Source organism: Pinus tabuliformis, chromosome 7, assembly GCF_031772625.1.
Source record: "Pinus tabuliformis cultivar Carrire ecotype Pingquan chromosome 7, CPIR1, whole genome shotgun sequence".
NCBI classification, from domain to species: Eukaryota; Viridiplantae; Streptophyta; class Pinopsida; order Pinales; family Pinaceae; genus Pinus; species Pinus tabuliformis.
In genome coordinates this window covers 1,782,659,190-1,782,803,368 of record NC_142293.1, presented here as the reverse complement: position 1 = coordinate 1,782,803,368, position 144,179 = coordinate 1,782,659,190, and the positions used below count along the sequence as shown (strand labels likewise).

Sequence of the window (144,179 nt, the reverse complement as noted above, 5' to 3'; positions counted from 1 at the left end):
AAAACCCACTAAAAAGGGGAAAAATACCGAAGGGAAAGCCCCTGTTGAGCCAACTCCTAGCCAGAAAAAAACCCATAGGTCCCATCTACATCCTCTGGCCCTAAAATTCCTAAAGTCTACTAGAGAAAAAGTATCTGGCTCGTAAGTCAGACCCTACATCTCATGTAAACCTACCTACTGATATCGATCCTCCCCAGGTTGGCAGGCTGCCTATTGAAGCCTCCCCTGTAGACACGGCTAAACCAGAAATTGTTAAAGATAAGGAGGTTGAGATTGAGACCCAAGATGAGAAAATGTTGTTTGAAGTTTTTAAAGGTGGAAAAAGACCCCATACAAGGCCAACAAACAAACTAATATAGAAAATTAAACTCATAAATAACCCAGAGTTGACCAAAGAGGTGATTCATGTTGACAATGTGCCACTAAAGGACCTTATCATCAATAGGAATAATTTTGCAGACTCTAAGAAGAGAAAATACTAAGAAACTAAAAGGAAGGGTCTTATGGAGACAAGCAAGAGCAAGAAACAGAGACTAGACAAGGTGGATGTACTTCTCAAGGCAGCTAGTACCCTCACCTAGGAGGCTTGGGGAAGAAAACTTAAAATTTTGAATATCTGATTCACAAACCAGGGATTTTTGTTTATTGTTGACCATCAACCTAAAAAACATTTCATACAGCAAAACAGTTAGGAATCTAACATTCCCATCCTCAGCGTTTTTGGTTAAGCTGACAGTTCCACTGTCAACTATTTTGAAATGAAATTGTATCTCTGCTGATAGAAGATGATTCAGGGACAAGAGCCGAAATTTAGTCTGTCAATGATTTTGAAAGAAACAGGGAGCAATGACATCTCCGTTGTCAGAGAAATTCAAACAGGCGAAAATGCTAACATCCCCACTGCCAGCGATTTTGAAATAGGAAGAAAATAAATGCTAATAGTCAGTCTATCAGAAAAAGATACAATTCAGAAAACCAAGGAAGCTAACAGTAGTGGTAGCAGTGATTTTCACCATAAGGTCTGAATGAAAGAAAGGATAAACAAAAAGGAAGTTTTGGTGGAAAATCAATCCTTTTTTGCAAAGGGACTTGTTTTGCCAACTAGGATGTTGTTCTATTAGTTAGGGACCTGTTCCTATTTTCGAGGAACACAATTTGAAAGATATTTCACTTAACCTATATATAAACATATTTTCCCACATATATTTTTAGGGAAAAACTGAATGTATTCAAAGTTTTATTCACATGCATGAACTTGGAGATATTTAGATATTTTTAGATTATTGCAATTAATTTAAAGACTATTATTTTGTATTCAGTTGATGTAAGGTCTATAATGACACTTTTAGACGAATGAAGAAGGGTTGGATTTTACTGAAAACATTTTCATTCTGGTATATTTGAGTATTCTTAAATATATTACATTTTTTTATGAGCATTTTATAGGAAATTCATGTGTTGTAGTTCACTGTCAGTTTTTTCTTTATTATAAAAACTTTCTTTCATGTTTGAAAGATGTTAGTATTTGAGATTGGGATTCATTGATGCTCCTTTCTTGTATTTATCAGCCATTAGTATTTGTTACCTCAATCAGCTATAAATTATGTCTCACTTCAGTTATTTTCTTCTAAACTCTCAATTTGTTAAAGGATTTGTTGTTATCATGCTTTTTGTAGCTTGCTCATTAGATCTGTAGAATTACTTGTTAGAACTGGAATCCATTCCCAATGGTGTGTTTGTAAACATCTCAACCAATTTTATCCTATAAACTAAATTTGGCCACAGAACTCAATTCTGAAACCTACTACTATAGTGACCTAGAAGTAGTTGAGTTTTAGGGAGAAATCCATCTTCGGGTTGAAGGGCCATCTTTCAACCTAAAAGAGGTTTGACGTTACCTTAGAGATTTTCCCGCAACCATGTTTCCTCTAAGTGACAATGCCTAGGTTCCTTATTATTAGAACCCTCCTTATCCAGGGATGTAAGTGCCTATTACTCAAGATATTCCTTCATATCCATGCCATCCTCCTTCGGACTTTATTTGGAAGTTTCCTTTTGTGGCTACTCTCGAATTCCCAGACTTAACTCAGCTCACTAATGAACGCATTTCTCATTCACCATGGTGGCTGATTATTCCCACTAAATTGCCTTCTGATATCCCAAAAATCAATGGGAATCCAGGAGAAGACTCATTGATGCACGTTATGATGTATCATCTATGGTGTTCTTCGAACTCCTTTAACGATGATTCCATTCGACTTCATATTTTCTAATGAACACTTATAGGTATAGCACCTAAACGGTATATTGAATTACCTAGAGATTTGTTTCATTATTTCAGCACTTTACCCACCCCCTTCCTCACACATTTCTAGTTTCCCATAAGATATGAAAATGGAACGGAACTCTTGACCAACTTTAAACAATCATATTCCACTCACATCTCAGATCACATTCATGACTGGCGACGTCACCACTAGTTGGTCAAGACCTATTTTCCCAATCAATTATTAGTGGGATGGTTTACCGAATCTTTATTGTCCCCTATAACATAAGATGTTGCTAAAGGTAGATTTGTGATCGAAGAGAAAGTTATTGCTCGTGCACAATATTTGGACCTTGTTTATACCCAATCAGGCACACTCTATGATAAGATACCAAACACTTTGAGACCTTCGAATATTGTTCCTCCTCCACCTGGTAAAGAATCTCATGTCACTAATGGCATGATTGGTTTTTCAAATTCACAGTCGACGAGTAAACCATCCAGTATTTCTCTTACCGCATCTTCTCAAAACCCTCAATCACGTCCTCTTGTAGCTTCTGCTTCTGAGATAAATGTCATTTCATCTAATAAGGGAAAGTCTCAACAACAACCTGAAAGAAAGAAGAAAGGAAAAGGTAAGAAGAAGAAATACCCCTCGCCACAGGATAAACAAACAAATCAGTCCTCCGATGAGAAATGAAAGCCTCGATACATATACTTGATTTGCAATGAGGATCACTTTACACGTGATTGTTTGCACCGTGCTGAAGTGAATCAGTTTCTTAAATCTTCCACTTCTCCCGCTGTGTTGACTAACCCATTTCCCAATCAGGAGACTCATATGGTTGCTCGTGACCCTTCTTCCTCTAACATAGTTTTGATTCTTTCCTCCTCAAATCTGAAATTTGATGTTATGGTGGCCACTCAGAACAAGGACTATGGTAATGTGAATCCACCAAACGGTCAGGCTACTAATCAACCTGCCAGTTCGACATCACCTTCATATGATCCTACTCCACCTCTTATTCCTGCGGAATTAACTATCAATCCTTTGAAGGGCGTTATTCATAAGTCTTCTTTCAACCCTCATTCAAGAGCTTCCTAAAACTATAACATAGTTGAAGACTTGGCTTAGTCTCCATTCTCTATGTCAACTCTCGAGTTGTTGCAAAACTGCCCCACCCATTGAAGAAGGCCTTGTTATTAGCTATCGAATGTGTTGATCCATTGGATTCCAACCTAGTGGTTTTCTCTCATGAAAATTATACCCCTTGAATTCCATCTCAGTTAGCCTTTATAATCTAGGTCATTGTCTGTGGTAAGAACAATCATCGCTCTATTGTGGACGAGGGAGCCTCAACTTGCATTATTTCCTTGTCTTGTTGGAAGGCGATTGGTTTGCCTCAATTGAGTCAATCAACCCACCATGTTGAAAGCATTTGATGGAAGAACGTAAAAACCTTGTGGGATTCTGAATTCCATTCATGTAGAACTAGGGGGAAAATTTGTTTCAATAGAAGTTGAATTTATTGACGGACCTCTCAATTATAATATTCTACTAGTACGTACGTGGGTTTACACCATGATTTCCATCATTTTTACTTACTTCCATATGATCATCTTTCCTCACAAAATTGAGATCGTAACCATAGATCAACTCACCTTTTTCGCCTCTAATTCTCACGTTATTGGAAGTGTCCCTCTTGTAGGGGAAACTCTACATTCCTATCAATGTGTTGGAGTTGGATTGTTGAATTATTCTTCACTTATGGGAACCTTTTCGCTCCCTCCTCCTCTCTTTCCCGACAGCTTATCTTTGATTTCTTATATCAACATGATATCATCCTCTACTATCCTGCCTAATCCCTGGATTGTACCTGATGGAACTAACATCCAAAGTTTTCGCAACGGAATGTCGCTTAGGGCCTGTTGAGCTAGATTATGAAGACATATATTTGAATTATGTGGCTTACACCTTCTCTTCGATTAATTAGGTAGATCTATCACTGGATTATGGCATTGTTATGATCCTTTTTCTCGTGTATTCTCTACTAATGAGAGCATCATGGAGATCACGATGATAGATCACGAGTTGTGGGATGAAAATCACCATCATTACTCCTTACCAGATTCCATTGAGGATAATCTTAGTGATGTGTACTTTCCTAATTTTGTCGAGCCTTTTACAAATTTCGTCTCCATTCATGAGGTCAACTCCAAAAAGACCCTTTCGAATATCGAAGAAACAATACCTCTCAATATCTCTGTCAAACTAGGTACTGTCGAAAATCTTTACATTGGAGCTTCTTGTTCTCAATAGGAGATCGAGATATATAGAGCCCTATTTCATGAGTTTCAAGATGTATTTTCCTGGAGTTATGAAGAAATGCTTGGTATCTACCCAAATATAGTAGTGCACGAGATATAAATGTATCATGGTACCAAACCCATCTAGCAGTGCCTTTGTCTGGTCCATCCCAAGAAGACTATCGGGATTAAGGCTAAAGTTGAAAAGCTTCTTCGAGCTAGTTTCATATACCCCATTCCTTTAACTGATTTGGTATTGAATGTTGTCTTGTCATGAATAAATAGGGCACGATCCAAGTATGTGTTGATTACCAGGATGTGAATCGTGCTTGTCTAAAGTACAACTATCTGATCCCATTTATTGACCAAATTGTTGATGACTATGTCAACTGCAAGATTTATTAACTCAGGGATGGATTCTCAGGCTATAATCAAATCAACATTCTCCTGGAAGACCAACCTAAAACTGCATTTATTTGTCCCTGGGGTACTTTTTCTTATCAAAAGCTTTCATTTGGTTTAAATAATGTTGGGGCCACGTTTCAACGTGTTATGGATTACTCTAAATTAAACACATTGTGCAAACCTATTTGGATGATATCCTTGCTTATTCTAAACATCGGGTTGATCACCTAATGCATCTAAGACCTATTTTCCTCCATTGTAAACACTGTAAAATTAAACTTAACCCGCAAAAATGTGTGTTATACATCGGTTCTGGTCAACTCCTGGGTTTTTTCATTTCAAAACAAGGAATTTGTATTGATCCTCTAAAAGTACAATCAATTGTTTACTTGCATGCACCTTTTTCTCTCATTTAGTTACAAAGACTTCAGGGGAAATATAACTTTATGCAGAGGTTCATCCCTAATTACGTTGATTTGACCAAAGGATTCACTCGATTTATGGAAAAAAGGGGTCCCCTTCCATTGGGATGACACTGCTCAGAAATTGTTTAATACCCTGAAATATTTACTAGTTCGAACATCTCCCCCCCTGATTATCAATACGACTATTTCATGTATCTCGCTGCTACCATTTCTACTATAGAAATGGTATTGGTCCAATAAGATGATATAGGGACTGAGAATTCCATTTATTATCTGAGTCAGAACCTTAACGATATTGAAATCAGGTATACTCACGTAGAAAAGTTGGCTTTGGCAATCGTTCAAGCGATCCAAAGGTTTCTCCATTACATCTTGCTTCAGAAAACTACATTCGTTTCGGATTGCAACCCTATGACATATATATTTTCACGTCAATTGTTGGGGGGTAAGTGCTCTAAGTTGACCGTTATTCTACAAGAGTTCAACCTGAAGTTTATCAAGTCCATGTCGAACATATCTCTAGTTTTCGTCGAGCTATTGTGTCATCTTCCTTCCCCTAATTCTGAATCTACATCTAAATATTCTTTCCCTTATGATTCATTGTTTTCGATTTCGTCATCTGACCCGTGGTATGGATATTTTATGATCTATCTCCAGAGCCAGACTTTCCAACCCAATAACTCTCACTTTGAGTACTGATGTATTCGATACCAATCCCAAAATTATGTTATTATCGGTGACACCCTTTACCTTCGTGGTATTTATATGATTTTATGGAGGTACCTCACCCTTGAGGAAGCTGAGAAAGTCCTTAATGAATGCCACTTGGGGGCATGTGGAAAACATCTATCTGGTTATGTTATCTTAAGCGCTAGTTACTTTTGGCCTACTATCTTTCGCGATTGTATTCTCACTTTCCAGAAGTGTCATTTGTGCCAAATCTACGATCATAAGATTTGTACTCCGCCTGCTTTTTTGCATCCCATTGTCATTGTTGGTTCCTTTGTGAAATGGGGTATCGACTTTATGACATGTAACCCTCTCTCAGTCGGGGGCATGGTTATATCATTGTCATTGTAAACTACTTTACTAAGTGGGTCGAGTGTAGGTTTTAAACCCGTACAGTAATTGCCTGCATACGAATTCTGAAAAACAAAAATTAAACAATGGTGAGAGAATAAAACATAAAATAGATAAACACTGAGATTTTCCCCTATATCCCCAAAACCGGGACTACTATATTGATTTTTCATTATATTCCTTTCAATGTTACAATACATATATATACATTCTAAAGCATCCATTAACCCTAGATTAGAACATAATCGTAGTTCCCTTAACCGGATCTACAAAATACCATGGACAGAAAACCATCATGCCCAAAACCATGTGCGAAATCCATGCACAATAAAATAGGTAGGTCCACCCACCTAATATAAGGCAGTCGCCCCCCCTGTGATCCCCCCATGCATGGGGTAGTCGTGGAAATAATATAACATACACACACAACATTCTCCCACTTGTTTTTTTCTTTCCACATGGGGCCACAAGAGAGCTTAGTCATTGATCCAGCCCTACAACGCCCATTCTTTCTCTACACCAAGAGAACTTCTCAATGCTCACAGACTTTGTCAATGCATCTGCAATATTCTTCAAAGTGTCCACCTTTACCAGCAACACCTTTTTGTCCTCAACCATATCCCTCACAAAGTGATACTGAACATCAATGTGCTTTGTCTTTGAATGATAAGCAGGGTTCTTTTCCAAGAAAATTTCACTTTGGATGTCACAGTCTATCCTTATATCTCGTTGTACTAACCCCATACTTGAACACAATCTCTGCAACCAAACTTCTTCCTTTCTTGCATGAGTGGCTGCCATGTATTTTGCATCTGCAGTTGAAAGGGCCACTATAGATTGTCTCTTACTCATCCAACTGACTGCACCTCCAAATAGGTTAAACACATACCCACTTGTAGATCTTCTCTGATCCATATCTACAGCCCAATCTGCATCAACAAAGCCATGGATGTCCAAAACTCTGTCCAATCTTGGTCTTCCTTGGTACCACAAACCATAATCACTAGTGCCACGCAAATACCTGAAAACCCGCTTCACTGTTGTCCAATGCTCCTTCCTTGGTCTTGACATAAACCTTCTCAATACTCCCACTGCATGTGAAATGTCTGGTCTAGTATAGACCACTGCATACATCGGGCTACCAATTGCACTTGCATATGGAACACGGGACATGTCCTCTTCCTCTTCTTGTGTCTCGGGACATTGTTTAGTAGATAACTTTACACCAACAGGAATAAGAACCTTCATTGGTTTACTATCATGCATATTAAACCTCTACAATATTGTCTTGACATACTTCCTCTAGTTTAACTAGAGCTTCCTCTTTTCCTGATCTCATTTAATTTCCGTGCCCAAAATATAGTTCGTGGCACCAAGATCTTTCATGTCAAATTTGGAGAACAATTGGGTCTTCAATCCCTAGATAATTACTTTATTATTTCCAATCAGCAACATATCATCCACATACAAGACCAAATAAATAACACAGTCACCAATTAATTTAAAATATACACAGTGATCTGCTTTGCTTATGGTGAAGCCAAGTCCCCATATATATGTATCAAGTTTTTGATACTGCATCCTTGGTGACTATTTTAACCCATACATACTTTTTTAACCTGCATACCAATTCTTTCTTACCCTTCACTACAAAGCCTTCAGGTTGCTTCATGTAGATCTCTTCTTCCAGATCCCCGTGAAGAAATTTTGTCTTCACATCAATCTGTTCTACCTCAAAATAAAAAGCAACAGCAACAGATAAAATTAATCTAATAGAAGCTACCTTGGCAACAAGAGGCAAAAAATCACCAAAATCAATTCCCAACACTTGGGAATAACCTTTTTCTACCAACTGAGCTTTGTATTCTCCACCTTTCCTTCTACATTCATCTTCTTCTTATACACCCATTTGTTTCCAATGGGTTTCCTTCTAGCCTTCAACTCCACCATATCCAAGCCTCATTTTTTGTGCAAAGATTCCATTTCATCAACCATGGCCTCTTTCTAGAGTTTTCCATCCTCTGAATCTACTACTCCCCTCACAGTTCTGGGATCATCATCAGTAATAGATAAATCAAAATTTGAATAGAAATCAGATGGACTATACCTTTCTGGTTGCCTTCTTTCTCGAACTAATCTTCTCACATCTAGAGTTTGTGGCTCTTCATCTTTTGATTTCTCTTTTGTTGTAGAGTCTAATTCTTCCTCCTTTAGGTCAAACTCTATCTTCTCAGATTCCTTTGGTAGGACTTCATGTTTAATAACATCTTTCACCTATCTAAACACCACATCTCTTCTATACACAACCTTACTTGTTTCTTGGTTCCAAAGCTTATAACCTTTTAAACCATCCTTATACCCAATAAATATGCACCTTTCATATTTACTATCCAACTTTTTTCTTTTCTCCTTTGGAACATGTACATATGCATCACATCCAAATACCTTCATATGTGAAAGAGAATGTTTCTTACCATTCCATACCTCTTATGGAGTTTTATCCTCCAATGATGATGAAGGTGATCTGTTGACCAAGTAACATGTAGTCTCCACCGCCTCTGTCCAGAATTCCTGTCCTAACTTGACACCATTGAGCATGCTTCTTGCCTTTTCCATCAATGTCCTATTCATTCTTTCTGAAACTCCATTTTTCTAAGGTTTGTATGGAGTAGTCCTTTTTCGTGCTAAACCACACTTCTTACAGAACTCTTCAAATTCCATCTTGCAAAACTCTCCACCGTTATCTATCCTCGACACCTTTATCTTCTTCTCTGTCTGGTTTTCCACCAGAGCCTTAAATTCTTTAAACCTGTCAAAGACTTCAGATTTCTTCCTAAGGAAATATATCCATGTATTCCTTGAGAAGTCATCTATAAATGATACATAGTACATAGACTTACCTAGTGATGGAACCGACACAGGTCTAAATACATCACTGTGCATAAGCTCTAATATTCATTTCGTCCTCTTAGCACCAGAGGGGAAACTCACCCGATTCTTCTTCCCATATACACAATCTTCACAAAAATCAAAATAAAAAGAGAAATTAGACATCCCTTCTACCATACCAATACCATGAAGTATTTGAAGGCCCTTCTCTCCAATATGTCCAAGCCTTTGATGCCATGGCATGGTCTTTTCTCCAGAGACCACTAGATTTTCTGCTCCATTTTCAAAAACCACAACAATTTTGCACCCCTCAATAACAGTGTTACCCTGAAGCTTGTAAAGAGTTCCAATCTGAACTCCCCAATACCAGTGCTCCCCGAACCATCTTGTAGGTATCTTTCTCGAACATTTTTTTACACCTGCATCATCCAGCTTACTTACAGAAATCAGATTTCTTGCCAATGCAGGAATATGCAGAACACCCGGAAGTGTTCTAATCCTTCCACCTTGAAAATTTAACTTGACTTTTCCACGACCAACGATTCTAGCCTTCCTATCATCCCCTAAGAAGACATCACTACCATCATATTTCTCATACTCGTAGAACCACTCTCTATGGGGAGTGAAGTGAAAGGATGCACCTGAGTCAATCAACCATGCCTCATGATCTACTTGTGTACATGAAGAAGAAGTCAAGTACACATCCCCACCTTCTTCTGAGGTGGTTTTCGCCTCTACATAAGGAGCATCATCAGATCCCTTTCCTTTCTCAGGAGATTTAGATTTACAGTCCCTTTTGAAGTGCCCTTCCTTTCCACATTTCCAACACACCTTTATAGGATTTCCTGTAGATTTAGATCTCCCTCTAGATTTAGATCTCCCACTCAAGGACTTATTTTTGTTTCTATTATGAGACCGTCCTCATACAAAAAATGCATCACCATTCTATCCCTCCATATTTTTCTGTCTCATCTCCTCCAATAACAAGGATGAGACTATTTCATAAAACTACAAAGCAATTACATTGCTAACTATTGCAACAACCAAACTATCTCACGAATATAGTAGAGAACACAACAAACTGATGCACTTATCTTCATCTGATATTTTAATATCAACATATAATAACTAGCTTACCACAGTATTAAAGGCGTTCAGATGCTCTGTCATGGAGTCTCCATCTTTCATCCTCAGGTTATACATCATTTTCTGTAGGAACAGTTTATTCACCAGAGACTTATATTGGTACAAATTCCCTAACTTGCCCCACAAAGCCTTCATCGAAGCTTCCCCTAATACATTCAATAATACTGAATCTAAGACACACAATCGTATTGTTCTCTTTGCCTTCCGATCCAACTTCGCCCAATCTTCAACTAACATCGTTGTTGGTTTAGTACCCAGATCTACTGCTATCCATTGATCTTTATCCACCAACAGATCCTCCATCTTGACTTTCCACAACTCAAAACTCTGACCATTAAATTTCTCGATCTCTATCTTTCCACTGCTCGTCATCTTCCTTCACCACAAGAATTGATCCCATAGATCTCCCACTGAACAAGGTCTACCACAGGCCCGAGAAAAACCCCTCAACAGTAAAGGCATCCCCTTGAAGCCAAAACAACTCTGATACCAAATGTACGTTTTAACCCCGTACAGAAATTACCTACATACAAATTCTAAAAAACAGAAATTAAATAATGGTGAGAGCATAAAACATAAAACAGATATTTTACCCTGCATCCCCAAAACTGAGACTACCAGATTGATTTTTCATTATATTACTTTCAATGTTACAATACATATATATACATGTCAAAGCATCCATAAACCCCAATCCCTTAACCCTGGATTAGAACATAATCATAGTTCCCTTGACCGAATCTACAAAATACCATGGACAGAAAACCATATTGCCCAAAACCATGTGCGAAATCCATGCACAAAACCATAGGTAGGTCCGCCCACCTAATATAGGGTCCAAAAAAAAAATCCCAGAGCGCTACCACGGACCCTTTACAGGGGGCTACTGCCCCCGTGAAAAGCCCCCAACAGGGGGGGGCATATGACCCCCCTGTTGCACCCAGCGCAACATATAAGGGGGGCTACCACCCCCCCCACACGTGGGGTAGTCGTGGAAATAATATAACACACACACCCAACACCAAGGTGATGCCTACATATAACATGCTAGGTCCATATACTACTAGTGTAACCCCTTATTGTTATTAGTGCAACCCCGTTATTATATTGTTGTGCCCATGTAGTCCCCACATTTTTATTATTGTGCCCCATAGAAGCCCACTATTGTTATTGTTTTGCCCTTACATTAGTATTGTTATGTCGACTCTGATTATATTATGACCCCTTAGAATCCTATATATAGAAATAAGGTCTTGTCATTTGTATCATCCAAGAATTGTTCATTTGTGTAATGTAAAGGAGGTTTCCCCCTCAAAGAGACTTATTTATAAGTCGTTGGTCTATCTTTTCTATCTTTTTGTGAGCTGGTTTCATAGCATTTGGTATCAGAGCTTTGGATTATAGGGTTTCATTGCTCCAAATAGGTCATCGTGGAATTTTTGATATAACATTTTTTCTACGCAGTTTTAGAAGCTAAAAAAAAAACCCATTTGAGCCGAAATCGTTCTAAACCTTGGGTATGAATTTCAAATCTTGTTTCACTATAATTTAGGAGGTATGATATGAGGAAGTTAAGGTTGTTGCAAGCTCTAGAATTCCATCTCAAATAGGTCATCGTGGCATTTTCGCTATAATTTTTTTCCATGAAGGCTCAGATGCTGAAATTAAAACCCATTTGATCTGAAATCATGGTGAAGCTCGGATCCAAATTTTAGGTCTTGTTTCGCTATATTTTCGGAGATATAGTCCAAGACATTTAGGATTTCTGCAGGCTCCCGAATTACATCCCAAAAATCTGAACTGGAGAAAATCGCCATAACTTTCCCTTTCAGCATCAGATTGAAATTTCATCAGAAGATATAGAAAGAGGACAAACTGTACTTTTCTATGCATTATTTTCAGGTAAGAAGGTTGAAACAGTAGCATGTGGTAATTCGTAAAAGTTCGCTCCACTGAAAAATATATAAGCAGGTCATCTTGGGAGATTGGGCATAACTCTTTCTTGGAGAATCCAATTTCGATCACACTAGTGGCATTGGAAAGAGGACACAGAGGTATACTACAGGTCACAATCTCAGACCTTGGATATCCGAATTTCAGTGATACAACAGATTCAAGATCGAGTTGCTAAAAGAAATAAAAGAATGACTCGAATCAAGAAAATAGAAACACCTAGTAAGAAAAATTGGATGGAGGATTTGAATAATGCGATTGAAGCTAAGATAAATAGTTTTATATGTGCCATGGAAGCTAATATCGATGTTATGGAATCATATTTGAAGAATGACATGGAAGGTTTGAAGGAAGGTGGGACAAAGCTGCTACAGGAAAGGCCTCCTAATGACGAAAAGACCCACCATAGTCCAAAGGTCGATATGAGGAATTTTGATGGCAAGGATCCCATAAGATGGATACTATAGATGGAGAAATATGTTGATCTACGTGATGTGCAATTGTTACCAAAGGTATGTATTGCATATTTATATTTAGAACCGAATTAATTTTTATGGTATAAAGGGCTTTGTTCTCTTAAACCACTTGTCACCTGGTCAATTTTCACAGAGGAAATGATAGCACACTATGAGCATACACATAGAAACACCTTCTTTTTCCAATTAATAAATCTCAAACAAAAGGGTTTAATGGCAGAGCACATTGAGGACTTCCAAAAATTGAATATAAGGTTAAATTATATTCCAAAGAAGCAGAGGATTGATGTCTTCATAGGTAATTTAAAGGATAACATTCAACATGAGGTTCGCCTTTGGGAACCTAATTCATTGGAGAAGGCATACGAGTTGGAAAGAAAAATTGAAAGCAAAATTATGGCAACAAGGAAGCCTACCACTCATAACTATAAATATGGAAGTGTTGTTTCTCCTAGCCTTTCACCACCTACAAGGTTGAGACCACAACAATTGGAAGAAAAAAGAGAAAAATGGCTTTGTTACATTGTGATAGAAAACAAACTAAAGGTCATAAGTGTGCTAAGAATAAATTAATTTACATAGATGGGGAAGACGAGCAAGAAAAGGAACAAGAAACATCAAAAGAAGAGGATATACACCAGGAACCAATCCCAGAGAAAGAAGAAATGAATCTGACCATATCTTGTAATGCATTGACAGGAATTACCACTCCTCAAACTCTCAAGATAGAAGGGCATATCAAGAAGAAAAAGGTAACAGTGTTGATTGATTCGGGTAGTACCCATAATTTTATTCATTGTAAGATAGCCAAGGAATTGAATTGCTTCCTATATCCAGCACCATAGTGTCAAGTAATGGTTGCAAATGGAGGAACCATAAATTTTTTTGGAAAGTGCCATAATATCAAGCTATCCATGGGAGAATATGTCTTGAATAGTCCAATGCTTTCCATTCCAATGGGTGGTGCGGATGTTGTACTAGGAGTTCAATGGCTACAATATTTGGGTACAATAGCTTTTAATTTTCAAGAACTTTTCTTGAAATTTTTTTGAGAAGGAAAGGAGTTTGAATTAAGGGGTATTGCAAGGAAACTGAGAAAGATAATCAACTCTAATAGGATGACAAATCTTCTAAAGAAAGAACAATAGGGTGAAATTGCACAATTATATTCACTAGAGGTACCCACATCGAAATAATTTATTTCTCCAGATCTCCAAAAAGTTGTGGATAATCATTCCAAGGTATTTGAGAATCCCAAAGGCCTCCCTCCTATTCGTGATCGTGATCATGCTATTCATTTGATTCCAGGAAGTGTTCCCCCAAACATCAGGCCTTACAGATATCCATATGCCCAAAAGAGTGAAATTGAACGTATGGTTGAAAAAATGCTAGAGGCTGGAATAATTCAACCTAGTCGAAGTTCTTTCTCTGCTCTAGTGGTATTGGTACACAAGAAGGATGAATCATGGTGCACGTGTCTAGATTATAGGAAGCTCAACAAGCTTACTATTAAAGATAAATTTACCATTCCTAACAATGATGAATTATTGGATGAATTACATGGAGCAATTTACTTCACCAAGTTGGACCTTTGTTCAAGATATCATCAAATTAGAATGAAGATTGAATACATTCCAAAAACAACATTTAGAACTCATGAGGATCATTATGAATTTTTGGTCATGCATTTTTTCCTTACCAATGCACCTTCTACATTTCAAGGTTTGATGAATTCCATTTTCAAACCCCTACTTAGAAAAATTTTGTTACTATTTTTCTATAATATACTAATCTACATCAAGCCTTGGAAGGATTGTGTTCAACATGTCGATAGGGTGCTCAAACTATTGGAGGAGAAACAATTATATGCAAAAATCTCCAATTGTTTCTTTGTAGTACAAGAGGTGGAATATTTGGGTACTCAGTTAGCTCGTAGCTCATCTTATCATCCTGAATCTGGTGGGAAAACTGTGATAGTGAAAAAATGTTTGGAAGGATATCTTCTTTGTTTTGTATCTGATAAACAAAAACAATGGGTCAGGTGGCTTCCTCTTGCTGAATGGTGGTATAACACTTCCTTCCATACTGCAGCAAAAATGACCCCATTTATGGCACTTTATGGATATCATCCATCGCCCATCACATCATCTTTAAAAGAAAATTCTAAGGTTCAAGTAGTGGAGGATCACATTGAGCATCAACAACAAGTTCTCAAACTCTTAAAGGATAACCTCACTTTGGCGCAGAATAGAATGAAACAACATGCAAATCAACATTGCAATGAAAGAAGTTTTGATGTAGGTGACTGGATATTTCTATGACTACAACCATACAAACAAATGTCCCTCAAGAAAGCTAAGAAGGATGATAAATTATCACCAAAGTGTTATGTTATGTACAAGGTGTTACAAAATATTGGTACTATGGCATACAAATTGGAGCTTCCTGCATCTTCCCGAGTGCACCCATTTTTCTATGTTTCATGCTTAAAGAAGGTTACAGGTGAGAAGCTCCCAGTTCAAACAATATTTTCAGAACTTGACGAGGAAGGAAAAATCATATTGGAACCTAAATCATTCATGGAAACAAGTACCCGACAGCTATGAAATCGATCAATTTCAGAGTATTTCATCAAGTGGAAGAACATACCCATTGAATATTCCACATGGGAGGACAAAAACTTTATACAGAAGCATCCAAAACTAATCAAGCATTGAGGAAAATACTTTTTGAAGGAGAGGGGCATGTTAGGTCCTTATACTACTAGTGTAACCCCTTATTTTTATTAGTGCAACCCCCTTATTATATTGTGTGCCCATGTAGTCCTCACATTGTTATTAGTGTGCCCCATAGAAGCCCACTTTTGTTATTGTTGTTCCCTTACATTATTATTGTTATGTAGGCTCTGATCATATTATGACCCCTTAGACTCCTATATATAGAAAGGAGGTCTTGTCATTTGTATCATCCAAGAATTATTCATTTGTGTAATGTAAAGGAGGTTGCCCCCTCAAAGTGGCTTATTTCTAAGTCGTTGATCTATCTTTTCTATCTTTTTGTGAGCTAGTTTCATAACATAACAACACCAGTGAAACGGCTGCATACTTTTTCTTTAATCTCGTTATTCCTAAGTTTGGTGTTTCGCATGCAATAGTTACAGATCATGGAAATCATTTGCAGAATCCTATGATGACCGAACTAGCTGCTAAGTTGGGACTTTCACATGAAAATTCTACTCCCTACTATCCTCAGGCTAATGGACAGGTTGAGGTTGTTAACAAAGTTCTTAAGACTATGCATCAATGTATGGTAGGGGTCCACAAATCGGACTGGAACTTGCTTCTTTATGCTTCCTTGTGGGCATACTGAACCTTATTTAGGACTGCTACCAAGGATCTATGGTCTGAAAGCAATCCTCCCCATCGAATGTGAAATTCCATCATTAAAACTAGTTGTCGAACTTCTTCCTACCACTTACATAGAGGAGGAGCCTCTTTTACATCTGACTCATTTGGATGAAACTCGGCGCGATATTTATTTAGCCAATAAAGCTCATAAAAGATGCGTCAAGACGCAATATGAAAAAAAATTCAAGCCTCGTATCTTCTTGGAAGGAGACCTAGTTCTCTTATATGACCAGGATATTGATAAATTAGGTCCAAGGAAGTTCCAACCCATGTGGTTGGGTCCATACATTGTCAAGTGAATCCTTGCAAAAGAGGCTTATGAGTTAAGAGACTTTGATGGAGTTCCACTAATGCAGCCTAGGATTGGGTTGTACCTCAAAAAATAATATGCTTGATCTCATACGCACTACACTATGTACATGCTATCTATAGATGTGTTGAGTGTGTATGCAGTGTGTCTTTTCAGAGTTTCCCACAGTTTCTGTTTATCCCTTTTACATTTTTTTGAAAATGTTGACCTCTCTCAAACCGTATATTGGTTATGTCAGTGGTGCTAGTCATAGTACTCGAAACCTATCTTCTGTAGCATGGGTTATCTTTGCTCCAAATTCCAAGCTAGTGAGTATGCAAGGGATTTTCATTGGTCACTCTACTAACAACATCGTTGAGTCTGGCGCAATGGTTGAGCTACTGTCTCATTTTATTTTACATGGTATTTGTCATTTAGTCATCAGGATTGACTCACAACTTGTAGTACTACAACTTGCTAATGTTTATTCAGTGAGAAATCCTGCCATACTTTGCATGGTTTTGAGAGTGCGTCTTCTGGAAATACATTTGGATTTCATATGATATGAATGTATTTCTAGATATCTAAACACATTAGCATATACCCTAGCTAGTTACATTTTAGATAGACATTTGCAACGAATGTAAATAAGTTTCAACATATTTCTAGAAATCTAAACACATTAGTAGATTCCCTAGCTAATTACGTTTTAGATAAACATTTGAAATGAATGTAAATAAGTTTGAGTTCACATCACATCATACTGAAAGCATAATAGGAACTAGGAAACACTGAAAATATGTATATATATATATATATATATATATATATATTAAGTTTGGTTTTACAAAAATTTGTGCTCCAAGACACATATGGCTACATCTCCCATATAAAAAACTACATGCAAATATCTAAGTAGACGAATCAATGGTGTTCATGATAAAATGACACTGCACGAGCTATCTTACGTAGTAATTGATTAATATGGCTAGGAACTCTGATAGTGTGTCACTAAAGTAACATCAGAATTGGTTCGACCGCGGTCTCATCAATCTTGTGTGTCAGCCCCTCCATGTGGGGCGTCACCTCTGATAGGATCTCAACTACCTCAAGATCTTGTAGCGCATCCCATCCTACCGCAGCAACCTGTGTTGGTTCCAATGCCTCCTCATGTGGTTGTATCTCTAGACGACATAGATATGAATCATCTACTGGTCGAACTGGTTCAATATTTTCATGAAAACATTAATAGTTTAGTCTTGAAAACATCAAAAAACACAAAAAAAGTTGTAAAACTTCCAAAAAATTAAATGGTTGAAATATTTTTACCTAAAGCATCTTATTGTTTACCCTCAGGAAGCACCAGCTCAGGATCATCATGGAAACCCATCCCTGCGTAAGGATAATCATTGATCATGATGAACTGTCTACGCAGCCACCCAAAGAAGTTTGGTGAGAAGTTGATTGATGACATACCTGCATGTCGGGCCATATGATCTATCCACCTCCTCATCCATGGGGCCCTCGGATTGATAGGCTAGAGTATAATCTGTTGAGGTTGAAGTAGTGGCACCCGCTCTAGAGAAAAAGGGACTAAGATCAAACCATAATCAAATTTATTTAACTTCCCCTCTCTTGATTTAGTCAGATGTTCCTTCATATTGACCAAAACTCCCTCACTCCAGTTGAAGACTGTTGGCTCGAGAAACTCCACCCTGTTCTGCATGTACAATATACTTGCTACATGAAGTGTTGAGCTACCTACAAATCTTGCAATAATGAACAAGATCGTTCTCAAAGGTAATTGGGTTAAATATTTTATATTGATATTTCCATCCCTAGTTGGTTGGGCTCGAGGTCTACAATAGGTAGTGATATAATCTTTCACTGTCTCCCCACCACTTCTCCCACCTAGGAGAGAGATGGGGACACCCCTCCTGGATAAAGCTGTCAGAAAGTAGATATCTTCTACCTTTATCTTGAGAAGAAGTTCCCAAAACCTGAATGCTTATTCCTGAACATCCCATGAACGAATAAGATATTTCAACAATTCCATTTGTTGCCTCATACCAGGAAGCCATAATAATTTTAGCAATCCATCATTTTTCAGTGCCTAGATGGTATAAGGATCATTTGCTACATTTAAATCATGTTCCTCATGTTCTTTTTCTCTCCAAATGAATACCATTTTGTACTAATGAAAACATAAAACATCAACAAGATATTCACTAGGCTCCTTTTCATGAAAAAAACTTGACAAAAAATGAGGGAAAACTGATAAACAACTTAGCATTTTGCACCCAACGGACCCCAGTAGTGCATGAGAGAGTGTTGCACTTCTCCCAACAGTAACTGTTTGCCTAGGTGCAACACATATTTTGATTTTGGGTGAGTGCGTTGGTCCTAAGGCGTGAACCCTAGGGCTCTCAAAACCTCAAAAAAATTGCATGAAATCAAAAAAATGGATCATGAAAATAAATAGAATGTTTTTAGCTCCTACCTGGAAGTGACGGTACTCAAAATGGTCCATCGGATTAGCGGCAATCAACAGCAGAAGATCGAGGGAAAAAGAGCTTAGAATTCTCACTGTTGAAGGTAAATGTGAAATTGTGAAAATGAATAGTCATTTTGAGTATTTATGGTCATTTATCACATTATTTTATTCATATTTAATCTTTTGACCTAGATATGCTTCATTTTTACTATGAAACATGTATGTTTAATCCTTTTTGTGATGTTTTGGGTAGGTCAACAGTTGTTAACATATTTTTATCATGCTTTAAACAGGTATACTTTTATCTCTTTTTCGGGTTCTATAAGCCTACGAAAAAGGAACCCCTTGGAGTCCTCTTTTAGCTCTTTTTAGACTCCCAAAATATGAAAAGATCGTCGAGCACTTGTCTTTTTGAACTTGTAAAAGTAAATGAAAAGACATCTACTCAGTATAAGTTTAACCCTTTTCTGGACTGAGATAGACTATCTACAAAAAAGGAATACCTTAGTCGAACATGGCTAAGAGGTTCTCTTGAGTATTGTTTTCTACCTTTTCAGACTTGAGAGACTATCTACGAAAAGGGACATCTGGATTTTTCTTTTTCACCTCTTTTTCAAACTCTCTAAACATGAAAAAGATGTTGAGTTTTACCTTCACTGGACTCATTAAAACATCAAACAACGATGGACTTGTCGAACATGACAAGGTCAAACCTCTCCTTCTCAAGATTCGTTAAATATACTCAGAATGATTCATCCGAAGAGTGAATTTATAGATCAAGCATATGTTATCCTCCTCAAGCTTGTTAAAAAATAAAGAGGTATTGACCAATATGGTTGGGGAAATTGGGAAAATAGGGTATTCCATTTGCTAATGGCAGCAAGTCACTCTTGAACATGACACTCTTCCACTTCATCTCCATGGTTGTTGGGTTGGGTAATCTACTTGTATTTTGGTTATCATACAATTTTCAGAGCCTCCATTTTGATTTTGTGTCAATATTGCCAACTCCATTCAGTGTTGTCAATGTGTTCAAGAGAATTCATTCAGTTACTATCCATTACAATACTCTTAAGCCTTCATTCCATGTTTTCCTTTCCTGGTCCAATTCCGTATCAGCATCATTTTTTCTCAACCATGATACCTGTTTCGTTTCCTCGATCGGGTCACTTCCTGTCTACATCAGCACATTATCTAGGAAGTTGACTTAGAAATAACCCTTTGGTACATTGGTTCTTTCATACATCAATGGAAAGTTTTCTTGCTCTTGGAGACAATTTTACATTAATGGCCTTCGACCAAAAGACTTTGGGTGGTGTTCGACATCAACTCATTTATTCACACCATATGGATTGTATTGTAATACCTTGAGAGCCATTAACATCATCGATGGTTACTCTCACATCTATTAATGGCTTACATTATAGGTCGATAATCAGAGGGTGTCTACCATGCTCGACCTCAGCTCATTGATTCACATGGTTAGACTCGTACGTTGGTTGGTCATGTGAAGGAGATAGAAGACCCTGGATCTAGTTTCATCCATCCAGGCTGCGATTTCAGGAGTTATACAGAGATCATAATGTATGATGGCCATGATCATACAAACAAACATCTAGTCATGGGTCCACCAATTGTCATTTTTGGACACATCTTTTGATCATTGTACATGTTATGTTAGCTTATGTGTTGAGTATGGGTATGCCTCTCTTAGCAGCAAATATGTCATGATGAAAATGTATTGTAATAGATGAAGCTCATCGGTTGTTCTTGATCCTGAATTGTCACAAGGTAAAGCACTTTAGTCATTAGTCGTCATTTCTGACTTTGTGCTTTAGGGAGAAATTTGTTATAGGCTATTTTGTCACATTCGATCAATAGGCTTCATAATGGGATCAATAGATATCATATTCCCCGTTGTCATCATCTTGCACAAACCCCTAAGCATTCTTCTTTCATTCCCCAGAGTTTCTTCGTGAAACTACATCATCTAAGCTAGTTTTATGACCAACGCTCCTTGGCCTCTTGTTGGACAGCGTTCACCTATAGGATACTCCACTGTGCCCTGCGTTGATCACCTACAGGTTTCTCCCCTTTGCACCTGTGTTAGTTCTATAAATTCAATAAAAAGAGATAAATTTTGGAAGCTTCCTCTTCTAGAAGCTTCTAGAATTTGTTACAACCATTTACCTTAGATAAAAGATTCAGATCCTATCCTATCGTACCTTGGAGTTTTCATCCCTTATCCTTTGATGCCATCCTCCCATCAAAGGTGTATCTAAAACCTTAGATTGGTAATTGGATAAGAACTCCCAACTTACTCCACTCCTCTATATATTTACATCCTTCCATATGAAAGAGGTTGGCTTTTGGAGGGTGATTCTACCCTTATGTTGCTATTATGAGAGGTTTCATTTCATGCATTTAGGGTGATTGGAGGTGCACATTGTGACAAGGAAAGGACAAGTCATCTTGGAGGAGCTCTTCTACAAGATCAACATCTATTTATGGTTGTAACTCCTTCCATTTATATTAATGCAAAGAATTCTTTGTTTTCCTATATGTGATGTTGTTATTTCATGTATTTCAATACCATGTTGATCTATTGAATAGAGTATTTAGATGATACTACATAGATCTCGTAGTTTCTTGGCTTGTGTTATATGACTGTGCAGGTTCTAATTTTGGCAATCAAAGCTGGAATTGGAGCATTCAAGCTAAATAAGGAGAAAAGCATGTGACGGATTCCAGGTAGGCTTCATTTCATCATCTATTTATTTTAAGGAAAGCATTGGGTTCCTTCTCTCTCTGTTGTTCTTGGTTAGCCACCAAACCTAGGGGATATACTTTTGTCCGCAATTGTAAATCTCGCATAACAAATGTTGCTACTGAATTGTCTACTGATCATTGTGACAATAAATATGGTACCCACCGAGGGGCCTGAACAAGTTCAATGATTTATAAGAACCGTTACTATATGAGCAATGTGATTGTATGAGAAGAGTTAACAAGTTCACATGGAGCATCAGAAACGTTACTATATAACAGCATTCAATGATAATGGATACATGCAACATTCTAGATGAGCTGGGAAGTAAATGTAGGAAAATGAATATCTAAAGTTTGTATTATCGACTCCAAAGGATAGCAAATGAATACTTACAACATGCAGTGTTTGATATTATTGATAAGTGCATCATTCTAAATGAAATGGGAAGTAAATGCAGGCAAATTAATATTTACAGTTTGTATTATCGACTCCAAAGGACATCAAATGAATGCATACAGCATATAACATTCGATATTATTGATAAGTGCGGCATTATATATGTAGTATTCTTGGTTGAAGAATACATCAACCAAGAAGCCTTTGGTAAACATGTTTTCTTATCTGTTTAATTTTATCATGCATTGAGTTAAATATTTTAACATTATTCCTCAAAAGTGGTGCGTGGAACAAATTTTCTTGGAGTAGCCATGAATGCTTTATGCTTTAACAAATTTGTTGCACTATTGTCAAAGGCATTAAGATTTGGTAGAAGATCAGAGTTTTGGAACTCCTTCTTATGTATGGAGGTTCAAAGAAGGTATTTGAGATTGTTAGCATCATCAATCAACCATCTTGCTCAGTCAGAGACTTCAACACCTAGTCAACCCCATGTGAGTGAAGTTTCGTTGCGCTCAATCATTATGTTTTTTTGTAGGTGATGATTTTCAAGAATGGAGGTTTGTAGTTTGAACAGATGTCTTCTAATAGGTTTCTAATGTTTTAGGTGTTGTCTTCCACCTGTTTGACACATTTAGAAATCCAGGAGATGATCAGAAGTATGATAATGGTGAATTGAATGAGTTTTTGTTATGCTTCTTCTGAACGAGGAAGTAATGCAACAAACTTGTTGCGCTTCTACACAGTCAACAGTTTAACCCTTCAATCCAACTCCAGACCTCTTGAAATCAGTTTATATGGTTATGACAAGTGTCCTTAAATGTCTTGGAGATTTGAGCCTCGTCCTTATGAAGGCAATAAATGTATTTTTTTAAAGATTCCTCTAGTCAAACAGTTTCCTAATTTGTAGAAGGTGGTTCTATATTCACTGCTACAAGAAGTAAACTAAGTATTTTTGGGGAAAAGGAAGGTTTTTCACTATTGATTATTCTCTACAACAACAAAAAATGCTCAGGTAACTTGAACAGCAAAATACTTGGCCACTGTCACCTCTTGCCATTGATGTCAAAGGGGGGGGGGGGGGGTGAGTAGATGTATGGAGGGAAAAGGAATAGTTGTGTTGACATCAATGCCAAAGGGGGATAATGTTGGTAATATTGGCATTGATGTCATTGATCACATTGGTGATAATTCATGTTGAATATTGAATGTTGAATTGGTTATAATTCATGTTAAATGTTGAATGTCGAATTGGTGATAATTTATGCTTGAATACAAAAGGTTAAATGTGATGTGAAGTGAAAAGGGTATGATAATGAATGTGAAGGCTGAAAAATATATGCTTTCATTAAATATAAAAATGTATGATACGGGATAATACACATTTTATTTGTCTCTTGTAATCATTACTGGTTGAGTTGTTTTATTTCAGCTCTTTTTTATATTACAATTTTTTTCAGAACTGAAAATAAAGAGACAAGTGTGTGAATAGTTTTAGAAGACCAAGAGACAATGCCTCATTTCATATTCTTGCAAATAATACAAATGGCCAATAAGGATTGCTTATGAAATATACATTGTTGAATGGAAAGAGAACTTTTGAAGTGAAGCAATCTATATCGGAAAGTTGATGAATAGCAGTAGAAGAGGCACAGAGTTGAAAAGGAGAAGCAATGAAGATTTGCAGTAGACTTGATAGAAGAATTGTATATTAGGTAACCAACACTTTTGACTTGATATTGTGATTGAGATATTGTTGTCCCTTTCTATGTTGTATCTTGATAAAGAATAGGTTGTAGCTTGTTGAGGTAGGGGCCTCCTATGGGTTGTATCCTGCATTAAATTTGTGGGAGTTGGAGCTTCCTTTGAGGTAGGAGCCTCTTGTAGGTTGGAGCCTACAAAAATATGAAGTAATAAGGAGTAGTAGCTTGCCTTCATATCACTTTTAGCCTAAAATTCATGGTTTTATCTCTTATGGGTTTCCACTTATATCTAGTGTCTTCATATGTTGGTTCTTAAATGTTGTGCAAATTTTCTTGAATTCTTGATAAGTATATCTACAAACTTATCTCTCTGACACCTTCAAAAGGAGTCCAATAATAATGGAGCATATACATAAACTATTAGTTGCATAAAAGGAAAAATAAGTTGAGAAAAAAGTAAAGCTTTAAATTACTAATTCACCCCCCCCCAGTAATTTCCAAACATAAATATCAAAGGTAACTTTGACTTGGTAGAAGATAAGCCATTGGCATCGAATTTTTTTGCAACAAATTGAAGCTCCTCTCATGGCAAGTTATAACTTTCCCCTCTAAAATTATCTATGTCTAGATACCATGATGATGATGACACTCAATTGGGTCTTGGAGTAGGAAACATACTTAATGAAGAGAAGGGCCTTCGCCACAACAATTGGACACCCATTACATGGGAGATTCCAGTAGGTGGCCATTTGGTAGAAGTTCTTCAATCTACTAGTAAGTGCAAGAATGCTTCTTCAAGACTTCAACATAAGTTTATGAATGGTACTTCTAACTATGGATGGGAAGATAGACCAAGAGATAGAAAAAACAATAAAAATAGTTTGATTCATGATAATGACATTGTAGTTCTTCCTCCCCAATAGGTGCTTTGCAAAAAACATGTGTTTCTCTGTCTGATGGCACTAGTATAAGAAATAGTCCTAGATTGGTAGCACCACCCAAAACTACCCAGTATGCCATACTCCTTTCCTAAATTCGATGGAAACCACATGAAATATCAATTAAAATTACTTATGGAGTAACTTATGATTTTGTTAAGGATTATGGATGGTGAAATTGTGTATACTTTGGTGTTTGTATGTCATCTTATTTGTTTGGTAGTCTAGAGTGGTGATTATAACACTCTTAGCTATATGTTTCCCGTTTACATTCCTACGTGTATTCATTATGTTGCAAAAAAGGAATTTTGTGGTGGTGTTGGAAGAGTGGATATAAGGAAATCCTTTGATTAAGCAATCCATTCCCACATGGTTGCTCGAGTTGGAGGATTCAACCTCTATTGCACATTTATCGTCATAGTTAAAGCCCCATATACGCCCTTTGTTAACATAAGCTGACTGGAAGAATTATCATCATTAACCCAAATGTGAAATATGTTTATAGACATTATGTAAAGTATCCACCCATTAACTTATATATTTGGAGCTTTAAACTACGATTATTAATATACAGGTTGCATGTTGTCATTGTTCACCCATTTTGGTTTATGACCAAGGCCTACAACTTCGATTTAGACTTAATAATGTTTTATGTTGTTTGTATGGAAAATATTTATGTAGTTACACCATTATAAGCAGGAGAGAGGTCACTTGATAACTGATGTTCAAATGAAACTATACTAGTTGGCCTCAAAGCTCAAGTGTTGATATGGAAGATTTTGACATTCTTTGCCTAAATGGAACTTTGTTTGTTTGTGTAAATTATAATTTACATCTTTCTTTTTGTGAGTTAAGTAGATCCTACTACTTTGTGTGACTCTGGTTGGGTTTTGTTGAACTTGCATAATGGCAGAAGGTTGATTTCCTTGGCATTCTAGCCTACTCTTTCCAAAAGCTAAAATCATGGTGAATTGCCTAATATATTAAAATCATCTAACATGTGGAAGAGCACTAACAATGTTAGTTATCTAGAGAGAACTGGTTTTAGCTATCAAGCCATAGCCTTGTACCCAAGAGATCACTATATGACCAATATATTTAAATACCCAAGTGTAAAAAACCATGAGACATTACATTCCAACATGTGCTCTAACATTTTAAACGCGGATTCTTATGAAAGTTATGAAACTATATATGTAGTAGTTTACCTTAAATGAGGATGGAATTTCCACTCCATATCTTAATCAAAATTGGAATATCATGGGTTCCCATAATGTGATAGTTGTAACTTTGACCACAAGAAGAAAGGATGAAGATCTATGAAGCATTAACGTTGGATTTGAGACACAAGTTTCTATGTTAATGCAGTAGATGTAACTTTGAGGACATTTGTAGATTCTTTTTCCCATGAAGAGAATTCATAATACTCTTTGATAATTTTGAAAATTAATAGAATCACTTTGAAAATTAATATTTATTTCACAAATCAATTCTTGTTTTCATAAAATTGTAACTGTATCCAAATGTATTTTGATGCCTTCTTTGTACTCTTTTTTAATTATCTGTGAGAAATTTATATGATAACACAAACTAACAGGGTGTTAGATATGAAGGGTATGAATAAAAAAAACATTCCTATCAAAAACCTCCTACAATTTGACATGGTCCTAGATTTAATATGTGAGCAATCCATGTATGATAGTAACATTTTGTTCTTTTGGTATCACTTTGCGACTTGAGTACATTGGTGGAACTTTTTTGATATTGAGCTAGTGAAGCCCAAGGCTCAAACATAACTCCATGCCTATTAAGCATCCACATTCTTACTGTAACTTGGGAGGTCTTCCCACTCTAACCAATTAGTTTAGGAAATTTAATAAGTACCTAGTGGCAATCTGCCTCACTTGATATTCAAATGCTTTCCTACTAGCATGGGGAAAAGGCCATAGGGAGTTTATAAAGAAAACATTTCCGTGATAAACCTCACACATGTATATGGATCCTGGATAGGGTATGTGAGCAATGGATGTATGATAGCGACATTTTTTTCTTTTGGTATTACTTTTCCCCTTTAGTACATTCGTGAGACTTTTTTGATATTGTACACTTGATGCTCAGGCATCAAACATGACTCCGTTTTTATTAAACATCCACATTCTCACTATAGCTAGGGAGGTCTACCCACATGGGCCATGTAGTTGAGGACATTTAGTATCAATTTGTCACATTGATATTTTAGTGCTTATTTACTAGCATAGGAAAAGATAACAAGGAATTCATAAACAACATGTTTGCTAGAAATGGATATCTAACACATGTACTAAATCAGGGTCATTGAGAAGGTAAAGTATCATTAGTTTTTCATTATGACAGCTTGTTAATAGTCTTTCCTTCAATGGAGGGATGCCAAGGGGGGATTGGAACTAGAAATATCTTGCATAAAAAAATTTAATGCTGCATTGTGTTCTTTGGTATTGATTTTTTCCATTTACCTGTCACCTTCCTAAACTCTTAATGATTTAGTGGACCATAATCTTCAGTTCATTTTGGAAGCTTCGATGTTGATAATGTAAAGCTACATTGAAAATGTTTTGTTGATATTCTGCCATGCTAGTTTTAACACATCCTATGATGTTGTCTCATATGATATCATCCAATATATGGAATATTCCTTTTGCATGCACAAATGTTTGTTGATGCTAAACTCAAGTTGTGACAATTGTTTATGCTAGATGATCTTCCTAGGAAGTTGATTTGCATTGAACCTAAGATAGGGTATTGTCTATAATGTGACAGATTCATATGTGCATATGAACCTTAAATAATAGGAAAGGAATAGAAATATGCTACATCCACATTTTCCTTTACAAAACCTGGGAAGTGGTGAATCTCCTTAGCAATGGGCCTAATTCAACCTTAAATGTGGTGCATAATCAAGTTGTTGTAATACTAGTTATGTGACACTTGGACACTCTGTGATCCTTGAAATATGAGTAATTCTTTTAAAATTAGTATGTTTAGTACTTGAGAGCAACCATGAGTGCATAAGTACCTAAAATAATAGGCGGGGAAAAAAAATTCTATGTTTATTGCTTCCTTTACAAAACATGTGAAATCATGAATGTTCTTAGAAGGGGCCTACTTGAACCTTATAATGTTGTGTAGAATTAAGTTGTTCTGATACTAGTTCTATGAAATTTGGATTTTAGACACTCTATGATTCCTGAATTTGGGTTCAGTATTTACTAATTATTTTAAAATCAATAAGTTTTAGTATTGGAGAAATATCGATGAGTGCATATGAAGCTAAAATAATAGGCAGGAGGAAAAATCTATTATACACACAAACTCTGGTTCATTAAAAACCTTCTACATAGAGAAGTACAAATGCCTTAGTAAATTTTCCATGCATATAAATTTTCTCATCTAAGGTGGATGTAGAGATGGTTTAAGAATTTTGACAATCTTGCATTGAGGAGTATAGATGCCTCAGTGAACTTGTCATGCATATAAAATCACTTTTTTTAGCTGGATGTTGAGATGTTTTAAGAAGTTTGACAATCCTATTCAAAATTTTCTTATGGGCCTACAACTGTACATTGCTCTTTGTATAATTGTGTTGATTTTCCAGCTCAAATGGTTTAAGTGGAAGCTAGAAAAGGTCCAAGGATTATGTTATAGCTCTATGTTATTTGTATGGTCATTGTTGGGCCAAGTGGCTCCTTAGTTTAACCTCTGTTGAGTTTTGATTTTCATACTTGATAATATATATACGCAATGTAAAAGGAGTTGGGTTTTCAGAGTTTTCAAGCAATTCATTATAGCAAGAGGCATGACCATTATTTATGCTATTATTTTTAGATGATTTTTGTACCATCTTTGGTGCAATAGTTGTTAGTGTTTAGTTCTTCTTTGAATAGGTTGCTCATATGTCATGAGCAAGCAGTGTTGATGTAGGCAGTAGTAAGTGATGCTCTCACAAGTTTTATTCCTCTGAAGTCACAAGTCCTTCACACACCACATTAACAAAGCCCTAATCCTATTATTAAATATACCCGGTAACAGAGAGCAATAACTTCTACCATCTTAAAGAATTCAATTTTCCACAATGTATTTTTTTATTGTGATTTTTGAAAATGCTTTTGGTGTTTCTTAGTACCCTTTATGGATTAGGTCACGCCAATCTAGCTATTCCAATATGGTTTGCAGCATTCCCAAAGGGTGTAAAGTATTTCCAATTTGGGAGTTGTTTTATGTATATTAGAGCCCTTAATTACATAAGTTACCGATATGTTTAACACAGGTTATATCCAAAATGCCTTGTACACCAAGCTAGTTGAGCAGCTTGCTTTAGCCTAGTTCTGTTAAATTGATCAATGCTAGCCAAGTACTTCTCCAAATATACTCAACGAAGTTTTATGTTTCCATATCCACCTATAGAGGATTCAGGATTCATTTTTCCATCTGAATTTGATAGGATCCATCCCAGGTCCTCTTGGGGCCATAAATTCAAACTTTTACCTAGAAACTGACCCCCAACTCCCTTTCTAAAGCAAATAAACCTGAGTTTTCTATAATATTCTACATTTATGAGTTTGTAAGAGTAGTTTGGAGTGAAATATATGTGAAGATACAAGTTTTCTATGTTTTTGGTTGTTGGTATACATATGTGTGTGAGTGGGTAGTTTCTTGTATCCTGACTTTTCAAAAAATAATTGGTGGATCCATATGCATTTCCATGCAACTAACAGAAGTGAAGTTGACATCTTAATGGAAATAACTACAGCTTTACTTATGTTGGGTTTTTATTCAAAGACGTAATACATGCCATTCTGGTCTTATTTTTTCTACTAGTTTTGTAACTTTCAAGTGCTTATAGAAGTTTGTTTCATTATTTCCATAAAGCAGGCTACTAAAGATTATATGCAATCATAATCATGAACTTATATTGTTTTATTTTCTGTAATGTTGTTATTCCTGTTGTTCCTACCATTAGAGTATTTATTACTTTCACAAAGTTTGAAGAGTTACCACCATCTAAAGCATTTTGTACACCTCCATCAAGTCTTGCTCATTTGTAAGATTTTGATTGCTAAGGAAAGTAAGAACATACAAGGGCCTTCAAACTCATGGTTTCATTGGATAAATGGCTCTCATAAAAACAAAAAACAAAAAACAAAAAAAAAAACAAAAAAAACAAAAAAAAAAAAATCAAAGTTCAGGGTCCATTTGCTATACCAAGTGATCACACATGGACTATACTAGATGTTAAAAAAGAGGCAGATGAGAGAAAAGAAGTTGAAGACAAGAAAGGGAAAGATATCCTATGACATTATAGATAATGGGGTTGAGAGATAGATATCAAATTTGGTGATCATTATTTAAGATCACTTAAGAATGAGGTTGTCAGAAAGGTATGACATAGAAAATAAATGTAATGGTATTATATGAAAGTTCATGTTTGTAATATCAAGTTTGATTGCTGACAGGAAATGTTGGAAGGTGGGTCTTTGTATTCAAAAATATTTTTTTCATTGACTTATGAATATAGTGTCATGTTTCCTACCTTCCTAAATATTCTTACAGATGATGTGAGTTTTAGTTACCATGCACATGTTTAGATCCTTCTTGTAGAGTGTTTAGCCTGGCAATGAAATGAATGTTTAGTTTTTCAAGTTGTAAAATATAGAAAGGAGGAAACAATTTAGTACCTATATCCAAATCAATAATTTCTTCTTTAATGAATTAATTCTCGAAGAAAATAGTCCCAAGGTTTTGAAAAAAGGTTTTGACAGTCATGTTATGCCTAAAGGAAATTAAAACAACCATGGAAATCCAGGACATATGTATTCTTTCTCTTTGAAAAGTTGTTTCCATACTCCAACAAAAGCATTTCCCATTCATGAAAAGAGAAAGGCTATGTCCAAGGACGACTTGGTTTTCTTTTGAGAAAAAACATTTTTTTGTCTAAATATGAAGATTGGGAGGAAACACCAAATAAATTACAGCGTTATCAATGAAGTATTTGAAGGATGTTAATGCCTCTCAAGGGACTAACCATAGGAGGGAAGTAAAGGGAAGAATATCAAAATCTATACCAAAAATAAGTTGCAGCACTAGATATCATCTTTAATTGGTCGTCCTTATAGGTCCTAGGGGTGATGTAAAAGATAGTATTGACTATTGAACATTATATAGTAAAAAATATACCATTTTATTCCATAAATATACACTTATCCAAGAGGCTATTCATATGTCTTTTCATTTTTTGAATTGGGATAGAAAGAAAAACAAAAATCTTATGTTATCTTAGTATCTAATATATTTAAGAGCATTCTCATGGGCATGTTCTCTCTCTGCTACAAGTTGACTAAGTAAACATGCACCTCTCTAGCCATATTTTTCTTTATGATGTTAGATGATCTGTGATTGAATTCAGGATGATTTGTTTTTCTTTGACAGATTTCCTTTTGTGCTTGGCCAAATCCTTGGGATCTATTGGAAATTTTCTCCATAAGTAACAAAAATTTAACGTCTTCCAAAATATTTTGCAGTGTGCACTTCCATGGAACAATGTCATAACTACCCTCCAACATGTGACAATCTCATAGACTGTCTAGTCAACATTGTAACTCTTAAAACAAACTCACATAACAAAATATTAGGAAATTATATCAAGCACAACGTTCCAACCATTGAAAGAACTTAGGCACCTCACCCCTCAACCTTTCTTTAGTATGGATTTGCATCATGTTCTAAAGCTTTGGATCCCATCCTTGAAACCCTATGACAACTTCCTCCTACGAGTTGTAGAGCTATCCATACATAGGTTCCTATATTTTTTGGCAAACATGCTTTGATACCATGTTAAATATATTTTGTACTCAAATATTAACCCTAAAATCTAGGTAACTTTAAAATATTGAATCCTATCAAAACAAGAATATAAGAATTTGCAAACACATATTGCAAAAAACGATGATAGTGATACACAAATTTGAACTCCCAATCACATCTAACTTCTATTGAATATAGGAAAATGAGAATACACTACCACAACTCAACCAAAAATCGCTAACCAACATAGTGTCACACTCTATATCTTCATTATAGACTGGGACGAAGAGGGAAGATACAATGTAACTGAACACATGAAAGAAGCTATGGGTTTGATTGTGTCAAAACCTAACCCTATTTTGGACACTCGTGCAACCTAGTTCCATGGATAAGAGTTCCAATAGAAGTGCTCTTGTTGGTGCCTCCTATAGATCAATTCCATCATCTTCTCGTGCAAGTGCCTCGGATGGCCTAGGGACCTCGGCGCTTCTGTGATAATAGCTATGTTACCGTGATTTTTAGGAGAGGGGAAAAGTGGGAATGGGTCGATGCATCCTTGATATGTCTAGAGATCAACCTAAAAAGTTTCATGTGATAGTGGGGACAGGGATGTATCCCCAGGATGGCTAGAGTGCACCCCCAAAATTTTCAAGGAACGGTGGGTTGAGGGTGGCAATAATATATATTATATTAAAAAATATTAAAACTTAGAATTTTCCATAAAAATTCTAGTTTCTTGTAAGCATGATAGGTTCTACCATATAGACTATAGTGTCATGCACAACCCTTACACTAGCTTTAAATCTTCAACTCATTTAATCACTAGTCAACCCCTATGTTTGTGACATTGTTACATGTGATGCTAAAAAATATAGGTTTGTTTTGTGTCTATCTTTTCCTTTGATATTCCATGTGGAAATCCATTTTTCGAAGGACAATATTGGATCTTCTAGTGCATGTAGGAGATAGGAAAAACAAGTTTAGTGTTAATGAAGTGGACTTACCAGTGGCTTAGAGGCCACATCCAAGGAGTTGTTAGAAATTAATTAACAGAGCAATGAAATACATACAATATTGCAAAAACAAAAATACAGAAACATGTAAAACAAGAGAGACACAGATATACATGGTTCACCCAATTTGGGCTATGTCCATGGAGAAACAGCCAGGCCTTCCTTTTATATTATCCAGCAAAACGAAGAGATACAACCTACAGCAAATTTGTTGTAATTTCCTCTTCTCTCTCAAGCATTCCCCTCTCTCTTTCTTGCTCAGAATAATCTCACACAGCCACAATACAATTCCCTCATATAAACTGAGGGTTTTCTTCTAAGGAAAAAACCCTAAATTAACATAACTTCTACCGTCATATCATTCGCCTAATGAACGGCTCAGTTTGACTACGAGATTACAATATTTTACAAGGCAATTTTTCATCTATTTTTAGCTTCGAGCGTGATACCCCCAAACCCCCTCCAAGAGGGGGGGGGGGTGGGGTGTGGGTGTGTCATAAAAGTCATCGTCACCCCCCTGGACCCCCCCTAATGGAGATTAAATGGGAAGAATTGTTGCCCCATTAGGAACAAGGATCCAATGTGGCTTAAAAAAAAACTCTAAACAAACAGGAAGATAATCATGCTCCACACCCAACAAGAGTATTTATTCTATCAAAATCATCTAAGGCTTGCATTTGGCCTTATCCATTTGCTTTTGATGAACTACCTAAGCTCAGTTAAGCATGATATATTATTATAATATAGTCAAGTGGATGCATAAGCATGCAAACATCCATTGGTAGCAATTCCATTTTATGTCACACCAATAACACAAATTATGACTTATCATTGTGCATTATCATGGAACCAAATTCTTATTGAATTAACATAACATCACACCTCGAGAAGGCTAAGTCAACTATATTAGCTTGGGTAAGCTGCTAGGATATGAACCTAGGTCATCATCATACCAAATGCACCAAGTTACCACAAGGCTACAGTTTGATGAATGAAAACTAGCATGTATGTCTTCATTGTAGGATATTTTTTATTTTTTTCTGATGATTTTAACTAAATTTTAAATTTTCATTTTGTAATGTATTAATCATAATTGTTCATGAATAATCTGATTAGGATTAACACATTCACCTTTATTGCTACAGATAATATAAATCACAAAAAAAGGGAGATATCAGTGCTTATCGAGTATATCATAGACTAATGGATTTTTAACAAGATGTTGAATTCAATAATCATTTCCAAGGTGCTTAGTGTTAGCATTATTTCTTATCAACAAAAGCATGCAACGCCAACTCACCATCTCCCACATACTTCAAGCCATACTTAACTATGCCTTTCAGGTATCCACATGCTTAGCAGGTTTATAATTAGTCTGCTTGAGTTTAACCATGAATAAGGTTGTAGTATTCACTACAAAACATATGTTAGGCCTAGTATTCATGAGATACATCAGGGAACCAATCAACTACATATACAAAAAAGAATCTACCAAATGTGAAGCTAAATTAACATAGAACTTCAGATTTGGAACCACACCAGTAACCAAGGGTTTTCAATCCAACATCTGAAATCTCTTCAAAATCTCTTCTATGTATTTTCCATGTCCAAGGAAGACCTCACTTATACCCTCTAGAAGTAGAAAGTAATGCATACAGACTATGTTCTTCATATCAAATTAAATAGCTAGCTTGTTCTTTCATCATGCATGGGCTTCTCAAAATTTCCTGTAAGGATCATATCATCTGCATATAGGACCAAGACAAGAAAAATAGTTTTATCATATAAATCATAAAGATTATGATCTACAACAGTCTCAGTGAAACCCTAACTTAGTAAGTACTCATCAACCCATGAGTATTATGCACGTGTTGCTTGCTTCAACCCATAAAGGACATTTTCAACCTCTCAATTGATTAAGGTACACTTCATCTTCAATTAGGTCCTTTAGAAAAGAATTATTTAGAAGGCACTTGCCCTGTCAAAAAAGTGGTTGTGATATCTTATATTTAAGAGAAAAGATAGCCTACAACAAATATTGTTATGATGTTGGTGTGATGTTGTCACAAAGGGTGTTGGGAATCCAAAGGAGAGTATTTTTGTTTCATATTTGTATGCATGTTATAGGATGAAAATATCATGCTCTAATTTGATCTAGAATCTGCAGCAAGGGTAATATTACACCTGTTCACAGTGCTTTATTTCTAGGCTCAGTTTCATCAAAACTTGTTGGAAATGAGAATTGGACACTTTTAGGTCTTGTCTCCTAGTCTTAACTATTGTTGACTAATTATTAATCTTTCATTTCTTTCAACTAATCATTTGTCATTAACAGGTATAGAACAAACCTTTCTTTTTTCAAAATTTTCATATATCCTTCTTCAAAGCTAACTCATTAGTATGTGTCATCATCATGCATGAGAGGCTTATGAGCAGAAATATCATCATCAATGAGCATAAATGGGCCTATTTATAGAAGGTGGAAGTTATCACTTCCCATCATGGCAACTTTACGTCATCTCATAGGATAGCTACTTTTTTACTTGAGTGATAAAAGCTATTTCTATCTCTTTGATATTGAGTCATTTTACACAACAAAAGCATTAAACATGAGCATACTAGGTATTATGAAGTTTATGCCCAGAAAATTGTTTTTTCAATCTTTGATCATTTATTTTGTTTTCTCTTTTCATAATTTTTATTGTTTCAATCGAGTTCATACTTTTATTGACATGTCTATTTTAACAACACGAGTACCAAACTTTGAGCCCTTGTACCGAGATATGGAGAAGGGTGATGAAGACTAGAATTAATTCAATGATATTAATAAGCATATTATCCACTCTCCACTTTGGGAAAAGTATAGAACTGATTTTATTCATCTCAACAACAACAAACCTACGAAAGTTAAGCTTTGTGTATATCACAGTCCCATGGTGATGTACATAAAAACTAAAGATCTAGATTTACCAGCATTTTTTTCTGATCCTCTGATTCATCCAATTTCTTTTCATAAGACTAATCATCATGAGAGGAACACTTACAAGAAGGATGATGATGATTATTTTTTTGTTCTAGAAGGTGTGGAACCTTTGTTGCACGATACACCACTTTTCACAGATACAACAACTGCTAGTATTTCATTATTGTTTGCTCCATGCCCATTCAATATGTGATCAAGTTGTATGTGACAAACGAAAGATATTCCTCTTGTTTCTAATTGGTACAAGGAACACTGGTATGCATTTTTCTAATGCATGACACATATTCATGTTCTTTAGTTGTGTTTTGCATGTGCCATGGATTTGATTCCTTGAATGTTTCAAGTCATGCAGTCCTCCCACATATCCAATGAAGGTTCGTGTGAGTTATCAGAAGCTCCTAAAATGTTATGTGTTGAATGAAATTCATCACAAGACTCCAAAGGATGAAAACAAGAAACACTTGTTTCATTCCCTACAAGCTACCAATTTTTTCGAGACAACTAAGCTAGATTAGGCAGAGGTTGGACTTCAAGTTTATAGACAAGGTCACTATATGCTAAATCTTCTTATTCACTGAAAGAAATTGAATTATTTTCATCTTAATTACAATTTCAATCTGAATCTTGTGAAGACACTCACAAAGAAGAAGCGTAAGAATTCATGTTTTGGAAATGATTTTCATTTATGTCGTGAAATTTTGTGACTAAAAAAACTAGTGATTGATGCAAATATCCAATTTCGACTAGGAAATGTAGATGCTTTCCAGTTGGCAGATGGGTTACAATATACATTTTCACATGTAGGGAAGTTGACTGGTGTGTATCGTTACAAGTATCAGCTTATGTGACAAATAAGAATGTGTAAATATCTAAAGCATTTGATTTATTATCGCTTTAACATTGGGCATGTTGGGAAAGGACATAAATGTGGATTTTGGACTCCAATGTGGAGATTATGGTTGTTTTTCCTACGTGGTACAGTACCATTGCTAGAAATATGGCTTGGAAACTTGCTTGCATGACAATTTGAAGGTCATCACTCAAAGGGAGTGGAAAAAATTGTGACGAAATGAAGGGTTGAAAGTCATTTTTATTTGGAGCTTAGAAAAGTTATCATCCATGATGTTCTTGATGCAATTCCAGGCGATTTTCATTTTTTCCTTTTGTGATAACTGGCAGGAAAGGGATGTTTCTGTTGTTTTGACTGTATCAATTAGATTGAAATCACTTCGATGTTGATAGTAAATAGGCTTGATTTAATATATTATATATATGTGTAGCCCTTGATGGGAATATTATTTCTCCTCTTCATAGCTCATTTTGTAATGATTAATTTGGTTGTTTTCTTTGAAGTTTCTACATCCTTATTTTTCCCTCTGTTTTGTTCTCGTTTTATGCAATTTCTAAGTCTCTTAGTGATTGTCTTATCTAATTGCTGACAACCTGACATACTCGGTCATATTGTGATAGAGGGAATCAAGCAGAACAAAGCTTGCACAATTTTGAAACATTTGAGTGAATATTAGCGTTGTTGGAAGGAAAACATCCCCTAGAAGGTACATGTTGTAATAGATCTTTCAATTAAGCATAAAAATTTTGATTTTTTCTTTATTTATGTTCTTTGTTATATCTCACGTTTATAAATAAGATAATTAATTTGGTACTCCAAGTGCATGTCCAACCAGTGCCAATTGAGAATATGATTCTTCATTAAGTAAAATCAAAAGTAGACTGGTGGACTAATGTTTCTCATTATAATCATGAATGTATAAGGCATGGTGCAACTATGGACAAGATAATTTGTCAGAAAAATCTAGGAAGGTTCACACATCTTTGGCTGAAAGCAGAGAAGGCGTGCTTTTATTTCCCCTACACTATATTGAATGGGTAGTTTACAATTTTCAAGATCAAAGAGGTTTATAAATTACTAATCAATTATGTTGGTTTCTTAACAAGAAAGGAAACATAATTACTTGAAATATGGCCCCTATGTAACACCTTAGGAAGCTATGGCCATCTATACCACTACAGTGCATTGGCTCGAATCGAGAAAATTTTCTCCAATTCCTTTTCCACCATTGTCATATAAACATGAAACCAAACTCCTGATACTAGCACTCGAATGGTAGAAAGAATCTTATAGTGTTGTTATTCGATTAAATCAACAACAGAGGGAACAGTTGGGTTTTATCGAGCAGGCATATGACAATCCACTAAAGGATTATCACGTATCAAAGGTCATCTACTTACTCAACATGCCTTCAAAGAAGTAAGTTGTATAATTAATCACTTCTAGGTGCTAAATCAATGGCATTGAGATGTTTTTTTCCTGGGTTCCTAATAATTGGCTATGTTTCACATTGTAGGTGGGCATTGAGTTTATGAACTTGTATAGGCTTTGAGATCCTTGTGTATGTAATCGAACCTCTTGAGAAAATTACAGATGCATACCTTGATCAATATATTTGGTATGAAGGTAACAAATGCCATATCTTTCCAAACTGGATCAAACCTGTAAATTTAGAGCCACCTCCACTTTTGGTATATAAGTGGTGTCAAGGAATCAATAATTTACCAAATATATGAATACCAGTGAAGGTCAATGTGTTGTGATGCTTCAGAAAAAAATTTGAAAAGTTCTTTGAAAAAATAAATCTGACAATGTTAAATAGGTAATTTTTTTGTTTTATGTTGTTAGTTTGTGAGTACTAAAAATCTTTATTTTGATTCAGTTATTTTTCTAGAATCTAAATTAATAATTATTGTAGGCTTCTGCGTTTGGTGCTCAACCACAAAATTGTTGATTATGTCACTACAAAAAACAACATTGTTCTATCATACAAATATATGAGCCATACCAATTCATATGGGATGATTCGAGGTCTTCAGTTTTCCTCCTTTGTTGTGCAATATTATGGTCTAGTCTTAGATCTCTTGGTCCTTGGTTTGACTCAAGAAAGTGAAATAGTTGGTCCTTCGCAGATGCCAAATGAATTTATTACTTAATGGGATATAAAAGTGGAGACGAGGCATCATATAAGATTTTATTATCGTTATATTAACAAGGTGCACATTCCTTTTAGATTCACTCAATGTGAAGAGGCAAGGGATATTAGCCAGTGCTACCTTACTGAAAATACAGATCCGAACAATGAAAACATGGTTGGTTACAAAAAAGAAGGTGTTGGCCTAGAGATGCTCGCATGAGGTTGATGAAACGTGATGTTAAAGTGGTGTTTTTTTCCTTTAGTTTTTTTTTTTTTATTTCTTACAATAAAATCTTGAGGAACCTGAGATTACTCAAATATAAAATCAACAGTGTATGGTCTCTTGAATATTTTGCAGATAATCTTGGCAAGAGTGTTTTCTAGAATATAAAGAGTAGATTCCTTCATAGTATCACAACATTAGAATGGGAGAACATTTTTGTCTCTGTTTATAGCAAAGATAACCCAAATTTTCTTTTCAACATGTAAGTCCTCCTTGTCGAGCTAACTTATTTGTTTCCATGTATTGATAAGTTATATGTTTTATGCAAAAGGCTAAAAGATAAAATTTTCTATGGCTTTTTTATGTGTAGGTGTGGATTTGAAGTTTGAATATTACCAAAGATAAGAATGTCTCAAGAAACATTTAGCAATACGAAGGATGGAGTCTGGAATTTGCAAAATGAGCAAACTAAAGAGCGCATTGTTGTTGCTTTCTTGTGAGTTGATGATGAACACATGAAGGTTTTTGAGAATCATGTTAGGCATAAGTGATTCTGGTTATTGCATACTGAATTGTACTAGTTTTTCATGCCTCTACTTGCATGATTCTCTAAGCTATTTTAGATTGTATATTTGAATACATTTTCTTATTTTAGATGTTTATTACGTACTAGTTTATCTTCTTTGATTGGTGTGGGACTCATAGCCTATTTCCATAAAGCAATAGTGCATACATAGGAGATTCTTAATCTCCTTGTCAAATGTGAAATTAAAATTCAAACACGTATAAAGATTGGTTTGAACTCCAAGATACCAAGCAGGTATCTTATGTCTTTGTATAGGAAAAATGCATTAATATGCATAAATAAAATACTCAGTAAACTTAAATTTCCTGGTTAGATTTGAATATTATTCTGAAAATTTATGTTTTGTAAATTAGGTTTCCTCTTGTTATCTTCTATACATCCAAGGAAATTGGAGGGATTGGAATGCTATATATGGGCCATATTTTAATCCCAAAAAGTGACCTACATTATATTCTATAGATGGATGATGGTGTTACATACTTTCGTAGTGGTATGAGCCATGAGGAAGATCAACTTATTCCAAATTTGTATCAATACATACAAGTGTAGGCAATTTGTCTCTAGTTGAAGTTGTTTAAAAGTGCAAGTTCAAAGTTGTGTGTTGAGATAGAAATATGGTCTATGGAATCCCTAGGAGAGTGAATCCATAAAATCTCAACATGTTTGGGTTGAATATGATTTAAAGAGGCAGGAAGCACAGGCTCAAAATAAACGATTAACTCTTGAGGATCTTGAGGTATGATTTCTACTGGATTCTCTTTATAATTATTGAACCTACTATGTTTACAACACTTACTTCTTTTGCTTGGATATTATAGGATTCATGGGACAGAGGTATTCCTCATTGTGGTGGTTTATTTGTTGATATGGGGTACCAAAAGACACCTTTTTAGCAGTTGGTTGTTCCCTACAAAGAAAACACAAATAGTTGATTGTTGTTAGTGGACAAGCATGAGTAAACAATGCTTTGTAAATGGTTAAGACAATGCATACATAGACAAAAACTAAAAACTAAGAAACAAATAAATAAATAATACTTGATGAAGCAAACAAGTCAATAAAGTAATGGGAAATAGCTCCCTTTATTTACTATTGAAAGTAGAAGATGAATACAATAGATGAATGTTAAACACTTGGAGAGAATTATTTGAGCAATGGTGCTCAAAATCCTCAAAAAGGAGGTTCCTTTCCTCACTCTCTTTGCATTCTTCTCCTCTCTCTCAAAGAAGTAGCAGGGTTCTCTCAATGGTGAAATCCTATTCACACTATAATGTTGGACTGTTGAGAAACATTTGGCTAGCATAACAATGCTCTACTTCTTATTCAACAATAGAATGCATGATTGCTTGGGAGAAATTTTGTCAACATAACATTGCCTTGATTTTGGTCTTCCAATCTCCTATTTATATAGAATTTTGAATCCATCTTCCCTCTCTTGGTCCATTAATGAGAAAATGACTTATGAGTAGGACAAGAGGATCCCTTGGGGGCTTCATATCTCTGGGAAGGCTTGAAATCGACTATCCTTGACTGGAACATGTCAGGGAATCCCATATTTTGAGTGTTTGAAGAGGTTCCAAATTGTTGATTTAGACTTTTGCTTGACCACACGACTATCGAAGTAAAAGTCGTGCGGTTGCTAATTTCTACCTTTGCGTAGGCCGCACAGATGAATTTTGTACTATATACATTTGGAGAATTTTTTATTTTTTTATTTCATGATGTCTTCAACTGAAAAATATTCACCTATACATTCTGTTGGACAACTTTGGGCGTCAACTAGATTATACAAATGTGTGTACGATTTTTCTATGTTAACACTCACATTAATACTCTATTTCAAAATATAGACACACATTGGCTTATGACAAATGTTGGAGGGTACGAACAGACTTCAAACAATCTCAGGTGTTGAAACAAAATCCATTTTGGTGGACTCATCAGTGACATGATGGGAAGTTGTGGAATTTGAATGATTATTAAACAGATGTTATTCAGGCTCTTAGTGGATTGGAAGGCATTTTTGACCCAATAGAGAATTGGACTATTGATACTCTGAAAGCCAACATCTTGCATGAGACACAGACATACAGACTAATGGTCAAGTCTTCAGAGTTGGTGAAATCACCTCCAATGCCTTGGCAACACAACGATAATTTTTTGAAGTGATGAAACCATATTTCATGTGTAAATTGTAGTCTAACCAATATTAAGTTGGAAACTCATATTGTAATATTTGACATTTCATATAATATCAGTTATGGTTGAAATTATTTGTAGTTCTACTTGATATTTTTTAGTATTGTAATAAGCATATGTAACTTTGTGTTTTCATATTAGATGAACATGCATATTGTATGACATTTTTTTAATTTAGTCACAAAACCATACTAATTAATTTATGTTGATTAATAATAAACACATAGAATCAATCTAAAACTACTAAATTAGTAGTTTATATTGATTAATGATGAACACAAATAAAATAAATATACAACAACTAAATTAGTCATTTATAATGTTTATTAATGAAAGTAAATGAAATGAATATAAACTACTAAATTAGTTGTTTATATAATGAGTATGAAACTACCAAATAAATTATTGTAAATGATAAATTTGTGATTACAAATGACGACTAAATTTTGCATATATATGACTCGTAGTAGGTAATTTATAGTATCTTATAGCATGACAGAAATTTAGTCATATTTCTTTGGTCATTAATTGGTTTCAAACAATGGCTAAAATTTGTATATATATCACTATTAGTAGCTAATTTACAGTACTGTATAACGCGACCAACATTTTGGTCATATTTCTTTGCTCATTAATTGGTTTTCTCGGGCGATCATATAGTAGTGTATTTTGTTTTGTATTTGGTCATTAATTGTGACAATAAATTACTAAAATTATGACCAAATTTATGACTAAATATACTACTAGACTATAAAATTGAGACAACCAATTAATAACTAAGCTAAAAACGACTAAAAGTTGGTCACGTTATAAGATACTGTAAATTAGCCATTATTGGTCACCGACTGAAAAATGGTCATTTATATGCAAATTTTAGTAATTTTTTTAGTAACTAATTATCCATTGTGTACTAGTGGATCCACAAATACCTCCTCCATAATATCCATTCTTTCCTCTTCGTCAACCATTCTAGGGAAGTGTTGGGTAGTTCGCATTACTTCAACAATTGATGTTTCTGGAGGTGCTCTAAAGAGATATCCAAAGTCTCGCTTATCCAGATTGGCCATCCCATCAAAGGATGATATCTCATTGCCCTCATCATCAAGTAAACTCCAAATGGTGTTTACCATTTTCCAGCCTTTAGTAAAGGCCAGAAAAAATTTGGTACTTTTATATCTTATTTTTAACAAAATGGCCCTTATTTTTGGGAACTATTCCTCCTCTTGGTCTATAAGAAAATTGATCTTCATTTTTTCAATATTTTTGCAAATTATCTCACTGAATTCTTAGGTGAACCCTTTCCCTTATGAATTTGAAATTATTTGGGTTTGCCTTGCTATCTCCTCCAGATCCTGGACTTCCAACATTTTCTTCCTTTTCACCCATTCCTTTTCCTTTTGTTTGATTAACTTTAGGTTTGGTTCAAATTGGGAAAATATTGATATACTCGAGTGGGGGTTATAAGAAATCCATCTAGACTTTACAAGGTTTATGAATCTGTCATCCTTTAATCATGCAGAGTTCATCTTGAAAAGGTTGATCAGCTTCTTTGGGGGGGGCTTTTATATCCATAAAAATAGGGGAGTAGTCTGATATACCACCCATTCCAGTTTATTGCTTGATCATGGGGATGGATTCCACCGGACCTTCAGAAAGGAGGAATCTATCAGTTCTCTTTGCAATTCAATCTTCCCTTGATTGATGATTCCTCTAAGTAGGAATTAATTTTACTAGCTCCACATCCACCAGCATACTATGAGCCAGCCTAATCCTAAAGAAATACGGTAGGGGATCTGGCCTAGACCAAGGGCCCCACGATTCTAAGGGTCTAAGACATAATTTCATATCGCCACCAATTATAATAGGATTGGATCTGAGGAGAGATTTGTTGAGAATATTTTCCAAAAAATATTTGTGACTTTGGAATGGCCCATAGATGTTTATCATAGTAATATCTAGGCATAGATCTAGGGAGGAGGCCTCAACTCCCACAATGGACTCCATACTTCAGATAATTGTAACATGAATTTGTTTGGGTCTCCAACCCATGACTAGCCCCCCATAATGACTAAGAGCATATAAGGCCCAGAAATTCCAACCCACCAAGAAGGATTCAAGGTGATTTTATATATGAATATTGTTGTCAAGGGTCTCATGAAGACAAATAATATCTCATTCACTAAGTTCAACGAGCCTCCTCCATGCTAAAACTTAACAATTGAAGGAAAAAAAATTCATTTAGTGATCCCCATAGGGTTTTGGATTTCTCTAACGGCCCCTCTAATAGACAATCATTTACTGACAGCAAGGTCTTCATGGGATTTCTATAGGCTTTAGAAATAAAATATTTTCTATCACGACTCCTGTCTTCAGTGAGAGAAAGGGAAATTTGACCCAATCCTCAAGAAATACCTTCCTTCCGAGGAACCACCAACCAGGAGAAAAGATTATATAGGATAGATTTAGCTTTATGACTATTAGGGTAGAAAAGAATGGAAGAGGATGACAGTGAGGATAAAATGCCTTGTGAATTAGGACGGGGATAAATAGTCGAAAAAGGAAGGGAAGAAGGATTCCAAGATAGACAATAAGAAGGGACTATATCATAACCCTCAGATACCAAAGAGACTAGAGATTGAATAAAAGGAGGATAAGTATAAACATCATTTAAAATCGAATGAGAAAAATAAGGTAGGGGATCCAATGAGGTACCTTCACAGATTGAATCCTTTTTAACCAGAGATGGAATCCATCCTTGAGATCACTTCCACCCAGAGAGTGACATGATCAACCTCTGCATGATATTGAGGTTCTAAGCTAGAATATGTAACCGTCAACATCTAAGAGTGAACCCATTGATCATTGCCACAGTCCGGAGCCCAAACAGTAGTTCTATTCCCCTTTTTATGAAGGGGAAGCATATAATATTTTACAATGTGTCCATGTTTATGGAACTGCTTACAACAGTAAGGTACCCCTTCATAGTCCAATTCCAATGAATCAATCTCAAGTCTTATATTGATCATCGCAGCTAGCTCATCCGGAAGATCAACACTGATAAGGATCCACACCATAAACATATCCTCGAAAACAAGATATGAGGGGTCATGCTCCAACTAAGTCCCTGATAAGTTGTCAATGTCACGAAATATAATTTCATGCCAAAGGTGCATAGGGAAGCCCAACATCCTAACCTAGAGAGGCATAATGTCCATTCGTTCGCGCTTGGTGTCGAAAAGGGGTAGCTATGGTTTGAATACTACATGCAGATAATCGATCTTCCGAACCCTACTCATGACCAATTTTGCATCCTCTTCTACCTGGAAAATAAGATGAAACCATCCTTTGGCTAAAACTTTTACTGTCAGAGAATTTTTTATCATTGGATGCATCTCATTTTTAGCCCAAGAGGTGAGAAAAGGCATGTCGAATTTCCTCCCTCAAATCTGACCAGCCAATGATTTTCAACTTAAAACCTTCACCTATTGTATGGCCACGTCCTCTCCTATGGCTAGTGACATCTCCACATTTTTTCCTTTTTCCTTGTGCCTCGCTCTTATTCCTTCAGTTTTGATCAGCGCCAAGCACAGTTAGAGGTTCCTTATCGAGTATCCTTTCTTCAGATCCCCCATAAATTGACCTCCCTTCATCAATTGATCCAACTAGGTCTCTTAATAAACTTCTAAATGAAGGAAAGGGCGAGGAAATGTGGGGGAGGAAGGAATATGGGGAAACCCCAAGAAATAGGAGGCCCTCGCTGAAGTTGAACCCCTAAAATTGTGTCCCAAAACTTAAATCTTAGGGTTCATAAGGTTGAATTTGAATCAAAGAATGATCAGAGACCCTAGAGCTCCATGGAGTCATGAGGAGCCCTTGAACACTTTCAGCATCAAAAATTCCTACTTCACCGAGGGTATCCCCATCCGTCAAGGAGATTGCATATGGAAAGGGTTTTATCTCACTAGGTGTATGAATATCTGAGTTCAAGGTTTATTGAACCTTGGAAAGAGCAGGCCAAGCCTCCCTAAACCATATTTTTCCCTCCCCCCAGGTAGCTCGTGACTGTGAAAAAACAACTAAGACCATATAGCCCAATAATTAGTTTCATCTTGCTCATAATCAAGAGGTTCTTTGTCCCCCATGGTAGGGGGACAAGTCATTGCCAAGTTAGAATCGAGACCCGTCTAATGAGGCTACCTGTGATACGTTTGCAAGCCCACTACAATGGTTTTCAATTGAAAACCCTAAGGCACGTCAAAGGTATATAAATAAAAGTAGATAATAAACTATATTGAAGGTTGACAAGAAACGTGTGGTTATGGCTCACTAATTTTGGACACCTATTCCACTAAGGGTTCATGTGGTGGAATGTGAACAGTCATTGGAGTCCAAGAGACCTTGGAATATGAAACCAATGGCCATAAGGATGTATTATAATATATATAGATATATATATATATATATATTGTGAATAATAAAGTATTCAATGTTCTATCTTAATTTTCCTATTCATTTGTTTGTGTTGTTTAACATAGTATCAGAGCAAGTGAATTCTAGCACTACTCCATTTTGATCCACTATTTTTTTGGCCTTGCCTTACCACTAGTTTTGTGGTCTTTGTTACCTTGTTGTGCCAATAATTTAGAAATTACAGCACATAAATTTAGTTATATCTTAGGCACTCAAAACTTGCCAGCATTAACCATCCACACCCAATTAAAAGTTGTCATATTGTCATTCTCTGATGATTTCTTATATCCTTGCCATGTACAGTTTTAAAATACATTTCATGTCATCTCTCAATGCTTAGTCCAGCACATATTACCTTTCCAGGACCCTTCTTTCTGCATGTGTTGTCGGTTTGTCCACACAGAGACCCATTACCTTTCTCAGCATTGAATTGAAGGTTGCATGGTATGTGATGCAAGTGTTATGTGACATGAATGGAGAGGTCGGTCCAATGTAAATACAACAATTGATTATGTATGACATGGTATATTTCTCCTTGCTCCTCTGTTATGCGTTGCATACAATTTTGAAGGTCTTGAATGGGTTTGAAATCTATGAATAATACAAATTGGGCATTGGTTTAATTGGCATACATGATGTGTTGAATAGTATACACATTCTTCGTTAACTATACCATGCTACGATGAGCCATGAATATCGTGAAATGATGGATATGCTTGCAAGTGTTTAGCAGTGCATGTGCATCTTTGTGCATTGAGTCAGTGACATTCTATGCATTATGAAGTTGTAGACATTGGTATGTCATATTTATTACTTTTGAGCACTGGTGTACTAGTGTTGTGGGTTGAATATGCCTCTATTTTGTATTGGAAGAGCTAGAGTCAACCATTACGTCATCAAATAAAAATGCCAACAAATCAAGAAAAAAAGGATCCCACACCATCATGGCTATTAGAACTAAGATCCTCTGTTGCCACTATTCTAGATGATCGTGACGCTTTGAGTTCTAGGAGTTCGTGCCAAAGTCAAATAAAGGTTAATTTCTTGCGTATGGTAGGGCATTGGAATAAATCAAAAAGCTAATTTATTTTCTTTAAAGGTCTTTTGACCCCGATCAAAACCTTGCATGCTGGGATCACTAAAACAAATCCCTATGATTAGCTCCCTTTTTTGCTTCCAAGGGTTGTTTGAGTGTATTTTTCTGCAATGTTTTGAAAAAATCGGTGATATTTATCGGGATGGAACCATTTTTGGCATTTTTTGTGTCAGCCAAAACATTTACGCACTAATACCACTAGAAATAACGTCAGATTTAGTGCCAGATTTAGCGTCAGATTTAGCTCCATTTTTAGCATCAGAAATACCGTCGAATTTAGTGCCAAATTTAGTGTCGGGTTTAACTCCCTTTTTAGCACCAGAAATAGCATCGAATGTGCCTAAACATTTAATTAATTAAGTTTTAGTGGGTTAAGTGGATAGGGGTTTTGAGGATTTAGGATTTAGGGATTTGGAATATTGAGATTAAGGGTTAAGGATTAGGGGTTAGGGTTTAAGGGATTAAGGGTCAAGAGCTAAGGGATTTGGTGCTTACAAGTTAGGTAGTTTAATGGTTAATGGCTTAGGGTTTATGGGTTAAGGGATTAATGTTTAAGTGCTTAGGGCGTACGGGTTTATGGATTAAGGGATTAGGTATTAGGGACTAGGGCTTAAATTTGTTAGGGTCAATGGCTTTGGGGTTAGGGGATTTAGGGATTTTGCATTAAGAGATTAGTGATTGACTTAGGTTGAGGGATTAAGGGTACTTTAGGGATTAGGGCTTAAGGATTTAAAGGTCATTGTAAGCTTAGGAGTTAAAGGATTTAGGGCTTTATAGGAACTCTCCTAAAATGCCATGGAACATATTCCAACACTCCCATCACTAATGTCATCCATCGATGCAGCATGATGAGTAGTGAATGGGGCTAATGTTGAAATTTTTTCAAACTATTCTTGTATGTGTCTAAATTTGACATGGTTAGACAAGACAAGTGCCTTGATTATATGAGAGCGTTTCGAGACTCAAGGATCCTTCCCGCATAATGTTTGAGATCATCAATGTTTGCATTAGTGTTCATCATGCAGTCTCATTGTCATCATTCGTCATTCCCATCTATGGAATCTTTGTCAAAACTCTTGAAATTTCATGGAACGACTTCTAACATGCCCATCACCATTGCCATCCTTCGATGTCGAACGGTCAGCAGTGAATGGGGCTAATGTTGAAATTTCTTCAAATTGTTCTTGTATGGATCGAAATTTGACATGGTTAGAGTAGACACATGCCTTAACGGTATGTGAGGGTTTCAAGACTCAAGGATGTGTGATGTCCTCGCATAATCTTAGAGATTTTCCAAGTTTTCATCAACATTCATAATGGAGTCTCAATGTCATGATTCCCCATTTCCATCTATGGAATCATTGTCGAAACTTTGTTGAAATGTCATGGAATGTCTTCTAACACTCCCATGACCAATTTCATCCACCGACGCTACATGGTCAGCAGTGAATGAAGCCAACCTTGAAATTTCTTCAAACTATTATTGTATATATGCGTCAAAATTTGACATTATTATACTAGGCACATGCCTTGATGGTATGTGAGGGTTTCAAGTCTCAAGGATTCCTAACATCCCCACATAATCTTTGAGATCGTCAACATTTGCATCAACATTCATCATGCAATCTACATGTCATCATTCCTCATTCCCATATATGGAATCTTTGTCGAAACTCTCTTGAAATGTCATGGAACGTCTTCCAACACGCCCATCACCAATGTCATCAACTGATGTCGCTCAGTGAGCAGTGAATGGGGCCAATGTTGAAATTTCTTCAACTCTTCTTGTATGCATCGAAATTTGACATGGTTAGACTAAACACATTCCTTGACAGTATGCGAGGGTTTCAAGACTCAAGAATTCCTGACATCCCGGCATAATCTTTGAGATTGTTAATGTTTGCATCAACATTCCTCATGTAGTCTCATTATCATCATTCATCACTCCCATTTCTCGAATCTTTGTCGAAACTCTCTTGAAATGGCATGGAAAGTCTTCTAATATGCCCATCACTAATGTCATCCACTGACGTCGTTCAGTGAGCAGCGAATGGGGCCAACATTGAAATTTCTTCAAATTGTTCTTGTATGTGTCTAAATTTGGCATGGTTATACTAAGTGCATGCATTGAAAGTATGAGAGGGTTTTAATACTTAAGGATGCTTGAGATCCCAGAATAATCTTTGAGATCATCAACGGTTGCATCAACATTCATCTTGCAGTCTCATTGTCATCATTCCCCATTCCCATCTATGGAATCTTTGTCAAAACTCTCTTGAAATGTCATAGAAAATATTCCAACATGCCCATCCCCAATGTTATCCACCGATGCAACTCAGTGAGCAGTGAATGGGGCCAATGTTGAAATTTCTTCAAATTGTTTGTGTATGCATTGGAATTTGATATGGTTAGATTAGGCGAATGCATTGATGGTATGAGAGGGTTTTAAGACTCAGGGACATCATTCTTGTCATCATCGCCATCATCATGGTTTTCATTTCCATTGTGTTTAGTATCCAGTTTAGCTTTTTAGGTTCTAGTTTGGCTTCCTATTAGGGATTAAGGGAAATAAGAGTTAATTAGGTATGTTATATATGGATAAGATATTATAATGATTAAGGGTTAAAGGTTAGATATTTTAGAAGTGTGGGAATAAAATGGTTATGGGTTAAGGTTTTTAGAAGTTAAGGTATTTTGTAATTAGAGTCATTGGGAATTTGGGTTTAAGGGTTATAGGGGTCATAGGTTATACTAGTTGGAAGATAGGTGTTATAGACATATTTGGGCACTTCAACCCCAATCTTATATGTCGATAAAGTGTTGTTTCATACCCTAAAAGATCATGGTCATCTGATTACATCATTCCCCAAAAGTTCCACCTAAAAAACCATCCAAATTGGCCTAAACTGGACCATACGGACTGCTCAACTGTCAAGGTGCGATGCATACTGACTTCTACACTAGCCAGGTGCGATGCATACTGATGAGGCCTTCTGTAGGGTGCGATGAGCGAGGATGGACAAATGTCCGAGATAGTTTTCTAAGTGGATGCTCATGGAATCTTCTAGAAACTTCTCCTATGACACTTGCCTCTCTAAATTCGCCCAGGGATGAGTAAGAGATCCAAGAAATCTCCAAGTGGAACCAAATGAAAGAAATGGAATGACACTAATTAAAAACCTAGATATGACTCACACCATTGCACACATCTATAAATGGATCCCTCATCTGGGAGATCTAGAGGCTGGAATTTTGTGAATTGCAAGTGTTGATAGTTTGTATTTGAGAAAGAGAATTGTATTGTTGGTGTGATCTTGCTATTTCATGAGGTGAAGAGGGCTTCATGTTGGGAGGATGATGCTGGATCAAACAATTGGGTTGTAATTCTCCCTTCTATATAATAAAGTTCTTCGAGTTTTCTCCCATATAACTGTGCAATTGTGAATGTTATTATTTGTGAATGCCATTGTATGTTCATTATATTTCTGATTCTGTAATGATTATGATATAATAGATCAAGATGCTTTGACGGTTCTTTGTTACTGTGTTTCTACAGGTACTCTCCAAGCGGGATAAGTACAGAGAGGAGTTGCAAGCTCTGTCAAGGGAGATAGAGATCAAGCAAGGAGTTAAGCGGAAGATCCAGGTTGGTTCCTTTGTCTTTCTCTTATCTATTATACATATAAGAAATCACGAATTGCTTTAAACTGTTGTTTCTAGGGTAGCTGCCAAACCTAGAGGGCTAGTCGATCAAAAAGACACTAGTTTTCCCCGAAAACAAAATGGCGACTCCGCTGGGGATCGAATAGATGTTTGTTTGTTGTTATTGTTTGTTTTATAAACTGTTCACACCTAATCCGAAGGCGATTGGGTAAACTGGAACGTGAATAGTCATCAAGAAGATGAACTGTTCCGTCCACTTTGTGTATATAAACAATTGTTCTCTTATGAAATAATATCTCAGTTTTCCTTTGTTCAATGTGGAGTTACCCTGGCCTGACATGGTATCAGAGCACAGGTCCCAGAAATAGTCGTAACTCCTGCTGTCCTGAGAGCTGCTCAGTCCTAAGCGCTGCCTCTGTCATGCGTTTCATTCTCTGCCCTGAAATACCTGAGCGCTGCCTCTGTCATGCGTTTCATTCTCTGCCCTGAAATACCTGAGTGCTGCCTTTGTCATGCGTTTCATTCTCTGCCCTGAAATACCTGAGCGTTTCTACCTCTGTCATGCGTGTCAGTAGGTCTCTGCGCATCCGTTTTACCGCCTCTCGATTACCGCTCAATTCTCGACAGCCTGAGAAGTATACCTGGCTCTGCACAGTATCATTTGAAGTTAATCTCTGGCTGTGCTCAATGTCATTCGAAGTTAATCGCTGGCTCTACTCAGTGTCATTCGAAGTTACTCTCTGTCGCTGGCGTTGTGAAAGAGCATAGAAGGTACCTTATGTTGTAGCTCGGTGCTTCGATTGTGACCCTATCATCATGAAATTATTGTGCGTTTTCTCTGATTTCTTGCCTGGTTGACAACACTCAGCACCCCATATTCCAGTTTTCTGATATCCTCACCAATACTCTTACCACCGATACATGCATGAGCTTGAACGTTTGTTGTAATTAAGACACGAGTTGTGCCAGCACGAAATTCAGCCATAATTGCATCACATTTTTTTTTTTGTGGCATATCTCCATGCATAGAGGACACAGTGAAATTGTTACTACGCATCTTCTCTGTCAACCTTTCTTTTGGTATTGCAAAATATGACAGCTTGAGTGATGCACCCGTTGAAGGTCCGGCGATTGTTTGCTATCCCGACGGTGAATGTTTGCAATTCTGCCTTGTGTTCTCTGAGGCAAGTCCACTCTCGGCCTTTCCGCTTTCAGTTCGGTGGGTTTTTCCGGGGGTTTTACCCTTTTTTGTCCAGTTCAGAGGGGGTGTTACAAGTGGTTCGGCTCTTGTGTTTCTTGATAGGGTTTTGAACTAGAAAATGCAGCTATTTGTTTTATTGTCAATGATTGATACTTGAATGGAGAATGGAAAAGATCTTTTTATGTAGAGTTCGAGAGTTTTTAATATGGTCAATGATGGATACTTGCACTTTCTAGATGCAAGAATTGTGGAATAATCTTTTTATCTGCAATGACAATCAAAGACTCGCAGAACGCAAGAGCCTCAATAGTCGCCAGCAACACTGGGTATTACGAAGACTGCTAGGACTTTAGTATTATGCAGTTGATTTTTTAACTTCGTATGGCATTTTTTGTATAGGGTGGAGATGCGTTTTTTTGTATAGTGGTTGAGTAGTTTGATATACGCAGTTTATATGATTCAAAGCATTGTTGTGTTGCCAGAATGTTTTGTAGTATTGCTTGATATATATTGAAGTAATATATCCTTTATGCGTTTTGAAGTGAATACATTCAATATTGCAGTGATATAAGAAATGCTAATGCAAACGTTAGAAGAAAATAAAGTGCATAAGGCTGTAGCATAAGAATTTTTTTTTCAACAGAAGTCTTTTATCAACAGAAGTTTTTTTTAGCAGAGATATTTTTTTTACAGAATGCATTCAATCATTTCTATGGTAGGAATAGTTGTCACTGGCAAGGAGAACTATTCAGAATGGTCTCGGATGGTAAAACACACCCTCATCTACAATGAGCTGTGGAAAGAAGTGTGTGTCGGAGAAGAAGACAAAGACCTGTGCAGCCTACATCAGATAAAGAACTTGTCATTTGGGAAAACAAGAACAGCAAAACCTATGCATTGATCGCACCATCTGTAAATGAAGAAGTAAGTCGTCATATTTCATCCTATTCCACTACCTTTGAAGCTTTACAAAAGCTGAAAGAACTCTATGATACACATTCTGCACTTGAAGTTGTTCAACTCATGATTAAACTCTTCACTCTTGAACTGAAAAATAATGATCCTCTTACTCTTGCATCTAAAATAAAGTCCATAATGCATGATATTAAATCCACTAAGGTTGAGCTGGATATCTCTCTTATTGCCTTTCTCAAAGCACTCTATCCTACCTACTCCAATTATCTTGAGTCATTACAAGCAAATGGAAATCTTAAAGATATAACCTTTGACTCTCTTGTGAAAAAGTTTGCTGAAAGAGAGAAAGACTTTGGAAAGAAAACAGTCCCTGAATCTTCTGAAGAGACTGTTTGCCTTGCTCATAAAGAAAAGCATCCTGCTCAAGATTCTACAAGAGGAAGAGGTGGACGAAGAGGAAGAGGAAGATACTTCAGAGGCAGGGGGGCAGACATTTTCAAGCAGAAAAGGCATATCTGCATTGCATTCGCTGCAAACGAAATGGATCACATGATGCTTCTACATGCAAGCTACCATGGGACAAAATTGAGCAGAGAAGAAATCAGCAGAAAGGTAAAACTGATGACACAGACAAAGGTAAAGCACCTGAATCCGCTCACTATATTGAGGCACAATGTAACATTGGAGTAAATGAAGATTTGTTTAATGCTTCACTTACTTCTTCGAAAAATGATTGGTTGCTTGATTCAGGAGCAACCTGTCATATGACTCATAGGAAAGATTTTTTTGAAGATTTCACTGACAATGTTGATGGAGCAGTATACTTTGCATATCAGTCAAAATCAAGCCATCAGGGCTTGGCCCAAAGAGGCTTAAACTGCCTGGTCTTCCAGACTTTCTTCTGGATCATGTTCTATATCTCCCACAGCTCAAGAGAAACTTGTTGTCCCTGGTCCACATCCGACAGCAAGGTCACTCCATTCACATGTTTGATGGAAAGCTTGAGGTAAGAAAGGCATCTGACCACTCACTTGTCATGAGGGGTATAGAAGAAGAAAGACTTCTTAAACTGCAAGGAACCTCTGCTCATGCACAACATTTCTCATATATTTCTCATCATGAAGAAGGTACACTTCCATCAAGTTTATTATGGCATGCTAGATTTGGACATTTAAACTATGATAGTCTCCGCTTGTTGAAGAAAAATGGTGTTGCTGGTTTGCCTACCATTCCTAGAAAACATAAGCAATGTGATGCATGCATTCTAGGAAAGCATAGCAAACAGTCTTTTCATGATTCACATTCAAGAGCACATAGGAAGCTTGAACTCATTCATTCAGATTTATGTGGTCCAATGCCTGTTCCTTCTGCAAATGGAAATAAATATATCATGACATTTATTGATGATTACACCAGAATGTGTTGGGTTTATTTATTGAAGAACAAATCTGATGCTTTTCAAACATTCAAGAATTTTCATAAATGGATTGAAAATGATGCACAATCTCATATTGGGTCTATTCGCACTGATAATGGAAAAGAATATACATCAAATGAATTTGAACACTATCTTCGCCAACATGGGATTAAACATCAAACAACTGTGCCTTATAATCCTCAACAGAATGGTGTAGCAGAAAGAATGAATAGAACAATCTTGAATATGGTACGATCCATGCTTTTCTTCAAAAATGTAAAGACAATGTTTTGGGCTGATGCTGTTCTATGTGCTGCATATATAAAGAATAGATGTCCATCTAGTGCTATAAGAAACAAGACTCCTTATGAATTGTGGTATGGACATGTTCCTTCGGTAAAACATCTCAGGATCTTTGGTTCCACCTGTTATGCTTTAATACCAAAGGTACATAGAAACAAACTTGTGCTAGAAGTCGTAAGTGTATCTTCCTGGGGTATTCAAACACATCTAAAGCATACCGCCTCTATGATGAAGTAAATAAAAAGTTTGTTCTATCTAGAGATGTCATTTTTCTTGAATCATCCAAATCTGACAGTGTTGTTGAGCGGCAACTTGATCGCTTGGATAGATTCACACAACCGAAATCATTTCAAGAGTTTGATAATCAGATTCCACATCTTGAAGGGGGGATTCCTATACTAGATCAACATGTGGAATCTTCTTCTGAAGAAAAATCTCCCCTGCATGACACTCCAACAACGGATGATGCTTTAAGTGATGTAATTGATAGAATTGGGAGACTCAATCTTGATTCAGACCCAACTCAATCAACAGAGCAGCCTGGACCATCTCAGAAAGGTCCCCCAAAGTGGCTGACAAAGACACTTGAAAGTGTTCATCCTGATGAAATTGGAAAAACAGGAACCAGAAATACAAACCGACAAGATGGAGGTGATGTAGATAACTCTAATTCACCTGTTGATATGGATGTTACTTATGATTGTGAATTGAACTTGTCTACAGATTTTGAACCAACTTCCTTCAAAGAAGCTGCTTCTCATGATGAATGGAAAGAAGCGATGCAGAAGGAGTATGATGCCCTCATAAAGAATGGCACTTGGAAGCTGGTTGATCCTCCATTTGGAACCAAACCAATTGGCTGCAAGTGGGTCTACAAGAACAAGTACAAAGCTGATGGCTCACTTGACAAGCACAAAGCTAGGCTTGTGGCAAAAGGTTTTGCACAGAAGGAAGGGGTCGATTATGAGGAAACTTTTGCCCCCACAGCAAAATGGGCAACCATCCAGACACTCTTTGCACTAGCTGCTCAGAACGGTTGGAAAGTCCATCAAATGGATGTAAAAACTGCATTCTTGAATGGAGATCTAAAAGAGAATGTTTTTATGTCCCAGCCTGAAGGATTTGCTGTGAAAGGACATGAACACAAAGTATGCAAACTTGTGAAGTCCTTGTATGGCCTCAAACAAGCACCACGAGCCTGGTATGAAAAACTAACTGAGCATCTTCTGAAACTCAACTTCAAACATTTTGATCTTGATGATGCAACTTTATTTGTCAAGAAAGTTGGCAAAACAGTTGTATATCTTGTGGTATATGTAGATGATCTTTTAATGACAGGGAACAATGAAAGCTATATTGCATCCATAAAGAAAGAATTAGGAAAATGTTTTGAAATGACTGATTTGGGCTATGTTCATTACTATCTTGGCATTGAAGTAACCCAACATCCAAAATCCATATTTCTTTCTCAAAAGAAATACATTGGAGATTTGTTAAACAGATTTGGCATGACAGAGTGCAATCCTCTTTCTACTCCAATGGAACAAAACTTGAAGCTCACATCTATTGAAGGAAAGGAATTTGAGGATGCAACAAAGTATAGACAGCTTATAGGAAGTCTCATCTACCTCACTACTACCAGACCAGACATTTCATTTGCTGTTGGAATCCTCTCCAGGTTTATGCAAAAGCCTTGTGAGGGACATTGGTCTGCTGCAAAAAGAGTTCTAAGGTACTTGAAGGGAACTCAAGACCTTGGAATCAAGTATACACAGGTGGACGACTTCAACTTGATTGGATACTCTGATTCAGACTTCGATGGAGACAAAGAAACTGGGGTATCTACTTCAGGATATGCTATGAGTCTTGGATCAGGAGCTGTCTCCTGGAGATCACGCAAACAATCAGTACCAGCAGATTCCACAACAGAAGAAAAATACGTGGCAGCAGCTAAAGCAACGAAGAAATTGTGTGGCTCAGGAAAATTCTTGAAGATTTGCAGGTAAAACAAGTACAATCAACTCCACTCATGATTGATAACACCTCTGCAATAAAGTTGCCAAGAACCCAAAGTTTCATGATCGTACTAAGCACATCAATACTAAATATCATCTGATCCGACATCATGTTGAGGCCAAAACAATCCATCTCTGTCATTGTTCCACAAATGAGAAAATTGCAGACATCTTCACCAAAGCGCTTGGGAGAGAAAAGCTTGAAAGATTCAGAACGATGCTTGGACTCACCAACATCCCTTCAGATTAAAGGGGGGAATGTTCACACCTAATCTGAAGGCGGTTGGGTAAACTGGAACATGAACAGACATCAAGAAGATGAACTGTTTCGTCCACTTTGTGTATATAAACAATTGTTCTCTTATGAAATAATATCTCAGTTTTCCTTTGTTCAATGTGGAGTTACCCTGGCCTGACATAAACTATAGATGGAGCCTGAATTCAGCCAGGTAGCCTTCAAACTGCTCTTTCTTTGCAATTGCATAGTAGATGAATGTTGCTTCAGTCAATCTCCGGTTTAGTTTATGAATTAAACATTTGACTTACAAGCATTCTAGATGCCCTTTTGGTAGCTCAGTAACCTCTCAAGATCATTCCTCTGTACTTTTCTCTTTACTGTCCATCATAGCTCAGCTTAACTCACTGAAATCAGCTGCAAATTTGAGCCAAAACCATTTTCAGTTGCGCTCCCTGGCCCATCGCACTATCTGTCACTGTCAACCAGTATGCATCGCACCTCCCGATTCTATGAAGTGCGATGCACCCCTGTTTCTGTGAAGCCCAGGTGCGATGGTTGACTGAACCTATTTCCATTCTAGAAATTTGGGGGTTTTGTCCTTGTTTTCAGTTTTGTTTAGTTGTTTTTTGCTGCTTATGAACAGTGCCTCATTACTGAAGCCTCCTTGCATCACATAGATCAGCCTCCATTGATTAGGATTAGTAAATGTTTTTATGTATTTTTCCATCATTTACAATCCTTTGTCAAAAAGTTGCTTAAATCGATCTATCGTTTTGGTACAAAAAGTGTCGTAACTATCGTTTTGTGTCAAAAAAGAGAAGTGTCGTTGATTCTTCCTTCCCTGGATAGTCGATTGAAATTTTTGTCATGTATTTGATTTGATTTGTTGATATTTGAAGTTTCGAAAGCATTTTCTATTCAAAATTGAAAAGTGTCATTTAGTCTTCCTTTCTATTTTGAAAAAGAAATTGTTGAAAATGTCGCTTTGAGTAAAATATTTCAGATCTTTGCTACACTTAGTTTTCCTTTTTGGCATTTTTCACATTAAGGGGAACGAAAAACAAATACATGCATTTGCATTTTCATTTAGTTTGTGTGTGAAATATGATTTAGGAAAATGCACTAGTGTGTTCTCTTTGCTCTTTGTTTGAAAGAAATTGTAATCTTCTTTCCCTAGTAGCTAGGATTTTCATTGCTCAAAATAAACAACAATTGTTTATCATTGTAGATTGCATTTTAGGAATTTCAAGTCATCATCACGTGATGAACCATTGAAAGGTAAAATTTAAACAAGTTCAACTCTAAAATAAATTTCAATGAACTTAACAACGCTTTGGAACCTAATGCAAAACATCTAGAGGTCTAGGCTAGAGACGAGTTCCGGCGTCGTAAAAACTAGTAACTATCATTTTCATCGAAGGTTGGGTGATTCCTCCTCCTTGATACAACAAGTGCTAGCACGGACTTGTGCTCCCCGTACCATCGAGTATATATTGGGAGACCACAATAGGCTTATATCCTTTATCCATAGGAAGCCGATTCTGCCGCCCTATCGATCGCAATGCACTGAACACAGCATTCGGGAAGATTTACTGCCGTACATAAGTCCTTGGTAATTTCTCTTTAATTTACCACCAAGGTGTATATTGCAGTTTTGCGATTGATTTGGTAATCCCTTTGTCTAGATTTTCCAGAGTAGTCACTTTCGTTCCTTTTCGACTCTTTAAAAGAAAAGGTCCATCTGAGCACTTGTCACTTCAAGCTCATTAAAAATCGAAGGGGACTAGAGTCATCTTTAGCTTTTTCTCAACTCTTAAAAATTGAAAAAGCAAAGTTGTGTCAAATCGTCATTAAAATTTATTGAACTCGGAATAACATCCATGTTCCTTAGTCGATCCTAAGTTGAGATATATGGAGACAAATCCGGGATCCACCAATCAAGGAATCCCTTTTGAGGGGAATCCTAGTCCTTTTTCTTCTTGGGGAAATATTGGTGCTCCATATATGGCTACATTGTCCCTTCTGAGAATTACAATTGGCCTGCCAGTATGGCTATTCTCAACCTCTATGGTTCAAAATACTGTGATTCCTCAGCAATCGAATCAACCTCAAGTTGATACTGAAGTTGACCCTTCGCCTTCTTCTTCATTTGTTTCTCCCTCCCCTTCTTCCTCTTCCCTTGGTGAAAGTAGTGATGCTAGTACCCAGGTGACTGAGAAGAAGAAGAAAGGGAAGGAGAAGAAGAAGAAGTCAGTTCAGCAAGGGGGCAACCATGCATCATCTGGTGAAGATCCGCACATTAAAGCTCATAAACCCAAAATTCCTTACATAATTTGTGTGGAAGATCATTTTCATGGAAATTTTCCTTACTTTCCTTGGATCTTGAAAGAATGGTCTTCCCGTTCACACCATCCCGTGTCATCAACCTCTGGAGATCATGTTGGTAACACACCATCAACTAGTGATAGTAAAGTTCATGGACAAAAGGGAAAAGTCAAGCTTCCATGTAGGTTATGTGAAGGTATACACCCCTTTCACCTTTGTCCATATTTGGATGAAGCCAAAAGAGTGTTGGATAACCATCCTGCTTCACCGCAGCGACTCCCATCTGGTTACAGGAAATTTTCCCTGAATCCTTCACTAGGTGATGAACCGACTGACTTAAATCAACCGTCGGTCAAAACCACTCTCTCTGAAAGTGAATCCTATGAGTCTATACCCGACCAAAATCAACAGGTCGAGGTAACAGTTGACCTGATTTCACCTTCAGCAAATCATACCTTTTCCGAAGAGAGTGAAAATGATACCACTCAAGTTCTTTTTGTTACCTCAGATTCAAATGAGCTTGGGGGCAATCCACCTGTTCCATCAAGACAGGAATAAAATCCTCCAATTCTCATAACTCAAGGGGTTAATTCTCTCGTTTCCATGGTACCCCCTCCAAGTAGTCTAGTTACTTCCTTCAATTGGAATCAACTGGCAGGATCTCGCCTTCCTTCTTATGTGCCTTTCCAGATCATAGTACAAGTTTGTAATATGATTGTATCTAGCACTATTATAGATGAAGGTGTGTCCGTGAGTATCCTTTCCTAAAATTCTTGGCAAGCGCTCGGTTCGTCACCGCTTGTGCCTGTTACACAGAATCTATTGGGCTTTAACAAAGGAACCAATCGACCATTAGGGATCCTTCCTCAGTTACCTATCACTTTGGGAGGAAAAACCATTTATCTGAACGTGATGGTAGTCCCAAGACCTTTAGATTACAATTTACTTCTTGGGCATGACTATGTTTATCACATGGGAGCTATTGTTTCAACACTCTTTCGAGTGATTTGTTTCCCGCATGAAGGCAGGATTGTCACCGTTGACCAGCTTTCATTTCCCGGTCCAAATATGGCTCCTAGTCAACCATCTTCCCTAAACGGTCCCTTTGTACCAATCGTATCATCCCCGCCACGACTTAATTATGTGGAAACCAGTTCCATACCTACATCAACTAACGATCAATTCAGTGATGTTGTACACCATGTATTGGGGGCATTGGAACCAAATTTCTCCTTCATGACCTCTTATGAGTTGTGATCGGGGAGCACGGAGGATAGTTCGTTGTCTTGTGTCAACCTCATTAAAAAATGAAACCAAGTAGTAACGAGGATAGTTCGTTGACTTGTGTCAACCTCGTTAAAAAATGAAACCAAGGAGTCTGAGCAGAGTTCCTTGTCTTGTGTCAAGCTCGTTAAAAAAATGAAACAAGGACCCCTGGAGCAAAGTTCCAAGTCGGGTCTTTGATCAGATCTCGTAAAGTTCTAAGTCGAGTCTTTCACTTGATCTCGTAAAAGAACCTTCACTCCATCCACCTAATTGACATGAGTAGTCTAGTGAATGTAACGAAGCTTAGGGGGCATGTACCTTTGTCTATTCTATGGATGAAGCCAAGGAAGTGTTTTGTCTATTCTGCGGACGAAACCATCCTACCTAACCTCGGTAATTTCCATATGGTTATAGGATACTCTCCTTTTCATCATGTTGGGGGCATGCAAAGCTTTCCTTTTTCAATTTTCATTTTCTAGCTTTTTAGCTTTGTCGTTTCTAGCTTTTTAGTTTTGTCATTTCAAGCTTGTGTAAAAATGAAACTAAAAAAAAACCGAGCATAGTTCCCCATGGTTTAAGCTCGTTAAAAAATAAACCCACCACCGAGCATAGTTCCCCCACGGTTCAAGCTCGTTAAAAAATGAACCCACCTTCGGTAAATAACCTTTGTGATTGCCATGCTATCAGCCTTTTGAGCCTTGGTTGTGTTCCTCCCATCACCTCCATTCTTTTGGCCGATCATACACTTCCACTTGATTGTTTACCCTTTTTGAGGAACAGCTGCGACGAGTGGTCTTATTAGCCAACCTCTTCACATCACCATGTTTTGAGAAGTTCCAAGCTTACCCAGAACCAGTTGCTACCCTAGACACCACTCGTTCCTCAAAAACAAGTCTCCTTTAAACTATTTTTAGACTCGTTAAATATGAAAAGATTGTTGAGCAATTGGCCTTTCCAGCTTGTTAAAGTGATTGGAAGTGCCATCCCTCCTGTATATTTTAATCTTTTTCGGACCTGAGGGATTATCTCATGAAAAAGTTCGAGCACTTGTCTTTTTCGGCTCGTTAAAGTGATTGTAAAAGTCATCCCTTTCATATTATTTTATCCTTTTTCAAGGGATTATTCTACGAAAAAAAACTTCTGGAGTTTCCTTTTCGTCCCTTTTCAAACTCTCTAAACATGAAAAGGACCGAGTTATCCTTGTCGTTAAACTCGTTAAAACAATAGTGACAAACTTGTCCACCCAAGATGAGACAGAGTCCCCTTTTCATCCCTTTTCAAACTCTCTAAACATGAAAAGGACCGAGTTATATTTGTCATTAAACTCATTAAAACAATAGCGACAAACTTGTCCACCTAGACAAGAACGAGCTTCACTGTCGCTAGACTCGTTAAAACATAGCGATAGGTTTTCCCAAAGGGAAAATTATAGAACAAGCATATGTTATCCTCCTCAAGCTTGACAAAAATAAAGAGGTACTGGTCAGCAATGACTGGGGAAAAAGGGAAAAAACTTGAAGAATTTTATGGTAGTAGGTCGCTCTTGAACATGACACTTTCACTCCATCATCATTATTGAGTTGGGTTGGGTTATTCCATTCACCGATCATCTCACCATTGGTCTTCCACACCATCCATCTTGTGGGGTTAACGCTACCAATCCATTTCAATGTCGCCGACATGTTCAAGAGAAGTCATTCAGTTGAGAAACCACAAACCCAGTTAATGCCTCATCCACTGCAATACCTTCAACCTTCATTTTTCATGACCGCCATTCCTGAACCTTGTGTTGTTAGATTGTTTTCACCTCCAGAAAATCATTTTCTTCGTTTCATGTCGTAGATGTGGGATACATTAAGGCCCTCCTACGATGAGTCACTTCTTGTCGACATCAGCTCATTATCCAAGAAGTTGACTTAGAAACAACCCTTTCAGTACTTTGAAGCTTGCATGCCTCAATGGCAAGTTTCTCACTTCCGGCAACAGGTTGACACCAATGGCCTTCGACTGAAATATTTTGCGTGGTGTTCAACATCGGATCATATATTCACACCACGTGAATTGTACTGTAGTACCTTGAGGGTCATTATCATTATCAATGATTCCTCTCGTGTCTGTTAACAGCTCACATTATTGGCTGGTAATCAGGTGATGTCTTTCCATGTTCGACTTAAGAACATCTCTTCACATGGATTGACTTGTACATCGGGCGAAGATTGAACGAGTTTGAAGACCCCATATCTAGTTTCATCCATCCGAGCTGCGATATATTAAGGGATATAAAAACATCAAATGTACGAAGATGTTGCACAGACAGTCATCCTACCAAGGATGATGACTCTACATCTGAAGAATCACCAGTCTGCATATGTAGACGACTATCTGTTCTATGTACATGAAATGAATTTATAAAGCTAAGCATGGGAATGCCCACCTCAGCTAGATCATGAAAAAATATATTATGATGATGTATTGTATTGTATTGTATCTTATACAGGTCACCTTCCAGTTTGAAAACCTTGGATCCTCATGATAAAGCATTTCACCCGACTTCAAGATTTACGACTTCATGCTTTAGGGGGCAACTGTTATAGACATATTTTGGAACTTCAACCCCAATCTTATATGTTGATAAAATAGGGCTCTTCAACCCCTAAAAGTGTTGTTTCATACCCTAAAAGATCATGGTCATCTGATTACATCATTCCCCAAAAGTTCCACCTAAAAAACCATCCAGAATTGGCCTAAACTGGACCATATTGACTGCTCCAATGTCAAAGTGCGATGCATAATGACTTCTACACTAACCAAGTGTGATGCATATTGATGAGGCCTTTTGTAGGGTGCGATGAGCAAGGATGGACAAATGTCCGAGACAGTTTGCTAAGTGGATGCTCATGGAATCTTCTAGAAACTTCTCCTATGACAATTGCCTCTCTGAATTTGCCTAGGAATGAGTAAGAGATCCAAGAAATCTCCAAGTGGAACCAAATGCAACAAGTGGAATGACACTAATCAAAAACCCAGAGATGACTCACACCCTTGCACACATCTATAAATGGATCCCTCATCTGAGAGATCTAGAGGTTGGAATTTTGTGAATTGCAAGGAAGTGCTAATAGTTTGTATTTGAGAAAGAGCATTGTATTGTTGGTGTGATCTTGCTATTTCATGAGGTGAAGAGGGCTTCATGCTGGGAGGATGATGCTGGATCAGACAACTGGGTTGTAATTCTCCCTTCTATATAATAAAGTTCTTCGAGTTTTCTTCCATATAACTGTGCAATTGTGAATGTTATTATTTGTGAATTCCATTGTATGTTCATTATATTTCTGATTCCGTAATGATTATGATATAATAGATCAAGATGCTTTGATGGTTCTTTGTTACTGTGTTTCTATAGGTACTCTCCAAGCGGGATAAGTACGGAGAGGAGTTGCAAGCTCTGTCAAGGGGGAGAGAGATCAAGCAAGGAGTTAAGCGGAAGATCCAGGTTGGTTCCTTTGTCTTTCTCTTATCTATTATACATAGAAGAAATCATTAATTTCTTTAAATTGTTGTTTCTAGGGTAGTTTCCAAACCTAGAGGGCTAGTCGATCAAAAAGACACTAGTTTTCCCCGAAACAATAGGCACCAAATTTATATGGATTTGGTGTATAAAAGTTATGGGACATTATTGGGGCTTATAACAATTGGATGGGGATTAAAGGTAATAGAGGTTTTAAAGGTAGACAATTATATATAATAAGAATTAAAGATGACACATATAAGTGATTAGGAATTATAGGTATTTAGTGTTACAAAGTGGGGGTGAGTAGTTATAGAGTTTATGGGTTACATAAGTTAATGGAAAGGGGGTTTATGCACAAACAAGTTATTGGTTAAAGATTATATTAATTAAGGGTTAGTAAAGTTGAGGGGTTAATTAGTAGGTATATAGTGGTTAGTGATTATAGGGGTTAATATTCGTGTGTCCAAAGGTTGACGAGTGAAACTAGCCAAGCAGATTAAGATTTGTGTGTCAAAAATCATGAAGGTTGGATAACACACAACTTAGGCTATGTGGCATGCCACATAGCATACAAAGATATAATTTCCATAACTATACTAAAACTTGATAACGAGATCTTTCTTAACCATCTCGGTAGTAAGAGAAGATTCTTTCATACTTACCATTGTATTTACGAATGCTTCGTATGTCCAATGTCAATGTATCTTGATCTAGGGTACCTCACTCTAACTTTGATTCATGTCATCATTAATCAATGAGTGAAACACATTATGAATATTAGTAATGAAATGTTTAGAATCATGAAGACCATATAATGCTCACATTATGTTGAGCAACACGCCACATACTAGAAGAGGGTGTGATGTCCTTGACTGTAGCAAGAAGTAGGAATGTGATCCAAACTTAAACAAGAACGCAAAAAATTACAGATATAACCATAAATACAGAAATGCAGCAGAAATCACACTTCATTTCATTAATGTCATAATATTGAAATATGATTACAAACAGAATGGAAATAAACTAACTCATGTGATGGTAGCTTATCTCTGAGAAGAGATGTGGCGGCTATATTCCTCTGAATTGTGCTATAATGAGGCTCCAAGGCATATTTATTATTGAGAAATAATGGAAAACCCTAAACATCCAAAAACCTAACCCTAGGAGATGAAGCATTAAAATTTTGGGCCCCATTTGGGTAAATTGGAACATCAAATCCCCGGGGTCGTAACTTTGGCATATGATCTTTGTTTGGCTATCATAGTACCTCGTTTCAAAGATCTCAAAGACTAGGTTGAAAACAAATGGGAAAGGCCATTTATAAATTTTATGGTCTCTTTGTTTTCCCTAAAAACATCGTTTAGGGCCTCAAAACGGCTCTAGAAGTTTAGGACCCAAAAAACTACCAAAAATAGTAAATTGTGTTGTAATTAAGGAAACTAAAAAACTAAAAGAGACAATGTTGGGGGTCCAAGTGGAATAGGAGGGTGGCCACCAATATCCACCTGGATCAGTCCTCCCCCCTTAGGAAGCAATGGTCCCCATTGCGTTGAGTGCCTCCATGAGATGGGGAAACTTCTGCTGAACTTGGTCCATGGTGAGCTACTTGCTTTGGTGCAAGAGCTGGCCAGCTTTGACAACTCGATACAAATGGATCTTCTGCTAGTGATTGTTCTTGATCTGTGTGTCCATGATCCAATCAGTTGTGGCCTATTCCATGCATTGTGGGTTTATCTCTATTGGTGTGAGTTGTTATGCAATGTCGGATGTGTCCAGCAATGGTGGAAAGTATGGTCGAAGGAGGTCTACATTGAACACTAGGTGCAGACCAAGGAACGATGGAACATTGAGCTCGATGGAATTTTCCCCTATAGCCTTGGTGATGGTGTATGGCCCATATCGGAATGGGCAAAGCTTGCGATGGGGTCCAGCAAGGTGCTCCTTCTTCAAATGTAACCAAACTTTGTCACCCACCTGGAACTTGAGCGACACACAATGTTGATCATGGCATTGCTTGTACTTAGCATTGGCTTTTTCCAATATATCATGGACTTGCTGGAAGATGTGTTGAATGTGCTCAATGAAGTTGTTAGCCCTGTCGGCTTCAAACTGGACCCAAGCTGAATCTTCCTGAGTAGCTACAAATGGTATGGCCACATCAATGGGACATAATGGTTGAAATCCCAACCCTACCTAAAAGGGGTTGTGGCCTGTTGAGCTATGGAGAGCTCTGTTGTAGCTAAGTTGGACATAGGGGAGGCTTTCATCCCATGAGTGTGGATTCTTTGAGTTGTACATGTGTATGATCATCTTGTCAACAACTTTTGTTTGGCCATCAGTTTGGGGAAGGAAATCCATGGACTTAGTGAGTTTGGTATTCAACATCGACCAAAGACTTGACCAAAATTCACTTAGGAATTTGTTGTCCCGATCAGAGACAATGGATTGTGGGATCCTAAATTGTACCCACACTCTCTCAAAGAAGAGCTTAGCAATGGTATCTGTTGTGTTACTCTTCTTGTAGGCCATCATAATGGCCATCTTAGAGAATTTGTCAACGACCACGAAAACGCAGTCATTTTCATGCTTAGTAGAAGGAAGGCCCAACATGTAATCCATGGAGATGGATAACCAAGGTCAACTAGGAGTAGTTAGAGAAGTATATAGGCCTTGCTTCTTGATGGTTGGTTTGGAAATGGCGCAAGAAGTGTAGGTTTTAATGTACTTCCCAACGTCCTGACGAAGGTTCAGCCAATAAAAATACCTTTGCAGTACTGCCATTGTTTTCTCTACTCCAAAATGTCCAGCGACCCGACTATAGTGCGCCTCCCAAATCATCTTTGCACGCTCACTTGAAGGAACATAGATGTGTCCCAAGTGGCATAACAGTGCATATTGGAGTTGAAAATTTGGAACTTCCTTACCTTCCAGGCGTGTTTGGTATGTACTCTCGAATTATAGATCACTCTCGTAAAGATGAGGCCACTCGAAGTCTCATGCCCACAGGAGTCGAGCACAGTGATCAACGCCATAAATAGTGGTCAATTGAGGCAGTCTTCAACATTATTGGTGCTTCCCATATTGTCCTTAATGTTAAAATGGAATTGTTGTAGGTATGTGGACCATTTCTGATGCTAAGCGTTATGCAACTTCCCTTGTTTTTGTATGAACTTCAGGGGTCGGTGGTCTTTGTGGATGACCGTTTCCTTCCCCATAACGTAATGCTTCCATTGAAGATGGGTTTGCACAATGGAATACATTTCGTTGTCATAAGTGGGATACTTTCATACTGTGTTTAAAAGTGTCTCACTATGGTAAGCCATTGGATGCCCCTGCTGAGTAAGAACTACACCAATAGCATAGTCGCAGGCTTCTCTCTCAATCTCAAATGGTTGTTGCAGGTTTGGCAATGTGAGCACTAGTGCAAAGCATAGTTGATGCTTCAACTCAGCAAACGCCTTCTGTTTGATTTCTGACCAAAAATAAATTTCTTTCACTCTGCCCTTTGTGACTTGACTTAAAGGCCAAGTGATATGAGAGAACCACAACGCGAACGTGCAGTAGAAATTGGCGAGACCCAGAAAGCTATGGAGCTCTCTTAAAGTGGTTGGGGCTGGCCAATCCTGAATGACTTGTATCTTGGCTGGTTCCACATGCAGACCCTGCTCATCAATGATGTGCCCCATATATTTAACGTGGGTCATGCCAAAAGTGCATTTCACCAAATTCCAACACAGCGTGTGTTGTCGCATGGTTTGAAGGACCTGTCTAATATGGTGGAGGTGCTCTTCCGAACTCTGGATGAATATCAAGATGTCATCTAAATAGACCACCACGAATGCATTGGTGAAGAGTCGCAAGATGTCATCCATCGGTCTCATGAAGGTTGCAGGGCATTTGTCAACCTAAAAGGCATGACCAACCATTTGAAAATTCCCTCCTTGGATTTGAAGGAAGTCTTCCACACATCGAAGGGTTTGATAGGCACCTGGTGATAATCGGGCTTCAAGTCAATCTTGTCGAAATATTTTCCCCCCTTGAGTTGGTCCAGAAAGTCATCAATCCATGGGATTGGGTACCTATTCTGAACAGTGATATTGTTCAGCACCCGATAGTCAATACAGAGTCTCCAGGTTCCATCCTTCTTCTGTACCAATACAATCAGGCTCCCACAAGGTGATGAGCTTGGCTTGATATGCCCTTTCTCCAACAGCTCCTAAATCTGCCTCTTGATCTCATCGTTCTCCAGAACAGAGAATCGATAAATCATTCCATTGGATAACGATGCACCCAGGGTCAGATTGATGGAGTTATTGACCTATAAGTGCATAGGTACCCCTAAAGGTGAGGCGAAAATGTCCCTATACTCCTCCATGACCTTGTTCATCCATTGTTTTTATGCGGAGGAGCCCTGTCTGGAAGTCGTGGCCACAACCTCCTTCTTGCCCTGAGGGTGAATCATAAGGAAAACAAATTTCTTGGTGTGGGAAATGATATTACTACATTGCTTTGCAGTGATCAAAGAGATGGCGGTAGGCGGGGCTACCTCTGGTATCCTATACAACTTATTGCCAAAAGTAATAATCACAGAACGAGGTCTAGACTCATATAAAACATGTCTCTTTCATAATTATGTTTGTCCTAATAATACATCACAAACTTCAAGAGGAGCAACACCACATAGTACCTCATCCGTGAAGGGCTTGACGTTGTAGGGAAGGCGGCACTATTGGCTGACTCGGAGATCTCGTCCTTAGTAACACCACCTGATGGTGTATGGCTACGGATGTGTTGTCATCGGTAGTCCCAGCCACCTCATGACCTCTGCTAAAATGAGGTTCTTTTGGCTCCCGATGTCAACAATGAACTGCATCGGAGAACCTTTCACCCATATATGTGAGAGGAAGAGGCATTCCCCATCCTCTGGATCTTCAGGCTCATTCTTTTATATTTTGAGGATAACCACGGTAGCACTAGGCTCCGCGTCAATGATCTGCTTCCCTTTGTCATTCTCCTTGTTGGGTTCTGACTCAGAGTCAGAACATGCTTCTGATTCAGAAGCCTTCAGCTCAGCCACCAGTGACTGCTTGGCCTGACACTCACTTGTGTTGTGAGTGGAGCTCTTATGGAACTCACACCATTTTCCCATGTCCTTCTTTGTCTTCCTGGTATTGTTCTTTTTTTGCAGCTTCAGCAAGTTTTCCTGGGCCACCCCACCTTGGCTTTGACCTTTGATCTATGGTTTGGGGGCACCTTTTCCTTGCTTCAGATTCGTAGATCCACATTCTCACTTCTTCTGTTTAAACTTTTGCTCAATCTTAATAGCATATCGGTATGTCGTGCTAAGTGAGGATATGTCTAGTAAATCCATCTCGTCCTGGATGTACTTGTGTAGACAGTCGTGATACTTGAGTACCAAATTTCGCTCATATTCATTGATACCCAACATAGTTAGGAGAGTATGGAAAATATTTATGAACTCTGGCACATCTTGGCCCCTTCCCTGCCATAGCGTGGTCCACTTTATGTATTTATCTTCATAGCTCCTGATAGGTTAATATTGTTCCTTGATGGCATCTCAGAAAGAATCCCAAGTGGGTGTGGCTGAAAACAGTGAGGATTCCCTCTCATCCTTTTGTTCAGAGTAGGTTTCCCACCAGTCCTTGACTTGTGGGAACTTGAGAAGTGAAAAAGTAATCTTTTCCTAATTGGAAAAGTCATGAGCTGTTCCAACAAATTCAACCATTTATCTACAGCATCTTCATCTATTTGGCCCTCAAATATGGGAATATCAAAGTTAACTTGTACCTTAAAAGGAGTGGCACCTCTAGAGTGGTTGTTGGATGAAGATGTGTCGCTTGTGGGTAGTCATCGAAGGATCTAGGTAAATTTATCCATCATCATGTTCCTTTGTCTATCGAGGGCATACTCAAGCATTATTTTGAAAGGATATCCTACCCCCTCATATTTCTTATCTTCCGCCATGGTAAACCATCGGGGTTTGTGAGGCTGGTCTTGCAAAGGTTCAACTAGATCGAGCCCTAACTCCTTATGCCCTGACCTCATTGGGGACATGTAAAGAAAACCAAAGAAATAGAAGAATGCTCTGATACCATTGCTCTGAAATTAAACGGGAACGCAAAAATTTATAGATATAACCATAAATACAAAAATGCGGCAGAAATAACACTTAATTTCATTAATATCATAACATTGAAATATGATTACAAATAGAATGGAAATAAACTAGCTCAGGCGATGGTAGCTTATCTCTGAGAAGAGATGTGGCAGCCACATGCCTCTGTGCTGTGTTACAATGAGGCTCCAAGGCTTATTTATTATTGAGAAACAATGGAAAACCCTAAACATCCATAAACCTAACCCTAGGAGATGAAGCACCAAAACCGTGGGCCCCGTTTGGGTAAATTGGTAAATCAATTTCTCGAGTTCGTAACTTTGGCATACGATATCCGTTTGGCCATTATAGTACCTTGTTTCAAAGAACTCAAAGAGTAGGCCAAAAAAATCAAGGAAGCCCATTTGGGATTATGTTAGTCTCTTCGTTTTCCCTAAAAATGTTGTTTAGGGCCTCATAACGGCTCTGGAATTTCAGAACCTGGAAAAGTGCCAAAAATAGTAAATTCTACTAAAATTAAGTAAACTGAAAGAGACAATGTTGGGGTTCCAAGTGGAATAGGAGGGTGGCCATCAATATCCACCTAGATCAGTGCTCCTCCCTTAGGAAGCAATGGTCCCTATTGCGTTGAGTGCCTCCATGAGATGGGGAAACTTTTGCTGAGCTTGGTCCCCATTGAGCCACTTGCCTTAGTACAGGATCTAGTTAGTTTTGACAACCCGATACAGTTGGATCTTCTGCTAGCGAGTGTTCTTGATCTATGTGTCCATGATCTGATCAGTTGTGGCTTGTTCCATGCAGTCTGGGTTTATCTCTATTGGTGTGAGTTGTTCTGCAATGTCGAAAGTGTCCAGCAATGCTAGAAAGTGTGGCCAAAGGCAGTATATATTGAACATTGGGTGCAAACCAAGGAACGGTGGAATGTTGAGCTCAAAGGCATTGTCCCCTACAGCCTTGGTGATGGTGTATGCCCCATATCAGAGCGGGTGAATCTTGCGATGGGGTCCAGTGAGGTCCTCCTTCTGCAAATGTAGCCAAACCTTATCGCCCACCTGGAACTTGTGCGGCACCCGATGTTGATCATGGCACTGCTTGTACTTAGCATTGGCTTTGTCCAATATATCATGGACCTTCTGGCAGATGTCTTGAATGCACTCAATGAAGTTTTTAACCATATCGTCTTCAGACTATACATGAGTCGAATCTTGTGAGTAGCTGCAAATGGTATGGCCACATCAATGGGACATAATGGCTGAAATCCCAGCCCTACTTGAAAGGGGTTGTGACCCGTTGAGATGTGGAGAGATCTGTTGTAGTAGTGTTGGACATAGGGGAGTCTTTCATCCCATGTATGTGGATGCTTCGAGTTGTACATGCACAAAATGTGTATGATCATCCTGTTGACAACTTTTGTTTGGTCATCAGTTTGGGGATGGAAAGTCGTGGACTTAGTGAGTTTGGCATCCAACATCAACCAAAGACTTGACAAAAATGCACATAGGAATCTATTGTCCTGATTAGAGACAATGGATTGTGGGATCCCAAAGTGTACCCACACTCGCTATAAGAAGAGATTAGCAATGGACTATGTTGTGATACTCTTTGTGCACACCGCCATAATGGTCATCTTAGAGAATTTTTCGACGACCAAGAAAACATAGTCGTTGCCATGCTCACTAGAAGGAAGGCCCGACGTGTAATCCATGTATATGGATTCCCAAGGTCGACTAGGAGTAGGTTGAGGAGTATATAGGCCTTGCTTCTTGATGGTTGGTTTGGTAATGGCGTAGGGAGTGTAGGATTTAATGTACCTCCCAACATCCCAACGAAGGTTTGGCCAATAAAAATACTTTTGTAGTACTGCCACAATATTCTCTACTCTGAAATGTCCAACGACCCGACTGTAGTGCGCCACCCAAATCATCTTGGCACGCTCACTTGAAGGAACACAAATGTGTCCCAGGTGGCATAACAGTGCATCTTGGAGGAGAAAAATTGGAACTTGCTTACCTTCCAGGAGTGTTTGGTATGTGCTACCGACTTATGGATCACTCTCATAAAGATGTGGCCACCCCGAAGTCGCGTGCCCACAAGAGTCGAGCACAATGATCAACGCCATAACTGGTGGTCAGCTGAGGTTCTGCAACGTTATTGGTGCTTCCCTCCTTGTACTTAATGTTCAAATGGAATTTTTGCAGGTATGTGGACCATTTCTGATGGTGATCGTTATGCAACTTCCCTTGTCTCAGCATGAACTGCAGGGGTCAGCGGTCTGTGTGGATGACCATTTCCTTCTCCATAATGTAATTCTCTCATTGACAATAGGCCTGCACAACAAAATACATTTATTTGTCATAAGTGGGATACTTTCATATTGTGTCTGAAAGTGTCTCACTGTGGTAAGCCACTGGATGCCCCTGCTGAGTAAGAACTGCACCAATAACATAGTTGGAGGCATCTGTGTTAATCTCAAATGGTTGTTGCAGGTCTGGTAATGTGAGAATTGGTGCAGAGTAGAGGCGATGCTTCAACTCGGAAAACACCTTATGTTGGGTTTCGGACCAAAAACACTTTTCTTTCACTCTGCCCTTGGTGACTTGACTTAAAGGCCAAGTGATATGAGAGAACCCTAACACGAACATGCGATAGAAATTGGCAAGACCCAAAAACTGCAGATCTCTATTAGAGTAGTTGGGGTTGTCCAACCCGAATGACTTGTATCTTGGTTGGGTCCACATGAACACCCTACTCATCAAAGATGTACCCTAGATATTGAACTTGGGTCATGCCAAAAGTGTGTTTCTCCAAATTGGAACACATCTTGTGTTGTCGCAGGGTTTGAAGGACCTATCGAATATGGTGGAGGTTCTCTTCCCAACTCTGGATGAAGATCAATATGTCATCTAAATACACCACCACGAATGCATTGGTGAAGGGTTGCAAGATGTCACCCATCAATCTCATGAAGGTTGTGGGGGCATTCATCAACCCGAAAGGCATGACCAACCATTCGAAAAGTCCCTCCTTAGATTTGAAGGCAACCTTCCACACATCTGAGGATTCGATAGGCACTTGGTGATAACCGGACTTAAATTCAATCTTGCTTAAATATTTGGCCCCCTTGAGTTGGTCCAGAAGGTCATAAATCATTGGGATTGGGTACCTATTTTGGACAATGATCTTGTTCAGCACCCGATAGTCAATACAAAGTCTCCAGGTCCCATCCTTCTTCTGTACCAATACAATCGGGCTCCCATAAGGTGATGAGCTTTTCTTGATGTGCCATTTCTGCAACGACTCCTGAATTTGCCTCTTGATCTCATCGTTCTCCATAACAGAGTGTCGATAGAACGGTTCATTGGGTAGTGGCGTTCTTGGGGTCATATCGATGGAGTTCTTGACTTAACAATATATAGGTATCGTTGTAGGTGAGGCGAAAATGTCCTTATACTCCTCCACGACCTTGTCCATCTATTGTTGTTATGCGGGGGAGCCCTGTCTGGAAATCGTGGCCACAACCTTCTTCTTTCCCATACGGAGAATCATAAGGAAAACAAATTTCCTGGTATGGGAAATGATCTTACTGCATTACTTTGCAGCAATCAAAGAGATGGTGACAAGTGGGGCTACCTCTGATATCCTGTAAAACGTATTTCCCAAAGTAATAATCACAAAGTGAGGTCTAGACTCATATACAGCATGTCGCTTCCACAAGTATGGATGTCTTAATAATACATCATAAACTTCAAGAGGATCAACATCACACAGCACCTCATCCATGAGGGGCTTGATGTTGTAGGGAAGGTGGCACTGTTGGATGACGCGAAGATCTCGTCCTTGGTGAATCCACTTGATGGTGTATGACTGCGAATGTGTTTTCATCGGTAGGCCGATCTGCTTCACAATGTCTTTTTAAATGAGGTTATTTTGGCTCCCGTTGTCAACAATGAACTGCAACGAAGAACCTTTCACCCACATCTATGAGTAGAAGAGGTGTTCCCCATCCTCTGGATCTTCAGGCTCACTCTTCTGGATTTTGGTGGTGGCCACAATGGCAATAGGATCCGCGTCAATGATCTACATCTCTTTGTCATTCCCCTTGTTGGGTTCTGACTCAGATTTGGAACATGCGTCTGATTTAGAAGCCTTCAGCTCGACCACCAATGACTACTTGGCCCAACACTCACTTGTGTTGTGAGTGGAGCTCTTATGGAACTCACACCATTTTCTCATGTTCTTTGTCTTCTTGGTGTTGTTCTTTGCTTGCATCTTTGGTAGGTTGTCCTAGGTTGCCCTACCTTGGATTTTTCCTTTTCTCTGTGGTTTGGGGGCGCCTTTTCCTTGATTCAAATTCATAGATCCAAATTCTCACTTCTTTTGTTTAAACTTTTGCTCAATCTTGACAGTGTATCAGTATGTTGTGTTGAGTGAGGAGATGTCGAGGAACTCCATCTCATCCTGGATGTAATTGTGTAGACAACCGTAGTACTTGACTACCAAATGTCGCTTAGATTCCCATATACCCAACTTAATGCAGAGGGTATGGAAAATATTTGTGAACTTCGGCACATCTTGGTCCCTTCCCTACCGTAGCGTGGTCCACTTTATGTATTTATCTTCATAGCTCCCGACAGAGTAATATTGTTCCTTTGATGGCGTCTCGAAGAGAATCCCAAGTGGGTGTGGTTGAAAACATTGAGGATTCCATCTCGCATTTTTGTTCACAGAAGGTTTCCCACCAGTCCTTGACGTGTGGGGCGACTTTGAGAAGTGCAAATGTAATCTTTTTCAGATTGGAAAAGCCATGAACTGAAAAATATCCTTCCAACAAATTCGACCATTTATGTATGGCTTATTCATCTATTTGGCCCTAAAATATCATAATATCAAAGTTAACATGTACCTTAAAAGGAGTGGTGCCTCCAGAGCAGCTGATGGATGAAGATGTGTCTCCTGTGGGTAGCCATCGAAGGATCTGGGCATAGTTATCCATCATCGCGTTCCTCTGTCAATCAAGGGCTTTCTCGAGCAATATTTTGAAAGTATCTCTTTCTCCCTCATCTTTATTTTCTTTTGCCATGGGAGGTCATCGGGGTTTGCGAGGCTGGTCTTGCAAAGGTTGAACGAGATTGAGCCCTAACTCCTTATACCCTAACCTCATTGGGGACATGCAAATAAAAACAAAGAAAGAGCAAACCGCTATGATACCACTGATCTAAACTTAAAAAAGAATGCAACAACTTATAGATATAACCATAAATATGGAAATGAAAGAGAAATAACACTTTGTTTCATTAATATCATAACACTTAAATATGATTAGAAACAGAATGGAAATAAACTACCTCGAGTGATGGTAGCTTATCTCTGAGAAGAGATGTTGTGGCTAGATGCTTCTGAACTATGTTACAATGAGGCTCCAAGGCCTATTTATTATTGAGAAATAATGGAAAACCCTAAGCATCCATAAACCTAACCCTAGGAGATGAAGCGCCAAACTGTGGGCCCTGTTTGGGTAAATTGGTACATCAATTTCCCGAGGTCGTAACTTTAGCATACGATCTCTGTTGGCTGTCATAGTACCTCGTTTCGTAGATCTCAAAGAGTAGTATAAAAAAAAAAAATTAGTCACTTTAGGGAACTTTTAAATCTCTTTATTTTCTCTAAAAACATCATTTAGGGCCTCAACACGGCTTCGGAAGTTCATGACCCGAAAAACTGCCAAAAATAGTAAAATGTGCTACAATTAAGGAAACTGAAAAACTAAAAGAGACAGCGTTGGCAGTCCAAGTGGAATAGGAGGGTGGCCACAAATATCCACCTGGATCATTCCTCCCCCCCAAGAAGCAATGGCCCCCATTGCGTTGAGTGCCTCCATGAGATGGGGAAACTTATGTTGAACTTGGTCCATGGTGAGCCACTTGCTTTGGTGCAGGAGTTGGCCAGCTTTGACAACCCGATATAGTTGGATCTTCTGTTGGCAAGTGTTCTTGATCTATGTGTCCATGATCTGATCAGTTGTGGCTTATTCCATGCAGTCACGATTTAGATCTATTGGTGTGAGTTGTTCTGCAATGTTGGATGTTTCCAACAATGGTGGAAAGTATGGTTGAAGGAAGTCTACATTGAGCATTGGGTATAGACCAAGTAACGGTGGAATGTTAAGCTCGAAGTAATTGACCCCTATAGCCTTGGTGATTGTGTATGGCCCATATTAGAGTGCGTGCAGCTTTTTATGGGTCCAATGAGGCGCTCCTTTTGCAAATGTAGCCAAACTTTGTCGCCCACCTGGAACTTGTGTAGCACTTGATGTTGATCATGGCACTGCTTGTACTTAGCATTTGCTCTATCCAATATATCGTGGACCTGTTGACAGATGTGTTGAATGTGCTCAATGAAGTTTCTAGCCCTGTCAACTTCGGACTGGACATGAGCCAAATCTGCCTGAGTAGCTGCAAATGGTATGGCTACATCAATGGGAAATAATGGTTGAAATCCCAACCCTACCTGAAAGGGGTTGTGGCACGTTGAGCTATGGAGAGCTCTATTGTAGATGTGTTGGACATAGGGGAGGCTTTCATCCCATGTGCATGGATTCTTCGAGTTGTACATGCGCAGAATGTGTATGATCATCTTGTTGACAACTTCTATTTGGCCATCAGTTTGGGGATGGAAAGTCATGGACCTAGTGAGTTTAGTATCCAACATCGACCAGAGACTTGACCAAAATGCACTTAGGAATCTTTTGTCCCAATCAGAGACAATGGACTATGGGATCCAAAAGTGTACCCACACTCGCTCAAAGAATATCTTAGTAGTGGCTTCTATTGTGATACTCTTCTTGCAGGCCACCATATTGGCCATCTTAGAGAATCTGTCGACGACCATGAAAACGTAGTCATTGTCGTGCTTACCAGAAGGAATGCCCGACATGTAATCCATGGATATGGATTCCCTAGGTCGACTAAGAATAGGCAGAGGAGTATATAGGCCTAGCTTCTTGATGGTTGGTTTGGCAATGGCACAGGCAATGCGGGACTTAATGTACCTCCCAACATCTCAATGAAGATTCAGCCAATAAAAATACTTCTGCAGTACTACCACTGTTTTCTCTACTCTGAAATGTCCAATGACCCAACTATGGTGCGCCTCCCAAATCATCTTGGCATGCTTGCTTGGAGGAACACAGATTTGTCCCAGGTGTCATATCAGTGCATCTTGGAGGTGAAAATTTGGAACTTTCTTACCTTCCAGGAGTGTCTGATATGTGCTACCGAATTCTAGATTGCTCTTGTAAAGATGCGGCCACCTCGAAGTCTCGTGCCCACAGGAGTCGAGCACAATGATCAACACCATGACTGGTGGTTGATTGAGGTAGTCTACAACATTATTGTTGCTTCCCTTCTTGTACTTAATGTTTAAATGGAATTTTTGCAGGTATGTGGACCATTTTTGATGGCGATCATTCTACAACTTCCCTTGTGTTTGTATGAACAGCAGGGGTTGGTGGACTTTGTGGATGACTATTTCCTTCCCCATAATGTAATTCTTCCATTGACGACAAGCCTACACAATGGAATACATTTCTTTGTTGTAAGTGGGATACTTTCAGACTGTGTCTGAAATTATCTCACTGTGGTAAGCCACCAGATGCCTCTGTTGAGTAAGAACTACACGAATAGCATAGTCGGAGGTGTTTGTCTCAAACTCAAATGGTTGTTGCAGGTCTAGTAATATGAGCATTGGTGCAGAGCAAAGGCGATGCTTCAAGTTAAAAAAACACCTTTTGTTGGGTTTTGGACCAAAAAAACTTTTCTTTCGCTCCGCCATTGGTGACATGACTTCAAGGCCAGGTGATATGAGAGAACACCAAAAATTTGCGGAGCTCTATTAGAGTGGTTGGGGCTGGCCAATCCCAAATGACTTGTATCTTGGTTGGGTCCACATGCACACCCTTCTCATCAATGATGTACTCCAGATATTTAACCTGGGTCATGCCAAAAGTGCATTTCTCCAAATTGGCACACATCTTGTGTTGTCGCAGGGTTTGAAGGACCTGTCGAATACAGTGGAGGTGCTCTTCCCAACTCTGGCTAAAGATCACGATGTCATCTAAATATGCCACCATGAATGCATTGGTGAAGGGTTGCAAGATGTCATCCATCAATCTCATGAAGATTGCGGGGGCATTCATCAACCTGAAAGGCATGGCCAACCATTCCAAATGGACCTCCTTGAATTTGAAGGCAATATTCCACAGATCAGAGGATTAGATAGGTACCTGGTGATAATCAAACTTCAGGCCAATATTGCTGAAATATTTGGCCGCCTTGAGCTGGTCCAGAAGGTCATTAATCTGTGGGATTGGGTACATATTATGGACAGTGATCTTGTTCAGCACCTGATAGTCAATACAGAGTCTCCAAGTCTCGTCCTTCTTCTGTACCAATACAATTGGGCTCCCAAAGGGTAATGAGCTTGGCTTGATGTTCCCTTTCTGCAATAGCTCCTGAATCTTCCTCTTGATCTCATTGTTCTCTAGAACATAGCATCGATAGATCGGTCCATTGGGTAGCAGCATGACTGGGGTAAGATCGATGGAGTGTTTGACCTAACAGTGCATAGGTACCCCTATAGGTGAGGTGAAAATGTCCCTATACTCCTCCACATCCTTGTCCATCTATTGTTGATGTGCGGAGGAGCCCTGTCTGGAACTCATGGCCACAACCTTGTTCTTGCCCTAAGGGCGAATCATAAGGAAATCAAATTTCCTGGTCTCATAAATGATCTTACTGCATTGTTTTGCGGTGATCAAAGAGATGGCGGTAGGCAGGGCTACCTCCTGTATCATGTACAACTTATTGCCGAAAGTAATAATCACAGAGCAAGGTATAGACTCATATAGAGCATGCCACTTCCATAAGTATGGTCATCCTAATAATACATCACAAACTTTAAGAGGAGAAACATCACACAGTACCTCATTTGTGAAGGGCTTGGTGAAGCCACCTGATGGTGTATGGATGTGGATGTGTTTTTGTTGGTAGGCCCAGCTGCTTCACGACCTCTGCTGAAATGAGGTTCTTTTGGATCCCGTTGTTGACAATGAATAGCAGCGGAGAACCTATCACTAACATCTGTGAGTGGAAGAGGTGTTCCCAATCCTCTGGATCTTCAAGCTCATTCTTCTAGATTTTAGTGGTGGCCACAGTGTCACTGGGTTCCTCGTCAATGATTTGCTTCCCTTTTTCATTCCCCTTGTCAGTTTCTAACTCAGAGTCAGAACATGTCTCTGATTCAGAAGCCTTCAGCTTGGCCACTAGTTATTGCTTGGCCCGACACTCACTTGTGTTGTGAGTGGAGCTCTTATGGAACTCACATCATTTTCCCATGTCCTTATTTCTCTTCGTGGTGTTTTTATTTTCTTACAGCCTGGCCCACCCCACCCATGCTTTGGCCTTTGCTCTATGGTTTGGGGCACCTTTTTCTTGCTTCGGATTTGCATATCCAAAGTCTCCCTTCTTCTATTTAAACTTCTGCTCAATCTTAACAGTGTATCAGTATGTCGTGCCGAGAGAGGATATGTCCAAGAACTCATCTCATCCTGGATGTACTTGTGTAGACAGTCGTGGTACTTGAGTACCAAATTCCACTCAAATTCCTTGATACCCAACTTAGTGCGGAGGGTATGGAAAATATTTGTGAACTCCAACACATCTTTCTCCCTTCCCTGCTATAGTGTGGTCCACTTTATGCATTTATTTTCATAGCTCCCGACAGGGTAATATCATTCCTTGATGGTGTCTCGTAAATAATCCCAAGTGGGTGTGACTGAAAATAGTGAGGATTCCCTCTCGTCCTTTTGGTCACAGTATGTTTCCCACCAGTTCTTGATGTGTGGGGCAGCTTTGAGAAGTGCAAAAGTAACCTTTTCCCGATTGGAAAAGTCATGAACTAAAAAATATCCTTCCAACAGATTCAGTCATTTATCTATGGCGTTTCCATCTATTTGACCCTCAAATATGGGAATATTGAAGTTAACTTGTACCTTAAAAGGAGTGGCGCCTTCAGAGTGGTTTTTGGATGAATATTTTTCGCTTGTGGGTAGTCGTTGAAGGATCTAGGCAAATTTATCCATCATCACGTTCCTTTGTCGCTTGAGAATTTCCTCGAGCAATATTTTGAAGGGATTTCCTGCCCCCTCATCTTTCTTTTCTTCCGCCATGGGAGACCATCGGGGTTTGTGATGTTAGTCTTGCAAAGGTTCAACTAGATCGATCCCTAACTCCTTATACCTTGACCTCGTTGGGAACATGCAAAGAAAAATAGAGAAAGAGTTGACTGCTCTGATACCATGATCTGAACTAAAGCAGGAACGCAACAAATTATAGATATAATCATAAATACAAAAAATCAGTAGAAATAACACTTCATTTCATTAATATCAGAACATTGAAATATGATTACAAATAGAATGGAAATAAACTAGCTCCGGCAATGGTAGCTTATCTCTAAGAAGAAATGTGGCGGCTACATGCCTCTTAACTATGTTACAATGACGCTCCAAAGCCTATTTATTATTGAGAAACAATGGAAAACACTAAACATTCTGTTGTTCCTTAAGAAACCAATTTCCTGGCTGTGGGGAAAATTGTGCTTAAGACATTAATAAATATTATTTACTGTCACTTATTGTTTGTTGTGTTCTCAAATGAAGGACTTGGAAAACTTGGTCTTTAAATCTTAATACATGTATGACCAAAACATCTCAGAATGCCATTTGTTGCTAGATATAAATGATGAATGAAGAAAGTTTGAAGGAGAAGTTAAAGATAATATGTTGATCTTTCACAGAAACTACTATCTGTAACTTAGAGGAACTATGATAATGAGAACTGAATCATAGACAATATGCTGGTATTTCATAGAAACTATTATCTATAACTTAGAAAGGAAGTGAGGACTTCAAGTATAGGAGCGCTCTTTTAAGGAATTTTAACTTTATCTACATAAGCAAATAAAGACTTGCGGCTTCATTAATATACTTGAAAAGAAGAAAACATAGCATGACACATGACAGAGAAGCTTACAAAATTATATGCAACAACTCATGGAAACTTATGATTCTTTCATTAATCAACGATGATATCAGGAATACAGTGGCCTAGTCTCCGGGTTCTCCAAAGTTCGAACCCTTTCTTAGTAAATTTTCCTCTTTTTATACATTGTGGAACAGTTGTTGATTTCTGAAACTACCCAAACTATCTAACTGCTTTTCTAACTATATGAAGTAAAAACTATTATAGAATTTTATAGAGGGTAAAAGACACCTCAAAGAACATGAAATAACAAGAACATAACTGAATTCAGAAGGGGATGATAACTGTTGGTTTGCTCTGTTGATCTGCTGCCGAATTCCTCTGTAAATTCCCTAATGATGCTTAATTTGTTTTATCCATCATGAAACGCGTTTAGTTTGTATAATCATGGGCTTAGATGGGCATTTTGATTGGCCAAAATGCAAAGAAACATACCAGATTGTCTTCCTCTTCAACTTCGGTTCTAAACCTGATTATCCACTTTACACAACGAAATTAACGTGAACTTATGATTAATCCGGAACTCAAAAGAGTAAATCCTGCTTTATAAACCTGTCAAATCCGCCCGTTCAGCACTCCGTTGACTTTCATCACAAATCGAAATCAGCTCGATAATCCCTGTAGAACTTAACTTATGCACCCTTAGGCCGCATAACTATGAGAATGTTGGAATTATGCGTAAATCTTTTATATCTGTGCTTTTCTATCGTAAACCTTTTATAATGAAATATATGATAAAACATGATTTTTCCGCTTCCAATACGGCACTGCACAATTTACGGGGTATACTTTCCTGCCCATTCATCCCCACCGTAGATCTTTGCTTTTCAGATTAGATGGTCTACGAAGGTTTCGGGCGAGACATAAGCCTAGAGAATACCTGCCCGAAATGGGTGGTTTCCTCTCTTCACCTGACTGCTACGTGTTGAATGTTGAGTGGAATCGGGTGAGTTCCAATAAAAACCATCTACCGCTTTTGATCCGCCCGAAAACCTACCTTATAACTTGAAAATTTCCTTTTCGCATGCCTTGCAGACCTACCGGACTTATATAACATAATATATATCACTATCAGATCCGACCCACAATCGGCATGTCATATATATATATATAGTGCTATGGGATGATCGCGGACCCACTGGGGCTTTAAAATATAATATATATATGCTTCGAGTCTGACCTTTCTATTATAATCCTTTATAATAGAAATTCATATAAAACAGCATAAACAAAAATATATATGAATATCAATAAAAATCTTTACAACCCGCGATAAGACAGACGCGCTGAATTATAAAGTATAGCACATAAACTATCAGGTCCAGAATCCCCATCGCTCATCGCAATCAGCAAAGGAACCAACATACATGTATAAAGGCTTTTCGGACCCGTCGGAGTTATTAAATATAATATATATATATATAGATGTTCGGGTCCAGCCCTTATCACAGATCGTGATCGGCGGGGTCACATACATATAATATAAGCGCTCTGTATTGTTTCGAACCTGCCGTCATTATAAGACATGGCATATAACATATCGGGTCCAGAAACCAATCGCAATCGGCGCTTGTCCGCAGAACCAACTGTCCATAATCATTACGGACCTGCCGAACTTTTAAACGCAACATATATTATTTCAAGTTCGGTGTTAATGCTTTAACACTTGTTTCCTTTGTAAAATCCAATATATTTCTTCATTTCTTTTATGTTTTGATTCCGATATACAACTTATTACATCTTCCTCTTGCCTTTTTTTTTTCCAAAATATTTTTCTAGTGATTTTTTGAATGAAACAATGAATGAAACAAACAACAAAATACATGTTACAACACATTCAGAAACCTAACTCTAGGAGATGTAGCGCCAAAAATGTGGGCCCCTTTTGGGTAAATTGGTACATAAATTTCCCGGGGTCGTAACTTTGGCATAAGATATCCATTTGGCTAATATAGTACCTCGTTTCGAAGATCTCAAAGAGTATGTTGGAAATAATACTGAGAGGGGGGGTGAATTAGTATTATCAGATCAGATAAAACTTTTCAATTTCATACTCAGAAACATATACGCTACTTCAATTAAGTGAACCCGCGTGTACACGCTACTGTGTCTAATGCAACTAGCGTATATCTAGAGATCTTATAATTCAGTTAGCTTAATCTTCAGTAAATGCATCAGAACATTATTAAGCATATTAACAGTAAACAGGTGTAGTATAACAGAACAGAACATCACACAAGAGCCACACACATGAACACCATGATATAAGGTGGAAACCCAATGTGGGTGAAAACCACCTGCTGCAATTTGTCTCTTTCTTCTTTAATAAGAAACTTCTTTTACAATGTACTGGTGCAGTCCTTTACCAGTACGCAGGCTACAACCTACAGAGGGCTACAACCCTCTCTCGTTTTCCAACTACTTCTGGAAGGGAGATACAACCCCCTCAGCTCTTGTACTAGCCGATCCATTCACTAGTACGTAGGTTCTTACCCTACAACCTTCTTTCCTTCAGGGACCACGTTTCATCAATTTTCAGACTGGATCCAAGAGTACAAAACAAACATTACTGCAATACAATCATCAACTTATACTTGCATCATAATTCATTAAACAACCCAATACTGAATCACTGAAACCCTGTCATCAAGAACACAGAACCCAAACCAGAGCCCAGAACTCTGCAACAACCACCAGAATCACCAGCAACCTGAAATATCAAATCTTATTATGCATACGCTACTTCACTGTACCAAAACCGCGTGTATGCACTCTTTCTCCAAAGGCAACCCACGTGAAGATCTAGAAATAATTACTTATGCCTTCGCTGTCAGATCCGACCCTTGCCAAGCGTCCCGAACAGATAAACAGCAATACCAGATCTTCTCACTTCATCAGACACACATTGCATGCCTCTTTGCCTAATGATCTTCTCCTTATATAGCCTTAGGCCTTGCTCAATACCACGGGCCAAAACCATAGAAATCCAATACCATCAACTTCAAAACTAGGGATCAACACGTCCGTCGAGACACCATGGTCCAAAACCATAGGCACAACTTCCAAGGAATAACCGCCACGGACCAAAGATAAGTTTTCCACATACACGCGCTTTTACTGAAGCCAACCTGCGTGTACACGCGACTTGGTATATAGCGAACCTGCGTATACGCGACTTGGTATATAGTGAACCTGCTTGTATACGCGACTTGGTATATAGTGAACCAGCGTGTATATATTTTCTCTTTCTATCCTGCTGTATTAAGATCTGTCCTCTGATTAAGTTGCCATCACCTGTACCTGTCTCTGAGTGGGTTGCCATCAAGGACAACACTTGTATCATAATGCCAACAGAGTAGACTAAAAGAAAATCATCAATTTTGATGGGGATTTTTCCAATCTCTTTATTTTCCCTTAAAAACTTCATTTAGGGCCTCAAAACAGCTCCAGAAGTTCAGGACCCGAAAAACTGCCAAAAATAGTAAAATGTGCTACAATTAAGGAAACTAAAAAACTCAAAGTGACAGTGTTGGAGGTATAAGTGGAATAGGAGGGTGGCCACCAATATCCACCTAGATCAGAATGAGACCATTATTCATAAAGAGGAAGGATTATTATTCCTTTTTCATTGGGATTTTGACCAAATTCAACTTGATTTATTCAACTTAGCTTGATATTACACAATTACAAACAACATTTTATAACATGAACTATTTTCTACTTGGGTAGGAGCTTTCAATATGCGCCTTATCATTATTATAGTGTGCATTAAGCACTTCTCAACTTATATTGTAGTGATCTGATATGTGAGAAGTATACATTTGTCACCAAATTTAATACAATAACAACATAAGTTAACTCTTCACCATATTAATGAACCTTCATGAGTAGATATTCCATGTGGCACCTTCAACAAATTGATATTTCTTTAATTGTGCCTCCTCACCTCCAAATTCTCCAGCCTAGGCAATAGAGTCTCATCATTGAAAACATCAATGCATAGAGAATAGGAAGTTTCCATCATCATAAACCTCATCTTAACCTTGAACATGACTCCACAAGATGCACAACCAAGTCTTGTCATGATAAAAGCACCAAAATGACATTTTTCCCCCACTACTAGGTTGTGCTTAGGGTAGGGTGCTCACATATTGGATGGAAAAACAATATACCCAAATGTGGAATGTTGTCACTAAGATTATGTAAGATTCAATCAAGCCTCGACACCCCTTGAGACTATAACTCCCATAATTGGCTCCCACATCAGCCTTCCCATAAGATTTGAATTAAAGACTTGATAAAAAGTAAACTCCACACAAACCACCTTATTTACAAGTTAATATTACAAATTAATAAATCACATGTAAAAAAAATTGTAAAAAATTAAAAAAGATCAAATAGTACAAAGAACACATAATTATATGTGATAGGATTTGCATTGTTTAAAAAAAAAAGTGATATATCACTTTCCTAAATATTCATCCTCGACCAATGTAGAAGCTCGAGAAAGTGCATTTCTAGGGAGAAAGAGCTCAAGTATTTGGTGCCAATCTAGTTAAATTCAAATTACCTTTCAATAAAAGTTGAATTTCTGCATTGGAATTTTTTCCCATTCATCATTCCAATGGATGATGTCCTAAACGTCTTCACCGCCTTTGTATTTTGTTGTGTGGATTTCTGCTTGGAAGTCACCTTTGTTTCTGGTGTTTCTACTGATTCGGTGGAGACCCTTGACACAGTAGTAGCAAAAACGGGTTTCTTTAGTGGAATATTTAGAAGTGTAGAGGCTTTATGCGTCTTGGCACTATGTTTTTTGTTGGGGTTTGAAATGGCTGCAGGGATTGATTTCATAGTTGGAGACAAGAATGGCTGGAGCATACCCATTGGCTCTGAACTCGAGAGCTTCAATCAATGGGTTGAGAGCTAAAAAAATGTCCCATCATCTTGTTGAAAATAGCAACAAGAAATGATAAAAATAGAATCCAGAATATTCCAATTTTAATTTGTCCTTGAATTAAAATTGTGAATTAAAATTGAATTTAGTCTTACCAGCTACTTGGAAATAATTAATAAAGTTAGTTTGACTTAATTAGTTGGATAATTTCAAGTTAGAAGTCTTTCTGAAGTCATGCCAGAGTTATCCCTTAAATTAAGGAGATAAGATTGAGTTATATTTGAGTTGTAATTAGTTAACTTAGTTTACTGAGTTAAGTCCAGTTAAATTAGTTCCAAACTTTTTGAGGAACTAATGGTGAGATAACAGTCAGTTGATGCATGCATGCACTCAACTAGTGTACTCCAGTTAACTGAAGTCATCAGAAACTCATGTATGCCTATTCTGAGAAAGACCCAGTTGATATTAAAGACAAGGATAGTGTACTATCAGTTGCATGTGTTTTCCTATAAAGAAAACTCATGCATGCAGAAGGGATTAATTCCTTGAGGATTTTGCAGTTCTGACAGTGTGTGAGAGTGATGATCCGCTTGGTCAGGGAAGAATCATCCCAAAGGAACAGTGCAAGGAAATAGGAGCTTGGAGGGCAGGGAGGAAGGCTTGTGAGAAGCTAGGATTGCCTGTGAGCATCTGTGAGGATTGTACTGAGAGATGGCTAGCTATGAGAGCTAAGGCTTTGTATAATTCCTATGTATTTCCACCTTGTATGATAATACAGATAGTGAGGTTTTTAGCTTAGGCTTTCCCCAAAGTATTTTCATGTGTATTGTGTGATTAATTCTTCTTCTTCTAGTTATATTATTCAGCTCGATCTTGAAGCTTCCACAAATTGATAGTAGAAGTAGGTTATAGTATTTTTCTTTGGTTATATTACATTATCGGGTTAACCTACAGCAGAATTTCTACAATATCTCAGAGCAAGATTTGTAGAGAAAATTCTACATGGTATCAGAGCAATATTTGTAGAGAATTTGCAGAATTTATACATGGTATCAGAGCCAAGTTTATCGGAGCTGTGAACAATATACTGAGAAGAGAATTCAAAGTTTGAAGTTCGGGGTTGCAGGTGCAAATCGAATTCTTATCATACTTCAAGGTTGGCCAATGGCGTTCTATGGCTTGAGACTCGAGTATGCCTTGGAAGGTATCTCAAATTACATAGCATGGAAAGATAGAATGGAGGCTGTATTAGAAGACAATGGCTTGAAGGATTTCATTGATCAAGAAATCCCAAAGCCAGCTTCAACTAATGCACAAGATTTGGCTAAGTGGAAGAAGTGTGTGGCGAAGGCGAGATGGATCATCCTTGAGGGAGTTTGAGACCATAATGTCTCGAGTCTCCATGGGAAGGATACTCCATTTTCAATGTGGAAGACATTGAAGGACCTCTACCAAAACAGTAGCAACCAAAGGAAATTGGCACTCAAGGATAAGCTTCGAAGAATCAAGATGGAGAATGGCGATACTATTTCCACATATGTGAACAAGCTCACCACTTGCAGAGACGAGCTTGGCAGTGTGGGAATAACTACTACCGATGATGATATGCTGAGCCTCGCTCTCCTTGGCCTTCCAAAGAGTTGGAATAGCTACCAGGACTCTGTGAATGGAAGGGAGAAACTGTCGAATTGGGAATGACTGTGGTCGGATCTGATGTAGGAGGAGATCAGGAGGAGCACACGAGATGGTTCTTCATCCAAGGATGATGATGAAGAAAATATGGCCTTAGCAAGTAAGGCAAGGAAAGGGAAGGGAGAGGCTTCCGATTCCAAATCGAATTCTTCTCATGGAGGGAAGAAGGGTGACAATTCTAAAGTGAGATGCTTTAATTGTCATGAGATGGGACATTATGCGACTAATTGCCCATCGAAGAAGTCAAAGAAGGGATCCTCGGAAGGATCAGAAGGTGAGGCATTAGCCTCTCAGTTCGAAATGGACATTACCCTCATCGCATGCATGGTGTCATCGATGATGGGTTGTGTTTGGTATCTTGACAGTGGAGCCTCATTCCACATGACTGGTGATAAAAGTTTATTCAGTGCCTTAGAGGAGAAATACCTCAATATGCGCATAGAGATGGGTGACGATGAAAGGTATAGTGTTTCAGGAGTGGGCACGGTTGCTTTTCAGAGGGTGCATGGAGCTCCTATCACCTAGACAGATGTGAAGTATGTGCCTGGACTAAAGAAAAACTTGGTATCAGTCGCGATGTTGGAGGACAAAGGCTATGATGTTGTCTTTAGTAAGGGAAAGGTTTTCCTTAGACACATCACCATGAGACAGGTGAAACAGATTGGTTCACGAGTTAAGAACATGTATGTTCTTGAGGTTCAAGATGCATGCAAAGCCTTGAGGAGCAAGGAAAATGTTAGAGACTTGGTGGTTGAGAGGGAGATTAAATTACCTCTCAACATGCAGCCCCAGAAGAAGTCTCAGACAATTGTGGAGGAGCCACAACTGGAGAAGCAAAGAGCGAGATTTGTAGAGAATTTTCAGAATTAAGGAGACAGAGTGAAGAGATCCACTCATGCAGATACCTCCATTAGGGGGGAATTTCGATCCAAGTGGGCAGAGGGATCACATGCAGCCATACCTCCAGGTGTGAGGTGGGTCTATGTGAAGTGATATTCCCATGAAGGCTGAAATTGGGTAGGGTCCATTGAGAGGTTTTATCTCATGGATCGTACCTTGCTATGGGAGCCCAAAGTACATAGTAGCAGGAGGAATCAGTGGGATTGATGCAGTTAGAGATCAAAGTGATAGAGGCTAGAGTAGTCAGATACTAAAGAGCGTAGAGAAGGATTGACAACAATGCAGAAAGGCAGAGTCAACAAAAGCGCAAAGTTTTCAGTTGACAGAGGCAATAGCAGTCAGAGACTTTGACGACAGATGCATCATACTAATTCACATTGGATGTTTTTTTTGTTTCTGTAGTTGTTTGTGCAACAACACTAGAGAGAAGTGTTGCATGCATAACATTCCAAAGGTTCACGATCGGGATCGAGTTGAATTCCTTTGTTGTTGAGAGGGAGTGTTGAAAATAGCAACAAGAAATGATAAAAATAGGATCTAGAATATTCCAATTTTAATTTGTCCTTGAATTAAAATTATGAACTAAAATCGAATTTCAAGTTACTTGGAAATAATTAATTAAGTTAGTTTGACTTAATTAGTTAGAGAATTTCAAGTTAGAAGTCTTTCTGAAGTCATGCAAGAGTTATCCCTTAAATTAAGGAGATAAGTTTGAGTTATATTTGAGTTGTAATTAGTTAACTCAGTTTACTGAGTTAAGTCCAATTAAATTAGTTCCAAACTATTTGAGGAACTAATGGTGAGATAACAATCAGTTGATGCATGCATGCACTCAACTAGTGTACTCCGGTTAACTGAAGATTCCCTCATCAGAAACTCATGCATGTCTATTCTGAGAAAGGCCCAGTTGAGATTAAAGACAAGGATAGTGTACTATCAGTTGCATGTGTTTTCCTATAAATAAAACTCATGCATGCAGAAGGAATTAATTCCTTGAGGATTGCGCAGTTCTAACAGTGTGTGAGAGTGGTCATCCACTTGGTCAAGGAAGAATCATCCCAGAGGAACAGCGCAAGGAAATAGGATCTTGGAGAGCAGAGAGGAAGGCTTGTGAGAAGCTAGGATTGCCTATGATCATATATGAGGATTGTACTGAGAGCTAAGGCTTTGTATAATTCCTATGTATTTCCACCTTGTATGATAATACAGATAGTGGGGTTTTTAGCTGAGGCTTTCCCCAAAGTATTTTCATGTGTATTGTGCAATTGATTCTTCTTCTTCTGGTTATATTGTTCAGCTCGATCTTTAATCTTCCACAAATTGATAGTGGAAGTAGGTTATAGTATTTTTCTTTGGTTATATTGCATTATCAGGTTAACCTACAGCAGATTTTCTACAGTGTCTCAGAGCGAGATTTGTAGAGAAAATTCTACATGGTATCAGAGCGAGATTTGTAGAGAATTTGCAGAATTTCTACACATTTAGAGACTCAACTAATTCAATTGAAACAAGAAATCAACATATTTAAGCCAACCCCTGGAGCAAATTCATTATCTAGTCACCATTGCTACCATATTGGCTGACCTTCTGAGCTAGATTTTCCTCTTTGTTCTAGTTGGGGTTTCTAGTCATGGCAAGTAGGAGAGATGATATACCTGCCTTACCAGTTGATATTAAAGGAAAATATGCTCCCAGTCTCTTCTATCACGTATTTTTCCAAAGAATTGCATGTAAGTGATGATCGCCCCCTCTTTTTTTCGGAGTGAAGTTGGGTTTTATATGAAATTGGGTAAGATGATTCTTGCCATATATGAATTTCTAAGATAGAAGTATTTGTTTGTTTGATGATTTACTGCAGCAGGAATGGGGTATTTTTCCACGTTTTTCCAATTTTTCTTTCTTGTGGTATTATTCAAAAGGCTTTTTTCTGATGTGTTGGTGAGATAATGAGTCCCATTCAAATGGAATCAGTATTTCCTTCATGCTACTCTCATTTATTATCTTACATTTTATGTATGTACCAAAGTTAGTTAGATGATCTATCTATCTATGATCAGGGCTTCACATTGCATACATGTATTTGTTTCAAACCCTGGCAGGTGTAGAGCCTTTTTCTGTGAGAGAGGGAAGGTTTTTGAGTTCAGGAACTTGGTTTTCTTCCATCATCAAAAGGACATATCATCTCCTACCAACCAAACTGGGTGTGACATTAATAGGATACTTTATCCTTTTAATATGATACTTACATCATATGAATGATGTGCAAGATGATTTTGTTTACATTTGTTCTAATCTATGTGTCGTAATGTTAGAAGCTCTTGCATTAAAGCATTCAATAACACCATATGTGGATTTGCACATTTTGGAAACTAACAGTAGTATCAAGTTCCAATTATCACTATCATTAACAAGATTGTATTTTCTTCTTTGCTTCCTACTTTTCTAATTTTTATACCCTTGAATTTTGGATCTAATATGTTTCTAATATGGATCTGATTTGGTTCAAAATAATATGTCAATTTTCCTTTAAGTGGTGCCTTAAAATCTGGGAAAGATTGTAAAAATGGAAAAAAATTAAATCTGGCAAATTGCTAAAAAATAGGCTTTAAAGATCCATTCGAAACTTCCCAAAAATGACACCTATTGGAAAACTGAAAGAGGTTTTTGTAACTCAGCCCGTTCTTGGAAAAATCCTCTTTCATTTTGAAAAATTAATTTTACAATTCTCAAAAACCGTTCTCAAAATTAATGACTAAAACAGAAAATCATTTAATATTTAAATATGGAAAAATAGGTTGCAAAGATTACTTCATATCTCCCAACCCATGATAGTTGTGTAAAAACTGAGAGGTTGTTTTTTGAAATGATCTCCTTCCTAACATAGACCTATTTTGGTTTTTAAAAAATCGTTTCCAGTTGTTTGGAAACTTCGTTTGAACAGTAACTAAAATAGGGAAAAAACAAAGTGTTATAGAAAATACGGTTGTCAACCAAATATAGATCATTGTCAACCAAATATTGGTCATTGCTTGCATAATCTTTCCTGAAAAAGGTATTATAAGAAATGATGAAAATGATATGGATTTAAAGGAACTCTTTACTCTTCAAGTTCTTTTGGCATCCCTCCTATACCAGGTGATTTATATATTCAAATTTCATCACACAACTTTTCTTACCTGAATCTATGCAACTCATATTGAGCCACTATCACAACCAAGTGTTGAAAGCCATTAGAAAACTCACTCAACATCACCTTGCATGTAGGTGTATGATGTCCATGTGTGAAATTTACTTTGTATTTTATGCTTGAATCTGGTTATTGTTGCTTCTAGAAGTTTTCAGCTATGAGTAAGATGAGTAGTGCCCTTTATAGCATCTATGCTTGTCTAGACGTAGTATTCATGTTCTAGAGTTCAAAGATGCTTCATTTTGAGCATACCCACCATGGAATTCTATAAGGAAACATCACATTCATATTTTCCATCAAATACTTCTCGTGCATTTCCCAAACTTCCAGACTTTACATACATGTCAACAATTGCATTTCCAACAAGGTTATATGAATCAAGCCCACTTTGGATAACAAAATAATGGACCTACATTTCAATTTCTAGGTTGGGACATGCTTTAAGAAAACTAGAAAAAATGAATGTATCTAGGCTCATGACTACAAATTTCATTTGTAAAAATAGCATCATGGATTACTTACCATCTCCATTCTATGAAAATCCTAAAATGTTAGCAGTCCATGAAATATATCTCCTTCAGCAATTGTTCCAAAATTATATGTTCATTTGACATTTAAGAACACTTTGAATGCATCCCTATAAAATCATTATTCACAAATACATCAGATTCAAACCCATTTTCTTTTTATGTGGCATGGATATATTTTCCTTGTTGCAAGGCTTCTAAGTGAGTACATGCTGGAAGGACACATGTAAATGTTACCACATCTAACTTTGTACCAGACAAATCCATTGGAGAAAACGATTCAATTGCCTTACTAACCCATCCATTCTAAGCATAACCTTATTATGTGACAATGGATTCTCTTTCCATCATATAGAGGTGGTGGTTGACTGAATGCCCTCAAGGTGTAAGGAAATGTACAATTGTCAAGTTGTCTACATGCCAATTGCATTTGGTTATGGAGTGATAGCAGCACATCATACAACCCACTCATGGTACTCGCTCTGATCATTGTATTCCATAACAATATGTATCGTTCTAGTGTCTTGTCAAACAATTAGCCTGCAGAAGGATAAATTCCTGCACTTTGCTTACGTACTCATAGTTTGGTTTTCATAAAATTTTATTTATTGGAGTTTGGTCATTTGGGTATGAAGTTGTTTCCAAACTTACAAAGATTGAAAATTTGAGAGAAATTCAAAGATTTTTAATTTTTTCATGCGCCATTGTTATTTATTCACATATTGAGGGCATGACCATTTGAATTTGTGTGTTTTCTTGCTTACCAAATTAAAGATGATTGTTTACACCAATTACACTGATGAGCTAACCATTAGATGCACCATGTGAGAGATAATACAAACACCATGTTAAGCACTTCACTCTCCACCTGAAAAAAAGAACCACAGGGGCTTAGTCTTGACCCACTTATAGGTGCGTTGAAAAAGGTATTGATATAGCTTTGCACTTTACTCTTATCAATCCTCAATAATAACAATGGTAAATATAATTTTGTGTTTCAACCTTGACAAATTATTTTTGTCACTTTGTTTTTAATTGATGGATTATGTAAGCCCAACTTTGACTTGGAATCTCTACTTTGCACCCATTTCTCATTTATAATCTTTGAACTAAAAATGAACCTTTTGATTTCTCTTAAAGATATACTTTGCTTCCCATGAGAATATTATTTGAATAATGCTTTAGTAGATACTTACCTTCACTTTATGATGATGGCACAATTCACTTTCAACTTCAAACTCTTCCCAACCTGTGGATAACATTTCTTTTGGTGTGGCTTGTAATGTTGGCTCTACTACATAGTTGGTTAAATCTGTTTGTGATAGACCATGGTGCATAGGCTCTTCCTTGCGTATTGGAACACACCCTTGGTGGCTTAGATAGACCTCTAGCATTGCCTTTCATCACCAAAGTAATGTCACCCTCATCACTCTCCACTGTGGATACACATTCCAATAGGACACCATTGTCACTCCAACAATGAAATGGCCTCAAATTCAATCATGTTGCAATCCTGGAACTGCAAACCATGTTTCAAATATATGCTTGTGAATCATGCATGAATTCTTACAATTATGTGGGTATACATAAGAGAAAATCTACACTCATATCCATGTTCAATTTGCACTCTTATTAGTGGGAAAATTATGCATTTCATTCTTGATTTTGGCATAACAAATCCATGGTCGTGGATGATTTCTCGTTGCATCACAGGTGCATGGGTGTGCCATTTTGTTGCACAGATTTCTATGATACTTGGGAGATTGCTATCAAATCAACACAACAGTTTATCTGTGACTCATGTGCAACGGTGCAATATAGTGTCGAGGAGGCATAATTAAGAAGAGTAAAGGGCACATGCATGGTGAAGGCATGCATCAACAATCTTGGTTTGTTTCCAGTTTTCGACCTTTAAATTTCTATTCTTTCAAACTTAGAAAACTACAGTTTAGCTTAGTTCTTGTTTCATATCACTTGAATTTTTGAGTTGCTATTCTATTTTGATTTGTTTTTCTAGTTTTAGGAAAGAGAAAGAATTCAAATAGATAAGGCATCGATCCCAAAGAAAACATTGAACCATCAAGTGCACTTGGTACTGGGAACATGAATGGAAGTGGCCACCATTTATTACTCAAAACATCAACTAGATATGATAGTGGTCTATTACTCTAACTGTTAATATAATATACGCTTTGAAATTGTTTACAGAGAGCTGACTTTGGAGCCAAAGTTCCTCAAGTATGAGTTGAGGGTTGTCCATAAAGGTTTCATGGTCATAATATAAATAAAGAGATATGGAAGAAAATAACCACAAGATGGTGGGGTAACATCCATGTGCAAAACAATTTATTTTTGAAACTCATTTAAAACTCAGTGATCATGTTTTGAATTCACAAGCCTATAACACCACCTGTATGTTTTCCAAGTTTACATGAACCCATTACTCTTTGAAAATTAGGATATGATCTCAACTCATATATAATGTACTTTGACAACTTGTTCCTCAATATCCAATATGGTTACTATTGTCATTTTGTTCTTTTTCTTCAAAATCATCAATATGATGACATTATTTTTCAATATCGAGGGTTGTTAGAAGATGAGAAACATCAAGAGAATTGTCCTTCAATTTGTCATGGAAAAGCTCTAGTCAAAAAAAAATAGAAGGTAGTTTCTCCATATGCTAGAAGTTTTTGAAAGTTTTAAGGCACTTCCTTTCATCTACAATCATTTCTTCCCAATTAAGGCATTTCAAGGAGCTCATATCCATGGTCACAATATCAGAGGTTCATATGAAAATCTACACTAGCATATATCCACCAATCCCTAAATGATGGCACACATGTTGAGTCTTTACTCTTTCACATCACAGATTTCATGGAGCCATCCTCTTTTCTTGGGTATAGAGCTTGTTATAAGTTATAACAAACTTTGCAGATGGATCTATGCTAGCATGGCCACCTATCCTATGGATCTACCTGTTGGCACATCTATTGAGCTTTGTTACACATTGGAGGGGGTGATTAGAGAGAAGAGGGAAGTTCTAGTCACTGGAGCTTTTTTAGCGTATGATTACAAATTATCATTTTTACTCATACTATTGTGGAGAATTCCTCTTGAATAAGATTCATGTTGACCCTTAGACCACCCTTACTTGGTCATAGAAACATGAAAAGATTACAACCTTCCTAGAAGGGATGTCTTTCGTTTATGGATAATTGGTTGCGCGATTTTATCACTCTTTAAAGTAACTAAACCACAATCATTAATTATCAACCAAGGCAAGTATTTTTATTTCAAAGGCGTCTACATTATCTATGTTGATACATGTAACAGCCAAGTAAAATAGAAAAGATGTCGTTGAACACGCTTGCAGAAATTAAAGCACTCTTACATAATGGAAATACAAGCTTGCAGTAATTAAAAGGCACACTGCAGAAATGGAACAAACTCGGCAAGGAAAGAATCCAAACTTCAGAATAAATATAGGTGCACCATACTCTATCAGCTAAAGATATAATAATAGTTGAATAGCATAGAATTGATTAACTTGTGTAACAGCACACCATAAATCTGAAAGCAGAGGTGTATCTATCCCACAATAAAATGTGTGCAATAGTAATAATAAATCCACACTAACACGTGACAAACAAATATCCTATTAACACTATGATCCCTGCTAAAGAGGAGGGCCCTTCTCCCTAGTAGGGTGCAAGAGTAAAACGAAAACTAGTTAAGGTTTCAACACAGAAAGTGCAGCAAAATCACCAGATATATGCTCGTATTAAAAATAGTTGAAGAGTACAAGATCAAACTGTCGGTATTATATTTCTTCCATCCCCCTTCACATGAGACTAAGATCTTTTATAAAGTCTTTACAAATCCCCAAAATTAGGAAAATTAATCAATCATGAGAATTTGTGATTCTCATGCTAATTAAGCTAATAGAAATAATAAAAGGACAGAAATTGTTACAAACTACTTTTAATAAAGGTTTGGTATGGTTACACCACTCTTGTTTAGACATAATTATAATTTCTCAAATATTCTTAGTTGTCCTCATGGAATTACTTCATGCGAACCTTGACAGTTGTCTTTGAAAATGGCGGTTACAGTCTTGACAATTCGCAGTGCAAAAGCAACTCACACCGTGTAATAGCAACAGTTGTTCACCCATGGCTATTAGTATTTATGGAAAAACTTGAAAGAAAAAAATGCAAAAGAACTCTTCCAAAGATACCTTGGTTACTCATCCTAAAGAAAGCATTGTTTCATTAAATACTTAGTAGAAAATAGCATAATAATGCGTCAAAGAAAAAGGTTGCTTCTTTATCAAAGGGAGTGGCTTGTACTATGGAAATTGTAGGTTCAATGAGGAACAAAGGCCAAAAATGGGGAAAAGGATACCTGAAATATCCTAAAATATTGCACCCAACATCTCCCCCCAACTGAAGCCACTGCATGTCCTCATGCAGATTCTTCAGAATCTTCAGGGTCCTCATCTATTGTGACACTGGCATGTTGTTGATGTAGTTTTGTGAAATCATAGGTGCCAGCAATATCTTCATCATCTTTCCTATACCCCTGGGTAGACACGAGCCGATGTGTCCAGGAACGTTCATCATACTTGCTCAGGTGGAAGTGAGGCTGGTATTTCTCAACCGGGAGCCAAATCAGGGGAAACTTGAATTTGAGCCCCATCTAGAAATCTCCCATCATTTTGAAAATTCATACATATTCAGGGACTTGAGTAACATCTATCACGAAGTTGGGGTACCCAAAGGGGTCCCATACTTGTAATTTGTCATTGCAAGCTTCCCATCGTTTCAGGCTTCCAACTAATGCTTTACATTTCAATTATTCATAAATATTAAAGCAAAACCCAACAATCCTTCTCCTATAGAGGGACAGTTGTTCTATCATGCTAGGTTTACTGAGAAACTATTTAAATTCACACCTCATAATAGTGGCCATACCAGGTTCTAATCTTATCATCAGGGTTGCTTTTTCTTCATTCATAGCATATGATTTTGTGGCAAGGTGAAAATCAATTTTATTCCTAATTAAAGATATGATATTTCGTAGCTAAAAATCTCCAACGTAGGGGGAAAGGTTTACAGCCATCTTGAAACTAGAATGCTCAACAAATATATTATGTAGGAAGAGTTCATATAACAAACTTCACTCAGCGAAATCGCACGAGCGAAATACATCCAGAACAGTTTTAATGGAAATTATCCTGTAGAGTATGTTCTCATGGATGGCCCTCAACTGAAAAAAGATAAAAAAAAAATCCCAAAAGAAGATTAGGCAGGATAGAGATGGCGACCTACAACCTAAAAGGTTTAGGGTTAACTCATACATTTTACCTTTCTCTTCAGTCAGCTTCTTGACTGCTTGTTGTAGTTGTTGTCTCTGTTTTTCCTTTTCCATCTCAACTTTCCTCATTTCCCACTTTATCAGCTTATTTGTCATCAGTTCTTCGACCCACTGATCCTTAAGGGTATGGATATCCTCCTGGTGTTCCTCCAAAGAAATCACTCCCTTTTTTAATGGAAATTTTCTTTCAATTCTGCAATTCTGATATCAACAAAAGTCTTTCTGAATGCCACCCTGCTTCAGGGTCCTGTGTTATTTTATGTGTAATAGCAGTAGAGGGTGTAATAGCATCTTGTGTTTTGAGCTACTATGCCTCAGCTGTTGGTTCTTGTGTATCAACGGCATCGTTGACATGTTCTTGTGGAACAACTCTCAAATTTTCTTCCTTAAAAAACTTTGTCTCAATTGTTGGTTCTTGTATATCAGCAGCATCATTGACAGGTTCTTATGTATCTGTTTCTAGGTTAAAATCCATGGGGTGATCTGTTTCAACTGCTTGTTCTTGTGTGTCAGTAGCATTGTCAACGGGTTCTTGTGTGTTAGCTTCCCATCGTTTTGTTTGGGTTCCTTCTGAGATGGTGTCTGCAACGTCAATCTTGTACCCTGTTGTTGCCAAACCCTTAGCACATGCTATACATAAAGGCCCCCGTGTGGTTTCTGATCCTAACTTATCAATAGCCTTAGCCAATGTATCAAGACCCGGAACCTTTGTTTTCATTTTTCTACCTCCTAATTGTCGCTTTAATCTCTTATTTTATGCTTCTAGCTTCTTAATTTTAAGCAGCAAAGTTCAGGTTTCATTGTTAGTTGATGAAGAAGTGTCTTTATGCTTGTTCTATTTCCTCTTCTTCTACTTCTTTGTCTCTTCTAGCTTCTCCTTTTGTTATTTTTACTTGCTTAGTTTCTTCTTGGACAGTGGCGAGGGTTCTAGTTTCTTCTTGGACAGTGGTGATGGTTCTAGTTGAGAAACAAACTTAACCCTTTTCTTCGGTATTCTTCCACCCATAGGTTTCTCAAGTGACCTATTATTAATTATAATTCCCGAAGGTTGTCCCTGCTCCTTAGTTGTATCATCTTTCCCTGGAGCATCTATAGGAGTTTCGGCTTGTCTCTGCCATAGGGCTTCTGTTCCTTTACTAAAAAAAATTTCCCAATTTCTTCCTTGTTGCTCCAAAGCTTCCATTATGATCAATTTTATGAGGCCATGATTGGTAATGCGTCTCTCTAGATGCAAGGATACCTTTATCGAGGCATCCATGTGTTTCAAATTTTTCAACAAAAAATAGGGAATATTAATGAGTTTCCCATGTCAAAGATGGCTCAGCAATGGAAAATGATAATTGAATACTATTGGTGAGCGCCCCTCACATGTAATGTGCATGATAATGAACAAGGAAACATCGTTCCACAATGAGGAAGGGAAAGGCAGTCAAATCATCTTCCCTTCTTGACCAATTGTTCTTCTCCTCGCAAGAATTCAGCTTTAAGGGTTGGGTCATTAATTTTTCGGATGAACCACCTCTTCCCTTAGGGTCGAAGCGTTGTTAATCTATCAATCACTTACTTTGTAATCTCTAGTCTTAGTCCCCTTATCTTTGTTTGATTCATGTTCATATTTCGAGCAAATTCCAAAGAAGCACTCTCATCTGACCCCCTGAGTCGCTCGAAAAACTCGATCCACTCTGCTTCTCTGAAAATTTGGTATGCTTTCGGGCATTTTTCCAAAGCCTTGATGGAATCTGCTTCATTCCATATTGTTTGTTGGGTTGTGTTATATTCTTTCCATGACTAGCCCACGTAGTTAACCGGGGGGTTAGAAGGGGGGCGGAGACCCCCCTTCGTTGCGCCAATTGCGTAGCGGGGGGAGTCGCAGGGTGTTTGAGGGGTGCAGGTAACCCCACTCTATAATTTTGATTTTGGACCCTATATTAGGTTAGGCGAACCTACCTATGGTTTTTTGCATGTTTTCGCACATGGTTTTGGATGCGATGGTTTTCAGTCCATGGTTTTAGACGCGATGGTTTTCGATCCATGGTATTGGATGCTTCAGCATGTATAAATATGTATTGTAACATTGAAAGGAAAATAATGAAAAATCAAGCTGGTAGTCCCGGTTTTGGGATCCAGCAGAAAATCTCTATGTATATGTGTTTTATGTGTTATGCTCTTGTATTATTTATTTTATGTGTTTTAGAATTCATATGCAGGTAATTTCTGTACGGGGTTAAAACCTACATTTGGTATCAAAGTTGTTTTGGCTTCAAGGGAACGCCTTTGTTGCTGAGGGGTTTCGCTCGGGCTTGTGGTAGACCCTGTTTAGTGGGAGATCTGGGGAATCGATTCTGGTGGTGAAAGAAGATGGCGAGCAGTGGAAAGATAGAGATCGATAAATTTAATTGTCAGATTTTTGAGTTATGGAAACTCAAGATGGAGGATCTGTTGGTGGATAAAGATCAGTGGATCACAGTAGATCCAGGTACTAAACCAAAGAGTTTGTCCAATGAAGAATGGAAGAGGTTGGATCAGAAGGCAAAGAGCACAATACAATTGTGTGTCTCAGATTTAGTATTGCTGAATGTATCAGGGGAAGCTACGACAAAGGCTTTGTGGGACAAGTTAGGGACTTTGTACCAATCTAAATCTCTGGTGAATAAACTGTTCCTACAAAAAAAACTGTATAACCTGAGGATGAAAGATGGAGACTGGTGACGGAGCATCTAAATGCATTTAATACTGTGGTAAGTCATTTATTATCTGTTGATATTAAAATTTCAAATGAAGCTAAGTGCATCAGTTTGTTGTGTTCTCTACCATATTTGTGGGATAGTCTGGTTATTGCAATAGGTAGCAATGCAACTACCTTGCAGTTTGATGAAATAATCTCATCCTTGCTGACGGAGGAGATGAGACAGAAAAATATGGAGAGCCATAATGGCGATGCCTTGTTTGTACGATGACGGTCCCAGAACAGAAACAAAAATAAGTCATCGAGTGGGAGATCTAAATCTAGAGGGAGATCTAAATCTCCAGGAAAACCTGTAAAGGTGTTGTGCTGGAAATGCGGAAAGGAAGGGCACTACAAAAGGGACTATAAATCTAAAGCTCCTGACAAAGGAAAGGGATCTGATGATTCTTCTTCTGCAGAGGCGAAAACCACCTCAAATGAAGGTGGGGATGTGTACTTGGCTTCTTCAAGTACACATGTAGATCATGAGGCATGGTTGATTGACTCAGGTGCATCCTTTCACTTCACTCCCCATAGAGAGTGGTTCTGCGAGTATGATAAATACGATGGTGGTGATGTCTTCTTAGGGGATGATAGGAAGGCTAGAATCATTGGTCGTGGAAAAGTAAAGTTGAAGTTGCAAGGTGGAAGGTTAGAACACTTCCGGGTGTTCTGCATATTCCTGCATTAGCCAGAAATCTAATTTATGTAAGCAAGTTGGATGATGCAAGTGTAAAAACAATGTTCGAGAAGGATACTTGCAAGATGGTTCGGGAAGCACTGGTATTGATGTGGGGAGTTCGAATTGGAACTCTGTACAAGCTGCAAGGTAGCGTTGTTGTTGATGGGTGCAACAGTTATGTGGTTCCTGAAAGTGGAGCAGAAAATCTAGTGGTCTCTGGAGAGAAGACCATGTTGTGGCATCAAAGGCTTGGACATATTAGAGAGAAGGGCCTTCGAATACTTCATGGTAAAGGTATGGTGGAAGGTATGAGTAATAGCTCTCTGGATTTTGATTTTTGTGAAAATTGTGTATATGGGAAGTAGAATTGGATGAGTTTCCCCTCTGGTGGTAAGAGGGCGAAACAGATATTAGAGCTTATGAACAGTGATGTGTTTGGACCTGTGAAGGTTCCATCACAGGGTAAGTCTGTGTACTATGTATCCTTTATAGATGACTTCTCAAGGAATACATGGATATATTTCCTTAAGAAGAAATATGAAGTCTTTGATGGGTTTAAAGAATTTAAGGCTCTGGTGGAAAACCAAACAGAGAAGAAGGTAAAGGTGTTGAGGATAGATAACGCTGGAGAGTTTTGCAGTAAGGAATTTGAAGAATTTTGTAAGAAGTGTGGTATAGCATGGCAAAAGACTACTCCATACACACCTGAGAAAAATGGAGTTGCAGAAAGAATGAAAAAGACGTTGATGGAAAGGGCAAGAAGCATGCTCAATGGTGTCGGGTTAGGACAAGAATTCTGGGCAGAGGCGGTGGAGACACCATGTTACCTGGTCAACAGATCACCTTCATCAACATTGGAGGATAAGACTCCACAAGAGGTATGGACTAGTAAGAAACCCTCTCTTTCACATCTGAGGGTATATGTACATGTTCCAAAGGAGAAACGAACCAAGTTGGATAGTAAATCTGAAAAGTGCATCTTTATTGGATATAAGGATGGTTCAAAGGGTTATAATCTTTGGAACCCAATAACAAGGAAGGTTGTGTACATCCGAGATGTGGTGTTCAGAGAGGTAAAAGATTTTATTAAACATGAAGTCTAACCAAAGGAACCTGAGAAGATAGAGTTTGAGCTAAAGGAGGAAGAATCAGACTCTACAGCAAAGGAGGAATCAGAAAATGAAGAGCCACAAACTCCGGGTGTGAGAAGATCAGTTTGAGAAAGAAGGCAGCTAGAAAGGTATAGTCCATCTGCTTTCTGTTCAAATTTTTCTTTATCTATTACTGACGATGATCCCAGAACTGTGAAGGAAGCAGTAGATTCAGAGGATGGAAAACTCTAGAAAGAGGCCATGGTTGATGAAATAGCATCTTTGCACAAAAATGAAGCTTGGGATCTGGTGGAGTTGTCGGCTAGAAGGAAACCCATTGACAGCAAATGGGTGTTCAAGAAGAAGACAAATGTAGAAGGAAAGGTGGAGAAATACAAAGCTCGGTTGGTAGCAAAAGGTTATTCCCAGGTGCTGGGAATTGATTTTGGTGATATTTTTTCTCCTGTTGCCAAGGTAACTTCTATTAGATTACTTTTATCTGTTGTTACTGCTTTTGATTTTGAGGTAGAACAGATGGATGTGAAGACAGCATTTCTTCATGGGGATCTGGAAGAAGAGATCTACATGAAGCAACCTGAAGGCTTTGTGGTGAAGGGTAAGAAAGAACTAGTATGCAAGTTAAAGAAGTCTTTGTATGGGTTAAAACAGTCACCAAGGATGTGGTATCATAAATTCGATACATTTATATGAGGACATGGCTTCACCAGAAGCAAAGCAGATCACTGTGTGTATTTTAAATTAATTGGTGACCGTGTTATTTATCTAGTCTGGTATGTGGATGATATGTTGCTTGTTGGAAATGACAAAGAAATTATCCAAGATTTGAAGACCCATTTGTCCTCCAAATTCGACATGAAAGATCTTGGTGTTACAAAATATATTTTGGGCATGGAAATTAAAAGAGATCGGAGAAAGAGGAAGCTCTGGTTAAACCAGAGGAAGTATGTCGAGACAATATTGTAGAGGTTTAATATGCAGGATAGTAAACCAGTGAAGGTTCCTATTCCTATAGGTGTAAAGTTATCTGTTGAACAGTGTCCCAAGACACAAGAAGAGGAAGAGGACATGTCCCGTGTTCCATATGCAAGTGCAGTCAGTAGCCTGATGTATGCGATGGTCTATACTAGACCAGACATTACACATGTAGTGGGAGTATTGAGCAGGGTTATGTCAAAACCAGGGAAGGAGCAGTAGACAGCAATGAAGCGGGTTTTCAGGTATTTGCATGGCACTAGTGATTATGGTTTATGTTACCAAGGAAGACCAGGATTGGACAGAGTGTTGGATATTCGTGGCTTTGTTGATGTGGACTGGGCTGGAGATCTGGATCAGAGAAGATCTACAAGTGGGTATGTGTTTAACCTATTTGGAGGTGCAGTCAGTTGGATGAGTAAGAAACAATCTGTAAAGGCACTATCAACTACAGAGGTAGAATACATGGCAACCACTCATGCAGGCAAGGAAGCAGTTTGGTTGCAGAGATTGTGTTCAAGTATGGGGTTAGCACAGGGAGCTATAAGGATAGACTGTGACAGCCAAAGTGCAATTTTCTTAGCAAAGAACCCTACATATCATTCAAAGACAAAACACATTGATGTTCAGTATCACTTTCTGAGGGATATGATAGAAGACAAAAAGGTGTTGCTAGTAAAGGTGGACACTTTGAAGAATACTGCAGATGCATTGAAAAAATTTGTGAGCTCTGAGAAGTTATCTTGGTGTAGAGAAACAATGGGCATTGCAGGGCTAGATAAATGACTAAGCTCTCTTGTGGACCCCTATGGAAAGAAAACAACAAGTGGGAGAATGTTGGGTTGTGTTATATTCTTTCCATGACTAGCCCACGTAGTCAACCGGGGGGTTAGAAGGGGGGTGGAGCTTCGTTGCGCCAATTGCATAGCGGGGGGAGTTGCAGGGGGTTTGAGGGGTGCAGGCGACCCCACTCTATGGGGTTGGTTTTGGACCCTATATTAGGTTGGGTGGACCTACCTATGGTTTTGTGCATGTTTTTCGCACTTGGTTTTGGATGCGATGGTTTTCGATCCATGGTTTTGGACGTGATGGTTTTCAGTCCATGGTATTGGATGCTTCAGCATGTATAAATATGTATTGTAACATTGAAAGGAAAATAATGAAAAATCAAGTTGGTAGTCCCGATTTTGGGATCCAGGGGAAAATCTCTATGTATATGTGTTTTATGTGTTATGCTCTCGCATTATTTATTTTCTGTGTTTTAGAATTCGTATGCAGGTAATTTTTGTATGGGGTTAAAACCTACATTGTTGCTCCTCCCATCCTTTGTTGTTATAGACCCTTCACTAATTACTGTAATAGTCACCATGAACTTTCACCTACTTGTCATCACAATTCTTGAAAAATATGTGCAATGAGGGTGCAGAGCTACGTCGGGCGGATATCAAGGCAATAGGAAAGGATATCAAGTTAGAAAGTTATGTGATATGGGTTATCATTTCATCATTAATTCAAAGGTGTGAAAATCTGACTTGGATACGGTTTGAATTAATGAGATGATCATTCATGCAAGGTGGTAATGATTAATGGGTATTGTCACCTCAAATCGGGTTATGTCATGAATCACAAAATAATTCGTCCCGCCACCCCCCCAAGTCAAATGCAACGGCCATCCTCAGTCGTCAAAATGTAATGACATATTAACTGCCATAATTGCTAAATAAAGAAAAAAAATAGTATTCCTTTTTTGAATGACTTACCGGAGGGTGATTTGATTGATATTGATAGCAGAGTGCTAGTGATGGTGATTATTGAAGTGGACAAATGCAACCAGTTCCATGCTATAGTCGTCTCCATCGGATCAGCTGCTACAGATGTAACAGCAAAATAATTTTTCCATGATGGTTGAACAAATTTGTAGCAATACTTTATTACAACAATGTATTCCTTTGAGGGCATTGCAATTTGCGCCTACAAAAGAATTCTCAAAATAATACAATGAAATGAATAAAAATGGGCTTGTAACAAGCATGTTGTTACACATATGTCATGGATGTCATGTTGTTATAGAACTTATTAAAAGGAAAATGTGTATCAGCTACCACAAAGTGGTTTTCAGCTGGTCTACCTGCACCCCACAAGAGGTTTTCACAGACAGATTTTTTTTTCACAAATAGGTTTTCACATATGAATGTTCAATTTTATATTAGGGTAAACTAAATCCAATATATATTTCCCTATATATAATTGATCTAAATACACATTTTCGATGTGTATATTTATCTTCGTCATATATATATATATATATATATATATATATATATATATATATATATATATATATATATATATATATATATTATTTTTCCTTTTTCCTTTTGGTGTATCAACTTCCAACAAAAGTTGGTTTTCAGCTGGTACACTTATTGGAATTTAAGAATTTGATAGCACAGGAGAATTTTCCCCTGCCCTCATAACTTGAAGATCAAATCCTGAGACAATGTTAACAAATGAATCCTTTGAGGTTGGTTTATTATATAACCGAAGATGATGCCCATTGGAAAGCAATGGAACTTTGGCACTATCTATGGTAATTAATCTCATGGTCCCATTGTCAAATATTGTATCTACCTCATAAGGACCTAGCCATCTAGTGCAGAGCTTCCCCTTGAAGTCTTTGAATCGTGAATCATACAATAGAGCCCAATCGCCTTTCTGAAACACCTTATTTTTGATAAACTTGTCATGCCACTTAGCCCTCTACCGCTGGATGATGTTTGTTTGTTGGATGGCAGCCAATCTCTTCTCATCTAGTTCATTTAACTAGTTCAACCGATGTTTCTAAGTTGTAGTCAAATCCAGGTTCACTTGCAATGTTGTTCTGAGTGTTTTTATTTCAAACTCAATGGGAAATAATGGGTTTTTACCATACACCAATTCGTATGGTGAAAATCCAATAGTATTTCTCCATGTAGTTATATATGCCCATAATGCTTCTGGAAGTTTATCAACCCAGTTCCTCTAGTGGTTGGCTACAATCTTAGTGAGAATTCCTTCAATAACCTTATTAGTGCTCTCCACTTGACCATTTTCCTGAGGATGATATGGTGAGGTAATTTTGTGACAAATATTGAATTTCTCAACTAACCTCTGGATCAAATGAGATGTGAATGTGGTCCTCCATCTGTCATTATTTCTCTAGGTACTCCAAAGTGAACAAAAATGTCTTCAAATAAAAAATCTAAAACAGCCTATTCAGTTGCCCTGGTTAGTGCCTTTGCTTCAACCCATTTTGTGACATAATCTGTACATACTAGAATGTAGGACTTCTGCTGAGATGAAGGATTAATTGGTCCTAAAAATTCTAAGGCCCACTTCTCAAATGGTTCCAAGACTATTTGAGGTTGTAATGGAATTTCATCTGACCAGAGTGGTTGACCCATTCTTTGACAACTGTCACATCCCTTCACAAATTTCTTTGCATCCTGGAATATGGTAGGCCAATAATATCTTGTTGAAAGCACTTTATGCCCTATCCTTTTTTCAGTAAAGTGTCCTCCACAAGGTTCCTCGTGGCAGGCTCTGAGGATGTAAAAAATCTCATCCTCTCTCAGACAATGCCTAATCTAATGATCTGGCCCTGTGTAGTGGAGTTATCCTTCTACCCAAGAGTATCTTTCACTTTGCTGAACAATATTATTCTTTTCTTTTGAGGAAAGATGTTGTGGAAATATCCCTAAAGCAAGGTAGTTATCTAAGGTAGTTATCTATGTCTGCATACCACAGTGAGTGAGTTGAAATAGCAAAAATATATTCATTTGGAAAAGAATCTTCAATGGGCATGCCATCACTATTAATAGTTAGCCTAGAAAGAAAATGAGCCACTACATTATCTTTTCCAGGTTAATCTAATATTGTTATATCAAATTCTTGTAACAGAAGCAAACAACGTGTAACCCTACCATTAGTAACAGGTTTCTTCATTAAGAAATGAATAGCAGAGTGGTCAGTGCACACAAATACTTGATAACCTGTAATGTAGTACATAAATTTATTAATGGCATGCACTACTGAAGAAACTCTTTTTTGTAATTGTATAATTTAACTCTATTGGAGTCAAATTCTTGTTGATGTAGTAGATGGCATATGGATTCTTGTCTTCTAGTTGACCTAGCACAGCTCCTACAGCAGTATCAAATGCATACGTTGATATGTGAAACGGAAGGTCCCAGTTCGGTCCTCGCAAAATAGGGGTTGTTGATAAACACTTCTTTAACTCTGTAAAGGTGCATTCACATTCCTCTGTCCAAAAAAATTTCACATCTTTAGTGAGCATAGAAAATAATGGGGATGCAATTTTTGAAAACTTTTCTATAAACCTCCTATAATACCCTACATGTCGCAAAAAACTACGTACCTCCTTTTGTGTTTTTGGCAATGGAATTTTTAGAATTACTTCTATCTTAGTAGGGTCTCCTTTTATTCCTATGGAATAAATATAATTCCCAAGAATAATTCCTTCATTCATCATCATGTGACATTTTTCAGTGCTTAAAGCAACATTAGTTTGCTCACATCGTTCTAACACATTTTCGAGATTGGCTAATGCTGGTTCAAAATCCTCACCATGAGGTGTAAACTCATCCATGGATACCTCTAAATAGTCATTTAGAAAATCTACAAATATCTCTAACATTTCCCTTTAGAAGGTTATTGGCACATTACAAAGTCCAAAAGGGAGAACTCTGTATGCAAAAGTCCCCCAAGGGCAAGTAAAGGTGGTTTTATCCTGATTCTCTAGGGAAATTTGTATCTAATTATAACCACTAAACCTATCTAGAAATGAAAAGAATTTTTTTCTAGATAAGGTGTCAAGGACCTGATCTATAAATGGCAAAGGAAAATGGTCCTTTTGAGTGGCTATGTTAATTTCTCTGTAATCTACACAGACCCTCCACTTTCCATTCTTTTGGAACAATAACAAGTGGGAATACCCATTGGCTGTCAGATATGGGATAAATGAAGTTAGCATTTAGAAGCTTTTACAATTCTTCTTTTACTACTTCTTTAAGTGATGGGTTCATACACCGTTGTGGCTGCCTAACTGGATTTCAATCTCCCTTCGATTAGATGTGGTGGGTAAACAGGTTGGGGTGAATGATTTTCATGTATGTGTAATCCCATGCAAATGCCTTCATATATCTCTGTAATAGTTGTAACAAAATCATGTTTTGTTCGGGAGTCAAATTAGGATTAATATTTAGATTTTTGCCTAGCTCTATTTCAACTGGGATTCTCTTGAGATTAGGGGCGGTTTTCATATGTTCTAGACTCAAGTCTTCCATGGTATCTTCTACCCCTAAATCATCAATAGAAGTAACAACAAGGGAATTACTGATAAAGCCATTGATAATGTCATCCTCTATTTCATTCTTAAAATATTGGGCTTTGCCAAGAGTGAGGAGTGGTTGGGAATGATTTGATTCAGGTTCAAATTCATCCCATAAGGGATTTTCCAAATCCTTACTTGGTTTTGCAGGAGGATAAAGGCTAAGGTTCTTTGTGGCTTGTCCATCTGAAATCATCATGAAGCCCAACCTACAACCTATGAATGCATCCACAGTGGCCAACCAAGGCCTTCCTAATATCAAGGGATGTCCCCCCAGATTTGATTTGGTTTGAAAAATAAGAAAGTATGTTAGGTACCTCCAGGAATCCACTATGATGACTACATCCTCTACCATTCCTTCAAGTTTAACACGTGACCTATCAGTAAGTTCTAGCACTGTAGGTGTTTGTCTCAGCCTGTGCAGTCCTAAAGTGGTGAAGATTTCCTTAGCCATTACAGCGATTGTTCCCATAAATCAATTAATGTGTTCGGAATGGGTTTCTCATCAATATAAATAGTGGTTGTAGGATTCCCTGGGTCATTGTATTTAGCCAAAAGAGGTTGACCAGTCATTAGTTCCGACAATTTTCCCATCACATGGATGGTAACAGGATCTTTGGGCTTCCTTCCAGGTTCTTAACACATATGTCTCTTACTATTTTTACATAAATAGGAACATACTTAATGGCTTGCAACAAGGGAATCCTTGTGTGCAAATTCTTTAACTCCTTGAGGAAATCATATTTGAGTTGTGGAATCATCCTAGTTTCAACTAATCTTTGCGGATATGGAGGATCCTTAGTCACTATAGTAGTTGGATTAGTTGTTACAGATGTGTCAGCATTATTTGAATTAGTTTTTACATGTGTATCAGTTTCATCAAAATCCACATGATCAGCCCTGGGTGATTCACAATCCTCTTCAATACTAACAGGGGAGGTTTTTGAGTTTACTACTTTTTTTGATCGAAGGTGGATCTCGTTGCATTCAACAGGGGTAATGTAGTAAGTCTAGAAAGAATTGGGGCTTTTATATTCTTAGTTTCCTTATTATTTGGGTTAGGTTTAGACTGTGCATGTAATTGGGGACGTCTAGGAGGAGGAGTAGCAGACAATGAGAGAGGTGGAAGTTGTAATTGTTGTCACACCGGTAATGAAGGAGGGACTGGGCCTAAAGAATTTCCCCGCCAATTCTAAGGCCAAGAGTACGAATGAGATGGAGGATACTGAAAAGGTGGAGAAGGAGACCATTGGTTCTATTGTGAAGGAAATTGAGTTGGAGGAGGAGTGGGATATTGCCATGGAAATTTCTGAGCATTATATACATTATTCCATGGATTGAAAGAAAAATCTTGAGACATACATGGTGGTCGTGGTTGCCAAGGCTTCCTGGACCCAATAAAGTAAGAAGATTGGGCCTCCTCACCTAATTCCTTGAGTGTTGCCTTTAGTCTTGGGAGCTCTAGACAGTATCCTGTAGAATTCTCTAGGTCACAAAGATTTCACAAGTTAATGTTGTTGACTCTGCATCCCTTCATGGAATGTTTCTCTTTACCTTTTGAGCAGAACATGGCCAAGGCCTTACCAACTTCATCCTATGCTTTTTTCACTTATGTTGTCATCAATTGGGAAGATAAGGTACTGAGAAGATCAGTCTTGAGATTCTCGAACAGGTTTCCAATCTCAGCTCTAGTCACACCTCCATTCGCGGATTCATTTATTTTAACAGAGGCATCCCATGCCATACTTCTCCCTCATGAAGATCCTCATGAACACCTTAAGAAAAGTTTTATTTTATCATCGTATGGCTCCTGAGATATATCTCCTTTTCCTAATAGGTTCAACATATCAAGGCAACCATCTATCATTCCTTGAATAAATATTATTTTCAAAATATTCGGATCCAAATCACTATGTTTGGACCTTTGTCGATTATAATGGAACTATTCCACGTAATCTTCCAAGTTTTCTTCTTCCTTCTCTGTCATTCTGACTATCTCCTCTCTTAGATCTCTAGTTTGGCAATAGTCTTATAATTTTGCAAGAAATGTATTCTTCATATCTCCATATGTTTGGATAGTGGCAGAACATAGTCCCATAAACCATATTAATGTTTGTACTTTCATAGTGGCAAGAAATAGTTTTAGCTTCTGAGCATCTGGAGTGTAGTCATAAATCCTACATAGAACATTAAACTCAAACAGAAAAGTATCAGGATCTTTTATAGTCAATCCTTGGAAAGGTGGAAGGGTTGATAGAGGGATTTTTTCATAGGGGATTCTCCCCTTATATCACTTATTGGAAATTCAAGAGTCGTAATAGTGGCATTTGTCTCGTTATTGTTGCTGTTATCCCCCATTGGAATTTCTCTTGATTCTTGTTATGGTGAGTATCCTTCTAAATATTGTTTGGAAAAATGTTCTGTAGATAAGGATTCTTGTGATAATTGCTCAGATTATTTTGGGGCTCATTGTTTTACTGTACTGCTTGAGTCCAGGTATTGGAAAGTGAAAGAATGTTCTTCTGATTCTAGTTCTTGATATTTCCCATTGGTTTACCCTTGTTCTTCTAATCCAATATCCTGACCACTAGTTTATCCTTGTTGTTCCTGAGTTGAGTTTACAGATTTGGGGGTTTGTAGGCTAGTTTGAGGAAAATGGGGTCCTAAAACAGAGGAACCAGATACTCCTGATTTTGATGTAGAAGCAACATCTTTCTGTGGGCCTGTTTTTCTCATGTCCCTATGTGGTGTTGACTTCTCTCTTTCTAATTTTGAGATCAATTCTTGGATAAATTTTACTCTCCCTTCATCAGTATTTTTCTTGTTCTTCTTGTGACGCCTTTTTCCTGTAGATTTATTAGATTTCCTACGTTTTTCTTCTTCTTCACTCATACATCCTACACATGGACCCTATGTGTAATTATTTGCACACCCTAAGTGTCCTAATTATTATAGTGGTGAGCCCGATCAGGTATGTTAGAGCAATACATAGGTTCTTATCTCTCGTCTTACTTCCTAGTGCCTGTAAAATTAAAGACACTCTATCAAAAGGAAAATCCAAAGTTTACACACCCTAACTATCCTAATTATTACAGTGGTGATCCCACTTGGGTATATCAGAGCGATGTGCAGGTTCTTACCTCTTGTCTTACCACCAAACGTCTGTAAAATTAAAGACACTCTATCAAAAGGAACTTCAAAAGAAATCATTGGTTGATTGTATCGTTAACAGCCTTCCCCGGCAACAGCGCCAAAATGTTTGCGCGATTTTATCACTCTTTAAAGTAACTAAACCACAATCATTAATTATCAACCATGGTAAGCCTTTTTATTTCAAAGGTGTCTTCACTATTTGTGTTGATACATGTAACAGCTAGGTAAAACAAAAAAGATGCCGTTGAACATGCTTGTAGAAATTAAAGCACTCTTGCAGAATGGAAATACAAGCTTGCGGGAATTAAAAGGAACATTGAAGAAATGAAATGCACTCGACAAAGAAAGAATCCACACTTCATAAAAACTTCATAATAAAGATAGGCACACCATACTCTATCAGCTAAAGACATAACATTTGAATATCATAAAATTGATTAACCTGTGTAACAGCACACCGTAAATCTGAAAGCAGAAGTGTATCTATCCCACAATAAAACGTGTGCAATAGTACTAAGAAATTTACACTAACACGTGACAAAAAAATATCCTATTAACACTGCGATCCCTACTAAAGAGGAGGGCCCTTCCTCCCTAGTAGGGTGTAGGAGTAAAACGAAAACTAGTTAAGGATTCAACACAGAAATTGCAGTAACATCACCAGATATATGCTCGTATTAAAAATAGTCGAAGAGTACAAGATAAAAATGTCGATATTATCTATGTTTCGTCCCCCTTCACATGAGACTAAGCTCCTTTTTAAATTCTTTACAAAGCCCCAAAATTAGGAAATGAATCAATCATGAGAATCCGTGATTCTCATGTTGATTAAGCTCACAGAAATAATAAAAGGATAGAAATTGTTACAAACTGATTTTAATAAAGATTTCTTATGTTTACACCACTATTGTTTAGACATAATTGTAACTCTTCAGATCTTCTTAATAGTCCTCATGTAATTACTTCATGTGACCCTTGATAGTTGTCTTTGAAAATGGTGGCTACAATCTTGACAATTCACAATGTAACAGCAGCTTCGTGGTGTAACAGTAGAAATGGAAAAACCAAGGTGTAACAGCAACTCACGCCATGTAACACCAAGTAATAGCAACAGTTGTTCACCCATGGATATCAGTAGTTACGGCAACACCTGAAAGAAAACATTCATAATAACTCTTCCAAAGATACCCTAGTTAGTCATCCCAAAGAAAGCATTGTTTCATTCAATACTTAGCAGAAAATAGCATAATAATACGTCAAAGAAAAAGGTTGCTTCTTTATCAAAGGGAGTGACATTGTATTAGGGAAATTTTAGGTTCAATGAGGGAAAATGGCCAAAAAGGGGAAAAGGATGCCTGAAATATCCTCAAATATTGCACCCAACAATAAACATGGCATAACTTCCACCTACTTCATGTTTACTATTTATTGTTTGCCTTGTCTACTAGAAGTTGATTAGTAGATTAGCAGATGTTTAGGAGTTGGTTAGGAGGAAAAAGTGTATCTAGAGAATAATATTATTATTCTATTATCAGGAGATGGAGCTATAACTCTATTTAAAGAGTATCTCTCTCCATTGTTATCCATGGTTGTGATTGAGGATTTCCCCTTGAGCTTTGTTGATTATCTTGAATGCAATGCAAGTTGAGGATTTCTATTATGAGGTACAATGCTTTTGGTTCAATAGTGCTGAATATAGATGCTAGAATTTCTTGCATCAAATGCATTCATGAAGGGATATAATCCAGGTAACCTTGTTTCTAGTTAGAATAATTTAATTGGGGTTCATTCCCCCTTTGAATCTTTGTGTTTATTGTTGTAAAATGTCATTATGTGTTTTATTTCTTAATTAATATTATCCACAAATTACATGATATTGTACTAGACACACCCTCATGCATGTTTGAAGAGTTTTCTTCATCCAAATTTATGTTTTGGTGGATAAGAAGTCTGCAAGATAGGACTGTTGTAGGTTCTTTATTTGGGCTACATGTTTCCTTATCAAAATAAGAAAACAACCCTTGAATTTTGGATCTGATTTGTTGTTGATAGGGAGCTAATTTGGTTCTAAATAGTATGTAAAACTTCCCTCCAAGTGTTGCCTTAAAATATGGGAAAGATTGTCAAAATAGAAATATGTGTGTGTGTGTGTGTGTGTGTGGTGAATTGTGCTTTAAAGAGCCATTAGAATCATCCAAACCATGACCTATGTTGAAAAAATTAAAGAGGTTTCTGTAAATCATCTTGTTCCCAACAAAATATTCTTTCATATTTGAAAATTACATTTTCAGCTTCTCGAAAACCATGCTAAAAATGAGTAAAACGAGAAATCATTTAATATTTAAATCTGGAAAATGGGATGCAAATATTCCTTCTTATCTCCCAAAAAGTGATATATTTATAAAAACTGAGAGAGGTTTTTTTTAATGAGAAAATTCCCAAAAAAAACCTCGTTTTTTTATTTCAAAAATTCATTTCTAAGTGTTTGGAAACTCCCATTGAAGACAGTAATTAAAACAATGAAAAATAGAGTGCTATAGAAAAATTATAGCAATGGTGTTGCTTTGTCACTTCACATTCACCAGTCACTCCTTGGCCATAAAAATATCAAAATTTTTATGTGACAAGTGGAAGCACAAAACAAATATATTCCCTCATGCATTCATCATACCCCACTTCAAATTCGGTCTTCAATACTCTTTGCTGGCAATTTTAATTTGATCGGTTGAAATCATTATAGCTTATGGCTTTTATTTTGGTAGTGCCACCTATTGAATGACATGTCTCACATGTTGTCTGATGATTTGGCAGTGCCTCCCTTATCATCTTACATATCATTCGTTTCCTTCTATTTTGGCAACATCTTCATCTTATAGTGTTAGAATTGGCGCTGCCAAATTAAAAGGCAATGTTCATAAAAATTTGGTAGAACCTAGACTTTAGGACCCCAATTGAGCTGACCTCAAAACTTTGAATGTGATAACATGTACTATCCCATTCTATAGAAACAATGAGGTCTTCCTCTTATGTTTTGGAACATTGGCCTTCTTGACTGGTGCTTGCATATTCTTCTCATCATATAATTTTTTTTCAAATTTTTCTTATGGCCCACTTTTCCACAATAAGGACACTTACAAGTCTTAGTAATCACTTGACTCATCACTCATGTTATTGTCGTGATGCTTAACAATCTTTCCTTGGCCTTGAATTTCCCTGTGAAAGCCATTTCTGAACCTTCATTCCCACTGCTATTTCGAAACTGCTTTTTCCAGTTGTCTTGTTGTTAGAGTTTAGTGCTCAAATCATCAAACTTCAACTCAACATCTGTAAAAGTATTATTAAGGGTTTCAATAAAATACTCAAATGAGGTTGTTAAACTCTTGAGAGTGATTAATGCCATCTATTCTTCCATTTTATGTCCCACGGCATTCCATTATTCTCAAAGCACTTTTGTCTTCAACAAATGATGTTGTAAAGACGAACTTTCATCCATTCTGCTTGAAAACAATAAATTTTTAAGGGAGAGGGCTCTACCTTTCTTTGAAGTTTCATGTAAATCCTTCAGTTGCTTCCAAATATTTACAGTATCACCTTTGGCCTACACTTCAGTGATCATTTATCTTTTTTATTCTGCCCATCAAACTTGGTTTGATTATTTTGGTAGTTGTTGGTTGTGTCTCTTTACCCAACACAAGTTGATCCAAATGCATGTGCTAAAAAATGGTAAACTTTTGGTTATCATTTTATGTTATGTTAGACAAACTAGCCATTAGAGCACAAAAATTGAACCTATATGTTGCTGAAAATAAAATGTGCAACTAAAATAGAGACTTGCAGTCAAGGAAACTATGTTTTTACCCATAGTTAAATATTGTTTCAAAGAATATATTATCGAGGGTATGGAATGGAACTTAACTGAAATTTTGGGTAGGACATTATAAATTATTGGAAAAATAATGGCAAGGATATCAGAGATCCATAATAGGTCTTCCTAGAATTGGTCTAAAGCTCTGATATCCTTTCTCTATCTTCTGTGTTGTTAATTGATTTGGCAATGCTTTTCTTCTAAAACCATTGCTTTTAGGATCACTATTCTCTTACGTTTCCTAAGGAATTGGTAGCGCCTTTTACAAACTTCTGAGCTCTTGCATTTCTAGAGAATTTGGCAACGCTCTCTTAAAACTCTCCCTTCTAAAACTGATTCTTGGCCTTCATTCAATGGAATTTCCAAACCCACTTCAAATGCATCTGTTCGAATGATGTTGAATGCATTCTAGAAAAAGGGGCACGTCTCATCTTGAATGTCATTCTAAAATCACACAAAATCTCAGCTTTTATTACTCCAAGACATGGTCACATTCCTTCATACTTTGACCAGCAATCTAGCGAAAATCGAAAGGTATATTCAAAGTATAAAAAGGGGAAACCCCACATACGCAAAAAACCAAAATGTGTAGTCGTTGTAAACTCACACATATAGTTTTATGCATAACTCATTAATACATACACTCACAACTTTGAAATGATAGAGCAGAGGAGATCGAAGGAAAATATGAGGTGTGTTGTAGCTCATCTTTCACTATGTTCAAAATGTAAAAGAAAAAATCATATATCTCAAAAACACAAAAAAACCATAAAAGAAAAATCAAAATTATTTGGATGGTGGCTTATTTTCAATAAATGGGATTAATGTCGGGTCAAAGGTTGTGTAGGATTAAATAAAATTTTATGTTGTTAGTGGGACCCAACGGAGAAAAGCAGGTGTTAATGATTGGGCAAGTTTAAAGCATGATGTCGTCAGTGCCATCGGGCCTCCCCCACTTGAGAAACCCGAGAACACAAACAGCATAGAGAGTAGCGATGTTGGTGCCCCCATAGATAGTTCAGCAGTAAAACATCCTTTCTATGATCAATGGTCATGATCATCTATGGCACCACTAGCCAGTGGGACTGCTTACCACCGCGGGTGCTCCCATCGGCGGTAAGAGGATTTCATTGGATTCTACGCTAACCGAGCTTGTTTTAACAAGCAATAGAGATTAATGCCATGTCACCAAACACCTGACATCATCCTTCCCACGTCATCATCCCTACGTCACCAGTATGAAATCATGTCGTACATCTATCCCTTCCACATTAAATTTCATTTTTCCCCTCGTTTTTTCCCCGTTTACCCATAAAACCTTGTTTTTACGCTCATAATATGTCTATTTGTTGTCACTGTTGGAGCGTACTAAAGTACACTTGCGTTCGCCATCTTGTCAGTTTCAAATTCCAACGCCATCTTAACGTTACCAAGTATTTATCCATCGTGTACACTTGTTCAATTATTCAAAAAATGTCAAAGAAAGTCTCTATGATGGGTTCTGCAACCCACATTCCTCTTATGGACACTAAAAGCAACATTCATGACCCTTTATGCACACTAAACTTGATGGAATTGCGTTAGAACATCCTCATTGGTCAAATAGAGTCCCCTGTATATTCTAGAGTTGTAAAGTCAAGATTATTCTCTACAATTGTCCCTCAGACCTTTTTCTTCCCAGAATTTATCACTTGGCTGACTTCTTCTCTTTATCCCTAGAAATGTTTTGTGATGAATTCACTAGGGGAGAATATTTTCCAAGTTTCTGCCTTGTTGATTCACCAAGCCCTTGATTTTCCACACTCTGAGCATTATACTTCTTTTTCTAAAGAAACCCTGGTATCTAGTTTCCAAAACTTGTCTGGAGGAGATTATGCCAAATTGTCTTTCCATCTTATGCCAGTTGGACACATTTTATCTCTAGAACAAATTGTGTTTCCCCTAGATAGTTTTGTTGAAGATGTTCAACCAATTTTGCAAGTAATTTCTAGGGTTTTGGGGAAAGAAAATACTTCTACTATTGATCATGTAGTTATAGGAATGTTTAATTTGGTCATGCAACCTGAAGTGACTCTTGATATACCAACTTTTTGGGAGGGTTTAGTGAATTCTCAATTGTCAAACCTAAATCTTACTGGTTGCTTTAGATTCCCATCTCTGTTGGTTTACTTATTCCTCTATGTTCATGTAGAAAGATTCATGCATTTGGGCTTGAACATAATGGATTCTCATAAAAGAAAACAATCAATGGTGAACTGGACCGAAATTGTACGAAGTCACCCTAACTATGAGGGTTTTCCATATTTCATTGCCTCTTTTATGTCAGTTGTCTATTCTATCATAAACAACTTTGTTCCACCATGCCTCTTGCCAAAAGCCTAGTCCTTTTTACAGCTCAGCAAAGATGTCAAAGTAGGAGATTGGTTTCAGTTTGAAGATTATGTTGAAATTAGATTGTATGGAGTAGAGGTTTCCCCTTATAGACTCCCATCTTTTGTACCAATGAGACTATTTGCATTGGAATTCATTAGACAAAGTTTAAATGTAGATCAAATTCATTTTGTACCAGCAAAGAAAGGGTATTTGTTCAAGTTGCCCAAAATTGTTGGGCCTTTTATTGTAAACAATAGACAGGCTATGGAGGAAGTAGATAAAATGCTTCAAGACATGTACTTTTAGCAAGGAGACAAATGGTCCTATGATCCTCATCAAATTATTTCAAGAAGAAGGGTGGAGAATTCCTATGCTCCATACATTCATGAATCAAGGCCTGAGATAGAAAAACTAGCTAATGGTGGTCAATTTGAAGCACAGAAGGGGATGGAGGTTGAAACTCCCCACCCTGCAGAGAAAGGATTTAAGAGAGGAATTGAAGAGGTCATTGATCTAGATGAAGAAACCAGCCACAGTTCCAAGAAATCAAAATTACATGGAAAGGGAAAGGAATCTGAGCCTGTGGTAGAAAGTTCCTCTTCTTCAATTGGTTTTCAATTACAATTAGGAGAAGTGAGATGCACACCTTCTTCTCATATTCCTGAAGAAGCTGAATAGACCTCTATTACTACCTTGAAGGAGTCATATGAATAGGTTGAAGAGAAGAATAAAAATATTAGGGAGAATGTGGCTTCTCAGCTTGAAGCCCAATCAGTATCAGAGTATCATACCAAATTACTGTCAACCATGGATTTAGAAAGAAATCAACTCAAACTTTATTTTTCTCATCCTTCTGCTTTGACAGTTTCTTCTACAGCAGGATTCAAAACTATAAACTTAATTGTGGATGCAAAGGATATTCCATTGCCTGACAAAATCAATTTGCACAGGAAAACTGGGGAACTTATTTACAGTGATTTAAGCAAGGCATCATTGGCAGAAAATAAAGAAGAAGCTTTATTGGGGAAGGTAATAAATCAATTAAAATTAGAAAAAGCCAATTCTAGAGCTTTACATACCCAGAATGAGGAACTCAAGAAGTTAATTGTCAAGCTTGGAGTAAACCTAGAAGATAAATCTGTTGTTCAAAATCTTTTACAGGGGGCAGAATCAAAGATTCAAGTATTGAGGAAGAAGTTGAAGCTACCTACAGTTGAACATGTTATGGCTCCAGAAGTGGCTCAAGTTGAAAAAGAGAAGGAACTCATAACTCAGGAATTACTTGAAAGGAATAAGGAAGTGGCCACTTTGAGAGAATTGAATGCAAGCTTGCAACAGAAAATAAATACTCATGTATGCACAATTGTTGTGCAACCAGATTCTGAAGACCCTGCTGATAAACTTACCAAGGTCATGATAGAATTAAATATTTCAGAGGATGAAATGAAGAAAATCCATAAGAGTTTAGATGACACTAAAGATAAATTGAATAATAAAGAGAGACAGCTGAATATGGGAAAGGAAAGTGCATCACGGCATCAAAAAAACTATCAGACAGCATGTGGCGAAATCAAATAACTGAAGGAGAAGTTGAAAGGAAATATGTCTCTAATACAGGCCAGAGAGATAATTTGGAATGACATCATTCAGCAGGTGAAAGTAATCTGGGATTATATGTTGATTATGGTAGAGGAGAAAACCATTGTTAGATATTTAGAAGTGATCATTGCTTCTAGTAAAGAAAAATCCCAACGAAGTTCCTAGTTAGCAAAGAAAATGATTGATTTTCTTAATTCTAAATCATCTCAAGAATTAAGAACTATGGGTATTGAAGATAGAACAATGTTTGTTCTGGAAATAAATAAAATGTTACTATTGAATCTTTATACAAAAAATATTGAGGCAAAGTTGGGAGAGATTAAGCAACCTATTTTGAAATTCAATACATACTTTGACAAAAGCATCAGGGCAGGATGTCCCTCCTGTTGGGATTAGCAAGGTAATTTTCTCCCCTAGGATACATATGAGACACTGTTGGTCGAAGAAAAAAGAAATATTGATTCTTCACATGAGAAAACAACAATATTGATGGGCTCTACCATTGTGAATTATTCACGGAGATATTTCAAGTTTATATGGTTGGTCAAAACCCTCTTCACAGAGAAACCAACCTACAGTTGAACTACCAACCTCAAGTTGGATCATGTCAAGTTTATCAAGTGCCCAAGTTCAGACTTATCAATGTGGAAAGAGTGCAGAGCATTGATGTCACCAAGTGCAGTTGTTAAAGCTGGACCTTCTACAAATGAGCCTACTCAAGAATCACAAGTCATCCAATGAAAAGCAGCTGCATAGTTTCTTTCATGAAATATTTCAAAAGATATTATATATTGTAATTTTGAGTCAATATATTTTAAGTTTTAAATTTTAAGTCCTAAGGAGGACTAAATAGGGCTTAGAGTAGCTTTTAAAATAGTTTATGGTAGTTAACAGTTTTTATAACTGTCATCTTTGTAATGTCACTACAAAAGACTTTGGAGAACCATTTTTGGGGTTACGAATTTTGACTTTAGAGAGAGAAAAACTTATTGTGTAAGGTGTTATCTTTTCTTGAGTCTAATAAAAGCTTCCTGGATGATTCCAAACTAATTTTTGGATATGATATGTGTTTCCTGCTATTGTAAGTCATTCATTGTTTCCTCTTCTTTTGGAAGAATTTTATGAAGCTGCTAGTTATTTTTATAATAAATATTTACTTTTCTCACAGTACCTGTAAATTTTAATCAAATAACCTTAAAATTGCACTCCATTTTTCCATACATACATTCTCTAAGTATCTCATGCATTCTACTAAGGTTTAAATAAAAGATTATGTAGTTGCAACCTTTTGTTCTAAACCTTCCATTTTTCTATTTCTCACCCTGCTACAACTTTTAATTCATTTTCATAGTCAGTGAGGCCATCCTGAGAAGTATTTCTATTTCAAGAAGTTTTCCTCTACATTACCAGTGAAAATCATCTCTGAATAATCATAATGGGACAACAAGAAATATTTATTAGCTTTTTGTATATATGCCATAGGCACTAACCTCTTCTCATCCAGATGTTGTCTCTAGGGTTACAACAAGGTGTACCAAATTTTAAAAGGACCGACAGTGCATAAATCGAACCATGATTTAACTATGGAACTTCAATCAGACCATGCCGACACATTCCTTCATGGTTCTGTAGAGCGATACCATAGGATTCAACTAGATTTAAGGAAATGGGGTGTTATATCTTCGTCTCAGTTATCATCAACCAAAACAAGGGCGAATTTGCAAATACATTGTTTCTTCAATCCACTGCACTTTGTAATGACACTCAAATCATTATAGGCACACACATTCAAAGTCATTGCAATCCACACATGCAAATACTCCAAGACATAATCCTTCAAATTCTAAAAATAAATACAATGAGAGTTGAAAATGAAAAAGAAGAGATTGATTGAATCTGTTATAGATCTTTGATACCAAAAATGATGTAGGGTGAATCATGAAGACACACCTGCAATGCACCTCTCTCAGCTCTGTCAGATAATTTGGAAGCGCTTTGTAAACTTTTTCTATCTTTTTTGTTTCCAATTGATTTGGTAACACTTCTCAAAATTTATGCACTCCTATGCTACCAATTCATTTGGAAACACTTTCTCAAACCACTACTTCTATGGTGTTGTCAAAATATTTGACAAAGCCTTCTCGATATGGTATTTGTCTATGTCAAATGTCTTTGAAAGCAACTTCAATGCTAAAAAAAACTGAGGAGAATGGAAGAGCAGAGTGAGCTCGAAACCTAGTAATGGAGGATGGGTTTAGCAGGGATTGAGATGGTGACAGGTGAATATCGGAAGCCATATGGCCCACACATGGCACGGCATGGGAGAGACTGTCAGGGCAAGGAGGGCATCTGGAGGAGGATCTGACCACGAATAGTTGCCTTGGGAATGATTTGAAATGGGGCTTTAGGGTGATGGGAGGATGGAGGCCAGTTTTTGCTATTCGGTGTTGCATTATCGTTGTATTGTCGACATTAACAACTTGCACACACCTGCTAAAGGAGAACAGGTTTCTAGGTTCTGGGGGTGCATAAAAACTAAAAATAGTGGAAAGGAAAATGGTCAAACAATGGGATTTCGTTGATCTAGACCCTGATCCTAAGAATATACTGTTAGTTTGGGGCTTGGAGGTCATGGAATAGAATATCAAGCAGTATATTCATCCAGCTAGACTGACAGGAGGGAAGAAAGGTGGTCTGGGAGTGGGATGGAAACAAAGGAAATCGTTAGGGCTTCTGGAGGAGAGTTTAGGTTTGTCTAAACTGGAAAATTGGGGAGCAGGGAAGGAGCTGGAAGGGAAGTAGAAGGCTTTACCACCTGATCTTGACTGCAATGTCAGGAACGCAGAGGCCATCCAAGTATGTAATCATTTCTCTAACCAGCTCAAATATTTCTATTCGATGAGTTTGAAGATATTGTTATCAATTGTGGCCTCAAGGGCCAGGAGGGCCTGAAATCTTGCCTTGTGGAAGATATGGGCTTGGCAGAAACCGGGAGAGGGTTACGGTGGGATAACATAGTTGCATGCAAGAGCCCTTTGCAAGTCAGAAGAAGAGAAACCCTCAATCGGGATTTAAGCTCGTTGGTGGGCTTCCTAGGCTTAATCGGACAGGGGATTTTTCTGAATGGTGGTTGGAAGGTGTAGGATGTAGGGAGGGGTGACAATCATGAACAAGGGGTCTGTTGTGAACCACCATATATTGTTGATCGAGAGGGATTTATAGAGGAAGAGGGGTTTTTGAAAGGAAGAGAGCTACCATTCTTGGTAGGGGAGGTAGCACAAGTCGAAGTAGGAGGTCTAGATAACCTCAGGAACAGTTGGAAGGAGCGGCGTTCAGAGCCACTCTAGGACTTTTCCATCAATGTGGAGGAGAACACACCGGGGGGAAGGGGGGGGCACCGGAAGACAGGGGAAAAACGGAAGAAAAACAAGGTAATTAAGAAGAAAGAGGAAGTTTCAAATCTAGTGTTAGGAGTCGATATCCAAATCAACGAAGCCATGGAAGCAGTGGAGCTAATGTTGGTGCGAAGGGCAAAAGGAAAAGGGTATACTGAAAACTACATTCAAGAATGGACAACTAATAATTGGTAGGAAGCGCCAAACAAATCATTCAAGGTTTCAACCCTCGCCAAGGGTTGGTTCATGATCAAATTTACTAGGAAAGAAGCACTGGAATGGGTTTTGGGAAGGAACTGGAGCTTTGGGAGACATCCTATCCTATTTAAAATGTGGAATCCACTTTTCGACGCTCAGAGAGAGAAGGTGGATGAAATCCCAGTTTTGGTAAGATTTCCTGGCCTCCCTCCTTTTCTTTGGTTTGATTCTGTTTTCAGGACAATCGGGAACTACTTGGGATGTTATATGTTAGCTAATATGACCTTTGCGCACACTAGTGATAAAGGGCTGGCCAGAATCTTGGTCAGTATAAATCCCAGGGAAGGATTGACAAAGGAAATCAACCTTAAATGCAAGGATCGATTATGAACAACTCCCATTTCACTACCATAGATGTCACAAGTATGGACATCTGGAAAGGGATTGTCCTCTAGGTTTCAGATGAAGAAGGAGGTAGAGGAAGGAGGGGGGAGTGGAAGAGGTAATAGGGGAGAAGGATATGAACAAGGAAATCTCGGTCACAGGGGGGGAACATATGGAAGAAGACAAGATGCAGGAGGATGCAGTGGAAATAGTGGAAATACAAGAGGAGGTGGAAACAAATAGAGCACAAGAACAGCAGGGGGAGTCGGCTTGGTCAGAGACAAAGGAGGGAGATGGAAGGGGCTCAGCTCTTCAGCCAGAGGGTATGGCTCTAGATCCTATCCCCTCTCTCAATACTTCCTTGATGTCTTTTATCAATTCATTGTCCAAGCCTGGTCCCTCCAAGCTTATGAATTCAGATAACTTATATGTTAACAATGTAAATGAACAATTGGATAGTATCATTACCTCCATTCTCGATATAAATCTGAACTGAAGCCCGGTGTCTAGTGTAGAGGCAGCTAGTATGGTCGTTGCCTATTCTGTGAGATCCCACTATAACCTCAGGCCTCGTGAAAAAAAAAATCATTCCTGGGGAGGCGGTGGGGGGTTTGGGGATTCATCCTATTCCATTCGGTTCTTGAAAATCTAGAGGCAGAAAGACAGATCCCAAAGGATGCCAAAGGTAGATCCGGGGGTTTGGCCACTAGAGTAAAAGAGGGAAGGTTTAAATTCCTTTCCTCCTGGGGTGTTGACCAGGCTCTAGAAGTAGATGTTTACTCTCTGGAGATGTGCACAAACTTTCTAATCCTAAACATCTATGGTCTCTACCAGGATAGGGCGACATACTGGAACAATTTGCTTTCAAAATATTTTATGGAGAACCCAAATCTGGTGATTGGGGGGGATTATAATTTTTCCTTGGGCCTCTCAGAGACATGGGGACCTTCTGCACATGCCAACCCACTATCAAATTTCTTCTTAAACAAGATAAGTGAGAGGAAATTGATGGACATCAATTTGATCAAGTCCAGACCTACGTGGAGGAATAGGAGAACAGGGGAAGCCAGGGTGGCTAAGAGGCTGGACCGTTTTCTCTTGAGAGAAGAAGTGGTGGCCAAGATCCCAGTTTTTAGACACTGGGTGGGAGAAGGAGGAGACTCAGACCATCTCCCTATCCTGCTTGAAATGAAAGGGCCAAACAAAAAGTCGGCTGCCCCTTTTAAATTCAACCCATCCTGGCTCAAGGAGGAATCATATAACACTTTGGTTAAAAATACTTGGAGTTCAGTAGCAACAAATGAGGATAGGGGGAAAGCCTATTGGTTCATGGAAAATTTGAAGCGATTAAAGAAGGCAATTATCGAATGGCCAGAATTAAGAAATTCAAAGAAGAAGAAGAACTAAAGCAGATAGGAGTGGAACTAGATCAGTTAGAAAGCCCGGAAGAAGATGGATATGAGAATGAAGGCAAGAGGGATAGGATCAAATAGCTAGAGTCCAACCGAAGAAATATTTTAGCAATTAGAGAAGAACAGTGGAGACTAAAAAGTAGGGCAATATGGCTAGCAGCAGGTGATGAAAATTCAAAATTTCTCTAAACCTATGCAAAAGGTCAGAAAAACTCAAATACTATATGGTCATTAAAATCAGAGGATGGAACTCCGGCCAAATATTTTCAGGCATTGTCCCTATGGGGAAGGAAACACTTCAAAAATCTTTTCAAATCCCCTTCAGAAGTGTCAATTTCCGAGGTGGTCAGAACAACTCAAAAATTTCCAAGGTACCTAGAGGAGGAGGAGAATGGAACTATCATGGGGGAAGTGACTAAAGGGGAAGTTTAAGAAATATTAAGGACAATGAAAAAGGATAAGAGTCCAGGTCTGTATGGATGGACAGTGGAGTTTTTTCAACATTTCTTTGATTCCTTACGGAGTGAAATGACTGAATTCATCAAAGAATCAAGGGTAAAAGGATCGATTTATGAACCTTTCAATGCCACGTTCATAACCCTAATTCCAAAAAGGAGGACCCCTCATCCTTTGAGGATTTCAGGCCAAGATCACTATGTAACTGCATCTATAAAATAATTGAAAAATTAATAGCAGTTAGATTAAAGCTGATCCTCTCAAGGAACATATCAAAAGAGAAGTTCGGGTTCCTGGATGGCAGACAGATTCATGAAGCAGTTGGTGTGGCTCAGGAGACCATCCACAACATAAAAAAAAAAAAGCCGAAGGAAAGTTGCTATAGTGAAAATATACCTATCTAAAGCATACAATCAAACGAGTTGGTTGTACATCCGAATGTTGTTGACTCACTTGGGGTTCGACATCAGGTTCATAAATTGGGTTATGGGATGTATGAAAAATATTATTTTTATGATTCTAATCAATGGGGCAGCCACACCTTTCTTTCAGATCCAGAGGGGAATCCGGCGAGGATGTCCTCTCTCTCCTCTACTCTTCCTCCTAGCAGCAGAGGGACTCAATCAAATGATACTTGAAGCAAGGAGAAGAGGTGATATAAAGGGCGTTGAAGTGGCTGTCAATCTACACATAACCCATTTGTTGTTCATAGATGACATCCTTCTCTTCAGTAATGGTAGCAGGAGTGAAACCAGGGTTTTAAAATCTATCCTTGAGTTGTTCCTTAAAGCTACAGGAATGTGTATCAACAAAGATAAATCATCACTTATTCTGGAAGGTTTCAATAGGATGGAGACTAGGAACATAGCAGAGGACCTTCCTTTTGAGGAAAAGAAGATGGTTGACAGCTTCAAATACCTAGGGTTCCATTTAAAGCCTGACAAATATAGGAACCAGGACTGGTTCTGGCTGGTGGCTAAAATTGAAAACATGATTAAACACTGGAGTTATAAATGGTTATCAAGAGCTGGCAGGCTAGTTTTGATCAAATCTGTAATCATGGCAATCCCTGTCTACTGGGTGAAACTTACATGGGGGCCCAAAGGAATTCTAGAAAGAGTAAGGAAAGTATGTAGTAGATTTCTATGGGTTGGTTCAAAATATGACTCGGTCCTTCCCTGGGTGGCATGGGAAAATGTGGCTAGGCCGAAGGAGTGGGGAGGGTGGGGTATAAAAGATCTCATAGCTTTCGGCCTGTCTTTGGCAGAAAAATTGGGATGGAGACTGTTAACGATGGAAAATATGTGGACAATGGTGGTAAAAAGAAAGTATATTGATCCAACCCCTTTGGTTGAGTGGATCAGAAAGCCAGACAAGAAAAATACACAAGCATCTGTGGTTTGGAAGGCAACTCTGGACTCAATCAAAATAATTGAGCAAGGACTTTCCTGGCAGGTGGGGAATGGAGAGCAAGAAAGAGTTGGGAAGGATCCGTGGGTGGGCTGCAACGAAGGATTTTCCCTTTCCCCAAGCATCATAAACCAATTGGAAATAAGAGGAATTTATCACTTGAGCTAGGTTGAGAAAAATTGGACAATCAAAAATTTGGCGCCAAGCATGGTTATCTAGAGGAGATCTAAATCTGGAACCCCAATGGGCGGAGGAATGGCATCACTTCATTATGGAACTTCTGAGATCGAATGTCCGCCTCAGAAACAGACCTGACATCTTACGATGGGTTCATGCTCCAACAGGGAATTACTCTCCAAAATTTGGATATAGTTTCCTCATGTCTAAGAAGGGATGGGAAAATCCGGAGTGGTGGGCAAAGCATATATGGAAACTTAAATGTCCAGCAAAAGAAAGAATGTTTTTCTAGTGCATTCTAAGAAATAAGGTTCCAACATGGGATAATCTCCATAAGAGATCTAAGATGGGCCCAGGCTGGTGCTCCCTGTGCAGAAAAGACGAAGAATCAGTTCAACATCTATTCCTAAAGTGTCCTTTTAATAGAGCAGTCTAGTTGGAAACGGGGAGGTTGATAAAGAAAGATCAGAGATGGGATGGAGAAAACATTAGGGAGGTATGGAAAAATTGGTGGAAGGACATACCAGAGGAAACTATGTGAAATCTACCTTTAATTATAGCATGGGATACCTGGTTGGCCCAGAACAGGATCATTTTCAAGGATCAAATCCCATATTTTGATCACATTGCTATTGAATGTGCAACCATTTATGAGAGTATCCCTGTACCAGTCCAGAAACCAATCATTAGGGGGATTAGGGAGGAACATATTAGGGGCAATATTCCCTGGGCTTACTTCGATGGGGCTTCAGATCAAAGGAATATGTGTGGGGTAGGAATGGTGATTCATATGAATGCACAAATATGCCTAAAAGCCTCGGTGAAGCTAGGCACGGGAACAAATAATTATGTCGAACTTCAAACATTAAAACTCCTTCTTTGTTGGCTTACACACCTGGGAATAAGATCGGTTCAGATTTTTTGTTGACTCTCAAAATGTCATCAAATGGTTTAATGGAGAGAGTAGATGTCAAAACTATATTTTATCTCCTTTGTTAGAATAATCTTTAAATATCAAATAGCCTTTAACTCTATTACTGTGTGCCATATTTACAGGGAATGGAACACTACAACAGACCTCCTATCTAAGGAGGGTGTGCAACAGGTTTTGGACAGCTGGCGCATAAAAGATGTAGAAAATGAAGTGATATGTGTGTCAGGTCAACCTCCTTTTGTGCTCTAAAGCTCGTTTCAAAGCTTATGCTACTATCAGTGTGTTTTGTTTCTGATCACAAAATTTTGGTTATGTTACTGTGATGGATACGCAAACTTATATATGTGGGTTTTTTGTTTTATTGATTATAAACTAAAAAACAATGGAAAATTCTACTGAATGTTGTTGATCTTTTTCATGTTTGGGTTGTTTTCCTCATCTGAGGAGGCCTGGGAATTGGAACCAGTGATCATTTTTTGCTCATTCTGAGATGGGAAAGTATTTTTTTTTTACTTACCAGGCTCAGATTAAAACTCTATATTTAGAGGATAAACATACAATCTTCAGAATGCTTAAGTGCATATACTATGTAACTTTTTATTGCTTTAATAGAAAGTTCAAATTTTTCTTTGGAAAAAAAAAACTTCAATGCTAAATGATCTAGCATATTCGTGAATTTCAATTCCCTCCATATCGATACAATGCTTACACTCTCACAACGAGACCCTTTTCTGCCCTTAATCAAATCATACCTTCAATTCCTTCTTTGTCAACCTTCTTGGCTCTGCTCCTAATTGTTTTGTGTGAATCCTCTGCCTGGATTCTGAATTTGTTCAGCTTGAATCCACAAGGCTGCTCAAAACTTTGCTTTACAATTTGGCATTGTCTTCTACGAACTCCAGTGTAATATGACTCTTCTCCTTAAAATCAGTACCACATCAGTTTCACCATAGGTTCTAAACGTAGCCCTTTAAGCTAAACTATTGGCACGTAAAACCTTGCATAACCATTCAAATTGCACCATAAATTTATGATTGATTACCTGTCATACAATCTTCGAGTTCACCAATCGTAAACCACTATGTCTCGGTCTCTGCGTTAGATTCGAACTATATTCTTTTCTCCTCATACGAGTTTTTATTTCCTTCTTCCCTCGTTTACCAAAATTTGCAACCAAAATACACAAATCAAAAGAAAGGGTATCAATTGTATTCAAAGAGCAAGGTATTATTTTGTGCCTTGGTTTAATGGTGTTGCAAAGCCACACCTCTAGCGATGGTGATACATCATATTCTAAAACCAAGGATTCTGTCTTAACTTCACGTGCTCAAATCACTGCATAAACTACACATTCCTTTATGGCCTCGAAATTGATACAATGAAAATCAAAAGGGAAAGGTAAGGTATCTTAAAAATGATTGAGTGTGCATGCATTAGGTTACAGTTTAATAACAACCATTTATAGATAGATAACGACTAGTGCTTCTCAGCATCATCCCTTCTTTCTCAGCATATTTTGTGTGCCAGCAAGCCCCATAACCATTTCATCTTCAACACCTTTACTACATCTAGTTATTCAACATTGAAAGGAAACATTGACCATCCCTTCACTTGAGTGTGGAAATGTAGTGTATATCCTAGAAATGGATTCTAGTGTTGTTCTATCCAACTCACTAAGTTGGAATTTTTACTAACGTTTATTAGAATTGTTGAATGTTTTACATCATTGGAATGACATCTTAGTTATAATTTATTTGAAATTGTATTATCATATCTACACTTTGATATGATGTAATATGATTATCGTTTCATTTCATATGTTTTAATATTATATATATAATAGAGAAATTAATTATTGCATGAAATAAATAATAATTTTTCATTCTAATGTTTTTTTTTGCAGAACAAGAATCTTCCAGCAGATCTGAATGATCCTTGTCATATCGATCCATATCACTTTGGGTCTGATGATGAGATGGCATATGACTCTCATGATGACACAGAAATAGATGAAAATGAGGCCGATGTCGATACAAATGACAATGATGATGGTCATGATGATCATGATGACGATGGTGATGATGTTGATGAGGCAATTGTTAGTAGCAGCTAGTGACATTCATAATTATAGAGACTGCATCATGGATCATTTTTTATATATTTTTATGATGTTGATTTTCATGGTTACTATCATATGTATCATTTTCATGGCCTCCAATACCATATTATTGAGTTGTATATTTTTTACATGTATCATTTTGACTTATATCAATTGGACACGACTTATCATATTGACTTGTATCATTTTGTCTTACATAATTTATCATTTTTATTTATATCATTCATACATGATATACCATTTTGACTTATGTCTACTGTTGAACATGTATCATTTTCACATGTTATTGATCTACTAGTATGTGTGAATTTCACTTGTTTTAGTTATATATGATGATGATCTTATCAGTATTGACACATCAATTTTTTTTATATTCAAAGGGGTTGATTATTTGGATTCATATTTATTACGTATGATGGTTTTCATTTACTGTTCATGACGGATGTTGTCAAATTCGCTTAAATTATAGATATTTGACTCACTTGTTTTAATTATAGATGATGATCATGTTAAAATAATTATCTTGTTATTTTATATATATTGGATGTTTTAGATTCTATTTTTGTGGAGATTTAATAAGTATAATGATGTTGTTAATTTGTAAGGAAGCATGTTTCCCTAAAAGTTCTTTTTAAATGTTATCCTATAAAATATTTCAAATGCATTCATATGACTTACTATATAATCATATAACTTATTTAAGAGACATGATATATTTAACTAATTAAATTGAAATAAAACATGTTAATCTCGCTGTATAAAAATAATAATCATTTTTGGAAGCAACAATGGAAGCCAAATTGAAAGAAAAATTGGAAGCCGCACTAGAAGCAAAATGGGAATCAAAAAGGGAAGCAAAACAGAAAGCATAATGGGAAGTAAAACTAGAAGCCAAATTAGAAGTCAAACCGGAAGCAAACCTTGGCACTAAACTTGGTGCTATTCCTGGTGTTATTCTGGCATTTGGAAGCAAAAAAATAAGTAACAATGGAAGCCAAATTGGAAGAAAAATTTGAAGCCATACTAGAAGCAAAACTAGAAGCAAAACGAGCAGCAAAACTGGATATAAAATTGGAAGCCAAACCTAAAGTCAAATTGGAAGTAAATCCTGGTGCTAATTATGGCAATAAATTGGCGTTATTCCTGACTCTATTCCCGATGCTCTTTCCGGCGCTATGCCTGGAGATATTTTCGGCGCAATTTCTGATGCAATTCTCGATGTTATTCCATACATTATTTCTGGCGTTATTTCCGACGCAAAATTTGGCGCTATGATAAACATCCTTGTTTGCACCCCAGTTTGCATTAGAAAAGGTGTCCAATTCGTGAACCGAAATACACTAAATTTTGGAACTGTTTTAGGCACTATTTTCCTGTTCTATTGTAGTGGATTTTGAGTCATAGAAAACATGGTATAATCTTATGCTTTAGATTTTGGTTGTTATATTTGTAAATGGCTTTTTTAGTGCTATGTTATTGAGATGAAATTTCAACTTTGTTAAGAACTATGAGGTTTTTGTTAGATTATTAGGTATATGATGTATGCATATTGTATTCCCTATTTCATAAAAGATTGAGCTACTTTTAGTGAATATTTTGGTTAAAATTCAGTGTTTCGTGACTTGTCAACATTCTGCTAATTTCTAGAATTTTCCAAAAAGACTTTTACCAAGCTATCCTTTATCATTTGTGACGGTGTTGGCATCGATGGAGGTTCTCGAATAGTTGCATACATACAGATTGTGCACCAACGTGACCATCTTACTCCCTGACTGTGAGAGAATGTTTTAGCTTGCTTACTTTTGGTGAGCTTGGAGGTGTGGTAACACATAGCACAGAGTCAAAAATGGTGTCATGAAGTCGTGATGTAGCAAATGAGTTGAATGGTAAAGATGAGTCATGTCATCTCATGACCTCTTTATGCTTTGGTTTTTTGCCATTTATTTCTCTGGTGTGCCCACTTGGCTACAACGCAAACCAAATGCCACATCTTCCACCGACCATGGACATCACATACTCATTTTGACAGATGAAGACAACCTTAAAGCTCTATTTTTTAACGTCGAGTAAGGTTATTTAATGTTATTGTATTCATCATTTCTCATTCTAGAACTCTTATTTCATGCCCTAATTTTCCTTTTAAAGTTGCGTAACTCCTAGAGCAAGGTCATCATTTGATTAAGATTTGTAGTTGCATTTTCAGTTAAAGCCTACACCCTTTGTTTGTTTGAAGTGTTTGAAAAATGACTTGAACCAGTGAGGTATTAGAGTTCCTGAAGACTCTAATACATTCTATTGTTCATGATATAATAAAAATTAGCAAAACTACTCTTGCTGACATTCAAACATGTCTACAAAATGCACAAGAGAATATAGTATTTTTGCAGCTTGAATCTTAGTTACAGCAAGAGGAGCTACAATGATATAGACATCATTTTGAACATGTTTTTGTTCATAAAGATCCAATTTTCTAGTCTAAATTTGGTTCCCATCAGTAGTCAAAGATTGATAAAATCAGTGACATTGAGGTTGATTCCCATCATGTTCCCAATACGAGAGTCGATTTGCATGCAAAAGAAGAAATTCAGTCTACACTTCCCAAGTCAATCATCAGACCTTGGGAATAGCTTGTCGTCAACAAGCATAGAAAAGGTCTTGGATATGAAAAGAAGGTGTCGTTCCATACTCCATATTATTAAAAAAACCATCAAATTTCAAAGTGTTATATTTCTTCAATAGAACTCATCTTCAACTACTCCTCTTCCTCCTCCATATCAGACTATCAAATTCCAACATTGTGATAGAATTGGCTATGTGAAATATAATTGTTTTGATCTTCACCTATGTAAGCACACTCATCATTCAAACATATGCTTCAAAAATAAGCTTCCTACAAGAATGAAGATTCACATTGGATGGATCACTTCTTGGCAATGGGCTTCAACAATGAAGAATATATTTCAGTCATACCATAGAATTTGTTCTATAATATTGACAAGACTTGCAGTTGAGTTTTCTCCATCTTCTCACCTTGTATCTAATAGGGGAGGAATTTATGATCATATACAAGCTTCAAAGCTACATCAAGAGAGCCTGAACTTGTTGCATGAGCCTATAGCCAAAGACAATGATACCCATATTCAAAGTTGTAGCCACAGACAAAGAAATGCCCCATGAGCATGCCTTTGGTTTGTGGCCTTCCTTAAACCACCGTAGGTTTATACCTCCCTTTTCAGGTTGATGTTCTCACTTTTTCTATAGGTTAAGACCTCCCTTTTCTAGGTTGGTGGTCTCCCTTTTTATAACTTTAGGGACACTTCCTCTAGCATAAGACGAACAGCTTCTTTCCAGATTTTGAACTATTCCAGGAACTTCACTAAGCGTTCCAGGTTGATATCTCAATGGTCTCCCTTTTCAAACCATTAGGGAGCACTTTCTCTAGCAAAATACTTCATCTTCTAGCCAAATTTAGAAGAGTTTCAAGAACTGCACTAAGCGTTCCAGTGTTGTAGGTCATACCTAAACCATCGCCAATCGAGAACTTGGGTTCTCCCACCTTATACCATCATATTAGAGAGCACATTCAGCCTATTGTTGTCATGCATTGTTGTATTTTTTATTACAGCTCTCTTCTTAGACTCATATGTAGCCCTTCAAATTAAGGAAGGGAATAATGGACACCTAATCTACTAAGGGTCGGTGTGTTGGAATGTGAATGTTCAATGGAGTCCAAGAGACCTTGGAATGTGAAACCAATGGTCATAAGGATGTATTATAAATGTATATCTTTGTGAATAATAAATTATTCAACATTCTATCTTAATTTTCCTATTCATTTGTTTGTGTTATTTAACAACTAAGACCATTGAATTTCTTGCAACCTGTAAACTCTAACCGCGAATGCCTCCTCCATTTTAGAAAATTTGTTCTCAACTCCTCCCACCTCCCCTTTGATTCTAATAGTCAACCATCACAAGAATAATAATAATAATAATAATAATGAAAGGTGTGACAACTCCATTTCCATTGTATATCCATTGGTTGTATGCATCTTTTGGAGGGACGAGTCTATGAAACCACTAGATAGTTAAGCTCAAGAGTGGGATTATTGATGTGTTATAATTCTTTTAATTAAAACAAACCAAATATGTATATTCGTTCTTGTTTTTATTATAGATGAAATTTTTTTATTTAGAGTATATTTTATTTTTATCAAAAGGGACATATGTCATCTTGAGGTTGAGCACGGAAGGAATTACACATATCCCTCATAATGGGTTGCAGAATGTGTCTCTCAGCCCAAAGAATTTTTTTATTTTAATTACTTTATTTTTCTCTATATAAAGTTTATATAAAATTATATTATTTATGGTTGACACTAAAATAATTTTTTTTATTAATATGTTTTTGTTTTAAAGATTGCATGTCAATTGAACTTGGAATAAACCAGCCTAGATCCATCTTAAATATGGATCTACCAAGGGTTGAGAGGGATGAATTCTGCAGTTAAGATGGATCTAAATTGGTACTCTTACATTCCATAATGGATTTCATCGAGCCTTTAAATAGGCTTCATCAAAGAAAATACCATGGAAAAATATGATGGGAAAAACCATGGTTTGTCAAAACCTAGAGCCAACCGCCAATGGTAAATTATTAATTTTCTTTTTTATTTTTTAAAATTTATTTGACCAAGTCAAAATGTTTAGATAACATAACAAAACATTACAACATCCCTTCCACACTAGGTTGGGGAGTGCCTCTCCACGTGATCATAATTAGTTTTAGCTCGATCCTTAAGATACTTTTTCAAATTTTACAATCTTTGAATTAATATAATTCAATTTTTCAATATTTAATATTTATTATATCTTTATATATAAGATAAAATATTTCATTATATAAATATTTTGGTGAATATTCTATTTTGGAATTCTAATTACCATCATAGGTCCATCTTAATTGTGGATCTAGCAAGCACCGAGAGAAATCAAATCTCTCAAGATGCAACCTATTTTTCAATGTAAAACTTGAGGAAATGTTTGCACTTGGTGAGATTTTATTCATCTGGAGTTTGGTAGATATGGAGTTAAGATGGATATATACTGGATTTGGGCTAACATACTAATAAAAAAATTTAACAATAAGAGATTTGAAATTTTACTTGTTTTATATAATATATACATAGTTGACAGCCCCTGCAGACAGCGCAATTGGTGATGATTGTGAAAATGAAGTGTTATGTACTAGGATGTTCAAGATTCAAATCCCCCTAATTTATCTATGTCTACAAAATCGGAATACCTAAGCACCTAATGGTTATATATGTAGCAGTCAAAATAGTGTTAGTGGTTGGAATCGACCTCATGCCACGTAAGTATGAAACTGGCTCAGTTGTTGATTCCTCTAGTCATGGTATATATATATATATATATATCTATATATATATATATATATATATATACATATATTACTTTCAATAAAAGGATAGGAAGCCTCATAGTACTTCCCCACATTTCGTGTATGGTAAACGAGGTAAATCATTGTCCCTGATTACAAGGCCTCACCACAAGGGAATCGAAGAGAGTCAAACCCATGATTAGAAACAACTAACTATTATATTAAATTCTCTTTTTGGTAAACTTTTTGGGAGCATGATAGAAAATTGGGTCAGTGTTTGGGCTAAAAAGGAGGGAAAGAAGGCGAAAAGGCAAGCGAGCTTTAGGCCAAAGCATTCTACCATCGACACTTGATCAAGAAGGTTTGGGATAAACACGGAGGGGAGGTCTTTTATTACTTTGTTGATTTCAAAAAATCTTTTGATACAATTCCTAGAAGCAAATTGTGGAGTCGAATGGAAGAAACTGGAAATTCCAAAACAATATAAGGATGTTGTTCCTAGGTTATATGACCAAGTTTGGGCCAAAATTCAAGCTAAGTAGAGATTTTCAAAATGTTTTGGAAGTGATATTGGGGTTAAGCAGGGATTCCCATTATCCCCTACTTTATTTAGGATAAACATTGTCAAATTAAAGAATTGGATAGACAAGTTTTGTGGTGAGGGGGTTTACTTGACCAATTGTGTTATAAAGTTGCTTCTTTATGTTGATTACCTTATTTTAATGGAAAAAACAACACGAAATTTGAAGGAACACTTAAAATCTCTAGAGCTATTTTGTCATGAGGTGGGGATACATGGGAACACTAGCAAAACTAAGGTCATGATTTTTACCTTGAAGAGAAAGAAGATTCATAGGGAATTTGTTTTTAAGGTAGTCCCTTATAGGTGGTCAATGAATACAACTATCAATTGTCCCAAAAGGTACAAAGAGAGGCCGATAGGATTAATAATTTGGAATTGTAAAATTTAGTAGCAAATATTGCAGAGGGAAATCCTATGATATTACAGAATGAAATCCCATAAACTGAGAAATTTCATATACCACAATACACGTAAAACTGAAACCAATCTTGTAGAGTAAAATCCCATCATATTACAAAATGAAATCTCATTATATAGGATTTATTAGGGTCATTACAGAGAAAATTAGGATAAGTGGAGAGCTGATTCAGAAGGTATGACATGGACTCTGTAGAGTGAATCCCCTAATCTTGTAGAGTGAATCCCATCATATTACAGAATGAAATAGAAGTCTACAGGATTTATCAGAGACATTACAAAGAATGCTATCACAGTGGAGAGCTGCTTCACAAGGCAGGACATGGATTCTGCTTATTCACCACAGAAATTGTTGTTGAAGATGAGAAGAAGCACAAAAGTAAGTCATTCCACAACTACTACAAACTTACAACAATATTAACATCCTGCAAATATTCTCATCTATGAGGAGCTTTGGGGGCCTATAGATTACAAGAGAATAGCAGAAATTCTTCACTAAACATGTTAGTAGCGTACTGATCATCTTGGCAGTTGGAGACAGAACTGGTGTTGAAGCTCTCTTTCCTCACAAACCCAGCAGGGGCTTTCTTGTCATAATTCTGAGTACAAAATTTGACTGTCATTTTCTGCATCTTTCTATTTATATACATTGTTTGAACTCCTGTACAAAATTTCCCACAGAAGAGAAACAAAAGATATTACAATCATATTGTAATAGAAATAAAAGATATTACAATCATATTGTAAGAGAAATGATCTGGCTACTAACAAATGAAAACCAACATGAAATGATGATTCAAGCACTACAAAGCTAAATCAAAATACATTCTGTATTAACTGACTGCATGTGGGCATCAGACTGTCCTTGTACAGTGACTTGAGCTATTTGGCTAGCAAGAAATGAAAAGAATTCAAAACAAAGATGTTATTACTAATCAAGTTTGACACAAGAATAGATATGCATATTAAGGGACACAGCCACCTTTAAAGGAAAAGAGACAAATAATAATAAGATCCCCAGATATATATATAACAATAGTGTGGAGTTATTTCAACGAGGCTTGTCAAGGTAATCCCAGCTATTGTGGATCATGAGGCATTACTTTAAGAGACAATTACGAGATCAGTTTCAAAGCAGAGCTGTAGGAGATGGATCAAATAACAGAGCAGAACTTTATGCTTTTTGGTAGATTCTGAAAATAGCAATAGAGAAAGGTTTAAATTGTCTACAGGTGATAAGAGATTCCAAACACATTGCAGAGAGGTCAAATGGAAATTTCAATCAGGAAAATTTGCAGCTAGCCCATCATTGGACGGAATCAGAGAAGCAAGGAAAAATTCCATGTCATTATCTTTTCAGCATGTCTGCAAGGGATAAATATGAAGGCTAATATATTGTCCAAGTAAGCACTGAGGATGCAAAACAGATGGATGGAGATGATTGAATACCCCATCTGAACCTTGTCATTCAATCTATTTCTAATCAAGCTATTATATAGTAATGACCTTTTGGATGGCTGTTTTGGAAGCAGTGTGTTGTAAAATTTCCATGTTTAAGAAACTGATCGTAAGTAGTTTTCTTTGGTGTCTTGAAAAACCTGGAGGATTGCATTAGGTGAAGGCTTTTGAAATTTCTTAAGAGTTCATGTATGGCACAACACACACACACATATATATGAGAGCACTGGATTTATCAGAGGGTTGGTGGATGGGAGATTGCTGAAGAAGTTGTGGTCAGATTCCCAATTTCCCTATTATCCCAGTTTATGTGGGAAAACTCTCAACATCCAATAAAGGTTGCCAACTACACTCAAGAGAATCAAGTTTTTCTTAAACTCTCAATGAAATTTTGTTTTTTCCTTCTAGCAGAACCCTTTCATTCAGATGTGCTTTTGCATGCTGCAATCTAGAAAAACTTGTTGTCACTTTCATCGTGCCAAAACATGAAGAGTGTAAGTTTCAGACAATAATCTAAAAAGATTTTGCGAACAATTTTTGTCACGTTTATCAAGCCAAAGCATGAAGACTCTAAGCTTCAGAGAAAATTCCATCTTTCAAATTAAACAACATAACATTACAAAACATGCAAGTCCAGAACATAATTTTTTTTAAACTCACAAAACTAATTTCATTACTAATAATTGGGCAAAAGTTAAAACATTGCTTCCTGGAAGAGGGCACATATAGATATATATTAAAGAAAGGGTTGACACGAAAATAAAACACAAATCTCTGTTCTTAAAGTAGTCTTAAGCATGGAATACAATTCAGATTATTTTTTCTGGCTGACTACCGACCCTAAAGAGAGGGGAATTAGTTTAAAAACGTTTTGCCTGCTGGAAACCACATTGAGCTAGCACAGAATCCAAATACCAATTAAATCATAAAGTCACATTTAACTTCAGATACAAGGCATCGCACTAGATATATGGAAGCTTATGTAACAGAACCTACACATAATGATTTGATCTTAGAGAAAAGCACAACTCAGCAAAACATAGTATGTAATTGTACCTCAGCCAAGGAATTGTGTAGATTGAGCTCCTCCTCAGTCGCTTTACGTAGCTCACTGATTGATGATTTATCATCGTCATCATTTGCGCAATCCTCTGCCATCTTGTACCTATATGCAACCCATGAGCGCATCCATTTAGACAGACATTTATATTCAATACAAATCTATGGTTTGGTGTATAAAGAAAGAAAAGTCAACAACCAGAGTCGTGTTTCTTGTATTTCTTTACATTCATCAATTTGTGAATATAACTATTAATGGCTGATAACAAGTTCAAAACACAAAGATGTATAGCACATGACATGTGCAACAACACCCTCAGTGAGAATTCCTATGGCTAAATACCAACTGTGTTTGCAATTGTAGCAAATGACAAGCCATTTGATTAAAGACTGCCCTCTTGAATATCTTGCATTGTACAGGAAACAAAAGTTAAAAACCCAGCCTGTGTCATCTTTGTCAAGTATATTTGAGGCCCAGGACCTCACACAAACATCTATGTTTAATGCAAAATACTAATGTAAGATTTGGTAATAATAAAAATGTCAACAATCAGACTTGTGATTCTCTTATTTCTTTATTATATATTCATCTATTCGAGAAAACACAGAGATACAGAGCGTGAGATGTGCAATAAACCCCTAAGAGGGAATGGAGATGGCTAAATATCGGCTGTGTTTGCAATGTACATAAACCACCAAGAACAAACATCTAAACATCTTCAAGAACAAACTTCATTAATTCTGAAATAAATATAGACCCAATTTAACAATAGTATATAACAATTTGTTTTGAACAACACCAATTGGTATTGAGGCACCATTAATCTCCCATTCTCTGTTAAAAAGCTATTAGATCATATTTGAAGAGCGTGATCGTGAGGAAGAATCATACAAAATGCACATAAACTGTAGCTTCTGCAAGAGGTATTGAGACTCAGCGGAAGGTATCCAAGAAGTTGACGCAGTGAAACAAAACAAGCAGACAACAAACTATGTAAAAGTGGATAAAACGTTTATCGTCACCACAGGACCATAGGAATCCATATAAACTGAGAAATTCAATGAAAAGAAAAACAGGGGGCAAAAAACAAACTTCGCATAAGGGCATATAGCTTACTTGGATCTTGAGTAGTCACAATTGCATTGCCAGCAAAGTCACAAGTACCAGGGGCCATGCCATTCTTCTTGTAGTAGCTGTCAAAAGCATAGCAAGCATGAAAAAAAATAGTATATGGGTTATAGCACGTGCCACTTTGTTGAATTGCTGTACAGTCTGCACCTCCAAGCCCGCAAGCATAGTCCAGAGCAACCTGCAAGCTTGAATCAGGGGTACCAGGCTACACACCAACTTTGGCTTGAGCTGGTTGTCGATGTTGTTGTGGTAGGTGTTGAGGGAGGGGTGTAAGGGGTAACTGTTGGGGTGGTAGGGGTTGTGATTGGGGTAGTAGGGGTTGTTGGTGTGATTGTTGTTGGAGGAGGAGTTATTCCTAATGCACAGGAAAATGCAAAAGACAGCTAAAATAAATATTTGAATGAAGGTTAGCAAGAAGATGAGAATGAGATACCATTCTTTTAAAACAGTTTTATTATCAAGGCCCACATCTCCATAGTAGTTGTCAATTACACTGTTTGATGATTGATCCATCCAAACAACAACATCCAGACCCAAGAAGATGAGCATGGCTTTGAATACAAGATGGATTTTAATAACAGTGATAATGATATACTTTATTTGCTTGAATACGAAGAAGCTCCTAGAAGAAATCTGCTACACTATATCATTTATCGGATTTTAATTGATACAGGCATTTAGGTCTTCAGAACTGGCTGCTACTAGCATTTTTGCTTCTACCAACAATGTTCCAACACACAGGAAGATGCAACTGAAATAAGTAGTTGTTGCCACATAGTGCTCACACCTCGGACACTCCTGAGGTAGGACAACTGCAGAGCTATTCTGCTGCCAAAGTTTGTTAATTAAATTCTTAATTCCGAAAACTAAGGAGTATAGCATGAAATCTGGACGTTGTAGAAAATGGACAATTGTTTGCTCTTGTAAAGCTTTTACTTGATAGTGAACTAAAAAATGTGGAACCAATTTGTCCCAGTGAAACCTGCATACCAACTATATTTAACCTCTCTTTCCTACAAAGTGAAAGAATTACCTGAACTGCACTGGTGTACCCATTTTCAAAGTCTCTCCTAGCGTTCCCCCCATTACATCAAAAAAAATGTTGGGACAAATGGGATCGAACTCTGGAGAGTTTTTCCTGTACATCCTCTAGCTCTCTGTCTACACTAGCTATTCCAACTAAAACATCTTGATGTTTCTCCTCGATTCACCCAATAGAGATCGATATCATCTAAAGCTGTTTTCCGACCATCATAGATACAATCAAAGAAAACAAAGCAAAGAAAACAGGAACACAGAAGAATATGGATGTTGCATCACCATTATTGCCCGATGTTGGTGGAATACTAGTACCACCCAAGCCACCAGATGCAGGTATGCTTGTATTAAGAAGTGATGAACTGCTACTGCTGCAAGTAATTTGGAAAAATCAGAATGCTACAAAACTATAAGTTGAGATATAACACAAAATATATCAAAAATCCAGTAAATCTTGATTCTCAATTCTGTATGAAAACTTGAAAAAGTACTTATTGTAGAACAGAAAAATGAACAAAAGATAGGAGGAGGAATGCGGTTCCTTAGTATATACCTTTGTGGAAATGTGCATGTCCCAGTACCTGTCATCACAAAATCCATAAAGGAAGATTTGCATGAGTGCAATGCATTCTCCAATCTCACACAATTTCAAGCCTCAATTTGTATATCATGTTAACCCATGAAGGGAAGATTTTCGAAAATGTATAATGTCAAGCATATTAATCACAGTCAAATATCTTGAATCTAGCAGAACCAAAACGGTGCACAAAAAACAAAAACGTCTTTTATATTCATATAAACTAGAACAGTAAAATTTGCAGAAGACAGAGTGGGTATAAATGAAACTTAGTATGCATACCCTTAGCTTCTCATAACAAAATCAATAAAGAAAAAAATAATATGCAATATATCCAGGCATAAATGAAAGTTATGTTGTATGCAGAAGAGCAGATTGCCTACAAATATAATTCTCTCTTAATACATCACACAGTTCCATCATTAAACCAAAAGGAAATATCCTGAACAATACAAGTTATCCATAACGAGTGTTTACATTTGAAGGTTGCATGCAGTTTTAAGACAGACAACAGGCAGGAAATGGGTCTATAATCATGTCACTTACTTATCATGGTGGAACCAACAATTGGAAAATGTATATCAGTGGAGGATGTCTTTGTATTCAGATGAGCTCAACCAGGCATGGAAGTGGGTAGATGAATCATAAGCATGCAACTCAACTATCATCTAACACAATGTAAAGATGAGACTCAGCGGAAGGTATCCAAGAAGTTGACGCAGTGAAACAAAACAAGCAGACAACAAACTATGTAAAAGTGGATAAAACGTTTATCGTCACCACAGGGCCATAGGAATCCATATAACTGAGAAATTCAATGAAAAGAAAAACAGGGGGAAAAAAACAAACTTCGCATAAGGGCATATAGCTTACTTGGATCTTGAGTAGTCACAATTGCATTGCCAGCAAAGTCACAAGTACCAGGGGCCATGCCATTCTTCTTGTAGTAGCTGTCAAAAGCATAGCAAGCATGAAAAAAAATAGTATCTGGGTTACAGCACGTGCCACTTTGTTGCATTGCTGTACAGTCTGCACCTCCAAGACCGCAAGCATAGTCCAGAGCAACCTGCAAGCTTGAATCAGGGGTACCAGGCTTTTAGCTCAAAAGTGTATAGCCTATAGATTCAACCTCATAGACACAAACGCCATAATCCTTTTGGACATACAAAGCTGAAAATTAATCTAAGAAATCATTTATATAATACGTACTATATATCAAGTCAACTGTTTAACACAGGTTCGTATTAACAGGGACACCTATACATCTGGCTCTGTGCAGACATGTCTGCATTGTTAATCCACGGATTCCTGTACGAGGAAAGCATGCAAGATTGCATTGATAATCGTGGATAATGGTAAATTTTAACCAGGAGACAGGGGAATGCCATGAAAATTTATCATACTTCATCTCCATTAGGGTTAGGTAGGGCTCATAGAACTACATAACTATGACGAGGGGCCATAAGTAGCAATGACCATAGTAATTGAGATTATAGAGTTCCAACGCAATGGACATATGCGCGTAGTTCTTGAGTACGATTGCACAAACGCTAGCCTTCTCTGTAACGCGTTACTCTCCTGCGACTTCTATAATTTGTTACCCTGTTGCTATGTTTCTGTTTGGTATTCAGTACGTTTCGCTCTTTCTGTGAGTCTTTGGTGGTCATGTTTAGTAGTTTCGGTCAGCAGTCCAAATCTGGAGTTTGGCATCTAGGTGTTACCGCTACTAAAAAGTTATCATGAATTTTTGTCATCTGTTCCTGTAAAGGGAGGGTTAAATAAATTCAATGTACGTGAATAAAATCTCTTAGTTTTCAAAAAGAAGCAGCAAATATCAGCAATGATTTGCACGAATAATGTATGTTGAGAGGATTCTGTTAGAATGCCCTGCGCGCCCTATTCCTATGTATACGCAGTTGAGCATTTAACACATTTCATATAACACTCAGACAATTAGTAATCCATAACAGACCTGTACTTAAAAATTGTTCCCAAGGATCAAAATCATACAAAAAAATAATAAACCCATGTAAATTTGTTGTAAGCATAAGAAGCCACAGTTGAACCTTCACAATCCTGCGCCCTATCCATTCTCATGGTCCTCTGCAACACTATGAGACTCGAAAATGTAGAAAAGCTATTCCCCTCAAATGT

At 37.5% G+C, this 144,179-nt stretch overlaps 1 long non-coding RNA gene and 1 pseudogene across 2 annotated transcripts; one reads left to right on the top strand and one right to left on the bottom strand.

Moving 5' to 3' along the window:
• Positions 1-35,244: 35,244 nt before the first annotated feature.
• Positions 35,245-111,396, top strand: LOC149255490 (pre-mRNA-processing-splicing factor 8A-like; annotated as a pseudogene).
• Positions 111,397-141,542: 30,146 nt separating this feature from the next.
• LOC149255489 (uncharacterized) lies at positions 141,543-143,004 on the bottom strand. Of its 2 annotated transcripts, none has more exons than XR_016266381.1 (3): positions 142,899-143,004; positions 142,002-142,029; positions 141,543-141,819 (listed from the first exon to the last, which is right to left on the bottom strand). It is a non-coding gene; the product is annotated as an uncharacterized LOC149255489 (long non-coding RNA). The 2 variants fall into 2 exon arrangements; XR_016266382.1 differs by having other exon boundaries at positions 141,543-141,816.
• Between the last annotated feature and the right edge of the window lie 1,175 nt (positions 143,005-144,179).